Consider the following 103,675-nt stretch of genomic DNA (forward strand, 5'->3'; position numbering starts at 1 on the left):
ATATATATATATATATATATATATATATATATATATATATATATATATATATATATATATATATATATATATATATATGTAGTCTTCAACTTAAGACCATTTGTTCAGTGATAATTTGAAATTATAATGGTATTGAATGGAGAAACATTCCCTGACAGAAGTTACAGCTGTTGCAGGTCATGTGATCAAGATTTGGACACTTGGCGTATCTGCCCTTATGACTGAAGGGTGCTGCCAACACCCCCCTCCTCACCTACCTCTCTCCCATCCCAGCTGCTCATTTGGTCCACTAGTGCACACAAAACTGCCACAATCCTGGAGGCCTCATCCTGCTCCCTGTCACCCCACCATATCAAGATCCACTTACCTTTGCCTTTTTATGCAGCTACTGTCAGGTGTGCCAAGCCAATGCAGGGCTCAGCCAGACATCTAGTGAACATGTTGTTTCTGGAGGGTAAAATAGCTTGAAAGAGCCTTTCTAACCTTTAGAAACATCATGATCGCTAAGCTAGAAAGCTAGTGAACATGATGTTTTTGAAGGGTAGGAAGAGACTGTGCTTTTCCTGTGATTGTTCTGAAGGGATGTAAAGACCCTCTTTCTAGCCTTCAGAAACTTCCTGTTCGCTAACTCTCTGGCTCCACCTTCAGAATAGTTGCAGTGTGTTAGCCTTTCTACCCTTCAGAAACATTGTGTTTCTGGCTAGAAAGTTGGCAAATACGATGTTTCTGAAGGGGAGAAAGGCCAGCCTTTCTGAGTTTCAGAAAAGATTGCATTTGTTATCATTCTAGCCAAAAAGCTAGCCTATTCTCTACCTATATTAGCAAAATGACAACATTGGATTCACCCAAAATAAATATGCAGAACATATCCAAATATATGAAAAGTAGATTACTGTATTTTGTTTTTGAAGACTTCAGGTAGCAAATATCTTACATGTCATCTTATTTCTGTTCTTTAACTCATTTTATTTGTTCAGACTGTACAAGAAAGAATCTTATAACAGCAGAAGAAAAGACATCGCCGCCTTTAACTGCTTCTATTGAAACTTCAGTTCGGATACCTCAAGGTAAACTATGAAATGTATTAAATTATTTGTTTAATAGTAATTTTATTAAAAATTAAAGCTGCAACAATGAAAAACTAATATAAACTAAAAAATAATCCAGAAAAAAAGAAAATAGACAAAGTGGAAAAGGAAGGAAAAATAAGAATATAATAAAAAAAAGAAAGTATAAATAAATGATTTCTGCTTTCCCCATAACAAGTATGAACAATTATCACCTTTTCCTAAAATACAACAAATGATCTCTTCTTCCCATAAATCAGCTGTTATCTATAACTAGTTCTTTAAAAACCTTATCATTTCAGTTCTGATAAGCTCTTAATATTGAGATTATTAATACAGTACTGTTTCCATCTTAGCTGATTTGGATTATAAAAAACATTCTGGAATGGCTTCCACAATATTGTTACATCATCTGTTTTAAGAATTTAAAACAGATAGTAAAATAATGCAAAAGAAGATTTAAAAAATCCAGTGTATTTCACTGGTGATCTGTAGGGAACAAGTACTAGTCCTCTCCACCCCCCCACTCCCTCGTCAAAATAACTCTGCAGTTCAGAACAAAGCATATGTCGATTCCAGTTCCTAGTCCATAGGCAAAGGTGATATATGAATTAGAAAGTTATGGAAATAATGAAGTTCACCTTTTATGCCCCTGGCATTGTGGAAAGGAATGATTGTAGCCAGGCTTTCAAAGACTAGAGTTTGTGAGTAGGATCACTGCAGCTATTGAGGATTTTGTACAACTGTTTCTGATTTAACATGTTTGCTTTCTTTAGGGAATGTGGAGAAAGCAGTGACAGACCTGATAACAGATGTTGATGGCAAGCCAGAAGAGTGTCCATATGAAGTACTATACAATGCAACCTCCTGTCATTCTTTGGACAGCCTAGCCAGTGGAAGATCCTCAGACAGAGATTCAGTGAACAGGGAAGCCGAGATGACTGGTATTAAAGTGACAGGAGTGAGGCCTGTATGTAGCCTGATGTGTGTTATCTTTTCCTTTTTATAGAAAATAGACTGGGATAGATCACCAGGCCTCCAAACTTGCAGTAAATTAATAGCCCAGCTGTACAGTTTGGAAGTGATAGAAAATAATTGTTAAGAGCTTTAGTTACTGACTACTTAGAGGCCATTTGCCCTGCTATGAAATTCTCCCAGGAATTGTCCCAAGTTCACAGTGTGATGACTATTTGAATTTGGGTGAATTTCTACCACTATATATTTTGCTAGGGACTGTAGCTCAGATTAACTATTTAGGAGCAAGGGGAAAAAAATTATTGTCTAGAATATGACTTTCCTCTGAACATTTTTGCATGCAGTTTTCTTCAGATTAAAAAATCACTGTACTGTAATAATCCTGAATGTTAGGTTTGTTTGCATTGTTTTATTATATTAATTGGCCAGTAAATCAGTTTGTCATGGAATTTATGGATATAATCCAGCAGGGGGAGCTTGGAGGCTTTACAGGCTAATTAAAATAGCTTAAGTTAGTTTCTCTGAAAGCAATCAGTTTTATTTAAAGAATCCACCAGAGTTGATAAGTACTGGATTTGAGCATGTTATGGAATTTTATTGCACATTAAAATATGGATGGTTGCGGTTTATTATAAATATACAAAGTTAAATATGAATTTGTACATGCAGCCCAAATATGCAGATTTATTTTGAAGTTATCAGTTGTTGACATTTACTAGATCAGAGATAGGAGAGCCACTTAAGGCACTGGAGCAGGAGTAAGGAGATTCAGGGATTGACTTTTCCCTTAGGGACAGAAGCCAGTTGGGTGACGTTAGGCCTCTTACCTCCTCTCAACTGAAATCAGTGTCAGGGTCTTTGAAAATCAGTTGACAAACTTCACAGTAGGAACTTGGTGAGTGCAGTGCAAAAACACTGCAACTATGTGAGAAAAATGCTAAGAAGACAACTAGATTTTATATGTGTTTACATCATTTAATTTAAATTATTTCATTCTAATGGAAGTCATATTTTTATTGGGAATATAACATTGGATATATCCAATATTGTTATATCCATTTATAAGTGAAATATGCAGAAAATTTATTGAATGTGAGAAGATATACATAATGGGACATATTTACTTCTTATCTCTCCATAGCAGCTTTGAAAATGTGAATCTAGAATGAGTGATTTGTTACATAAATTCTGGCTTCAGCATTCCATTATTAAAATCCTTCATTGGATCAGTGTGGGCTATTATCATATAGGTTTGTTTCTTTGGCTAGCACTTCTTGGTTTCTAGATTCAAGTCCGATATTCTGTGCCGTCAATAAATGTGTATATGCATTTGTTTTAGAGGTATATTTGAAGATTGAAACAGGTTAATGAAACAGGTTTAAAGATAAATATATGATTTTTTAATGTCTGCAATATGTGCATATATCAGCAGCTTTTTAAGTGTCTTCTGAGATCAGGAACCCAATATTAACAGTATTGATTGATTAATTGATTATGTGCCATCGAATCAGTGTCAAATCTTAGCAACCACATAGATTTTCTATATAACAATCTGTCCCTAACTTGGTCTTTCAATGGTGAACCCTTCTTCACTGTAACTGACTCCATTTACCTTGCTCCTAGTCATCTTCTTCTTATTTTTCCTTGTATCTTTCCTAGCATTAGAACTTTCTTTAGAGAGCCAGGTCTTCACATAATGTAACCAAAGTAGCATAATATGAGCCTGACCATTTCTCCTCAAGTGAGAACTTGGGGTTGACTAATTCTCTTCTTGTCCTGCTTCTTCAACGTCCAACTTTTTCTTCTGTAGAGTATCACAGGGTATTGCTTGTACAATTTTGAATTTTGTAGGTATAGATACATTATGGCATCTGAATATTTTTTTCTAAAGCTTTTATGGTTGCTCTATCAAGCACTACCTACCAAGTCTGTGAAATATTTATTGAATGATAATTGTGCCAGTTTTGTTATTAGAGAAATTGCAAATCAAATAGTTAGGACATCTGTGTGGTCTACAAAGTTCAAGGGAAGACAAGTGACAAAATGTACACAATGCAGGCTCTCAAATTTTGTATTTTTATTATTACATTGCATGTAAGAAGGTAAAGCACAGTTTGTATCCTGAGGCCACATCATGTATTTCATCATTTTGATTAAATCACTTATTTGCTTTGCTGCAGTAAATGTGTTAATGTTGCATCAAAAATGAATTTGAACTGAGTCATTGATGATTATTTTTTTGAAAATTGTAGAGAGAGCGTCCACCACCTCCTGCAAAACCTCCCCCTGATGATGAAGAGGAACTTGAAGATAAAAAACATGATGCATCCTCAGTGGTAAAGATCCTTATGTGTCCTCCTTGATGTTAGTGATGTGGAGGGAATGCCAACACATTAATATGTTTAGAGGGTAATGTGACATTTATATAAAAAAATATTTATTAGTAGTTTTAACTGCCATATCAGCAGGCTTTTGCCAGGATTTTTTGCCATGGTCTGGTTTGCATCTGGCAGTTCTTTAACCTACTTTCGATTGATATGTATGGATATTCTGTAGATATCTTGGTATTACTGTATAGAGTGGAGTATTTTCAGTTGATATGTAAATATGTGCTACCTAAATTGTTCTTCATTTTTTATTTGCTAGAAAAATTTCCTTTGGAGAAAAAGTGCTTTCCTCACAATAAAATAAGTTGCAGCTCAGAAGCCGTGTTTTTCCATTAGGGGAATGAATCTTCCATATTTAGTTTTCCCGCCTATGAAGAGAAGTTCAGAATATTGTTAGCAAATCAGTATTCTTTGAAATGCCTCACAAATCTGTTAAAAATTATAGGGGTAGCCTTCAAAGGGACTATCAATCTGTAATGTGACAAAAGGAAAAACAAACATATTAGGAAATCATCCCTACTTGATTGCATCCACAACTTTGGAGGACAAACTTGGCATGTTACTCCAAACATAAATAAGTAGGTTGTTCATTTCAAATTTAACTTAGGGTAATAAGAACAAATCGGGATCAAACTGATTCTAGAGTACATTTTTAACTTAAACTATAATTTACAGAAGCTATTTACAGAAATTGGGATTGAATTAAAATAAGAAAAAGTGAAAAGGAGAGGAAAGCATATAAATTAATTAAAACTTATCCAAGTTGGACTTGTGATCTGTTCATAAAACATAACATATTAGATTAACCAAAAAGAAGAGTAACTTTCAAAGATGCTCAGAATCTGCAACTGTTTAGTGTCCAGCTTTCATTGATACAGGAAAACATATGCTAGCTTTCTGGCAAAACCCTCTGAGATTGTGGTTTACACAAAATAGTATGAACAGTTGAAGGTAGATAAATTCATTTTCCTTTTTATATATTCATTCTCCATACTTTCGTAACCAACACAGCAATTCTGCCTTTCCCAAGTATTTCTTTTGATACCTGGAGAAAACGGTCATTCAGTTCTAAATGCTTTCAGATGAAATTTACTATCCTAATCCATTCCAGATTGTATTTAGATCCAGCTCTGGCACTGAAGCAACCTTTAGGAACTGAAACAAGAACAGAGTTTGTTTCCTACATTACTAACAGTGCAGCTAGATGTAATTGCATAAGCATCATCCTGAGGGAGCTGCATGTGTTTCCTGTTTATTTCCTCTCCCAGTTCAAGGAAATAATTTTGATCTTTAAAATCATATATTGCTTGGCTTCAACAGGTATAAAATATCTATCTGTACCAGCCAGTGCTTTAAAATTTGTTGGAGATAGTCTCTTCAAAGCATTTTCCATGCATTATGGTAATATGAGATTTGTCATAGTACCTGACTTTTGGATTGCATATATGATTCATACCAATGAAAGTTGTGTTTTTATCACAAGTTAAAACCTTTTTGGGGGATACTTCTATTTAAATTGGGTTCTAAATGCATAGAGTTTTAATATTGTATTCACAATTACATGATTGTTCTGGAATCTTATTTCATATCTCAGTCAGATAACTTTGAATGAAATAATAGTTTAAAAGAAATAATACTATATACAAAACGTGTACACTTTCTACCTAAATGGAGGAATGTTAAAACATGTAGTTCTGAGGCTACCATGCTGTGGCAAATATTTACCATTACTTGCTACTTCTTAGTATAATGCTGAAAATTTATGAAAATACACCGGTTGGATTCCAAAGGGAAATAGGGACTGTGAAAAAATATAGAATTAATGGAAATTCGGCATAGGGAGAAGTGATTCAGTGGGGCTGTAGGGCCATAGAAATGCTGAAACTTATATTTGTTTCTCATGTATACGTGTATATTAATNTTACCATTACTTGCTACTTCTTAGTATAATGCTGAAAATTTATGAAAATACACCGGTTGGATTCCAAAGGGAAATAGGGACTGTGAAAAAATATAGAATTAATGGAAATTCGGCATAGGGAGAAGTGATTCAGTGGGGCTGTAGGGCCATAGAAATGCTGAAACTTATATTTGTTTCTCATGTATACGTGTATATTAATCTCTTTCATGTTTTGTAGCGATTATGAAAAGTAGTCAATGCACTATTAGTTAATAATAAGAGATGCAATTATTATTAATTCATGCCTGTGTCTGATTAGGGTTTCATCACCAAAAGAAAAAGTAGAGGGAGCACAGCTGATGAAGAAGAAGAACATCCTTATGAACTCTTGCTAACAGCAGAAACAAAGAAATATGTTACAGTAGATAAAAAAACAAAAGGTAAAGACTGTTATTGCAAATTGTACATAATTAGCTATCCCCAAAACTAATTCTGGGCAGAAGGTAAGAAATTGAAACAGTTTTAGCTTTTCTTTTAAGTTAGAGGGATTGACTTGTTTTGTGTGCCCACCTAGCAATTTCTTTTCATAAGACTTTGATTAAAATATTCTTGCTTTGGAATCTTCCTGGTAACAGAAAATGACTCAAACTTTTGTTGTATGTTTATTATAGAAAACCAAGCAAAGTGTTTGGTTAAAGTAGCCATAGTGTTTTGCAAGACACCTCAACTATTTTGGAAATTTCTCCTTGCTCTCCCAATTTGTGTGCTCATGCATACGCACTTTGCTCTCTTCATTTTGCAGTTCCTAGCAAATTCATTCAAATGTATCTCTTGCTGACCTAGTGTCCATTGTCCTCTCATATTACTGAATTCTCACATCTGTAGAAGAGCCTAGCTAATGTGACTTGTTTGTGAAACAGTCTTAGTTCTTCACATTTTAAAGGCTGATTTGAGGTTACTTTATATGTTCATTTTCCAAGCATGAATTCATACTGTAATAGAAGAAGTCTTGATTGTTTCTATTCTTCCTATACATACTAATGGTTTCTCAATATTCTGATAAAGGTAGAATTAATAATGAGAGCTATGGCTGTTGAAAAGGTAGCACTTTAGATTTTGTGCATTGTGATTTGAAATTAGTCCCATTGTGTTTTCAGGTATAGACATTAGGCATTAACATTCTTTTTATTTTTTCATCTGAAACATATCTTATTAAGTCAACCCATTTTCTCTATTGTAACAGTTGATTTCAGTGGATTTTGTACAATATTTCTTAAGTAGCTTTAGAAAGAAATGCCTACTTAGTTTAATATTTTTTCCAGAAGAAATAATTCAGTAGTTATATAGCTTTTCTAACTATATGACTTCAATAAGCAATTGCAATACTAAATAATGAGAATTAAAGTAATCTCTTAAATAGAACACTTTTGATTTGCTTCATAAAAATAGTATGACTTCTGAATCATACATCCTCCTTTATTAAAAAGAGCATTATGTGAACAGTAGGAGAAAATAATCAAATTTGGAGGATTCCTGTCTAAATTTAAACCATATTTTAATATTATAAGTATGAATTACAGCAAGGCTTCAGTTTTCATGATTCCTCATTCCTCATTCTCTCCCATAATTACAATATTTTATTATCCAGAGCTTAGTTCTAAAATACAGCTAAAATTTACTGTGTTTTGAGATGTCCATTTGACATTGAAAGGTCTTTTTCGAGTCGCTATGCACCACACGTATTAATTATGCAGATTTTTACAGTCATCAGTGGAAACCTTTTGAATTTAGGTAGCTTTTTTTAACAGGAAGTACTCTCTCCAGTGTGCATGATCCTAAGTATGATTTTTCGCCTTTTCTCATAGTTTATTTTAGACTATCACAAAAAGAGCAATAAGATCTGATCCTTCTCCATATTCATTTGTTTAGTTGAAGGCAAAGTCCTGGGTTTCTTTTTCCTGCATTTATCTTCTTCATGTTCATTTCTCATTTCAAGAAAAATTCTATTCCCAAAATGTTGGGTGAAGAAAATAGTTTAGAAATTAGCCTACACTTTCCCAATAGACTCTTGCCCAAGTCCCATTTTTCAAGACCCAAAATTGCTCAAAATATATTCTTTCTGTCCAGCATACTTTGAAGAGAGTCATATTATCAAGAACTATCCTTATTTCCAAAAAATCATCAAACTGACTACCAGTTTTTCCTACCTGCATTTACTACTGCATCTTGAGTTACCGCTAAATCAATACTGCCAGTTTTTAAGAACATATCCCAGCATGTTGTTTTTAGCAACTGTTCTTACAACCTTCTGATCTCAGATCCTCAAAAAATATTAGCACTAATTGTTCTTGGCCTAAAAACTCTGGCATCTTCAGAAACATCAGCACTTTTGTCGTCTGAGAATGGACTTCAGACTCTGTCTTCCAGTACTTCTTTATCACGGTCCCTATGAATAAGAATTCACATCATGCACTGCTTCTTTAAAATATCCTAGGAACTTAGGTTTTTTTCACTTGAACCCTACCCCATGCAACATAATATTATCTAATTTAATTCATTAAATTTTAAGGCCACCCAACTCCAAAAAATCTCTTAATGGCTTACAATGTTTAAAATACACTCACTTCTTGTGCATATGGAGGGTTATGGAGAGTTGTGTCATTGACTCTTATTCCCATTCTTGGGCTTTCACTGAACAGCAAAGAACAGATTGTCCTGATTTTAGACTTCAGTCTGGGAACAAGTCTCTTAAGAAAAACAATTAAGCAGTGTCAAAGATCTGATTCATTCCATATTTTCTCCATTTATAAATATAAGGTTTGGAACAACAATTTCTTTTAGGAACCAAGGAAAAGCATTCCTCCATTATGGAGGAGACTTGAAAACAGAAAAAGGAACCTCTGGTATAATGGCTGTCCCATGATAATCCCAGGTTCCATTGATCAAAAGATGATGGATCAGTTTTGAGCTCTTGAGTCCCATTTTACAGATATCATTGAGTCCAAATGAACAACAACAAAAGGACCAAACCAATACACAGGATAATCTTAATTCTTCTTGTCTTATTCTCAATTCAGAAGTTCAGGACCAGTTGAAAATTCTGTGGCTATAATTCTAATGCCACTTCAATGCTGATCTCTCTGATCTAGTAGAAAAATTATCAGTGCTGGAATTATACACCATCTCTAAGAGATCATTTAAACTAATACATCTTATCTCATAAGATTAGAGAAAGTTAACTGCATTTAAATCATATTATTTCAGAGCAATAGTGTCCTCACCATCTTGTTTTACTGTGGAGGTTCTACCTCAGTTCCAGACTCTTGTACCTGCTCTTAAAATGTTGTGACTTATAAATTGGCAAGCACTAAATTATTTGGTTACTTTTTCTCTCTTTCCCAGTGCAGGCACACTGAGGTAATAGTCACAATACAACTTCTTGCCCTTGCAGCTTGCTGTTTCTAAATGCATATAATTCATTAGTTGTAATATTATATTAGTTATAATAAGATATTTTAATAACGTCCTAATTATAACCTATTGTCCGTCCTCCCTTCTCTGCATTGTAATTCTCTTTGAAAAGTAAGCTCCAAAATGAATGACAGGTCAAATGTTCATAGAAGGCTCATGATGCCCTCCAGACATGATTACTCTTCTTTTGAAAGGCAAGCATTAAAAAGGCAGAAGAATCACCAGGCTTCAAACGGGGCTCTGAAACATTGTGTTGCTTTTGCATTCAGTTTACTATTGCACTCTACTAGTAAGCCTACTTCAAAATGATTTGAGAAAAAGGCATTCTGTGATGGCCCTCCATTCAGGAAGAATCACATCCCACATTTTGAGTAATATGGTATTGAGACATTGTCCCAGCTTTGCAGCAGATGGTAGAGTCTCACCTTTGGCTTTGCGACTCCAGTGAATGATACTCCCATCACATTCTATTGCTGGGAATTCAATTGTAGGTAGCCACCTTTTCTTTGCAGATAAGAGATTATAAGTCTGGTGCTCCTGCTTCCGCATGCCAGGAAGGCTCACCAACACAGTAATCAGATGCAGAGTTCAGAACAGGAAGTACCATTTTCTCAGTACTAACAGGTTGTTTTCTTGAGGCTAGAACCTTCAGCTTTATGATTAAGGAGCAGGCACAACTGTTTTAAGATCTTGCTTTCAGTACTGTTCAAACATGATATAGCTGCCGTGTTAATTACTATGCATTATTCTTTGTGGATCTGGCCTCCAAACATGTTTTATCAACTCAAAGATTGTTAATACTTTTGATATATATTATAGCCCTTTCTATTTTTCAATCCTGGCCCTATGGAAAGAAATTTTCAATACTGGTCCTATGAAAATGTGCATTTTGCACCAATGGATAAGGACTAGTAGAAGCATGAATCATGAATGAAGGTTTTATTACTCCATAGCCTTCATTCTGTACATTTCCAGCTACTGAGCATGCCTACTGAAGTACTGGCACTTTTTAGGTGAGAAAGAACTGTCTCCAGAGCCTTATATCTCAAAAGATGATAGGAAAACGATCTTTCACAAGCAAAAGAACTAAACAGCAAATCAATATTTCCAGGTATGTTAGAGTCAGAGTGGAACAAACATTATGGCCATAGCGGGCACCCTTAAGGAGATATAAATTTCATATCTTCTGGGTTGAACTATGAAGTCATGGTCAAGACTGAAAATTTCCCATTTGAAATGTGAAGGCTTGTTTAATGAGAATAAATCATGATAACCCGAATGAGGTCCAGAAGCACAGGACTGCAATAAAAATACTGGACCTTTACTTACATCAGCAGTAATGTTTCTGATTTCAACATAGAAACTGAAATTCCACAGTTCAGCATTGTTTGCCTGGACATCTAGAGTGCATCTGGGCTTAATCTCCAAGGTGATAATTCTTCCTTAAAGATTGGATACAGAATTCTGAAGACATCCATCATGCAAACCAGTTCCTTTAATTATGAGGATACTGTAGCATCCTATGTGGATATCTACTGATCCACCATTTCCCAAACTGGGTTTCTGTTATCACAGATTCATAAGGCCTTGCTATGAGGATTGAGGTTACTGGACTCAGTTCCCTGAAACATCCCTCAACATCCTACCCAGCCTCTTGATACAATCCCAACATTTCTAAAGTGTTATGGTGTCTTCTTTCTAAGGATGTTCTGGTTGGGACTTTATTCTAAACATTTTACATTTCCTAAAATGAAAGAGAAACTCTGCCCCCCCATTGTTAGTGCTTCAGGTTCATGATGATTATACTCAAATCAACCTAACTATTGCTCCACCAGATTGATTACTTAGTATACATAGATGCAAAGTTGCCTATATCCTTATGAGCCTCATTCTTTTTGCATAAGCCGTGATAACTCAGTTCAGGGTATTCTCTTCAGCTTTGCTACATCATCATCAAATTGCATACATTTAGGGTGATAGCAATGATATATTTAAGATGAATTACAGTCTAATCCAATTGGATTAAAAGAGCCAGTTAAAGTTAAAGCTATCAGGCTAAAATTGAAAGACCATGAGATCCTGCCTCAGTCCTCGGAAGCAGCCAATGGCAAATCACTTCTAAAAAATCTTGCCAAGAAAACTGTAGGACAAGTCCAGGCATTTGTCAGGAGTCAACACTGATTTTAAATGCAAGCTCTCTCTGTCTCTCCCTCTCCCCCTGATTAGTGGCTGGTCTTCACGAACTACCTCACTCATTATGTATTTTTCACTTTGGCATTGTGCGTCTAACCTAGATTAATTCTTAGCCCTTTGTAGCCAAATATTGATTGGTTGTGTTTCAAGTGAGAGATTTTTCCAGTTTTAGGTGAAGATGCCATGAATTAAAATGTAACATTTACATTGAAAACCTATAATTAAAAATGGTCTATTGTAATACTATACCATTCATCTGGTAGGAATCTAAAATTGTGACATAAAGCTTACAGAATGTATTTTATTATCCCTCTCCCCCCCAGGCAATATGTTGTTGCTCATGTGGTATAGGAAAAGTTGAGCCATTTTGTTGTAGAACTAAAATACGGGTGTCAAATTTGCCGCGTCATGTGACATGTTGCGACATATCATGACTTTTTTCGCATTACTGGAGCTGGGGCGGGCGCAGCCTCTGCATGATGCAACCGGCCCGTGGGCTGGCAGTTTGAAACCCCTGAACTAAAAGGTAGTAATCCTTTTTAGGAGAGATTTTAGAACAGAATTCAAGTGATCCCATTCTCCAGAATTGTATGTCTTGCTTTTAACAGTAATTTGCTAAAGACAGATTTGTATTGCACCCATTAAAAATATTTTTTTATTTTTTAATTCTTAGGTGAATCACCTTTAGGTGCTGCCTGCAGTGTCCAGCCCCAGGTAAGACAGATATAATTTTAGTATAGATTATATCCAATATGCCAATAGACGTTCACTCATACCAAGGAACGTTCTCTTCTTCTCCTTCCTCTGTCACTCCTTCCTAAGGAGGGACTTGCTATGGAAGGACCTGGCTTCTGGAGTGTATTTAAGAAGTATGTGGAGAAGAAAACTCTGTTCTGCTGAGGACTGTCATTGTAAAAGTAGACCTAACACTATTTGACACTATTGCATGCAACAGTGCACATACAGTATATACAATGCAACAGATCCAGTTTACATTTTACAGCTGTAGTGTTAAGTATTAAGAAAAACCGTTTTAAAACTATGAGATGGTTCAATATTTATGGGAAGTTTCAAGCTCAAGACACCTCCAGAACAGTCAAAACATCCTGCTTTGAATTTGAGACAGCTGTTTGCTGTTGAAATAGGGTGTTCTCAACTCAAGACAGTTCAGTTGCAGCATGGCTCAAATTTAAAACATTTTTGCAAAATCCTACTGAGATCTATCAAGGTATATGTTTCCATTTCCTATATTTTATAGCAAACATTGAAACAGAACTGAAATTGTTTAATGCTAAACAACAGTAAAATGATGAAAGGATAATTCTAATTAAGAAAAATGGAATACTTTATACAGTGAATCAGAAGGGGTATTTTGTGCTGGGTGGATGGGGGGGACGACACTTGCGTTTTATATTGATTTATGTTCTTAACCATTGTAAACTGCCCAGAATCATTGAGAGTTAGGTGGCATATAAATTTAATAGGTCACACAGTTGGCCAGATGTTTAGATATGATAATGACATGATATGATGATGTTGTTGTTGATGATGAAACAAATACCAAATGTAGTAAGCATCTAGATCAGGCCTGCACAATTTGTAGAAGGGAAAAGACTACATCAAAAAAATTAAAAATAATCGTGGCTGTAAAGACTACTTTTGACTACAGGTCAGCTGAATTGTGGCTGGCAGAGCAGTGGCAGTGCTGCAGCTGGAAGCCTAGGAGACACTTATCAGCATGATTTATGAAATGACAGCAATGGTTATGTTTGGTGGCAGTGAATTTATTGAGTTTCTGAAAAACCTGAAGTCTGACAACAGTCTGAAAACACAAGGCTGTTTGATGGGCTGTATGTAGTCAATGGGCCATATGTTGTGCAGGCTTGATATAGACTTTCTGGTTGAAGTAGTATATAGCTAAAAGTATTGATTGCTTTTAGTTTCAGGAAAAAAATTCAGAAGTCATATAGATATTATTCTTTGTCCTTTTTTAAAATAAAATTATTTATTTTAAATGTATTTATCAAATATTTTTATGATACAGTTATAGTAAAGTGGAAGTAGTTGTTGCCACCAAGAATTTGATTCAACAAATAATACAGGCAATAGAGTTTTCCTATCTATCGGTTCAAATTCAAAAATGGTATCTGACATTTAGATTTTGCATTCTGTTAAAAATACTGATATAATCAGTACCAGCATTTCAGAATGAACTAGGCATTGTCAGAGATTAAGAGCTCATTATTCCCTGAAAGTATTTTCTTTTTCCCTAACCTTGTTTAAAATCTAGCAATTTCCCATCACCTCTGGCTAACATGGTCAGTGCAGAGGAATGAGGAGCCACAGATGAGATCAACATATTAATTCTAGTTGATTATTTATTTTTGCACTTTAATTATTACCATTTGTCAAAGTTTGTACTAAACATTTGAAAATATTTGGAAGCATGATACTTAAGGTAAAGAGGTATATGGAATTATATTTCACTTACATAATTTTTATTTGAGGCATAAAGGTTAACTTTTGATAAATCATAACTAATAATATTACAGTATAATATTTTACATGATTCTTTGCAGGTATGGTCACGAAAAGGTCTATCTTCTCAGGATGGTCAGTGGCCACTAAATTGCCAGGCTTCTTCCGATTTTTCTTCTAGCCATTCTGAACAATATTCAAGTCCTGAATCTCAGTTGGTTGATATGCCAAAAGGTAGGTAATCATTCTGAGTGATTCCAACTTCATAGAAACCTATGCAGAAAAAATGGTATTTGCTTTTTAATATATGCAAGAATCCTTTGATCTAACTAGCATGACAAAAAAATTTCAAAAGTCTCTTAATAGGCCTTTGCTCATGCTGGGAGATTTTTTTTGTTTGTTGTTTTGCTTTCGGGAGATGGGAAACACAGCCACAATTTCATTGCAACAGTGACCACTTTGTTGGACTTCATAGCTGCCTCTGGAAGAATGCAATGTTCCAGTGTGTGATACACACTGTCAGCTGCTTTTCCACCCTCTGATAGCAGTGTTGCTAAATGTTAACACTGTGTATAGATGCCATATTAAGCATTTTGTGCAAACAGTAAAGTGCAGAGGCATTTTATTCATCTTTTCATATATGTTGCTATTAATATATTATCACAGCAAATCTATGAAAGCAGACAAGATGTTCCTTTTAGACACTATACTTCCTCTGGGTAGCTTAGACTGATACATTTCCTCGGCTACACACATATTAAGATAAGAATCTTAATGTAAATCTGGTCAGGATGTAATTTTGTTCTGTAAAATGCTCTCAGACCAAAAAAGTCTTGTTCTTCATAATTTTGTGTAAGAAAAATAAATGCAAAAACATTTCTGCTGGAAAAAAATGCACTGTACCAAACACAAGCATAAAATACTTTGCATCTCTACAATAATTGATTTTATAAAAAGTATTTTCTTAGGTATTGAATACATTTTAAGCTCAGAGGAATAGCAGCCAATAATCATAATTTTGTTAAACCTACAGAATATGTCTTAAGGAAAAAAATTCAATAATACATAAAGCAAATAAGTCTAAGGTTATTAAATTGAAATCAGCTGTAGCTTAATATTTAAGAAAAGAGTAATGATTTATTCTTGTGAAAACTTTGTGGGATATATATCATGTTAAATAGAAGCAAAAATCCTTAGAAATGACTATATAAGGTGTATCATTGAAACGACCTTTCCTGATTTGTTCTGATTTCTTTGTACTGATTAATGAACAAAGGCTCCAATTGAGTCAGAGATAAGTACTTTCTGATTTGATTTAGGAATAATGAAGCACTACTGAATCATTGCAAAATGTAACCTAACTTTGGCTGAATAGAGCCTACCAGGGTAATTTTCTTTTAATGTTCTTCTGGATTTGAATTTAGTACCTTTCATATCTCTGCTTGTATGTCCAATCTAAGATAAGTACCATAGAAAAAAGCTTCACTTTCTGTTTCTCAGATATTCTTCAATGAGTAAAGTACCATTGTGAAGAACCTAGGTTGAATAACTTGGCTTTTATCAATATTAAATACTAGCTGTACCGGGCCACGTGTTGCTGTGGCTCAGTCTTGTTAAATTTACGTCCAACAGATGACACTGTTTTTCAAAAAAGCATGTTTTTACCTGTCACAGGTGTGACATCTATATAATAGCTATATAAAAACACGTGCGTATTCGAATGCAACGTTGTGTCTCAAAATTTCAAAGCAATCGGTGAAGAACGTTCGGAGATTTAAGATTTTGAACAAACGAATATTTACATTTTTATTTATATAAATTGGGCAACCCATTAATGATTGTTGTTCAGAGTGGCTCTTTGCTATAAGCTTTTACATAATTTACATCAGTGAATTATTTATGCTTTAATCAGGTTCTGATTTTTGATACAATATATTAAAGCACGAGTCTAAGTTATAATGTTACCTCTCTGCTGCAATACATATTGCAAGCTGAAATTCAGTGCAGCAGTAGAAGAGATCATTTTATGTAGTGAAATAAGTTAATGGCAAAGTGAAGCTTTAAAGAAATTATTGCTGTTGCAAAAGGAGGTGAGTTCAAGTCACCAGGGAAGGAAACAGCTGTCGGGTGGAGGGGGGAATTTGTTCATATTTGCAGGTTGTTTGCAGCTCATCTTTCCCCACCCAGCATTCTGTGCCAAGGAATAGGGAGTGTTGCTCTAAATAACACTTTGGCCTTTATGGAAATATGTTCCAGGAGACTCAGTCTCTCCCCTCCCCCCACCCCCATCCCTTTGCTGGGTATAGTTAGCACTTCTCCAAACCTTATATAGCAAGGGCTGATTGTTAGTGTTAACAGGAATAAAATGAAACAGAGCGGGCTGCCAGATTGCATAAATCAGGCCACTGTTTAGAATTTCATAAATGCTCCAAGTTTGGGTAAAATCTGAGTACTCTGAACAATGCTGTTCTTTCTTCTTCTTCTTTCTCTCTCTCTCTGAGGGAGAAAAGCTAAAATCTTGTTTCTCTTGATCTTTATGTGTTGGGTTTTATTTTGGGGGGGTTTCCTACCCTTTTGAAGACCAAAAAAGGTTCAACAGAAGCCACAGCCAAGCAGATGTCCAAGATGCCCAGGTACTGGATCAATTCTCAGGTCTTCTGCATGGTTCTTCTCCAGTGTGTGACATAAGTGAGGACCCTTTGAGACTCATTTCTGCTGTGGGCAAAGGAAGTACAGAAGGAACTGCTATGCAGCTGGAAGATGTTGAGGCTTCTGGATCGGTACAATCTAGTACTGCAGACCAAAATAAAGTGGTCTATTCAGCCATACGCCATATCCGTGACAAGTTGGATTCTGGAACTTTAGCACATCCTCATTTGCCACAGCACCCCGGTAGTGCTGAGGATGGAGACAAGAGCAGTGTTGTGGGAAGAGTTCATCCAGGAAGCAAGTCCAAAGCAGACCTCAAACTTAGCCGTAGCTTATCAAAATCGGATTCTGACCTTTTGACCACCTCACCAACAGAGGACGATACTATGGGGAGCAGAAGTGAATCCCTTTCCAATTGTAGCACTGGGAAAAAAAGGCTGGAGAAATCACCTTCCTTTGCTTCCGAGTGGGATGAGGTAAGACCAAGCTGGATTTTTTTTTAAGTAAAATAAAAATTGCTGCAGGAATTCAATGATAAGAATGGATCAGGGATGAAAGAGTAGGAAGCTCTGGTAATTATCCTAGCGTCGGATTTATTTGATAGATAATTAAAATTACGCCTATAAATTGAATTCAGTTATTTACTCTTATGTGATGCAAAATTTAGGGAAAGTTTTAAAAGTATTCAGTGTTGTCTGAAACAGTGATGTTCTGTTCAGAATCAGTTGTCATATTCGAATATGTTTACATAGCATATTCTCTCTAGAATAGCTTGTGGAAAAGGGTGGGTCATACTGTGTATCTAGGGCTCCTTTATGTTAGTGACAAGACTTCAGTAAGGTCAAGGAGTACCTGAATGTTTTTGCACTCTCAAAATAGCTAATTCCAAGGATTAGTGGGAAGTCAGCATAATATGTGTGAAATCATTCCTTAATAGAACTTTGTTCTGATAAGAAATCAGCAGAGATTAAGTGCTGTTCATCAAACAGCATTAAAGCATTTCTTGCTTATTCTACTCTGGCTTAAATGACGTTGTGTGAGCATGCAAACTGCCTTTTATAGATTGGAAAATCTATTATTAAATAGTTAAGACTTGTTGGGGAAACATTATGCCTATGCCAGGTCTAAAAAGAATATTAAAGAAAATCCATTAGCAAATAAATTAGGGAGGTTAAATTGTATGGATTATAAATTGAACATATGAAATCATTATTATTCTTATTGTGTAATGCTGGGTCTTTTGGAGTACCTTGGGTGCAAAATATTGCAATCTACAATTTCCTAAAGTTGGGCCATCTTTTTAGAAGACTGCACAGCTGCTGTGCAGACCTGGGAAAAGATGTGTATATTTTAAGGTACACAGATGTTGCCTGTGTGACCCTATATACTCCAGGGCTCTTTTTCACAACTGAATCAGAAGTATTGCACTAACTGCTATTTATTTAGAGTGCAATGGTAATTTCTTATAATGAAGAAATTAAGCTTTCTATTAAATTGCAGTTCTTATATAAAACATATTTCAGTTCAAATACATGGTGGTATATACATCTGTATATACATCTAACCAGCTCAAGTGCTGGAAAGTCTGTTTCAAATTACTACATAATATTCACTTTATGCTACAAGTTACATGATTTATGAATATCACATCTTGTTCTGAAACTGTTGCTTGCATTGTAGAAACAGTATTTGTTACCTTGAGATTGTTACTAAACCCAGTCTAAAATTATTATTGTGAAGAAATCAGTCTTCCAGAAATGAAGTTATTTTAAATACTTCAAGTTTTTTTAATCTGAATTACTAAAGTACTTAACAGAATGCCTTTTTAATATTGCTATAATGCTTAGCCTGTTTCTTCCAAAATTTTTGCATATATTATCTTTACAAAATCTGAGAAGGATCAGTAATTATATACCCTAACAGAATAATTTCCTTTTGTTCCATTGGTATTTTGATGACAACTTGAATTGTAACTTTATTTGAAAATTTAAATTAAGTAAGTTTAATATTTGTATCAAAGAGTAAGCAGTGATACTAGAGGTATAATGAATAATTAATCATCATTATTAAAATATTTTGCAGTTCTTTGGGATATTTATAAACTAGATCTTTTCTTTAATAACAAACTGCTTTTTCCTCTCTTCTTAAGCATCTCTCCGTCTCAGGAATAACTGTGATTTTATGGATTGAATTCAAATTTAGTTGATCCTAATAAAATAAATTAGGTGTGAATTATTTTTCAAACTTTTTGATTGATTTATTGGAACCTAAAAATGGGAATAATAATGCAGAATTGTGCATCCTACTTAGAGGAAAGCTATATTGTGGAACTAAAATGCAGATTTGGAGAATGGCAGATTATTAATCCGATTATAATGCAGTGTTTGCATGAGTATCGGTAATAACAGTAGAGTTCAGAAAAATATTTTTCTCTATAAGGCAAGGTAGTCAAAGTGTTTAAAAAATAAAGATACAAAGAAAGTAACATAAAACAAAATAGAAACAGAAATGTTCTATTTCTAAATGTTTTGTGCATGAATTTTTATGAAGCATCCAGTTTCAAGCATGAAATGGGATGATTCAAGCATTCTGGGGATGTTTTAAGCTTGAAATAAAAATATTTAAACCCTGAAACATTTCCAAAAAGTGGGGTGGCCTGTTTTGTACTCAAAATTGGGACATTCTGTGAAATTTTCATGCCCCTAGAAGTTTATTATATTGGTATTTGTATATTTATACCAGAATGCCATCTATTATTTAGATTATGTGCAATTTACAGTTGCAAAATACAGCAATTAAAACAATAATTATTTAGGCCCATAAGGTCCAGTGGAAAAATCACAGTTTTTATTGTCTTCCTATTAACAAGATTTAGAGGCATTCTGACTTCAGGAAGGCAGGCTAGGAGGGAGGGGGGAGTGTTCACTTGGCAAAAGTGGGAAGTGTAAGTGAAATCAATCATTTCTAGGCTACAGGGCCTAGAGCAGTATGGGCTCTAGAGTGAGGAGTGCTACAGCCAAGAAGGCCATCCAGTAATTCTCCACCCAAATCCTGGTGTGTATGTAGAAAAATGCAACACATCCTCCTGGCTAGTGCTTATGGAGTGAGCAGATTCCAAGTGGTACAAAACAGTTTTGAAAATAACAAAAATCAGTTAATCTTAAGGCAAAGTGATCAATCCGTGTCTTCAAGCCTAGTATTGTAGAGCAGTCCAGATGTTGGGCTAGAACTAGAGAGACCAGTTTCAAGTATGCTCTTGCAAGGACAGTCACTGGATGATTTTGTGTCAAGCACTTACTCTCAGCCCAGCCTACTTCCCAAGGTTGTTTCTTAGAGGAAACAAATGGAGGATGGGGTGCTATGTGTACCACCTTGAGCTCATAAATGAAACAGTGAATAAATTGGTGATTCAACCTTGCAGTTATATGGAATTAGTTAATGTTCATCTAGCCATAAGATTAGTTATTTTTGTCATTTTCTCTTTAATTTGCTGTCACAATTGCTACAGTTTTATTATAGATTATTTAAAGTCTGAAATTCTGTAAAAATTTCTCAGTATGTTTCTATAACCTGAGCTAGAAATTGGTGTCATGTAAACTAGTCCATTGCTTCTTTAAGGTATTTTCTGTAAGGTAAAAGAAAAATGTTTGACATTATAATAATAAAATATTATTATATTATTATTAAATAACTTTTAAATATATAAAAATGATTGCTATTTATTGCCATAGGAGCAAATACATATTTTACTTCAGCTTTGTCTAATGTGATTTCTCCAACATTGTTTACTATTCTGTGACTCTGTTTCTTATTATTAAGATTGTAAGCTGGATCAGTCATGCTTAGATCAAATCTTTTTTTTTTCTGTGGATGGTCACATTCACTTTCAAGTAAACAACAGTAGCACTACTGGATGTTTCTTAAGGAAACACTATTTAGGGCTAAACAAAAATATATTATAGATTTTATATGTTGGATAATATAGTTGATTTCCCTCCCCTAAAATATTGTAAACCTAGACTTAAAGTACAAACCAATTCTGAACAAAGTGGGAGAAGCTTGATGTAGCTGTTCATTTTACTTCTCAAGCAGAAGAAGCTACATGGAATCAAAGATACTTTGTGTTGATGCTTTAAGTAAGATAGAAGGAGTTGAATTGATTGTCAATAAGTTCCATTTTCAGCTAGTATTGCACCATTTCTTACATTTTATTGAAGTTAATATGTTGAATGGCATTTACAACTATTTATGTATAGAAATATGAAAGCACAAAGCTACACATTAGCTAAAAAAGCTTCTTATTAGATTATTTCACTGGAGAATAAATTAGAAGGAATGAACTTTTATATATTAGGCTGTGGGTAGCATAAATATTTGAGTGCTTTTAAACATAGCTGAAGGCTAAAGTGGTAAATTTGTTTTTGTAACATGTTTATAAATATTCAGTACTCCCCAAATCAATGTGCAGCACTCAAAGCACATTATATTTTACATAAAACTGTTATTGTTGTTTTTGAAGATTGAAGTGAGATATGTAAAAAATTGAAGTGAGATATGTCATTCTATGCCAGGATGTAGCACCCAATTTTTGGAGATGTATGTGTATCTATTATAGGACAGCATAAATAAATTTATTCAAATACTTAATATCTATTTAAAGTGATCTACTTCTAAATATGCCTACACTAAATATAAATCATTTCGGGGAAGTCTAAGGACAACAGCATAAAATTAAATATTTACAAATAATGAAACACTGCAGAAATAAGAAAATACTATTTGGTTTTTCAAGATTCAAAGGTGAAATTAATTGTATCAGCCTTGATTATTTCTCTCTAGGTGTTCCTACTTTGTAATCCTACTGAGATGCTAATATTATTCTGGTGACTTGGTCTAGTGCTTTTATTATTAGAAAGTAATTAAATTGTAAGTTATGAAACAAGACTGGATTGCTTGCATCAGATTTATGAGGTATTTTCTACAAGTACTGTTTCTTTTCATAGAGTAGATTTATCACTGTTTAATATACATTGGTGGGCTTCTGTACATGTACATATACAAATAATTTGCATACTGAAGTACCTAACTGCCGAGGGCTTTATGCTGGTAGGATGTCATGCCTTCCCCTTAGCTGTCCTTGAAGGCCAATACAGGAAGGTTCCTTGGCGAGACAATGGCTCTGTGACTCTAGACGCACGGAAACAATAGAACATGTGCTTCTCCAGTGCATGTACTACAGAGATTCATACTAGACATATCTCACCATTATTACATAAATACCCAGGGTGCACAAGACAATTCTACACTTTCCTGCTGCTTTCATATATTAATCCTGCTATAACATATAATGTTGCCAGATTCTGCACAGCAGTGTTTAAAATCTGTCAGACGATGACTTGTGCGATAAACTAGTCCTAATTAGCATCCAGCTTATTCATACTAGAGTGTTCTCTACTGTGATAGATTTAGTCAGCCACATGCTAACCTTTATGCTCCTCTACACCCATCTAATGCTCCTACCCCTCCTTTTAGATTCCTTTCAGACTTTGGGTTTTGTATATTTACTTTCTCTTTTATGTCTTTTGGCTTTTAATTATTTTTTAGACTCTGATGTATTTTCTACGCTTTCTGATTTAATCTACCCCACCCTCCTTGTGCTGGCCTTTGACCATAATAAAGATTTGATTTGAATAATTTTACAAATTATTTTGAGAAAATTCAGAGATTTATAAACATCCAGGAACTTGCTCTTCTAAAACATTTGTGGAGCAGCTCAGGAAGTCTGCCCTGTGCTTTACATTGGCTACATGCAGGATTGAAAACTATATTAGCTTGACTGACTATGCAGAAAAACAATCCACGTGCCTAAAATTCTCAGATACATGTCCTTTTTGGCCACTGATCAAGTTGCCAGACACCAGAACTTGTATTACAGAGAAATATGATACCATTGCTAGAGTTTAGTGTTGAGATGCTTATGCCAAGTCATTCCATGACATAGAGGTTTCCCCCCCCCCCACACACTGTACCTCACAGTTTATTTTGTTAAATTGCGTGATGTCAGATCCATGGCCATTCTCATTTAAATGCCACCTTATATTCCTTCTTTCCTGTGATATTCCTATTCTCATCTTGGTTGTTTTCTTTCCTTTACGCTGTATGTACATTTGACTTTGTTATTATAATGCATTGGTCTCTTCCCAGCTTAATTATCTGGGGAAATATTTTTATTGCTTCCTCAACTTTTGCAAAGATCTGTGAACCCCTTCTGTTTAATGCAGCAGTGTAGGCATGCCTCAATATGCCTATATGACACCACTATGCTTATGTATTCTGTGAGCTGCATTGGTAGTCAGTGACTTTTGGGTGCAGTTCAGAGTGTTGATTATCACCTTTAATGATACGGAGGGATAGATGGATCAATTTTGTGCCATTCAGTTAGAGTCAGTTCTTAGTGACGTAGGTTTTCTCCATGATAATATACCTAACTTATCCTATTGGCCAGCATCAGTGTAACTGTGTTCATCCACTTTGCTTTTGGTTATGGTTTTCTGTTTCCTTTCGCCTTTCCCACCTTCTCGAGAGAGATAGATCTTTGTATAAAGTATCTGATGTAGGATAATTTGAGTCTGGTCATTTGTGCCAGAGTAAAAGTGCCGGGTTGTTTGATGATCCATTTGTTTGGGGGTTCTTGTTTTGTTTTGTTTTTTCTATCCATAGCAATCTCATGAATCTTCTCTAATACCAAATTTCAAAAGTGTCAATACTCTTTCTATCCTGCTTTTTCAAAATCATGTTTTTCCTTCCAGAGAATGTTACAAAGGATGTCATTGGTGGCACTACTGTGATCTTTGTAGATAGAGGGATATCATGGCATCTGAATTTCTTATCCAGAGACACTGTAGCTATTCTACTGAGTGCTAGTCTGTGGCATGTTTCTTGATTACTTGTTCCTTTACTGTTGAAGATTGATCGTAACCCACAGAGGCTATGTAACCACTTCAATACTTTCATTATCAATTCTAAGGCTAGTTCAGTGATGGCGAACCTTTTAGAGACCGTGCCCAAACTGCAACCCAAAACCTACTTATGCATCGTCGAGTGCCGGGTGGGTGTGGCCCATTGGCTGGGTGTGGTCAATTGGGTGGGCGTGGCTGCGGTGGTAACAGCAGACTGAGTGGGACTAAAAAGTTCAATCAATCAATTCCAACTATGCAAGATCTTTTTTTTCCCCGCAAGCAGTTGAAATTGACTTATTGAACCTTTTTTTTTGCACATGGCGGCGGAGGCCTAAAGTGAAAAGGTTTTATAAAACCCAGCTGAAGGCCTAGGACTGGGGCGATGACGTGCGTGCCCACAGAGAGGGCTCTGAGTGCCGCCTCTGGCACCCGTGCCATAGGTTCGCCACCACTGGGCTAGTTGCATTCTCATTAGTTTGGGCTTCTTTATATTTAATTTTAGTCTCTTTTTTTCACTCTGCTCATTGGCTTTAGTAATAAGTTGCTGGAAGAGTAGTATTACCAGCAAAGCACATGTAATTTCTTCCTCCAATATTAAAATCACATATATCTTCTTCTAATCTAGTTCCCTTAATATATATTCAGCATATAGGTTGAATACAAGTAGTCCTCGCTTAATGTCCACTCATTCACCAACTTGTAATGATGAAAGAAGGGTCTTACGATTGCCGCCCTCGAAGTTCTGACTATTGTAGCACCCGTGTCACATTAACAAAATTTGGACCAACCCATATTTACAAGCATTTTTTTGGGCTGCCTGCTTGCCTACCCTTTCCTGCCAGCTTCCTCTACCGCCCAGCTCTACCCGCCCCTGCATCCACTGCACCACATGCCACTACTGTACCTGCTGGGGCAGCTTCTTTTGCATCATCTTCTTTTGTGCTGGGGCAGCTAGGGTGGTCTTGCACACAGCTAAGGGCATATATTCATGCCTTACCTAGGGACCTCCATTAGCTCAACTGCCAGGGCCTCTGTACATATCTCACCCAAAGCCTTTGGTGAAAGAAACTTGGCTTGTAAAAGAAGTCCCCAGCTGAGCCAAGGTGAAAGAAGGACCCTTCTAGCCAGCTCCTTCTTTTGGTCACTGGTGAAAGAGATTGGGCGCATGAAAGAAATGCCCAGCAGTGCCAGCGTGAAAGAAGGCCCATTTGATGGATCCTTTTGTGCCAGCAGAGCCAGATTTTTCTTTTCCAAAAGGCAGCTCTGGGCAGGCATGAACAGAGGCCCTCACTTGCACACAAATACCCTGGGTGGATCATGAATGGAAGTAAAACCCTGGGTGGATCATGAATGGAAGTAAAACCCTGGGTGGATCATGAATGGAAGTAAAACCCTGGATGGATCATGAATGGAAGTAAAACCCTGGGTGGATCATGAATGGAAATCCTGGGTGAAGGACAAATGGAGGCCCTAGCTGACACACAAACGGATACCCTGGGTTGGGCAGGAGAGAAGCACCAGCATGAAAGAAGGCCCTGGCTAATACAATAGTAGTACATGGTGCAGTGGGTGTAGCAGTGGCAGACAGGGCTGCACAGTGGGAGCAGCTGGTGGCAGCAGATAGGCAGGCAGCAGAGATGGGGGGGAATTTAGGTAGAAGGATTTTGAGAGGAGGCAGAGGAGGAACCTTACCAAGGCTTAGGTCTAGGAGGTCCAAGCTGGGATGGGTCTTTGCCACCAATGAGATTTGATTAATGATGGCAATTGGGATTGCCGTTGGTAAGTGATGCAGCAATCACATGACATTGCACTGTTATGACTGTATCGCTTTGTAATGGAAATTCCAGTCCCAATGATTGGCATTAACTGAAGATTACCTGTATTGTTTATATACTCTCTATATGGGAGAGTATATACCCTTGTCTCAATTTGCCAACCTGGAGCCAGTTTCAACATGTACTGTCCATTCTATAGCTTCTTAACCAGTATATAGTGTAAGGATAGGGAGATGTTCTAAGCTTCTGATTTTTCTAAGCTTCTGCAGCCTGAAATCATTAACACATTCAAAGGCCTTTCTGTAATTAATAAAGCACATACTGACTTCTTTTTTTAGTATTCTTTGATTTTTCACAATTATTCAGCAAGCATTAGCAATAATGTGTCATGTTCTGAGGAATTTTTCTAAATCCAGACAGAACATCTGGCATTGCTTTTGCCATATAAAGTTCTAATTTGTACTGGATGATCCTAAGCATTATTTTGCTAGCATACGACCTTCGTGGCATGGGGCCAGGTTGTTTCAGGGAACGCCTAGCTCCTATGATTTCTGCTCTTTCAGTAAGATCAGGCGGAGTTTGTGTGCTTTAGATTACTTCAGCCATGTCATCTCTTGGGACCAGGAAGTGTGTCTTTTCTTTCGTGATGCCTGCCCTCCGGAGCAATGTCCTGTAAAAATTTCTTTTTATTGTTTTTCTGTTTCAAACTGTAAGCCACATAGTGTCATTCTGGATTTGGGTGATTACCAAATCTGTAAGAACTATGGTAAATGCGGTGCTTCTTCCACGCACTGGGCTAGGCCCAACACAAGCTTGGATTTGCATTTAAAATCTGAACTGTCCATCAGCTGTCAGTTTTGTCCCCATGCATTTTGCTCTGCAAAATCAAATACAATAGTGCCTCTCAGGCAGAGAGATTACAGCCTATCATCTGCTCAGTGGATAACACAGAAGAAACAGCTTGAACAATCATATGGCTCACTCTCATATCACTGTCACTCAATATTGCTTTTCATTAGGATTTGTTTCACTTTGGCTGAATATTTAGAAGGGTTATCTGGCTGTGTTGCGTATTTAAGATGCCAGATCTGGTGGTTTGTGGTGATTCACTCGTAAATTTCGATTATTGTGGCAAACTGTCTGCTACAATTTAAAGTTTCCATTCACATTGAGAAAAGTGATTGGCTAGAAAATTGTGATTTCTCTAGTCTAGACAACTAACCCGGTTTTTACTTCTCATGAGGAGCAAGCAAGGTTACTGACTCACTAGCTTGTTGGCTTTCTTGTAGGACTAGGCTGTGGTTTGTCAGATAATTTCTCAAATCAGAAGAATAGCGTTTCAGATTTCTGAAATTGTACAAATTGTACAAACTGGTATCCCTGTGATTTTAGTTGAAGTTAAAAATTGTTCAGTGTGGAGTCTTTTGCCATTGAAAACAGATATTCCCAATGATAAACTGTGTGGGACCCTGACAAAAAGGAAGGGTGCTTGCAGTTAAAGATGAGCTTCTTGTTGAAATAATTAGAAGATTCCCTCTCATGGAACAGCAGGATTTTTTTCAGATAATACTCATCATTAATTTTAGGGCAAGGGAGATAGAGTGATAACGCTTGTGAAATTGATAACAATAACTTGAGGAGAAATAATTTCAAAAATTCTGCTGAGTTTAGAGAACGTTGTGATTATGCATAGGATGACATTTTGAAAACTGATCCCCTTATATCTTGCTCTAATTCCATTTTAACAAGGATACAAGAAACCATTCAAAGTATTCTTCTTACCTATTATAGTAACTTTAGATTTTTAACTAAGCTGCTTCCATTCATTGCCTTTTTTAAGTTGTTAAATGCAGCCTCACTTGAATTAAATGAAATGCTGTCGAGTAGAAATTTTCATATTATCCACCTATGCACATTTTAAAAATTGTTTTGCACTATAATGGTGGGCAGTATTTTTTTTATAGTGCATCTATTTTGAATTTTCTGATATTCAGTATTGGATATGGACATCTATTTTTGGGAAATCATAATGATTTTCTCTCCATTTCCCTTTCACCATAAAATTTATAATTTTCCATAAATTATACTTGAAAAGTCTTGTAATATAATTGAATGTAAGGCAGAAATCATTTGTTATAAATCTAATCTATTGTATTGATTGATGCCAATAGCTGTGATAAAGTAAATTCAAAGCTCCTCAAAAAGAGAAAAATATAGACATTGTTTTTCTTGTATAGATCAAGAATCAATGGCTTTACTATAATAAATTCAAACTTGGCTAATAAACATTGCCATCTTATGGTGGAATAGGGAAAACACTACCTTTAAGAAAACTGTTCCTTTTATGTCTTATATTAAATATCCCTCAAAGCAAGAACATTGAATATTGGGGATTTTTTTTAGTAAATATGGAGATAAAGTAAGGGCCTTAAAAAAAAATTTTTTTGTTTTACTCTTCAGATGAATAATTCTGACTTTCGTAAAATAATTCTGATTTTCCTAGAAATCATTTTTCTGATTTGAATACTTACTGCACAGAATTGTATAAGGAGTAATTATTCTGATTCTATAGTATTACTGCTATTTTAACCAACATTACTCAGGCTTCACAATCATAAATAAATTTCCCATTACCTTACTGATTCAAATAGCAATGAATGTGGTATTATTCAGGTGTTTATGACCCTTTGTGACCTAATGGACATCATTTTTTCTAGGATTCTTTACCAGTAATTATACCTTTGAATTCTAACTCATTCACATCTATATGGAACATAGTTCTGATATATTCCTTATGCACATATTTAATACAATTTATTTGTAACTTTTCCAATAATCCTTAAACAAGTGCCATAGATATGAGAACTACTAAATTAAACTGACCAAAGAGTGAGGAGTCTTTGATGCTTTCTGACCTTGGTAGTTTTCTTGCAGACGTTTCATTACCCAAACTAGATAACATCATCAGTGCTAGTAAGGAGTGGGATTCACGCTCAATTTATATTTGGGCAGAATTGGGGTAGTGCATCTATCCTTGCCCTACTTTACCTCTCAATTATTTTTGATAGCATTGACCATGGTGTTCTTCTGAATTGGCTCAGAGGATTGAGAGTGGGAGGTACAGTGTTGCGCTGGCTGCCTCCTTCATTCAAGGCCAATTCCAGGAACCATGGCTTCTGTGTCATAGATCTCAGGCCTGTTTTAAGATGCTGCATATGTACCTACAAGGAAGCAGCTTTCTTTTAAGTATATAGTTTGTGTGTTAAGGGGCCAGTTGCCTTTTGGCCTTGGGTGTCAATGGAAGCTTACTGACTGGAAGAGGGTCCATTTGAGTTTTGGTTAGAGCAGTGAACAGGAGAAATGTTGCTTTTTTGCTCTTCTAATCATTACATCAAAATTAAATTAACCTGCTGAAAGAGGAAATCCTATACTTTTTACTTCATAGAAGTTCATCAATGTATGTTCTAGTCTAAAACAACTCTGAAATAAATTAACAAGGAGTGGTAAGTATTTAATGAAGGAAGTAAAATAGAAATAAAATCCAAAATATATTAACTAATATGTCAGATTATTTTCCAGCAAAGAGATGTCAAGCTTCTTCATTTTCTTTCTTTCTTTCTTTTTTTCTGTGGATGGATGGCTGGTGGCTTTGAATGAAGCCTTTTGGCAAGTGGCCATATTTCAACAAAAGGAAGAGCACAGCTGTTCTAAATCAATGGATTTTTTTTTTAGATTTAAATGCTGCAGAGCTTGCATGTTAGGGATGCATAATAGGATTTATCAACCAGAGAGAAGATCAGAGCTGTTACTTTTACCAAAATGAACTATTTACTTGAACCTTTAAAATCTGCTAAAAACGGCTCTGAATAAAAAGGCCTTAAGATTACATGAGCTTCATTGTGTTTGTAAATCTATGCCCTTCTTCCCCCTGCCCTCCTTGAAATGCCCTTAGAATGATTGATGTCAGAGACACCAGAATGAATTAAGTATAAAAAAATGGTCTCAAGTTGAGGTTCCACAAGATTTGGAGGTTTCACAAGGTTTTTCAGTTAGGATAATCTCCTTTTGCCTCTTTCAGCTACTATTATTATGCCACTTAAACTGAGAGTATTTATTTAAATATAGCTTTATGGCCTTGTGATTTCCAAGAGGTATACAATGAAAAATGAGAAAATGGAATCTGTCTTGCTTGTTCCAAAGGTCGTTTTTCAAAAGGCAACTGGACTTTCTTTGTTTTTTCCCTTGAAGACGTTTCGCTTCTTATCCAAGAAGATTCTTCAGTTCTGACTGAATGGTGGAGAATGGAAGGATTAATATTCCTTACAGTCATCTGGTCCTTAGCACTCTCTCTGAGAGTCATTGAGGCAACTTGGAAGTTTATCTGTGCCGTCAGGGTCATTTGATTAGTGCAAATGGGTTTGGAACCTTCTTGAAACTGCTGAAAGTTCCAAGGATGAGGATCTTGGATCAGAAGCTAAACATCTTCAAGGGGGGGGGAAACAATGAAAGTCCAGTTGCCTTTTGAAAAAGCATCTTTAGGATAACCATGATCTGGATGACTTTGAATCTCCATAGACATTTGTCTTGCTTCCAAATGTATTTGGCAGGAGTAAAAAGAAAGCATTTCAATTTTCATAAGTTAGGGTTTATATTTTCTATCTGATCTGCCTCCATTTGTAGTCTTTACAGTCTATTTTAGCAAGGCTGACTAGGCAATTAAAGCCCAGCATTTTTGGAATGCATGAGATTTGGGAAGACTGTACAAAACCAGTATTTCGGATACATTGGAAGCCTCAATAAGGAGACGAAAGAAAGACATTCTAGTTTGATGAATAAATCAGTTCACAAATTTTGGATCCAAATTGCAATATCAGCTATCAGAAAAATTGTACTTTTAAGTTAAAGCTATAAGATGTGACAGTATGCAGTATACATGTGTTCCAGCAAATATTTTTGTGCAGACAGTGAGAATAAGAGAATGAGGATAAATTCTAGATTTGTGAGGAAGTCCATGTATGTATATTTACTTACATCTGTATAACCATATAGAGTTCACAAAAATCTTTCTGGTAAGCTGTCCTCAAAGTTTCTCATCTTTCTTCATCACCCTCTCCTCAAGGCAAATCTTGAATTCTGGCAGAAACTGGAACTCAGATTACATTTGTTACAGTCAAGCTGAGAAAGAAATGTCGTTATCTTTTGCTATCTGTTTCTATTATTGTACTGCCATAGTTGCATACTGTTTTGTAAGGCAAAACGTGGCAATGTGGATAAATGTAATTGCATCATGTTAAAATATAATACGGGTTTAGTTTGATTTGGTGTGATGTGTAAACCATGCTGTTGGATAGATGTGCGTCAGCCAATTGTGACTTATTCAAATTATGCCTGAGCCAGAAGAATGAGGGCTTAAGGTCAGGAAGCTGCTTAGAATGAAGCAAAGAAAACTTTTTTTTTAATATGAAATTATGGAAAACTCTTCTTGTCCCTTATTTTATATTTTCTCTTAAGTAGAATTATGTTTCATTTGATTGAATTCTTTTGGAAAACATGTTTTGCTCTTTCCCAGCAGTTTCAGGAACAAGTGCCTGATGACTCCGAAGTTCAGTCTTTCTACAATGTAAGAAACTTGCAAAGCTTTGTTCTGCTGGGAACTAGTCTGATGCTACGGTTGCTTAGTTGTGCAATTAATTTGTGCTTTCTTTGTGTTGGTGTGTTTTCTTTACTAGTAATGAGAGTCCTGTGACATTAGATGTTTGCAAAATTTCATATGGTAGGGTTCTGAAGCTTTTTTTTTTCTAAACCTCTGTGGGATCCACTTAATTCTGACTTTGTGCTTAGTGCTGTTGCTTTGTAGAATCAAGTTGAGAGAGAGAGATAAGTAAAAGACATTGTGGTTCTTCTGTCCCAAAATGCTTAGAAGCTAAATTTTGAGATGAAAAGGGCAGGTTAGGAAAAAAAAAAAAAGGTGTGATGTCCGTAGGCCTGTGATTATTAGAAAAAATTCCAATTTAATCTCAAGCCCTGTCTGGAATCTCTATTTCCAAATTTAGTTTTCCTTTTCCTTATAACTTTTTGCATTTAAGAAACAGATCTCTTGTTTCTACTATTATTAAAGTGCATCTTAACTTGACAAATTAAATAATTATATGTTGCAATCTTGGGTTTTGTTTTGTTTTATTTCCCCTAATTTGCACTTTATACCATCCTTAACAGTGACAGGTACAGTACTGTACTTTAAACAAACAGAGAATATTTGAAAATTTCTGAGCATGCAATTGATGTGGTACAATTCCTTTATTTCTTTATATTAAATTCCTTGGGAGGTCCCTGGCCTTCAAGACTACCTGCGGAAGTACTTTCCTAATTTTTAAATTGTCTTACTTAAAAACCATTCTAACTACTGTTTCTCTTTCTTTCTTTCTTTCTTTCTTTCTTTCTTTCTTTCTTTCTTTCTTTCTTTCTTTCTTTCTTTCTTTCTTTCTTTCTTTCTTTCTTTCTTTCTTTCTTTCTTTCTTTCTTTCTTTTGAATTCTTAATGTTTGTGAACTTCAAGATGATCCTGCAGTTTATTCTGACTTGAGTGGTCTTTCTCTTGTTGATTGTTGACATATTCTTCAGTATGCTCTTTCTTTATTTTACTTTCACTTATTATTACATTTCTTTGCTGCCCAATTCCCAATAACTCTTGAGTGGCTCATAAAGCTGCTACTTTTTGCATTTTTTACATTAATGCTTTTGCAAGTTTTAGTTGAAGCACCTTGGTATTGGGATCTGTGCCTTGAAATCTCTCCTTAGCTGTAATAGTGTGTTCTTTGTAAGTAGAAGGATTATGTATTTTGAACATTCAAAATGATTGTTCCATTCATATTTAAGCAAATCATAAATGGGAATTTACTAGTTAACTGGGAAATAACTTCTGTAGACTTCTTTCTCTAACACTAATCGTACATACAAGTATGTATATATTTTTGAAGATGACATCAAACAGTCTCTTTTGAACAAACAACTTTTCTTTTGTAATTAAGAATTTCTCTACTGCAGTTACATTTTTTGTGAAAAAATGTTTACTAATGTTTAATATATTTTTTTCAGATCGAGAAAATCATGAGTTCGATTGGTGAAGGCATTGACTTTTCACAGGAGCAGCAAAGAATGTCAGGTACTGTACTGAATTTTACAGACAGATGTGAGTTTTGTCTCAGGCTGCCATTTTTATTTATGTCTGCATTCAAAAGAAAAAAACAAAAGCCAATGCAATAAGTTTAACCTGTTTGGGGATTTTAATTTTTCAAGCCATGTTTCCATGTTTGGTGTTATCCTATTTCCAGGGTTCCAGATAAACTATTTCAAATAACTATTCTGTATTTCCAGATTGGATAGATACCACAAGGCTTAATTTAATTTAATGAAATGAACTACATTACTATAAGTAGATATTGTTATTTGTGCTAAATGCTTTGCACAACAGAAATTAAAATGTATGCACAGATGAGGGACAAAAATCTATCAAAAAGCCCAGATTGCTTCCCTAGCACTAGTTGTAATATTTAGATAGGCTACATGTTCTGGAAGTCTTCTCCCAGAAGGCTACCAGAAGAAAAAGCTGCTTAAAGACATCTGCTTGCAGTCTTCTCTGGGACAGCTGGCTTTACTCATCCCTTACTTTCCTTTTTAGATAATTCTGGATCAGTGGTTTTAAATGGACTTTCAGCTGTAACAGTTGAGATCTGCCTTTCTTTGTTTCTCCCTTTTCCCAAAAGGAAAAAACTAGGGTAAGCAAGGCGCTAAGGAGCTGGCATTTGCTTCCAAAAGGGGTTAGAGCAGTGATGGCGAACTTTTTAGAGACCGAGTGCCCAAAGTGCAACCCAAAACCCACTTATGCATTGTCGAGTGCCCGGTGGGTGTGGCCCATTGGCTGGGTGTTGCCAATTGGGTGGGCGTGGCCAATTGGGTGGGTGTGGGTGTGGTGGTAATGGCAGACTGGGTGGGACTAAAAAGTTCAATCAATCAATTCCAACTTTGCAAGATCTTTTTTTTTTCCTGCGAGAAGTTGAAATTGACTGATTTAACCTTTTTTTTTTTTTTTTGCACATGGCAGCGGAGGCCTAAACCGAAAAGGTTTTATAAAACCCAGCTGAAGGCTTAGGACTGGGGTGTGCCCACAGAGAAGGCTCTGAGTGCCGCCTCTGGCACCCGTGCCATAGGTTCACCACCACTGGGTTAGAGGGAAGACCTTCAAGGTGGATGGGGTGGCGGTTGCAAATTAGAGAAGAGAGAGAAAATTCTGCTTGTGAGAGAAAGCTTCTTCATCTGTAACTTACAAATATGGCTAGGAAAATGAAGACTAAAGAGAGAAAAATAAGGGCAAAACATATTAAATATGCAGAGTTTTAGTTTTGCTTGATAGTTTTTATTCAATGAGATCTATTACAAGGTAACACCCTATATGTATCAGATGTAATCCCACTTATCATAGGAAGAGAGTTGGGCCAACATTTATCTAACCTTGATTGGAAATGGGTTTTGATAAAAGTTAAATAAAAACATTAAAGGAATCATACTGGATTGTATGAAAGTCCAATTTAGTCTAATGTTGTGTTCTTATAGTAGCCAATTATGGAAGTCCCACAAGCAGAACATAAAGTACTGAGTTTCATCTTTTTAACTGATCTTGCACATGAAACCAAATCCTACCTTAAAGGATTGATTTTAAACTTCTTAATATCTGTGATTTGCTTCCTAATCTTTTTGTGCTGTTGTGTCTCTGTGCGGGTTTGGTTAAACCTACAAACTCCTCAAAAAAATGTATTTCAATGCAAAAAATAAAATGCACAGTTATAGGTTGTATTAACAAGAAAAGTAATAATAGTCGAATAGAATCAAAATATTAATAGCAGATGTGTAATGTAGTAATATATGTACTCTATTCATCCATTAAATCATTAACAAGAAAAATTAAATTTCAGATAGTGGTTCATGAAAATCAAATTATAATTATTCCCATCTAAGTTCACAGACCCCTGAAATCTATCCAAGTTATGAACCCTTCTAGGACTTCACAATTACATTCCCCACATTAATAGTACCAAAGTATATCACAACTGCTGACATGAATCTAGCACCGTCTGTTGATTCAGATGGCCACATGATATATATTATCTTTTTATTAGGCAAGCATGTCACTATGCAACATACACCTCCATCACAATCTGAGTTTCCCTATCTTGGAGATACAGCTTCAACTTTAGAGAATATATGTTCACTCTCTTGCAAACAGACCCATTTTAGAGATTATTTTCCTTTTTTCTGGAATAATGCCCTAATTCTTCAAGACTGTCATTTTGAACTACAGCAATGAACCATTATCCAGAGACTGAAACAGAACTACCATAGCTGCAAAGGTTCAACCATCAATCTCCAGTTTTTTTTCCAGATCAATGATGTTAGTTTCAAGAGAATAAACTCATTTCCTGAAAGCTAGGAACACATTAAAGTATATTGACAAACTTATGTCCAGCTGGCAGATAACAATAAATATGGCATTCAGTACAATATATAGGATAATGCCAACTATTCTGTTATCAAATTTATATTGATTCATAGCTCATCTTTATGCTGAAGTTGAAACTGTAACGTTAAACTGTTTTGTCAGAGGCATTCTCGCTCTGGTCATAGCTCTCTCTATCATGAAACACCTTATTTCTATAGCTGCAGGTAGCTTTATGTGAATGATATTGCAACCAATTGAATTGGAAATTCTTGTGTTAAAAAAAAAGTTGTGGGTTAACTGATGTTGAGTAATTTTTAATCTAGAAGATGTTATTTATGTGAATAAGAATAAAGATCATAAGAATTGTTGTAATTCTGTATTGGTATCATTTAATAATCAACAGTCTAGAGAAAGAATACAATAGTAACATTTTCAATAATACATGGTTGTATAATCAGTATAGAAAAAAATACACTGAAAATTTCACTTTTGTATAATAACTAATGCAGAATTTTGGCATTGCCCTTTAAAAAAAGTACAGCCCCAAGCAGAAGAGCTATGGCAATGAATGAAATGCCCCCCCCCCAAAAAAAGCAGAGGAAGATAATCAGTTTATCTCTGCTTCAAGTGAATATATATTTATGTAGCCTTTGAGTCAAAATTGTGTTCTGTACAGTCCATTTAATGCTTTACTCTTCTAGGTAGTCATACAGGAATTATAAATTACTCTAGTTCTCTTAAAACATGTCAGTCATGCAAAATTGTTTATTCTCTAGAGGTACTGTCAACATCCAGCTCGAGAATCCAAACTCCAGGTTCAGTTCATTTCCGAAAAGCTTATTGAATACACAGCTTGGTTATATCAAAGAAAAACTAACTCTGTGGTTCCAACACCAATTCATAGACTTAAACAATAATTCTCCCAGCCAAACCCCCAGCCTCTTATGTAATACATATCAACAAGTTCACTTTGTTATGAGAACCGCTTGCTTCAAATCCTCACTGTTATGGCAGGGGTGTCAAATTGCCGACCCACGGGCTGTTTGTATCATAAGGAGGCCATGCCCACCCCAGCTCTGGCAATGCAAAAAAAAGTCACGATACATCGCAACATGTCACATGACACGGCAAGTTTGACATCCGTGNGTAATACATATCAACAAGTTCACTTTGTTATGAGAACCGCTTGCTTCAAATCCTCACTGTTATGGCAGGGGTGTCAAATTGCCGACCCACGGGCTGTTTGTATCATAAGGAGGCCATGCCCACCCCAGCTCTGGCAATGCAAAAAAAAGTCACGATACATCGCAACATGTCACATGACACGGCAAGTTTGACATCCGTGTCTTATGGTGTCCTTGACAAGGTTTCAGCCTCTCACGGTCTCCAGCTGAATCGAAGAGGTTACATTTCTCCATTTAACCCACTCGAAAGTAACACCCCCCTCCCCTCAATATAAAGGCAAGATGAAATGCAGAGGCACATAGCTGCCAAAGTTTTATCCTTGACAGGTACTTCTTCCAGTGAACCCCCAAATGCACATATTATCTCCATATCCAAAACAAATAAATAGATAAGGATGCAGATTTAAATTATAAGTTTTTATGATAAGTCAGGAATGAAAAAGCCAACCCTCCCAAAAAAGTATTTATGGATTCCAGCTTGAGTTTATTTAAAATGAAGAAAGATTGGTCCGCAAGAGATTTCAAAAAACTTTTTAATACTTTAAAAATAGCCAGGATTGTTTAGCTTATAGCAGACAGTAGGGAAGTTAAGTATGTAGTACTGGGTAAGGAAACAAATTCAATGTTTCATCTGATTTCTAGACTCCAGAAATAATTCAGTGATCTATATCTTAACAGAACAGCCAATACATTATTATATGACTTCCATTTACTGATTATGTGCCAGCAAGTCAGTGTCGATTCTTAACAACTACAGTACATAGATTGATCTTCTCCAGAGTGATCTATCCCTAACTTGGCCTTTTAGGTCTTCCAACAGTGCAGCCATTGTGTCCATCCACTTACCTCTGGCCATCTTCTTTCCTTCCCTTCCACCTTTTCTGATATGTTGTAATAGAACAACCCCTATAATGTTTTAAGAGTTCCATTACACAACTGAAAAACTACAGATCAGCCACCTGGTAAATTTAGTTTATAAAAAATAGTGGAAGGGACATTGAACGTATTATGGGTTTGCCACAAAATAATTATAATTTATTTAGTATGCCTCTGAATACCAGGAGTTGGGGAGCACAGTTGGTAGGAAATATTGTAGTGGTTTCCTGCTTGGTATTTTCTCAGAGCCATCTATTTAGGAACTGTGTAGAACAAAATACTGGATTAGAGCTCTGGCCCAATTCAGAATGATTTTCATATGTTATAAGACTTAACTGCCACCCTGCAATGTGAATCAAGATGTATAGCTTTTGATTAGAAGTTTTTATTGTTCAGTACAGTGCACAAAGTGGTATTTTTCATTTTCTTCTGCTAAAACCCGAATTTACTCTAGGGGATTTTTTTTTTTTTTGCTGTAAGAATCCACATTTCCAGAAGAGTCACATTCTTATGTATAATGCATGGCTAACTGAAGGTATTGCATGCTCATCATAACAAAGTGTTGACTGAAAAGTTTGCATGAAACTGTTAAGGTTCAGGTTTGCTACAGTATATATTATCGTATATATGTCACCAATGTTTCATGTAATAATGTGATGCTTTATTTTACATCTTGCACTCATACTGATATTAACAAATGTGCTTAAACCCTCAGTGTATGAGGGTGTCTTCTGTTGAAGTTCAATAATTACTATCCCTTGTCTAAGACCATATGGGCTGGAAATTTTGGCAGGCTATTGCCTACCTACAAACTTTTCAACTTGTTTATAAATATATTTAAGTATCTCGCTTTTGCAGCTATTCTACTATGAATGGTATTTCAGATTCTTTTACTAATAGATAATATGAGGGAGGAACATATTATTCAACTCACATTCTGTTGCTCTGATACGGCTAAGCAATCATACATAGCACTCCAAGAAAAATGGTTTTTTCATACAGTACTTATCAGTGGAGAAATAGCTTTGTGTGATTTGAGGCATTTGCTGAAATTTGAGAACTCCAAATAACACAGAGCAAGTACTTATATCTTAAAATGTATTATGTCTTGCCCTGCCTGGGTGAGCCAGAATATTACACATTCATTTCAGATTATATTAAGTGCCTCATGTACTTAGCAGTGTCTAATATGACTCTGAATTTTTAGATTTACTGGACTGATCTGAATTTCTCAAATGTATGGTTCCAGTTTTGATTCCATCATCAACTGTTTGATGCTTTCATCTGAACTCTTCTGGAAGATATTAATACTTGCTATGAAAATCACATCTTTTTATAACATAAATTGATTCAGCTTCAACCGTCAGCATGTATAAGCAAAAATAGCATCATTGACAATTAGAGAGAAAATACAATTTGGAAAGTGAATGTAGGACTGGTTGCAGCCTCACTCCTTCAAAAGTGTAATCAACACATAGAAAAAAAAATAGATTAGGAGAACTGTATTTTCCAGCTGTATCCCTGACATTCCTCTCCGTTCTTTCAAAGGGTGCTTAATCAGGAGCAGCTGAATTCCCACCAGCACAGAAAACCCATGTGCTTAGTCTCTTTATATTTGGCTCAATATATTGTATGGTGCTAAGGATCATACAGTTGATTATAGGCATGTTTCAATTTCTCCTCCACACAGTTTTTAGCCTTTATCTACATTAATGTACTGGTCTCTGAAATAATCACAACTCTTTTCTATTCTCCATAAACATCTGACTAGAACATAAATTATGTTGAATACTACTTATTACTTTATGCTTCAGAAATACTAAATAATTTAGCTTTATATAAAATTTTGAATATTAAAGATTATGTGGGTTTGAATGAGGAAGTATAGCTTGTGTAACTGGTAGTATTTGTTCTTGATACAGTTTCTACAGTTATGCTTCTTTCTATTTTTTTGTTTCTTTTAATGAGCTAATGGAATTAATAGTACTTGCTAGAAACTACTAGACCCATAACCAAATCTCCTTTTTTATATAGACTACTACAGCATCGCTGAAGGTTTTTGCAAATAGTAATTAAACCAATTAAGATTTTGGTGGGAACAGCAAAATGCTAGAAGATCAAAAGTGTCAAAATGTTATAAGATTTAACTACCTCATAAGATTTCATTATCTCATGAGATTTCATCAATTTTTCAAAATGATTTACAGGTGGCCCTTGAGTTTTGACCACAATTGGGATCATAATTTCCATAGCTAAGCAAGGTGGTTGTTAGGTGAGTTACAATTGATTTTATGACTTTTTTTCCAAAGTTGTTAAGTGGATAACTACAGTTGTTAATTGCATCACACAATTATTAAGTGAATCTGGCTTCCCCCAATGATTTTGCTTGTCGAAAGCCAGCTAGGGAGGTTGCAAATGATGATCGCATGACCATGTGATGCTGCAACTGTTGTAAATACATGCTGCATCCCAAGCATCTGAATTTTTTTAATCACGTTACCATGGTGATGCTGAGGTGTTTGTAAGTGCAAGGTCTAGTTGTAAGTCACTTTTTTGAGTGTGGTTGTAACTTTGAACAGTCGCTAAGCAAATGGTTGTGAGTGAAGACCTACCTGTACATTTTCCTCCTGTCCTTGCAAGATTTTATTATGCTACCATAAAAATTGCTCATCATTTTATTCTACTTGGCTTTTTATAGTGGGGTCTGAGTCCTATTTCTAGATATTTTCCCATTTTGCTTAGTATAAATGAACGTACAGATCTACATATATTTCTTACAATAATTAATATTCCTGCAATAAAGAAGACATTTTCCAAGAATTTCATTTGAAATTTCATGGGGAGGGGGTGGGTAATTAAAGTCCATTTGTTTGTGAATCTAGATGCCATAATTCAGTAAAGAAATAGTTTGATCTATGCATTTTCCAGATGTAAATTCTAAATATGTCTTTTTGATCACTAGTGAATATTCTGTTTTAATACCAAGAAAGGAAATTGGTTCCTGGATAATAAAAAAACTAGAGTGGGATCTGATTTGTCACATTTTCTTCATTACCTTGGACAAAATAAGTAGAGTTCTCTCAGCCCCAAACAGGCCCCCTTGAAGTATTTATCATCAATTAAGAGAGCTAGCAACCACTGTATATTCAAGAAAGCATACCTATTCTTGAACATATGAGTCGCTCTGGGATTGAATGATAGCAGCAACGACTCAGGGCATTCTCTTGGGAGCAGAACAGCCCTGTGGGCAACATGAGTATTAGAGGTTCCAGAGCTGCAAATCTCTAGATGAGGGGTAGGCAACCTTGGCTCTTTTATGACTCGTGGCTCAGGAATTCTGGAAGTTGAAGTCCACGAGTCATAAAAGAGCCAAGGTTGCCTACCCCTGCTCTAGATGACCACATAGCAATGAAAGTTCTATGTATGCTTTCACTGTTATCTTAGTAATTATCTTTGTCAATATGCACTGAATCTATTTGTTGTGCTCAGTTCTGTCTGTAGCTCCCCGCCTTACTTATCATCCTGCACAAACCTAAGTTCCTCTCTAGGGGTATGCAGTCCTGAAGCAGATCTCGATTAGGTTTGTTTTGAAGGCAAAGTTTTGGGTTCCTTGTGCCTGTGAGCCGCAAGATGGCCACTGTCTCCATCTTGACTGTATTTGAACCACTGGAAAGAACAGCGTCCTAATAATTTGTAGTATGATTTTATTGAAATTGATTGTCTGGTTTCAATAAAACTGTTTTAGAATTTTAACAAAGCAGCTGGATTCAGTTTTGTTTTTGTTTTAATGTGAAAACAAATGGTTGCCATGGGTGGCTTTTGTATGGTATCTCTAGATCCAGTTTGTTAAACGCTGCATCTCTAATGCAGCCTTCCAGATAGAGAATCTTCTAGTTGAAGAATACAGATGCATTGAACTGGATATTGACAAGCCCCAGAGAGATTATATCAATTGCTGCTTATCCATATGACAGTCCGGTGGTTCTTGAAGTTGTAGGCAGGGTGTATAACATCAAGATAAATTGTTGCACAAGCCTCTTTAGACAGCACTGCCTCTTTTCTGACATGTTTTTCACTGCTGGAATTTAGCATTCCCGCACTTTCATTGTAATCAGATCCATCTTACTTGACTGAAGAAGTACCAGAAAAGTAGCTACATAGGTCTTCATTTGGAAGCAGATACATAATTTCGGCTTCACTTCAAACATTCACTGGGGGATGGAATAGTGGGCATATTTGAATAATAGCCTCTGTTGTGAATTGAGCTAATATATAATGCTACATAATATGGTGTTGCCAATTGCAACAGTAGAATTTGCTCTGCTGGATAAATCTAACTCTCAAGGTTTTGCAAATAGTGGTGTATTATGGTTACCTTAGGTCATTTCCTATTGCCATTTGGCCTGTTTCAGAATGAGGCAGTTTATTAACAGTCTAATTTAATTTTTTTATATTACTGACCTTGGGAAAATGCTTCATGTTTGCAGATATTTTATAACTGCAGCAGTCATTTTTAATCTTACCACTGGCATAATGGATTTCTTTGTCAATGAATAAGAAAGCTTCTAGTCCTGCTTCAGCCTTGGACTTCCACAGCGATTCCAAGTGAAGTTCTTTTTGAACTGCAATCCTCTGATGTCTTTCAACTAAGTCTTTTTTCTTTCTTACCAATTGGATTTTGTTCGGGAATTTGGAATAGCTCCACAGTGCCTCTTAATTGATAGATCTTGGAGTTCTCCATCTGAAAATACCCGTAGTTAGGAACTAAAAATGTGGTACAAATATGTTTTTTTTAATTTTTACTGAATATCTGTTTTGCTTTCAAGACTCCTGTGTCTTACATAATTATAAAACTTACATTAATATCAAAACTACTAATACAGTTTTAACTATTTATTTAATTTTAGTATCTGTGTGCTTTATTATCTATGTTCTTATTATTTATTAATGAGTTCCTAAAAGCTGTCAGAAAAGCTTAGTTTCTGGAAGTCCATTACCAAAATGGCCACTTTCACTCCTAAGTGGAGGGTGTTTTACATCATTGGTGGCATAACTAAAAAGTAGTATGTTCTGGTTTCAGCATCCTTCACATCACAAAAATGGGGTATCTCTAATAGTTTCTCCTGGGACATTTGCCTTGAACAATCAATCCTGGTTGGAGCAGGTGGTCCTTAATGTATCTTGATAAATAATTGCATACATATGCAGTTTGAAACCTATTGGTGCCAATGGAGGGCTCACATGATCATTATAATGAAGCAACGGTTGTGAGTGCCAATCAGTAGGCAATCTGCTTCTGTTAACCCCAGCTTCCAGGTAGACTTCAAAGTTTGCTTCATTACATAAATCCAACCAGGTTAAATATATGGCCCATACTGTACGTTTACATGAAGTAGCTTAACATCCTTTCCCTTCATAGAGTCTTGTGGTATCCGTTTCGTACTTGATTTGTTGTTGTTGTTAATTGTGAAGTCATGTCCGACCCATCGTGACCCCATGGACAACGTTCCTCCAGGTCTTCCTGTCCTCTACCATCTTCTGGAGTCCATTTAAGTTCACGCCTACTGCTTCAGTAACTCCATCCAGCCACCTCATTCTCTGTCGTCCCATTCTTCTATTGCCCTCAATCTTTCCCAGCATTAGGCCCTTCTCCAGTAAGTCCTTCCTTCTCATTAGGTGGCCAAAGTATTTGAATTTCAACTTTAGGATCTGCCCTTCTAAAGAGCAGTCGGGGTTGATCTCTTCTAGAACTGACTGGTTTGAACGCCTTGCAGTCCAAGGGACTCGCAGGAGTCTTCTCCAGCACCATAGTTCAAAGGCCTCAATTCTTTGTCGCTCAGCCTTTCTTATGGTCCAACTTTCACATCCATACATTGCAACTGGGAAAACCATGGCCTTGACTATACACACTTTTGTAGGCAGGGTGATGTCTCTGCTTTTTAGTATGCTGTGTAGATTTACCATAGCTTTCCTCCCCAGGAGCAAGCGTCTTTTAATTTCTTGGCTGCAGTCCCCATCTGAGGTGATCTTGGAGCCCAGGAAAATAAAATCTGTCACTACCTCCATTTCTTCCCCATCTATTTGCCAGGAATTGAGAGGGCCGGATGCCATGATTTTGGTTTTCTTAATGTTGAGTTTCAAGCCAACTTTTGCGCTCTCCTTCTTCACTCGCATCAAGAGGCTCTTTAGTTCCTCTTCATTTTCTGCCATTAGAGTGGTATCATCTGCATATCTTAGGTTGTTGATATTTCTCCCGGCAATCTTAATTCCAACTTTTGATTCATCTAGCCCTGCCTTTCTCATGATGTGCTCTGCATATAAGTTAAATAGGCAGGATTTGTACTTGATAGCCACCACTAAATGCAATTGACCAGTTATTCCAAGGTGTTTGTCTTCCTGTGCAGCAGGTGACATATTTTTCATTATCTAGAACTATTGTACAATCAACAGCCTTTTGAGGTTCGCCTGGTTTGTTTTGCTTTCTCATAATGGCTCATGTGGCCAAAGTGTGAATGTAACTGCTTTGCAGAAAATATACTGACCCTTACAATATGGGCACATAGTTGTAGGCATGCACAGTTCTGTAGACATTAGGCATCTGCTTTGTTGCCAGTTCCACATTATAAGATGACCTAATTGACTGCTGTAATTGTATTGTGAGGGAAGCAGATGATGGATTAGCTTTCATTCCACAACCATGGCTCCTTAAAATTAAATCATGATAAAATGGATATTTGTATACTTGAAATGGGCATGTGGCTGGGTTGCATTTTTATAAGGTAGAATGAAGTACAGGTAGTCCTTGACTTACGACCACAATTGAGCTCAACAATTGGGAGACATTTGTTAAGAGAGTTTTGCCCCATTTTTATGACCTTTCTTGCCACAGTTGTTAAGTGAATCACTGCAGTTGTTAAGTTAGTAACACAGTTGTTAAGTGAATCTGGCTTCCCCATTGCCTTTGCTTGACAGTGAATGTTGGCTCAGAGTGTTGAATAAAAACCTGATATAGTACACTATTTTGTGTGTGCAGTTTATTAATCAGAATTCTTTATGTATTAATTAGACTTGGATGAAGCTTAAGTCACATCATAAATCACATTATTGTGTGATTACAAATAGTTCTAAAGAGTTTACACTACTGGAAGCTTCTAACACTACACAGAATTCATATGGGATACTGCTAGTAAAATACATTTTAAAAGCATTTAAACCATTATTTTAGAAGTTCTTCTAAATCAGGTTTTATTTCAGTTTGCATTCTACAACTTTAAATTCCAATTTATCTAATTAAGTTTAACAGCAGTGTTTTCCATTCTAATAGCCAGGGCTTTTTTTTCTCATAGAACGCCCAGAACGGAGTTCCGGCACCTTTTTTGGATGGAACCTTGTAGGGTAGGCAAGGCGGGTTGTATGACATGTGTGAGTTCCAGCACCTTTTTTTTTTTTTAGAACAAAAAGCACTGCTAATAGCCATCTCCTGACTGCATGAACTTTCCTGCCTGAAAAATGAAATTAATCTGCAATAGTCTTAGTCCTATCACGGGTACAGCCATGAATTTAAATAATAACTGCTTTTGCTTGTCAAGATCACTCTACCTAAAGATTAAGCAGTTACAATCCTACATGATATATTTGTACAAGAATTAACTGTTATAGTTGATTTTGCATAGACATCATGAGTTGGCCTTACCTAAACAATTTGTCTCATTGTAATGCTAATACGGTTGTCTCTTTTGCTGATATTCAAGACAGTGTGCCTAATAATTTGCTAGTCTCCTCTGAAGATTATAAAGTCTGTTATCAAAGTAGGACTGTTTGATGCTTTCAGTGTTTGTTCTCTGTAAGCAAGATTATCCCCTCATAGTGTTGGAAAGTATACCTTTTATCCTTGTGTTACATCATCACACTTAATAGAGGCAAACCTTATTAAAAATTCCCAGCGCAGCAGTTTTTGCAAACAAGTACACAAGGTACCATGACAGCATTGTATATTTCTGTCTAATTTCCCTTACCTGCCTTCAACTGTACCCACTTTCTGAATCAGAATGTTTCTTCAGTTTACCTCTGATAAATTAATCCTAACAGATTATGTCAGCTTTACACCGTAAAACCAAATGGTGTAACTCAGACTCATCGAATCCCTTCTGTACATTTAAAGTAGGCATTACGGGGCTTATTTCCCTCTCCTTTGCCAGCTTCTGTTCTGAAATCTGATCACTGCTTCTGCTGGGAGGGGTGTGGGCACGAGGAGAGGGAAGGGCACAGCCACTGGGAGAAGAAGAGATGCAGCAACTGTGGAGCTAGCTAGCCGCCTTTAGACAAAGCAGTCTGCTGCAGCTTTTTCAAAGAGACACACACGCCTGCCTGGGAAAATACGTGGTCCTTTTGCCTGCTCCCGGAGTGGAAAAGAAATTGTCCAGCACAAGGAGAGACTCTCTGAATAAGACAGAGGCTGCTGCTTGAATCTGGGGAGTAAATCACCCTGTGGCCAGGCTTTATCAAAGAAGGGAGGCGGAAACCTTTCCTGAGTGCTGCATCCCTGGTGCTGCAGTATGCATTAAGAAGGCAGGCCAGCTCCCGGGCGCTCATTAACATTGCTTAACAGAGGATCTTCTCTGCAGGCCAGTGCAGCAGGATTTCGAACCCTTTCCAATTGTTCAGAGTCTAACCAGCCTTGCATTGTGTAGGCATCACAGAAAGGAAGGAGCGGGGACTAGTTCTAAATGTGCAGAACTTCAAACAACCACAGGGTTCAAAGGCTGCAACCCGAGTGTCATCAATAATATTGTGCAAATTGTCTTCAAGGGCGGGCATGCTAAGAAGGCTGAGAAAATACTGCGTGGTTTGCATAGCAATTTATCTGAGGACTGCACGGCTGTGGAATTTGAACTTTCCTGATTACATCAAGTGCCTCCAGTTTCAGCAAAAGAAAGTAACACATTCCTAGACTTTCTTAGGTGTAGACAAAAGAAGAATTACTTTGCATAGCATCTAATTGTGGTTTGCATAGCAATTTACCTAAGGACTGCAAAGCTGTGGAACTTGAACTTTCCTGGTTACATCCAGTATCTCCTGTTCAGCAAAGGAAAGTAACTAATTCCTAGACTTTCTTCTTATTTGTAGAGAAAAGAAGAGCTATTTCGCATAGCTTCTGTTGGCCTTTGAAGAACTTACTTCTCATTAACTGGCCGAAAGGAGCTGCCAGAACAAATCTGATCCTAACCTGCTACAGAGGACAGGCGAGGGGGGTGGGTGGGTGTTCAGCGTTTTTTCTCCTCTTAAATCCAGGACTTTAAAGGCTTTGTTCTGAGAACTACTTGTTTATCTGTGTGAGGAGTGTGAAGGTGGTACTTGCATTTTGCAGAAGAAAATGAAGGACTGGCAAATGAAAGTCAACAAAGAATTGGCAGGAGCAGACTTTGGATGGAAAATGAACTGAATCTTTTCATTTTGCTCCAGTGTATTCATTTCTGCTCTAATCTGAATGTTGGTGCTGACTCCCAGCCCAGTTCAATCAGTACAGGCTGTCAAAATGTCATATATCTGGATAGGTAGTAAAGTGACAGTGGCAGGACTTCTGAGCTTAGGCTTGTCAATCATGCCTCTGCTCCTTGTAATAAAATAACAAAGAAGAACCCTTATCATGGTTTGCCTGTTTCGGGACTGTTGGGGAAAAAAAAGTATAAGTCTCTATTCTTCTACTGCAGTCTGTGTGTGTGTGTGTGTGTGTGTGTGTGTGGTCTTGCATGTTTTCTTTGGATAGCTGCTTATTAATCTGGCTGATGTTGCTTTTCCGAACTCCTATTGTGTCTGTTTGTTTCTTTCAACTGCATGAAGATATATTTTCCCTCTAACTGCTTTGCATCTCCAATGCTAACGGTTTTCCTTACTATTGCACAAGGTAATGAATCTGAAGTAATGCATCTCAAGTTGAAGTTGCATGAATGCGTCTGCTGGGCTAAGTGTATTTATGAGCTGGACGTTCTTGTTACTCCTAGCTCTGGCTTGGAATGATGCTTTGGAAAGTTTACAGCCCCTGCAGATGAAAGAGTAAGCTGACCAAGATTCTTGTGAGGTTTGGAGTGCATACACCTGGTGAGGAGCACACTCAAGCCAGGAAATCAATGCATGTAATGCTTGGACCAGAGGGACAATTATAAACAACATGGATTCCGAGTCTTAAGTATAACTGAGCGTCTAATTAATGCTCTAGATTGAACAGGACAGAAGCTTATTGTTCATGGTTGGTGTGCGGAAGAGGAGCTGTCTGTCATCTCTAATTGTGCTCTGGCCCTGGTTTGGCTCCTTTATGATAATGACGATGATGTGGCAATGCCACTTCTCTTCCTCAGAGTGCCGCTGCTACCGCCTTTATGGGTTTTCCTTTTTCAAGCGTCTGCCGATTCCTCTTTCATCAGGTTCACGGATGCTGGAGCAGAGTGTTGGGGAGTGGCTGGAGTCCATCGGCTTACAGCAGTACGAAAGTAAACTGCTTCTCAATGGCTTCGATGATGTCTGCTTCCTGGTGAGTAACTACGTGACAATCTATGAAAAGGGTTTTGTTGAACAAGTCCATTGATTTTGGAAAAATATATTCAAATTGATAATATTTTCATGATGTTTGGCTCTCAGATTAAAAAGTTTGAACAGTCCTGCCTGACAATAAATGCTGGACTTTCCTTTTTGGAGTATAGATTTGTCCTGTAAATTTGATGTTCAAGAGTAATTCTCAGTAAGGATAGTTGTAAAGACATCTAGAAAGTAGTGCTGTGGAGAATTGAGCTGTAACCTTAAATGGAGATGCCTAATCGAAACATATCTGAAGTAATTCAACCCCTAAAGTACTCATATCTTAGTGCAATTTCAGCAGTCCGTCAATTTGAGAATATATATTTCACTGCCATGTTCATTTATATACTTAGTTGCTTGTTGGTAAATGCCTGCAATGTTAAAATATATACTACGTGCTAAATACTATGAAAATAAATGTATCTGATCTCCAGTATATTGTATACACTTACTGCGGATGTGAATATATTTCTTTTTTAAAAGATTCTGTCTTTATTGCTAAGCCTACTACTTAAGAACAACATTATTGGGAGAAAAGAAGCTTTAGCCCTAGCCATCTTAATTAAGATAAAAAAAATACACAGTTTATCTGCACTGGTATTCATTTCTGCTCTTAAAACAGAATGTCATTAGTATAGTTGAAATTGCTGAACGTTAGTTATCAGCATCTGGATAATTTTTACTCATTCATTGGCACAACAGAAATGAAGATTTACTGGGAGATACATGACTTAATATAATTGCCCTATCATTTTTTTACATTTAACCATGGGGAAAGTATTGTAAGATGGTGAATTATCAATCTTCAGTACGGTATATAAAATACACATTTGCAAGTCCTTCAGTGTAGAATATACCTAGTTAAATTCCATCTTTGAAACAGAGGCTTCTGAATTACTTTTGTGGGGGGGAAACAAGTTAGAAAATATGTTTCTCTTTGTTCAGTAGGTTTCATATGGAAGCCCAAAATAAATTTCCTGAATTGTTTAGATATCTACTTGTAAAACTCTTTGTTACTCAAAAACATCTAATTAGTTCTGAAACTGAGAAACAGAAGTCTAACTACAAACCCAGATTACACTATAACATTTTGCAGAACACTGCTTTAATTTTTTGGTATTTCTGTGGTCAAACCATCACTTTAGAAAGTAATAGGGACAGAATGCAGTATTATTTGTTAGTGTTGTAATAGTTATTTCAAGGTTTTGCTTTCCAATTATCCAGTTACATTTGGATAAGCATACTGGAATGAAAATATTTTCTTTTGTTTATGACTGTTCTGTTTGTATCGTGAAGTTTGATAATCGTGCCAAAATTGGAATAGTTGAGGAGATGTTAGAGAAGGACATCTAAGTTTAGTTATTGTCTATAAAACTTTTGCATATATTTAAATTTTTAACATTTAAATTAATCTTTAAAATTCAGTTATTGTTCTAGTGTATTAGGCTTTAGAGCACACATGTTTATCCAGACTCCAGTTGTTATAGTAATCTCCCACTTCAACACTTGAAAGCTTTTGAATATTTAAGTTTTTTCTAATAAAGATGAATGGAAGAATATTTATATTTCCTATTAACACATGCACACATACATACACATGCACTTTTCCTAGTTATAATTTGTGCTGAAACCTGAAAAGATGTTTGCTAGTCCTAGCAAGTAATCTTTTAATTTTTTAAAAAAACTTTGGGATGCTATTTAGTCTGCACTACTGTATTCTTTTGGTTTTCATAAAAAAATTGTTAAGTAAAGCAGGAACAAAATACTGAAATTCTCTGCATTTGGAGGCTGTTATATAGTGTAAAAATGTGCACAGTAATGTTTTGCATATATATGCTCTCTCTCCATATACACATACATACATACACACACACACACACACACACACAAATATATATATATATGTGTACACACACATATACATACATATACATATACATATACATACACATACACATACACATACACATACACATACACATATACATATACATATACATATACGGAGTTCAGACAGATTGGTCTGATTGTGAACACCTTGACATTTTCAACTGCCATACTGCAGTTTACTCTTTTAACAATATCTTTTGCCTTGCCGCCCCCAACTAGGGGCATAGAGCAGGCTCAAGTCGCAACTGCGAAGTATTTTTATATCCAAATTTCTTTTTTTCTGACAAAGAGTAAAGAATTAAATTGGGAGACTAAGATGGACCATTTCTGGCTTTTTTGCCTTCATCAGTTAGCCATACCCTAAATTATATATATAATTTATTAGCCCTAGATTAGGAATAGGGAATGCCCCCTTCTCTTAAGAAATCCAGTTGTGAACTTTCAATACTTGGCTAACAATTTTGATTCCTGTGCACAAAGTGAGGAGGCACCAGCTGAATTTAGTTACTTTAGCCCTCTCTTTTTTTCTTAAATAAAAATGTGTTGAAAATTCTAATTGACGTTTCTACATTTTTCAGATATTTAAAGTAGAACTAAACACAAGTGAAGAATTACACAAACCCAACCTTGGATTTTCTACTCACTTTCATGTCTTTGGTGTTCTTTCTTGCATGAATCTGGACATGGATTTCAACTGCCCATATTTGAGACATTTATTATAGATGCTACTGTTGACCAAAGTGTTCATTCTCAATACTCTTAATAGATTTCATAAAAGAACCATAATATCCTTTTAAAATAATTTATATTGAACCATAATTAACAAATATTAAGTTCTTTATGGACTGGTACCCTAGGTCAAATTGGGGAAAATGTTATGGAAAATTATGGTCCCTTGTTTCATATTTTGTCAGTCTAATTTTTTAAGCTTTTGTTAAATAGTGAGTTTAGAGTTATATAATTCTAAAGGATTGGCACAAAGAAGTTACATTAAATCTCACTGATATATAAAGTAGCTAAGTACATTGAGTAATGATTTTCATTTTGCCAGATGGCTATTAAGCTAATTGCTTCAGCCATAATATAAATTAAGTTAGGTTCTGTTCATAGAATGATAAAACATAGTTCATTTTTTTGTCGTTGTAGATAACATTGCCTAAAATATGTGTATATTTTGTTCTTAATGTTGAGAAATTTCTAACTATATCAACATGGAGTCAGCAGGAGGTTTTTTTTGTAGATTTACAAGAAAAATCAGAAAGGAGTTCTTGAAATATTCTGCTTTATGTTGAGATTAAAATAGATTACACTCCACTATTTTACATTTCAGTGTTAATTTTCAAAATTCCAAAAGGATTAAAATCAAAAATAATAATTGGTATGAAATGCAAGAGGATTGTGTAAAATGTATTTTGCATAATACTCTGTAAATATTGCATATTATGAACCTTATGGTTTTCTGATAGATGTAACCAAATTGAGAGTGATGTTTCTGCAGCAATTACTGCGTTTCTCAACATGAAACATAATCTGTGAATAATCCTTGGTTTGATCTTAGAGAGTAATGAATAGGTCAGATCATTCACAGTCCATTTAAATTAGGCAATTCATATAGTATGTGGGAAAATTAAATTCTGGAATCAAAGAAAGGAACAATCAGTTCCCCTTTTCTCAATGCTAGGGAAGAACTATGTTTTTTATAGACAGATTAGGACAAGCGTGGTTTGTGTAATGTAGCACATTCCTCTCCCATTCATGGATAACATTGGTAACAAATGTATTGAGGAAAAGAAGTAAATACCTTGCTAGCCTCCTATGTGTTGTATAAAATTCACATACTATGAGGGGATAAAATCAAACAGTAATATTGTGTTTTATTCAGAGGCCTGAAAGGCTAATTCAGATGCTGTGTTTTAGTAGAAACTATTCATCAAATTGTATAGTCATACAATGAACTATAAATTACATTTGTTATTTCAGTCCAGTATTTTACCAGTTTACTTAGCCAATCTCTCGCAAAGTACAGGCTTATAAACAATTTTTTATTTCCACCAATGGAACATCTAGCTCTGGTCCTAAAGTTATTGGGATAGTAAAAGAATCCAGAGCTTTCCATCTGTGCAAATCTGATTTTAATTTTTCACAATAAAATATGCCGTATGGGTAATGGTTATTCTGAGGATTTTCATAGTTATAAATTTTAATCTCCTGGTTGAACTCTTGCAATGCATTTTACTTGAGGCATCCTTGAAAGACCATTCAGAAATGGAGTTAGTACAAAATGCAGTGACCTATGTGTGTAATTGGTGCTAGATGCCACAAACATTAACACCTGTGCTTCAGTCCTTTGCAATGGTTGCCTTAAGTTTCCACTGTAATTCAAAGTTTACTCCAAGCAATAAAAAAATATTGGCAATTCAGTAAAGGAGACTATTTGTAGCTCAGGATTGAAATGATGGGTCCTGGGTGCTTTCTGAGCTTCATAGATTTTATGCAGACATTTCATTACCCAAACTAGATCACATGAACAATGCTAGTAAGGAATGGGGTTTTCCCTCAGTTTATATTCCAGTGGTTTGCTATGTCAGTGTTAGTGGGAGTGGTCTTGGATGTATTACTGCCCCAATGGCAATTGGTTGAGCCATTTACTGTTAATCTGAATGGCAGTTTCTTGTTTGGGGTATTGTTTGCTTCTTGATTGATGGTCTGATCTTAATTTTGGAGCTAATCTATGCTCATCTGGGCATAAAAACACCTTCCCACCAACAATCAACACCCAGATCTATTGTATAGTGAGGTATGGAGATGGCTTCAAATGTCATAAGCCAATACCTAGCATTGTCTTATTCAACCATACCTGCAAAAATGCTTCTCTAAAAGGTATTGTAATGAAAATTCAAAAATTGAAACATTTTATATAATACAGTATGCTACCACATGGGTCTTCTTCATATAAAACTTACCACCCAGATTGCATTTATAACTGGTTCCAGCATCCTGTGTTCACATGACCATGATTTGTGACATTTTTCTATCAGAAAATGGCAAAAAATCCAGCCCACTGGATACGCTGAATTTGTTTTAAGTGTGGTTCATTTAAAGACCATATGGTTTGCTTAATGACTGTGGTATCTCAATAAAAATTGAGTCATTTCATGTGACTCGATTTGACCACCCAGACGTACAAACAACATTTCAGGCCTAATTATGGTAATTCAGTGAAGACTATTTATAATACGGTTGGAGCTAGTTAACTTTTTTGCAGTTGTTTATTTTATTGTTTTCCTTGGTTTATTTTCCACCTTTTCCCTGAAATTGCTCTGCTTATTAATTTTGCATTAATCTACTAATGTTGATATATATAGTATATGTATAAATATGTATGTATTTTCTTTTGCTGATTAAACATAACAACATACTTATAAAATAATAACATAAATGTTCAAAACAATCAAAATAATAAAAATGGAAGAACTGATTAATTAATGTAACATCTAAAGCTTTTGTGAAATATATTTAGAATATAATGTTCAAAAAAGCTATATTTAGTTCAGTATTGGATCACTAGAATAAATGTTTTTACCTCTTAAAAATACATATATAATTGCAATATTTTCTGTGAATAGGGTAAGACCTAACATACTTACTAATTTCTAATTTCACCAAAAGAAGGACATAAAGGATGAGATGGCCTAAATTTTACATGTGTAAATTACTTTTAAGGGTTCAGTATGGGCCAAGACAACCAAAGATTAGATATGCAAAGCTGAGTACCATCTGTTCATTGCATCAATAATGAATTTCATATTTTTATATTCACTATCTGCATGATTCAACTATTAAGAACAATCAATATTTTTTTCTGTGTTCATTATAGTGTTCCCTCAAATCCACTGTTACAATTGTCTTGAGAAGTATTTGTTTAGTTTGGTTTTCCTGGGTTTGTTTAATTTGATAAATTGTTTCTAAAAAGATTGGATAGGAAACAAAATACTCAGGTAATACTTCAGCTTGTCTTCACTGAAGATGAACCAATGCTAATTTTAACAGAAATGTTCCTAGCTGTATATCTAAAGGATTGTGTTTTCCCTCCTACTGTTCTGACAGATGACTGGCCAGTGGTGTATAAAATGCTAAATGACTTGCCATTTTACCCTTCAAAGTGAATCATATTTCAAAGCGAGAACCTCCACCACTCACAAAACCAGTTAATATCTATACATGCATTACTGCCTTAGGCCAAATAGATGCAGCGAACGTTTTGTCATTCCTAAGCAATTTGTAATACAAAAAGCATTGGTACATAATGTTTAACATTTTTTTCTAATTAAATTGAAGTTAGTTTTGAGGTGGAAGGATAAATGCATTCAACTAACATTTCAGATAGCAATGAGTGAGATGGGCATTCTTCAGGAATATTTTGGACAAGCTGCCTTTCGTGTTACATAAGCTCAGCTTCTCTCTGCTATTCATTAAATTAGCCTCTTCTTTTTCTAGGCTTCTGTGAGATCCTGAACAAAAGGGGTAGTTTTTTAACGAAACATTCATTTTAATGAATTAACTACTTAAAGCAGCCATATCTAATTCCAGACTTATATGGAAGCCTGAAAAAAATAAAGATTGCTTTAATGAAGATAAAGAAAATGCTCAGATGCTCCCTGTGCTTCTTTGAGTTATTTTCAAAGCGTATACAGCATTAGAATCCAGACTATATCCCAATTACACCAACAAGCAATGATTATAATATTAAAAGTCATCAATCTGTTCTTCTCTGTTGCCTACTGAATATGTCCAGAAAAAATATAGAAACTGCAGAAGTATTGTAAAGAAAAATTAGAACAGATTTTTGTAAAGGAAACATTTCCACAAAATTTTTTTATCAGAGTTAGTGAAGATGATAGAAATGTTGATTGAGGTAACTGTATTTTCATAAACTGTTTAGCAAAATACCTTACTGAAGCTTCCTTTTAAAAGTAATTATAGTAAACAGAACAAAATAGAATAGAATAACTTTATTGTCACTTTAAATGTACACTAACCAGCATACATTAAAATGAACGTTTGTTATATGTCTCTGTCATTTAATACCTTATTTTCAATGTTATTGGTATCATCTAAATAGAATATTAAGCTTGTCATAATATTCATTGTTATGGCTGTATTTTTAAGGTTTTCAAGAAGTTGAATTCTATGTTTCATAGCAAGCCCTGCATTTATTGGTCTAGAGCAGAATTGTATTTCTAAATATTTCTTTTTCTTGTTCTCTGTAGGGATGTAATGTTATGGAAGATCAGGACCTTCGGGAAATTGGTATTAGTGATCCACAACATCGCAGAAAACTTCTCCAAGCAGCACGTTCCCTTCCTAAGGTTAAAATAATAATCTATTTTTATATACAGAAAAAATGTTTTCATGTCAGTGTAATGATGGATAGAAAACCACAAGGCATTTCTTAAATGTTATAATAGAGTTTATTTTGGTGATGGACTAGATTTGAAAATAAAACACATTAAAAAATGAATAAAACCCCCAAACAGAAAAAAGTATGTTACAATTAATGTTAAATATTTAACATTAGTTAAACTTAAATAAATTTATGATTCTGACAGGTAGTGGGCAATCTGTAGACTTCAGGCTGCTTTTATATAGGCTTCAGCCTAATTTCAAAGCATCTTAATATTTTGGTTCAGATCTGGGATCACTCTGAGCTTCAAGCATGGGTGGGGACTTTGAATTGCATTTCTCCAATCTCACTATAACACTGTGGTAACCTGTTTATTCAATATTGTCACTTTTTGAGAAAGCATAAAAGAACTAGCATTTTTCTTTCATGTAGGAGGTCAAATTGTAAAGTATTGTAAAGGTAAAAGTTCCCCCTGTCCAGTTGTGTCCAACTCTAGGGGGTGGTGCTCATCTCCATTTCCTAGCTGAGGGAGCCAGCGTTGTCTGAAGACGCTGCCATGGTCATGTGGCTGGCATGATTATATACTGAGGTGCACAGAATACTATTACTTTCCCACCTAAGTGGTACCTATTTATCTACTTAAATTTGCATGTTTTTGAACTGCTAGGTTGGCAGGATTTGGAGCAAGAATGAGAGCTCACCCTATCATGTGATGCTTGGGTCTTGAACTGCCAACTTTCCAGTCGACAAGTCCAGCATGTTAACCGTTGTAGCAAAGCATCCGATGACAACACTGAATATTTCTCTGGTTGAATTGTTGTGAATTGCCAAGTTATACCTTTTCGTTGAGGCCATTAGAAAAGTTTCTGATATGTGGAATAGACTGAAAGAGCATGTTTCCAAGAGATGGCAAGTTTTAACTGTCATAAGTGGGATTTTTCTCTTGATTTTTTAATTTCTCACTAAATAGCAGCTGTGATTTTTGCACCCTGGGTATGAAGTCAGGCTTACATAGTTAGGCTATAAGTAATCTAGAAAAGATAGTAAAAGCCAGTATCCATGAGGGGATGGGTCAGCACTTTGTAGAATTAAAGACAGTGCTCTATCTATGATAGTCTGGGACTAGCTAGCAAATTAGTATGGTATAATAGCTAAATCACTTTTCCAAGAAAACTTAGGGAAATTTAAAGGCATGATCTGATTTTTACCAGTTGTGCTGGTATATAGATTAGTTTGCACAAGACAGGATTGGGGGAAAACAAAAGCTGAATTCCATCTATTCAGTATAGAATCTTAAAGAGCTTGTCATGTACCTTCTTAAATCAAGGCTTTTTGAGACCTGGACTAAATTGGAGAATCAAATAGGTTCTTACATAGCTTTGTATACAGCTTATGGAGTTAATGGATACAATAAAAAAGTTGTTGCTGCTTAAAAGGTATATTTTGAAAATAATCTATATAAATAAAAATGTAAATGTTTGTTTGTTCAAAATCTTAAATCTCCGAAAGTTCTTCACCGATTGCTTTGAAATTTTGAGACAACGTTGCATTCGAATACGCGCGTGTTTTTATATACCTACTATTATATAGATGTCACACCTGTGACAGGTAAAAGCATGCTTTTTTTGAAAAACAGCACCATCTGTTGGACGTAAAAGCAACACACACTAGCATTGTGAAATTAAACATATTAGAAACGTGCGCTTTCTCTTTTCTTTCTTTTCCATTTAACAAGACTGAGCCACAGCAACGCGTGGCCGGGTACAGCTAGTGCATAAATAAGAGATAGGAACAAATCATATCATAGACTCTAAATAGTCTTATATGGTAGGGATTTTGTTCATAAAATAACTAGAACAAAAATGCATGACCATAGACATTTACCTAAAAAGGAAGACTGCTGGAAGCTAAAACTGTTTCTCTGTGTGTCTATTTTCTGAACTGCTGCAGCAGCTGGCATTAATTGAGCTGGAAAACAGGGTATCTTCAAACATAGCTTGCCCAGAAGACTGGCAGAAAATAATATAAGAAGTAATTACCCCAACACACACACACACTCACACACAAATTTCTTATTCTTTGTGGTTGTTATCCTTTCCTCCAATATTTCTGTGGATCCAACTTTCAAAGCAACATACGATGATATCAGATTTGGGAACATGGCAATTCTTGTGAAGAATTTATGATCCAGATTTTCCTTTAGAACCCCCCAAAATTGCTTCTTCTTTCAGTAATTTTTAGGCAACTTCATAGTTCTTAGGCAGTACTAAAGTATATTGTATTATTGCACAAATCTGCTTGTTTTCCTTGAATTCCAGAAGGCTGTAGTTAATAAAAGGAAATGCAGTTGCATTCAGTTCCAAAGATGTAATATCTCAACTTTGACAAAGGAGACATTCTCTCTCTCTCTCTCTCTCTCTCTCTCTCTCTCTCTCTCTCTCTCTCTCTCTCTCTCTCAGAGAGAGATTGTGTGTGTGTGTGTGTGTGTGTGAGAGAGAGAGAGAGAGATTGTGTGAGAGAGAGATTGTGTGAGAGAGAGATTGTGTGTGTGAGAGAGAGATTGTGAGTTTCTTTAGGTTCACTAGATTATTCATAGAGATAAAGGAATATCTTCCAAGTCTATTTTTACTCCAGAGTTAAAAGCAATTGTTACAACCATCACAGCTATTGTGAAATGGTATTAACATTATCTAATTTCTTTTCCATTCACACTTTAGGGAGCCACTATTGTATCATACCCAAACTAGGTGTCTCCAGGCTCTGCTCCCATTGGACCTGTTAAGCAGTACATTTGACTGTAGATTTTAAAATTAGAGTGACAGTCTCACTAATGAGAGTGGCATCTTGCCTCTCCCCTTTCCTATTTTTATGGCATAAAATCAATTTGACTTCTGGTTGTTAAGGGAACTATGGGACTAACTAAACAGCGCATGACACTGATTGCCCTTTTTCTATAAAAAAGAATTGTAGAGAGAGAGGTGTTAAACAGAAAAATATGTGTATGTCTGATGCAAAAGCTACTTGGAACAGCTAATAATTTTCTTGGAATAGAAAATTAACTTACTGGCATTAAACCTCTTCCCACCAATTTTGCCTTCCAAAATTGATACTCTATCAATACTTAATGGAAAAAGAGAAGAGCCACTGAGATCCAATTAAACTAAGTCATTTGCCCAATGATTTATTTCCACTTAATACAAATTATTTATACCATTTGTTCAAAAAGCCTTGCATAGCTGAATGCGATCTGACAATCACATTGAAATATCTAAAATGTTTTAAGGGTTGTTCAGTTATAATGCTCTATTCTTTGTGTTCTTTACAGGTGAAATCTCTAGGCTATGATGGAACTCAACCTTCAGTTCCTGCGTGGCTTGATTCCTTGGGGCTTCAAGATTACATTCAGTCATTTCTGTCGAGTGGCTATAGTTCTATAGACTCAGTGAAAAACCTCTGGGAACTAGAATTAGTAAATGTAAGTTGATACTTTATTGAATTCCAGTTTAGATCAAAATTTGGACATTCACTGTGTTAGGATAAACGTTAGCATTGTAACTGTTTGGGAGAAAGTGTGGAGAGCCATAACATGAGAATCTTTTGTAACAGTATATGCTAACTTTGCCCTTCTCTCCAGGTACTCAAGGTGAATCTTCTTGGCCATCGTAAACGTATAATAGCCTCTCTGGCAGACAGACCATATGAGGAACCCCCACAGAAGCCACCAAGGTTCTCTCAACTAAGAGTGAGTTTTCATGTTTCAGTGTCTGCTCAGTAATAGTTTAGAGAACTATGAAGAATAGCACCATGGTTGTGTCTATGGGTCTTGTTACTCATTCAGATTCTTTTTCTTAACTAAGAAAGGTCTACAAAATAAATATTTTTTTCTTTAAAAAAAATCTCACTAGAAAGTGGAATTCAAAGTGCTAATTTTGATATATGAAACTTTATATGATTTGGAACCAAGGTAATTCCAGGACGGCTTAATCAGAATGCACTTCCTGAAGACAAGAGGAACTTCTACTGGCATTCTGGTTCAGAGAAGTGCAAAGGGGGAGGCCAGAAAGCTTCTGGCTTTGCAGAAATTAGCAAAGACCCAAGTTTTTCTGAAACATCTTCAAGGAATTATTGTTAATCAATATTTCAGTATTTCAGTTTGTATTTTTTGGTTCTTGATCATTTTGATTTGTTTTGAAAATGATTTTACTGTTTTGTGATATTATTGGTGTGTTTTTCCCCCTTAACTATGGATGTTTTAATATAATTTTATATTGCTACAAGCCACTGAGAGCCTAGATGGCTTGGTTGCATATGTATTTTAATAATGATCATAATCATAATATAAAACTTATATAGACATTGACCTGCTTGGTATGCATACAAGAGACTTTGAAAATAATCAACAAAACAACAGGTTTTTTTTTTAAATGTCAATTTCTTGAATTTCAGTGCCAGGATTTGATATCCCAGACATCTTCACCTCTGAGTCAGAGTGATTCTTTGACAGGGAGGTCTGCAGATCTCCTGCTGCCTTTGGAAGATGCTGGGAAGAAGAGACATGAGAACATCCATGATATTGCATCTTATCCAAGAGCAGAGAAGTTTAGGACACAGGTCAGAAAAATCTGATCCCTTGAAGTCATTTTGATAGTTTATCTTTGGATATTATTGTATACTTTTAAGTAGCAGAAAAACAAAAACAGTTATACTACAGAGCAGCAACCTTCATAGTAAAAGTGCCCAGTCTTGCAGTATCTGTATCAGTTTTTCTGGCTGGAGAATATGGCTATATTCACTGTAAAAACAACAGCAATACTCTGTATTTCCAAAAAGGATGTGTGGGGAGGGATGTGACTAGTTCTGAATATTTTCTTGACACTGGGGATGGGGATGGGAATGATTGATTATTTCTTCCTCCAGTGGAGTAGCTAATTAATTCAAGCCAGTTTCTGTCTCCATATCTTGTATTGTTTGGCACTGGCACTGTGCCACAGGCAATTATAGTTCACCACAGGGACCAGGTATTATATGATCACAGAGTTGATAATTATACAGATGAATGTATGTTTTGGTTAGACAACAGTTGTTAAAGTAACAGTTGTTAAAAAGTTAAAGTAAACTGTGACCACAGTTTGTCAAATTAGCCTATCTCAATCCATTCTGTAAAGTAATAGAGCTCAGAACAGGACTTTTAACAATTCCTTCCACAGGACATATACAGCACCAGCTAAGTTAGCAGTTACACTTTTTAATTTATTTATTTTGTTTATAAATTTTATTGTCCCTCCATTTTACCACAGAGTAACTCTGGGTGGAGTTTTCATCAGTAGCCTAAATCTTTGAAAATTTTAAGAATTTCATAAAGTAACATCATACTTTGCTGAAAAGTGTTTGAAATCCTGATTTTCACTAAGCCTTTAAGTAACAGTTTTAAACATTTTAGTATGATTATTTTTATATACTTTTTGCATAGCTGTAGATATTTATATACATAAAGAGATGTGTGTGTAGTTATATTTAGATATAGAGGGTTTTTTGGAATACATGACTTGAAATGAACGTAATCTGTTTGGTTTCTTTATTTATTAATTAGTTCCTAATGAAAAGTTCTGATTTGAACAATTATTTGTGTTGTAGGAGGAACATCGTGAATCAAAGCTTACACTCAGACCTCCTAGTCTGGCAACTCCCTATGCTCCCGTCCAGCACTGGCAGCATCAGCCAGAGAAACTTATATTTGAGTCCTGTGAGTATGAAGCCAATGTAAGTATATTCTTGATTCTTGTACTCTGTTGCATAATCTTGTAGTCCTCATAAATTTTTATTGATTGCTACTTAGTTTAGTCAAGTTAGGTTTACTAAGCGTACAAAGTTAATTTCAGCTGATGTGGCAGAAGAGTAGAGGGGGAAATGACGAAGCAGTCTAACATGGTCTCTGTGAGAGGAAGCTACAGAGCAGCGGTTCTCAACCTATGGGTCGCGACCCCATTTGGGGTCGATCGACCATTTCACGGGGGTCGCCAAGCAAGGCTGTCCACCATTTTTTCCCCCTTTTCCGGCGGGTGCCTTACCTCCCTTGAGCTGGGCCAGCTGGTGGTCGGCCTGCTCCGTCTCTGCCGCTTGCCAGCTACACCTCGGCCGGCGCAGGGGGCAGAACCACGCATGCGCGGTGCTCCCGGGCAGGGAAAGTCCTCGGCTTACGACCGGTTGGGTAGTCCTCGACTTACGACCGGTTTAATCCTCAACTTACAACCGGTTTAGTCCTCAACGTACGACCAGTTGGGGGTCGCGGCATTAAAAAGGTTGAGAACCACTGCTACAGAGGCCAGCTCTTGAAGCCCTTACCTGCCTGTTCCCAAGAGAATGCAGTTAGTCTGGCAAGATTCTTCTGAACAGGGGAATAACAATAAAGTACTATGGCCTACTCATGGAGTTGTTCTGTTTTCTTGTGCTGACCTTATATGTACAAATAATTATACTATCAAGTGCTTACTATTTTCCTGCTTTAAACAGTATCTGGGGTCCATGTTAATCAAAGATCTTCGAGGAACAGAATCTACACAGGATGCCTGTGCAAAAATGAGGGTAAGTATGGAATTTATAAAAATTATTTTGATACCAAGGAAAAATAAATTATGTAATGTAGAACCCCACAATTGAAGATTCTGCTCAGGATGTAGACTAAACTTATTAAATGCAAATACTTTTTTAGTATTCATTATACTAAGCTACCATTTGGCCATAACTGTTTAATAGATTCAGTATAAACTTTTAAAGTATTATGAAGTCTCTTTCCAAGCCCTGGTCCCTTGTGACATTGTTTTAAAAACCCAAATTGTAACAGTTGTGTTCCAGCAGCAATAAAGATCTTCAAGCACAGGTTATGAATCATTTGGCACTGATTCTCAGATCTGTAATTATCTTTACTCCTCCCAAGATTATCCAGACTACATTTTTAATGGCTTTATTGCAAGTTTCTGGCATATTGCAACTCCATTAAGACTAGAATCTGTTTTAATTTCTATAGAAATGTACATGAAGTGCTGCTACTTAAAATTTTGGCATAAATATTCTTTGCAAGCTTTGTAGCCCCCTTGATTGTACAAGTTAATTTTTCAACAATATGATTGGTAGAAAATAATTTCAACCCCAAAATTTGCAGTATTTCTGGCCAGCATCTTTGGTTTGAGTTGAAATAGCAAGTATTTGACATAGATTTGCAAAATGATTTAAATTCTAGTTTCATCTGAATTATGGTGGGCTTGTATGGAAAATCTTTTTCAACTGCCACTTTGCTAATATTTTATTTCTGTCTCACAAGAGAACTGTAGTTTAGCCATTATTGATGTTTTTTCTTCATCTCTGCTGGGAGATTAAGAGCATCTTCTTGCAAATGCCCTAATGGGGGAAGTTGAACCAGTGCTTTGAATCAGTATTTTATGTTGTTTCTTTTATTTGACTTGCCCAAAGGTTTGATAGTGTTTTTAATAATAGTCATAGAAGTTTAGAAAAGGAAATTATTCTATTCCCCCCCGTCCACAGGTCAACTGCAATTTCTAAAAGAATTGCAAAATTCTGTTAAGCTGACGTTGTTGTCTCTCTCATGATATACTAGTCTGTCACTCCATTTTAGTTTCTTTGTGTGTGTCAGTGTTCTCTGACTATAATCTAATTTTCAGCATTTTTAACTCAAGAATTTAGATTTTTTCTTTTATTATGTAATATTTCACTACATTCCAGATCTCAGAAATGCAGCTCTATAAAATATTATTGCAAAATATCTAATTTCTGTAACTATTACTTTGAAAACTTAAACTGAAGTGAGAGAATTTGAAATCTTTTGTGCACATGGTCTCCATTCTTGAGAAATTATTTAATCTGTGTCTATTAACTGTTTTTCCCCTCTTTTATAAAGAAATCAACTGAGCATATGAAGAAAACCCCAACAATAATATTATCTATTACTTATAAAGGAGTGAAGTTCATAGATGCTGCTAATAAGGTAAGAAAATCCTTGCGTTCATGATTAGTATTCCAGCCTTAAGTGACAAATGATAGTGCTGCACTAACATGAACATAATATCAATCTATTCTGCAAATCCTCAGGCCTGATCAGTAGAAAGACAAAGTATTCTGACAAAATTGTAGCCCTGCGCTGAGATGGGAGGTAAATACAGGTAGTCCTCGAGTTACGAGTGTAATGGAGCCTGCCCATTCCACTCGTAACTCGAAAACTCGTAGAATCCCGTAGAGTGATACGAGATCACTCCCTTGCTCATTAAAACGCACGTGGTCGGTTAAGAGAACATGAGCTATCTCAGGGTGGGAAGGTCATGGAGGGCCTAGTGGTGGAACAGGCCCCCAAGGCCTCCCTGACCCACTAAGATAACACATGCTTTCCCCTCCCTGCCGCGCTAGACTCACCTGGAAAAGATCCGTCTCCTCTCTGCCGTGGTTCCTGCTGCCGCCTGGATTTGAGGCTGGGGAACGCTTCCGCGACCCTCCCGCGGCCCGATCCGGGCTCCAAAGGCCTTTTTCACGCCCGATTGGAAGCGTTCCCCAGCCTCAAATCCTGGCTGCAGTGGCCTGGAAAAGGCTCCAGAGGCACAGGGAAATGTCTCCCAGCTTCGGTTCCATTCTCTGTTGCAGAGAACAGAGGCCTAAAGCACCATGAGATCACATGAGATCAGTAGCGTGAGATCTCGCCCCACTGATCTTGCGTGATCTTGCATTACTTTAAGCCTCTATTCTCTGCGAACGCACTGAAGGCCTGGAGCAGCCAAGAAAGCGAAGGATCTCAATCTTCTCAGGGTGAATATTGAAGGCCTGGGTGCCTAGGGAGACCCAGGCTGGGGTGTGGAGGGAATAACTAGGGTGAATGTTACAGAGCCACTGCGGTCACTTGTAAGGGCGAATGATTGCCGTGGTGCTGCAATATTTGTAACTTCAGGACTTGCTCGTAAGCACTGGGGGCCCTCATCACGTAACTTTGAACGAGCGTTAAGTGAACACTCATAACTCGGGGATTACCTGTACATACATACATATTTTTTATAAAGATTGTCAGATTGATTTGTCTTTATCAAGTGCTACTTCTTTCTCTCTGACGCAGTTGCACAGCTGTAACTCGTCTGTTACAGTTGCTATTAGGCAACTCAAGCTACCGCATCCTGCTTCTACCCTGAAGCTTGGTCAGTCATATGCAGCCTCCACCTGGGCATATTGTGCCACAAAAAGGAAGCCTCAACTACATATCTAGGTTGCCTTGATGGTAGTAATTGGTAGCAAAATGTGTTGAAGTCCCAAGTCCAGTCCCTGGCGACTACACAATAGAATTGGGAACCTAGTCTCTCCTGAACATCTACATTTACAAGTGTAGTTTTGCAGTGTAGACAATATTGAGCTAAAGGGATCGATGGTTTGTAGCAGAAGGCAAATTTCAGTGTGAGCAGTGTGTAATTTTTATGCAAGTACAAAGTAACACAATGAAACTTTGTTTTGTTAATATTTACTTGTGGTAATTTTACTATACAAATTGAATAAAACAACTGTTTATGTATGGCAGAATGTAATTGCTGAACATGAAATTCGGAACATCTCTTGTGCTGCCCAAGACCCAGACGATCTCTGTACATTTGCCTATATCACTAAGGATTTGCAGACTAGACACCACTACTGTCATGTCTTCAGTACCATTGATGTAGTAAGTAATATAACAATCAGTGCTTTTTTTACGGAGACTTTGTATTCTGTTTAATGATGTTCATCTGTAAGTCACTGGGCTGGAATGAAATCCTCTGTGAACAGGAAGTAAATGCCAAGTGGTAGAATGCAAGAATATAAGAAATATATACGGCCCTTCTCTTTAAATTGTCTCTGGATATGAAGGGATCAAGTACGCGTTGTGGGGCCAATATATTTTGTCACTACTTTCAAACATAATACTCAAAAATAATTTTCAGTATTAAAAATAAAAATAAAGTTTCTTTAGTTTTGTAAGTTTAATGACAAAATATTTTTAATTTAATTAAAAATATTTAATTAAATGTTCCTTATTCAGGTTCCATTAATGTATACATAACAAGCAATTTAAAAACTGGCAACATATGTAATAACATCACACAGATGCCAATTATGTACTGCCAGTTGTCATTTAATATGAATAACAACTCTTAGCATTTGTGTGATGTCATCATCACGCATGTGTCTTCATTTGCCTTCCCTTCTCTCTCTCTCTGCTTTCTTTCTCACATGTAGGAAGTCAATTGCATTCAGATTTGGATATAAAATAACAAAATTTTATCAGTGAACATATTGTTCATTTGCTTCTTATTTTGAAACTTTAAAAAACCCTATAATGCTTTCTTTTGCAAACACAAAAATAGCTCTTCCAGGTTTCCTTCAGAGGTGTTGCAACTTTCATCATTATGGTATCAAACGGATATAGCATTTGACACTGTACACTTTTGGAGAATACCATGTTAAGGAAGGCTTGTATTGGAAGAGAAGCGGAGTATACCAGAATTCAAGGAAAGAGTGTTGTTGCATGTATTTGTATGCAAACTGTATGATGTTAATATGGAACTATGCTAATAGTGTAGAATTCTAAAGTCTTCTTCAAATCCTAAATACCTTATGACAGCAGAAATAGTTCAAGTTCCTTCCTAATTAAGTAGTTTTATCTCTGCATTAATAAAAAATGGAAATGGTTGCATTTAAAAAAATGATTGAATTCAGCATTTTTTAACATAGGAGATGTACTGCTGTCCATACTTCATAATTTTCAAAGTTCATAAAAAATAGATTTCCAAAGGGCATTCAAAGATATATTAAACATACAGTGCCACTTGAAAATAATGAAAATAAAATGAGATAACAGTAGCTGATTTACAACTGCAATGGACCTGCCCATTCTGTTCACAAATAGTGACAGTTGTTAAATAAGATGCACTCATGATCATCTTGCTTAATGACCTCTATCCCTGCTGTCCCCAATGTAGCTAAGTGACCACGTGGGTCATTAAGTGGAACAACAGGTGTTTCACAAATGATGAAAAATCCTGCCTGCTTCACAGTGCCCCTAGGTCAGTGGTGGCGAACCTATGGCACGCGTGCCAGAGGCGGCACTCAGAGCCCTCTGTGGGCACCCGCGCCATGCCCCGGAGATGGCAACCATCCTCTTCAACCAGCCACCTGCTAACTCGCCAAGGTCCCACGTGGCCGGATGCATTCCAGCACCCATGCGCTTGCTGGCCTCTGTGTGCGGGGGCCGATGGTGCCAGGCCCCTGCCTCGCCCTGCGACAATGGCACCCCCGCCCAACCTCACCTTGCCTTGCCTCACCCCGCAGGACCAGCCTCCTACCCACCACCCCATCCACCAGAGACCCCCTGGATCTCCCCCAACCCTGCTCGGCCCCCGCAGGTGTCCCTCCCCAGGAGCAACATCGAGTTGGCCACACCCATGTCCCTCCCCAGGAGCAACATCGAGTTGGCCATGCCCACCCGTCTGCCATGACCACTGTAGTCACGCCCACCCGGCAGGCCACACTCACCCAGCAGCCATGCCCACCTGGCACCCGGCGATACATAAGTGGGGTTTGGGTTGAGGTTTGGGCACTCGATCTCTAAAAGGTTCGCCATCACTGCCCTAGGTTCTATACTGCTATACTATCAGTCTTTGGGCAATAAAAGCAGTACTGATTACATGAATATTGAGGATAGGATTACTTTTTTCCCTGGAATCCAATAAACCCCCAGAAGCTGATTGCGTTGTGTATTTTTGGAAGACCTCAAGGAAATAGGCTAAAGAAGGAAAAAATAAAACTGACTCAAGATTCATAAAGCTGGATATTTTATTATTTATTTATCATTTTTAAGTACCACTGATCTGCCTCACAGAGGGACTCTGTTTCTTTATGCAACATTAGTTCTTCCTTCCTAATCTGCTCACAAGGGTAGGGATGGTCAGGGTATACAGCAGTAGCTCTCCTTGGAACAGGAGATTGAATTTTAATATAGAAGATAATCCAAAATGGCCTATAAAAACACCCTCAGAAATAATGTCTAATAATATTTTATCCAACCCTTTTAATTGAGTCCTACTGTAATTGATTGGCTGGTGGAAATCAGTTTTGATGGTGCTGTTCATCTATATTGATCAAAAAAATCAAATCCCAAAGTGCTCAGAGTAGACAGATATGATTTCTGTCCATAGGTATTTACTGCAAGCCACAATACAAAAATAATAAGCATGCAGGAGCATCACAATATAAGCTTCACCCTTCCATATTTGTTTGATTTCCAATGCAAGTACTTGACTTGGGGGAGGGGAGAGGCTTACAACATTATCACTTCTTTCCCATGCATATCTCCTCCCATATGTGGACATCTATTTTCTATAAAAATATCACTATATTCAGCAAATTATATGCTGAAATGTAGGTTGGTTCAACAGAATTGAACAGCTGACTTTAGGGATAGTGGGGTGTCTGCCAAACCTAACACACCAAATATATGTCCTTCAGTTTGATACCATTAGAAATGGTGTTTAAGAATCTAGGGTGATATTTATTTTTCCTCATATAGAATTGTCTAATAGTATGTTGTGAAATATTATATCCACACAAAAATTTCAGATTTCAGGAGATCCCAAAACAGATGTGTATGAACAAAAATAGTATTCATATTTATTACTCTGTAATTGAAATTCTTGCTATTTCTCTCATATACCCTTCTATATAGTATTCCTTATATTGAAATAATCTTGCAATACTTTCAATAACCCATTCTTTGAGGAGGATTTTACATGTACTTTACATTTACTGAAAAGAGGAACTTATTGTTAAGTACCAAGGTAATTAGTTAGCTGAAATTTCATATTAAAGGAACCAAATGTTATATGGTGGCTAATTCCATAAAATAACATTTAGTCAGTTCCTTGGAGGTGTAGCTTAGTTTTTTGTTTCACTTTTAATGGTAGAAGATCCATTGTAGAGTATCTTCAGGATTAAGACCCTCTACAGTGTGGAGGATGTTCAGGATTAAGACAAATTTAGTAGGAGAAAAAAAATAATTATTTTATGTATTTATTGTTGGTCACTAACTATATGCAGGATCCATATACTATGTATGTTTCTAATGTGTCTTTTTTTAGTTGAATGAATATAATAAACTGATAATGAATATCAGATTTAAGACTCAAAGTTTCCCCAGTAAAATATAACAGATTTCCTGTATTTTTAAATATTGTTCATATTTTGTTTCTTTTTTCCAAGAATCTAACATATGAAATCATTCTGACATTGGGGCAAGCATTTGAAGTAGCCTACCAGTTGGCCCTTCAAGCTCAAAAATCAAAATCTCCAGCTGTTTTGACTGCAGAAATGATAGAAACAAAATCTTCAAAACCAGTGCCTAAACCTCGAGTCAGCATGAGAAAGTCAGCAGTATGTATATCACATGCTTTTATCCATTCCTATAGAACTATGCACGTATTTAAATTTGTCAGAACATATCTTTCTAAATCTATCTACTTTCTGTACAAGACTGTTATTTTTTAATCTTTTATTTCAGCAAATGCTCTAGAGCTCCCCAACCTTTTTGGCACCAGGAACTAGTTCTGTGGAGGGCAGTTTTTCCGCAGACCAGGGGCACATAGCTTCATGCACTGTGTGGATCCCTCGCATGCACGGATGGGGCTTTGCTCACGTGCACAGCCCAATTCCTGGCAGGCTGCAGACTAGTGCCACTCTGCGGCCTGGGTGTTGGGGACCCCTGGTCTAGAGCAAGGGTGGGCTCTCTGTGGCACTCAAGCTCTTTTAGTACTATCACATAACCCACTGAACATGTTTGGAAACCCACAATGTATTGTTCTTGGGAGGGGAATGTCCAAATAAATGTAATATTAGAATTGGCACCCACTCCCCATGTTTTGCAGCTTTTCAACTTCCAAAATATCTTATCTGCCCTTTGACCACTTGAAGCTTTATGGGGAAAAAAGTATTTCTGTGCTTGAAAGAATTTTAAGGCAGATTCTTCAAGCCATTCTGAGCATTTTGAGTTTGAAAGCCTCTTTCAAGTTTGAAATCAGATCCAGATTATTTGGGGCATCCAACTTCAAATTCAGATTCAAACTATTCAAACTGGAAATATTTTAAATATGAAATATTTACCTCACTTCTAAAAGGTTTGTCTCCCTCCCGTAGTTTTCAGCTAAGTGAAAACAGAACATCAGTTATCAAAGAATAGAAAGAATATAAATTACTGCAGAAGTTGAACATTATTCAGAGTCAACGTTTATGTTTTAAAAACAAATATAGCAAAAATATCTGCCCATACAAAATATGGTTTTGTTATTTTGTTATTTGGTACATATAATTTGAGAGTGGGGAATAGGATCACAGATCCATTAACAGTGGCAGAGTAGAAATGCTTTCTCTAAAAAGCTTTATGGGGAAGAATGACCTACTGATCGTTGGCATATTTTCTCAGCTTCTGACCTGATGAGGTGGATTGTGTAATGCCTCACATTTCCTAACTGCATGAAATTGCTGATTTGCAGTAACATGGGAAATCACAAAAATCGTAAATATTAAGTAAAAAGGATAACTTTATAATATCTGTGCTGTAAAATTACATTTTTCTTCATAATTGCTGTTGCTCAGGCATATCTATACTTCCCTTTAACATGAATCTATTTTTGTTGCAAAAACTACTTGGGCTTTTATGTCAGCAATATAAATCCTTTTATATGTATATAAGCACTATTGTTCTCTCAAGCTTCCCTTGTACAACAGGAACAACAGAAACACATAATTAATGACACACAAATCCTACTTAGTTTCTATTCTTCAACACTCCAAGATTATCCCATTAATAGTCTTTGTTAATCTAACAAGAAAATAAATCTTCTGGACTTCTAACCCATAAGATTTCTTTCTTGGTTGCTGTCCTTTCTTACCTTCTGTGTTTTGCTTACTCCCATTCCTCAGGTGCCGCTCCCTTCTGATAGTCGCTGTTGTTACTGTCATACCTGTACCACACACCGTCCTTCCTATCTACCGCTGCAGTCTGTTAGTCCAGGAACTAAGGTCTTTACCCTTCTTGCAGTCACGTTTCTAGTTATTAACCTTTTACTTTAAGTGCACCAAATCTCCTTCAGACTCCTTCATTTCTTTATCTTAGCTTTGATGCTCTTTATTCCATTCTGGATTACAATTCCACTTTACATTATGCAAGGCAGATTTTGAGAAGTGTGCAGTAAACAATATTTGGACTGATCAGATTCAGTTTGGCAGGCAAAAAAGGTCTGTTGATAGAGAATAAACTATAAAAATATATGAGTACAGTAAGTAGGAATGTTTTGCTTAAAAATCAGTTCAATATTTTTTATTGAAGTGCAACTAGATCATAATTACATTTCAACAAAATTTAACTTGTTCATATTCTTAACGTGCTCATATTCTGAAATGAGCTATTGCTATTTTTTGTTTGATGGAAATCTGATACAGATTTTTCTGATGATTACATATATCCCATATGCATGCACACATATATGTTTAAATGCCAGACTAGCTATCTTCATCCCAAATCTGTCGGTCTCTTTACATTGGTTTAAAAATGCACCTAATTTCATACTTCCAAAGAAAAAAGGTTCCTGAAATGTTCTTTCTTTCCAATGTTTTCTAGCTGGAGCAATCTGAAGAGGACCAAGACTCCCAGTCCCATGCTGGTGTATCCTGGGTAGTAGAGCCCAAGCAGGATTCCAAGAGGACCCTCAGCACTAAGTATGAGACTACTATCTTCTGAAAACAAATCTACATCCAACCAGTCTAACTGTGCCTTTGCAGTTTGATCTGCCTGCTGTTCTAAACCTTCCTTTCCCCCCATTGCTGGCACTAGGCATGGTGCCACCAGAGGCAGCAGCATAGGATTATCATAGACTAAACAGCTTTTTGTATCCACTTTCTACTGAACACTGTGAATTCTCCTAAAGGAAACAAGGGTAACACATTGAGAGAGTCAGCTGTTTTTAGATATCTTGAGAGATGGGAGAAATGAAGCCTGTGGGAGTTCAATATATGGATTTGGGAAAATCAACTGGTGTTTTTGATTTTCTCTTCATGTTGACACTGTGAATATGGAGTGAATTAACACTCCACAGGGCTTTTCTGTTTAACATTCTTGTTACTGGATGGTTCTACAACTTTGTTCCCTTGTGTACATACTGTTGTAATCTAGACTTATATCTCCATACTAAGACATGGCCACAACTGTTCCATGTAGCATTCTTTTACCTGTCATCTCAAAAGACACTAATTACTGTGATATTGTTTGCAAATCTCTTGCTCACCTGATTTCTAGCATGAATCCTGTTCACATTCTTTACTGTTTCTGGATACCGGAATGTATGGTATAATATAAAAGGCAGCTAGGCACCATGATCCCCCCTATTAAGCACTTTCTTTTTTCCTAGAAGTCAGACTTAATATAGATAATGTTAAACAGGAATGTTTCAGCTCTCCAAGTATTTCTGATCAGTCTGTGTAGGATTTAGGGTTAGACCTTTCTGTTCATGTTAAGCAATCCACTTATAATTAACTGTTAACTCACATTTCCTGAACTTTAATTAGATTGCATCTTACAAAGATACACACTACTTGCTATAAATAAGGATCAGAGGCTGATAAATTATAAGATCAAGGCAAATGATAGGAAAAATGGATGGCATGTTAATGTTGTATTTAAACACAGTTAACTTTTAGAAGAAAATATATCCAGATTTTACACAGGATATTCCTAAATGTACGGCATTTCAGGCACATTGGAGTTTTCAAAATATTTGTAATTCATCTTTCTCCAGGCAGGCCAGTAAACAGTATCTGACTTCTTATGTCTTTTCAACACAAATTTTATTTAGTTTTTTTAAACCAAAGAATGCAAAGGTAGATTGAATTTTAAATTACTGGCCTTTCACTGACCCTGAATGCTTTCCTTCAAAGCAGCAAGCTTTGCTATTATTGTGGAATTAAATAGCCATTTTGGACAACTCCAAACGTTCAGTTTATTTTGCGAGATGAACTCTAAGGTCAACTCTGTTCAGATATCTGACATTTGCCTATTGTCCTTCAAATAATTTGTTCCCTCTAACCAATTTTCCAGTGATAATCCAGACATTTCATATTATTCATAGACTGTAGAATTACTGCGACTGAATGACCTTATGTAAATTACCATACATTTCTCACATCTGTGGTTTAGTCATTGACAACAGTATAAACTTCCCTTGGTTATGTTTCTTTTAATGTATAAGCTCATTCAATCCCTAGTTTTCTTTTCATTAATATTTCCCCATTTTGTTTGCCTTCTGCCAAGCTGAACTACAGACAACCACGTTTCTCCAAGGAAATGTAGTAAATGAGCAGAGCTCTAAGAAGCAGTGAAATCCTGGAGGTATGAAGATCAACACCCGGCTCTGGGTTGTGTCCTTGGCTGCTCATTAAGGACTTCCAGAGTTGAGTGAAAAGAGTTCCAAGCCACAAGCTGATAAAAGCAATATGCATTTTTAGCAAAAGAACTGAAACTTCTGCAGTTAAAAGACTGATGCCATGAATTTTAGTTTGAAATGTTTTTGTTTTCTTTATATTGTAAAATCCTCAATTTCAGCATAGCATTGATGGAAGTGAACAACAATAACTGCTAAAACAAAACATGAATATGCCTGTCTTATAATATAGCTTTACAATATCTGAATATTAAATCATTTATTCATACTTGGCTTGGAATAGTAATAGGCAGATTCCCAGCTTGATGCAATATTAAATTTATTTTGAGGTACTAGCACCTAGGCTGAAAATTGTTCATTCTTAGTAGTTACAGTAATAATTTAAAAGGGTATCTAACTTAAAAAGAATCAGAGAAATTTAAATTCTTGTCAGTTCTTGAACTAACCAGAAACCTGGTATAAGTAAGCCTACTTAACTGTATCATTGCAATACAGCTGTTTTGTTAAAATATTTTCTTTTCACACAATTTATAATAACTGGACTGTGATTTCTCACATCTCAATCAAATAATTATATATTTAAAACGTGATTGGATTGTACTCTGTGGTTTGAGATTTTTTAGAAGATTATTCACTGATTAGCACTTTTTATACTAGTTGATAATTTAAGAATGCTCATTTAAGTTCATAATTTAAGTATCTTATAATAACAATTACAGAGTATAAAAAAGTGGAGATCATGGGCATTATGCTAAAACAATTTATTTCCTTAATTCCACTAACAATGACTGCTTCAGATGGAAGCTGAACTAGAAAATGAATATCTGAAGCATTCACAGTCTTGAACACTGGCTTCAGTTCTGTGATAAATAAATATCTCTATCCTATTCAAGAAAAATATAAGGAAGTGCAAATAAGGCTTCGGTGAATATGATAGTTTGATATACCCTGTCACTGTGTTAATGATTTACTTCAATTTTTGCTACTGCTGTATCACTAAGATGTAATTTAGTCTTACTCTATTTGGTTAAAAAATAGGAGGAAAAAGTATCATCCCAAATAGTTAGATTTGGGAATAATTCACAGATGAATTTCTTGAAACATAACATTCCTTTATATGCATATGTAAATGATATGCTGGTGTTGGTATAAATATTACTGTACCAGTAAGTCTGTTCTAAAAGAATGCAAATTGCATTTTTGCTAAGAAGGAAAGGATAGTTAGCCTTAGAACATATTGACAAAGATGTTGAAAGCTTCCAACTTGCTTCTTCCAGTAATTTGGTGCTTCCTTTCTGAGTTTACATGGACATAGCAATATCCATGGGTGCATCTCCTGATTAAGCATTCCTTTTAAGAAGGCAACTCATGCCATTTTGGACTTGAGTTTTCCTAGCGATTTTAGCCATTTCTAGACTCCAAAATATTTGAGACTTTTCTCTCTCTGTGAGGTTTTATAGCACACAGAGAAGAATACCATCTATTTGCTGGCACCTAATCTGTTTATCGGTCCATTTAAAATACTACACTTATTGTAAGCATTCTTTTATGCTGAAATAACATCTCCCTGTGCTGCTTTTGCTAGAACGCCTTTTCAAAAAAGGATAACCTAAAATTATAGACTTATTTTTACTTTATTGAGTCCAAGATGAGAACACTTTATAAATGCTATGATGGATGAGCTACTGCTTATCTCTTGAATGGAAAATCCGTTTATGAAAATCAAAACTTCTGTAGAGTGGGGTTTTTTTTTTGTATTTTTACACACTAGTGTCAGCTCACAGAAACTGGCCTTTAGACTTTCTTAGCTTGTGAGAAAAATCCTGAATTTGAGGTACATGACAATCTGCCCAGCCTTCTTTGGGAAAGAATTCTAAAGCAGCTTCAAGCAGTGAGCTGTGCTGTTCTTCCAGGCAGGTATCTAATGATACCTCACTTTTTCAATACCTTCTTTGCCTGTGAAAAAAAAAATGCTGGGTGATATTTCACTCCTTCACTGCCTCTGTTTGCATGATCAGTATGAATGTCTGTCAGCAGGATTTTCTGCTATGCTTGCTTCTGAAGAAGGCAGGCAGATTCTTCATAATAGGCAGTTTGAATATCAACACTTTTATGCTAATTGTGATGTATGGCAGTGGGACTGATTTGTAATAAAATGTTATTTAATCTGTCTTTGTATTTTGATACTTGAACTATTTCCTTTTTATTTTCTGTATATAAAAGTTATTCTGTCTTTTTTTTTGTGGTACCAAACATAACCAATCTGTGCAACAACATAGACTGACCTCACTACAACAAGGCGAGACTGTAAATATTTCTGAGCTTCCAACAGTCGTTTTGTTGTTTGTTTTTCATAACTGTATGAGTTAGAACTGAGTAAATTAATAAAATTAGACATCTCTGTATGGGTTGTTGTGGTATATTAGTCTGTACTGGGTATTTTAAATCTACAATTCTATACCAACTGATGTTTTATTGAAAATATTAAAACAAATTCTAATCATAGGAATGGGATATTAAAGTTACTTTTCCCAATTGAAATAACATGTACTAGCTACTTTAAAATCACAGGACACCATTTTGAGCTGTTTAAAGGTTTACTGCAGCAAACATGGCATTGTCAGTTTGGTATTATTAGCTGTACCTTGCAAGTTCAGTGACCCAGCCGTACAAGAGTTTGGAATACAGCAGCAAAGAGTAGGACAGCTGCTCTGTTGATCACATTGGATTTTGCATCAAAGTACTGTCTGAACAATTGCCAGTTTTAATCTCCCCTCTCCTTGCCGTCACATGATCTGCCTCGTTAGGTTGTTAAGAAGAAACTTTCCCTGTTTCAGACTTTCCCACTGGAAGCAGCAATTTCTTCAGTATTTCTGAATAGTACGGACCAAATACCTGTCTGTTGTGATGAATCAAACTACCAAACCTCTGACCAATTTCCAGTAGTTCTTCTTGAATAGGAGTAAGGCCTTGCAATAGATTCTTAGCATTTTGGCCACCAGGATACAAACAGTGTCTAAGAAAAGTCTGGATCCGTTGCTCTGTGGAAATTAAGAAAGATTTGGAAATAGACTAGAGCAGTGTTTCTCAACTTTGACAATTTTAAGGCATGTGGACTTCAACTCCCAGAATTCCACAGCCAGCAATGCTGGCTGTGGAATTCTGGGAGTTGAAGTCCACATGCCTTAAAATTGTCAAGGTTGAGAAACACTGGACTAGAGTGTTATAATTATGGCCTCACCATTTGAGGCCCTCACTGATTAATAACTGCAGTTATATAGAAAAATTCAGGAAAGTGTAACATTTTAAAGAACTGAGATTGTACAAGACACTGATGGCAAAATAATTAACATTTATGTGTTTTAATTATATTTTATAACTCAAGAATATTTAAGTTCATCTTCTGACAGCTTGTGCATTTGGTAAACTGTTAAGATTTTTTTAGACATATTCTACATCTCAAGTAGTACATTTGATTAACACCAATCGTAACAGAAATGTAAGGACTCCATTGGAAATAAAAGGGAAATTTATCTTTTTATAAATGCCCAATATGTTGGAGACATATTCTGCTATCTTACTAAGATTTTCACTAATTTATTAAAACATTGCTTCAATTTAACAATATTTAAATCAAAATTAAAGGTACTTCAGTTAACCCATCCAAGCAGGGGCACAATTCCTAATATTGACAGTATTAAATACTTATTCTGCTCTGGGAATTTGTATTAAAAATGGTGCTCAAACTGCTGCTTCTTGGGGAAATAAACGCAAAACTGTTTTCAAATAGGTTTGAGTATTCTAGAAACTTTCTTCTATACCAAATAGTCCACAAATTGACCCTATGCTTTATGAATGGCATTCATGATTCAGAGTTTGGTGTTGAAATTCATCACTTTTTATACCCAAATAGAAAGCCTTGCATCAAGCCAAACTTGAATAACTTACCAATTAGAACCCGTACAGCATTGTCTTTATCTCCAAGGCTCCTAAGCTGGCCTTTGAGTGAAGCAGCCTTATCAGTACTGAGAGCAGGGTAACCCAACTGATGAAGTATGGCATTTACTTCCATGTGTATTTGATTGCTGATATCCACTAACACATTTTCTGATCTAACCATACAATGATAACAAGCATGTTACTATGTCAATTGAAACTTCAATGAAGAGAAAGATTCCTAAAGTACGACAATGAAGGCAAATCAGTTTGGTATACTTTCTCAAAAATATGTTTTTGACAAAACGTGAAACAAGATGGGCAACAACTAATTAATGAGAATTAACATATTTGTTCCAGTCTTGTGGAGGGAGATACTGTATGTATATAATTAATGCAAGTTTCCAAAATTCAAATTGTTGCTTCTCCAATGAACGCCCTTCAAGAAATGTCTTCATTACTCCATAAAGATGGATACATTGTACCAAGGTATTTGTGGGACTGCTGCTGCTTAACAGACTTGACCATCTGATGCATTTCTTCCCAAAGTACCTGCTAGAGTTCCACCTGTTGCAAGCGAGGAGGGACAGAGTCTTAGAAATGTTTCTGCTTTTTAACAGGAGTGTCGGCACTTTAGCATAGCCTTCCCTTCCAGAATTTGGTCTACCCCTACACTTGTCACCTTTACATCAATTATTAAAAATAGATGTTTACAGAAAGTCTTTAATTTATAAATTTGTATTATATGTTACCATACTGTGTATATTAGATTTCAGTTCTTCATATACAGAAAACATTATTTTAAACTGATGGACATTGTAAACCTCAGTTATGGTGGTGATAAATCAGAGAGAGAGTTACAATAAAGCACAGAGCATAAATGGCCAGGAGTAACACTAAACTGTTCTTTTTGTTATATAGTGAGTTTTGGTTTAATTTGTGTGCTTATTTATAGCCATTTCTATCAACCCAATAGTGGGGGAAAATCACTTTTAGCACCAAGAATGCAGCAATCTTTATAAAGGTGATTGCTTAGGGCAGGGGTAGGCAACCTTGGCTCTTTTATGACTCGTGGACTTCAACTCCCAGAATTCCTGAGCCAGCCATGCTGAGGGGAAAGGGAGAGGTTTCCAAGCTGAGCCATGCTGGCTCAGGAATTCTGGGAGTTGAAGTCCACGAGTCATAAAAGAGCCAAGGTTGCCTACCTCTGGCTTAGGGGAATAAATGTGGCTTTCCCCCAATCCCCCAAAAATGTAGCCTATTCATTCTTCTCAAATAATTGCAGGAAACAATCTTAAAATTATACACTGATCTCTTTGCAGTTAGCATAGGTTAGTAGACAAGATTTAGGTAGGCAAGGAAGCTAGTCTTTTGAGCTTAGCATTGTATACAAACCAGGCCATAATGGTTTGTTCAGCAAGCTTTGGTTTGGTACCATACTGATTCCATAAATGGTGTGAAATGGATGTTGGCTTGATCAATTCTAGTCTTGTAGGTTGCCTTGTTGACCAGCCTTACCTTTCTCTATAGAGTATCACAAGATTTTAGCTCATTATAACCTGCAAGAGACCGGGCTAGGAAAAGTTGTTCCTGTCTTCAGAAAATATTGGGATTAGAATAGCTTGCCTTATATCAAGGAGACCTTCCAGAAGAGCTTTTATTACTCTTTTCAGCCTACTGCCACATCCTGGTGAACTGAATAACTCATTTCCACATATATTGCTGCTCACTAATAAGACTGAAGCAATAATGACTAGCTGATTCACTTCTACTTGTAGAGCATGCAAACGTGCTTTGTCCATCAACATAGTCTACAAAGAAAGAATATTCATAAAATCACAAAAAGTGGAGGTTGAAAGAAATCTTGGAGATCACTAAATCCAAGCCCCTGTCCAGTGCAGGAATCCAATTTTCAGCATCCCTGACAGATGAACCTCTAGCATGTTTAAACACTTTCAGGAAAGGAGAATTCATATTGGTTGCTGCGCTTTGGGCCTTCCAAAAATGCAGGGCCCAGAACTGGATGTAATATTCTAAATGAGGTCCACCCAATTCAGAATTTATAGGGAACAATTTTGTTTTCTAATGTTGACACTATAATTCTGTTTATGCAGCCTGGGATTTTTGCTTTTTTAAAAAGATTTTTTAAAATAATTAAAAGTTTTGAAAGCTAATTCTCCCCTATTGGTTAGGATCAGATCTAGGACAGCCAATACCCTATGGAAAATGAAACTGAAGAATTTTGAAAATCTAGACATTGACTAAGTTTTTTTCCAGTAGATATCCATATAGTTATAGTCTTCCAATGTGATTGTGTCCATTAGGATTGTGTCTCTCCTGAAAGTTTTATAGTCTGGTCCAGAAGACAATATTTAGATGTTCTGTCAGGGTTGCTGATCTGTAGCATGTTTCCACAATAGCTGGTTTGTTCTTTCCTTTCCCATATATTCTTATCCAGTGCTCTTCATTGGACCATCATGCTGAAATTTCTGGATACTAGTGCATGCTTGAGCTTCCCTCATAACCATTTAGCTGTTGTGTGGACATTTCTAGCACATAAAGATTAGAGTTGTACTTTGCTGGATTAAAGATTATGCTTCCCTGTTTTTTATAATCATTCCTAGTTTTGAGAAAGAATTGTTTTAAAAAAGAACTTTTTACCTCAGGATAGTGTTCTCTTCCAGGCTCCCAGTCCAGCAAATCCATGTATGCTTGATTTAACACAGCTGTAGGACTATGAATAAATGAGACTTTTCCAGTGGACATGGGACAAGTGGAAACAGGTGGTCCTTTGGTTCCGGAGGTGGATGAAGAAGGAAGCAAATCAGAATTTGATACTTCGGTTACTGCCCTGCGTAGCCAGTCAGTTGTATAAGCTAGACTGTCTGCAATGATGGATAATTTGGAAAAGAAACAGGGTTAGTTTTTTTTGTAATTTTTCTTTCCTTTTTGGATAGATGCTGATTTTTTTATACACCCAGTGCACTCCATACATTCTCATATATTAGTAATTTTCATTTCTAATTTGTGAAGATATACAGTATTCTTAGCATTATATCTTGCCTGTATTTTTAACTAATCAAGTTTAACAATTCAATTTATCAATTTGTTTCTGATTTCAGAAAAACTAGCTTTTTCTGGTTATTCCTTACGTAATTATCTTCAGAACTACTAGAGTTTACCCAATTGACAGAAGCAAGAAACATACAAACTCACAGCAGCCTCTCAAGCTCCATAAAGTAACTTGACGAGGACATAATAGAAGATAGGACTCTAAATATCCTGTTATGTATTTCTTAAAGCGTTAATATCCTTGTTGTATTTATCTATGAGTAAACGTTGACAAAGGCTTATAGGGTTTTGCTCTGAGAGTTATTAGCTTAGAAAAATGATCTAGCAATTGTCCATTGCTCACTCTTTGATACCTGCCTGGTAGTTTGTTCAGGAGTTCCTGAAATTTTTTCCTTTCGTATTGTACAGAGTGCTCCAAGAGATGGGGTCGAAGGCTTTGTATGGTAAAGTTAGCCATATCCATTTTCATTAGGTTCAGAACTCGGAAAATCTCTCTGTAATAAGTAACAAGATCATTTAGATTGTAATTAAATCATTTTGCAAATCATTTTGCATTGTAATTAAATCACTCTTTTTAGCAATAAGGAATCAAGCTTAGATTTTAAATTGTATTCTAAATTATGTAAAGAGTATAGATAATTAGATTATAAATTGTATCCTAAATTCTATAAGTTTATATCAGAGATGGAGACTCTCTGTAATGAAGGCAGCTCATCTGGCATTCATATCCAAAAACTAATCTCTGTTTCTGTCTCAAGTATCGGCTAAAATGCTTTTCTTCTGTCATTGGATTAGAAAAGAAAATGCTGTCCCAACCGGCTGATTCATGGTGTCTATTTTCTTTTTATCAGACAAGCAGGATAAGCAAATTTTCTTTTGTCTATTGCGTGAATAATGTTGGGAATGAGCCTTAAGTTACTCTCTTAAGTCTCAGTGCGTATCACCCAATTCTCCTGGTGAAATATAAATGTGAATCTGGCTCCAAATTCCATACCTTTGATTGAAGTTGAGCAGCCAATAAATTTAAATAAATAAATAGATAAATTAAATTTAAAGTAGCCCATGTGAATCCTACATCCAGCATAGATATATTCATTTTTAGTAGCTAAACTTGGAAGCAGATTGTTTTCTTTTTTCAGAGCTGTGCCAATATAGGAAATTGAAAATTCAGGGGCCCAGGCCCACAGCTATTGTTGCATACAGCACAATAATTTAATTCCTAATCTATATCTATGCCTTGCTTTAGGAATAACAACAACAGACTGAAGGTCAATGTTTGTTTTACTTTCAGACTTTGTAAAAAGTCTGAATTGAACAAACGGGTATTTCTGTGCATCTTTCCTTACTCATAGAGATGAAAAATGGTGAACTGCAAGTTCCTTTATAAAATTAAAGTTGTAGGAAAATCGTTGTGCTACAGGTTATACAGCCTACATCAGTATAATTTTAATAAATAATGTATGATTCATATAGGATTATATTTCCTCAAAACTCAAACCTACCTGAGCAAATGAACTGGGTCTGCCATGATTCGCAGACTTTGTATTTCTTCATCTCTGATAGGTGCACAGAGCATTGCCATGGTGCCTAAGATGTATGTAGTGAGGTTGGGGATATCCAAAGCTCCATGCTCAGCTTCTTGCTTTATCAATTCGATGTCTAGTGCTTCTTCAATCTGACTTTTTAAACGTGTTTGTCGTGGCAGAAGCAAAGACAGCAGAGTCTATAAACCAGAATGGAGGACAGAAACAAATACTTTGTAAAAGCAAATGTTCAAACTGATTTTAACTATTCTAGTTCAATATATACATTACTGTAATAGAAATGTGATGGCTGAATGAATAGTACGATGTCTCTAATATTGTAATTCACCAACAGGTGGCAGTATTGATATGTTTTTTAACCTCTTCATTTTAGTTGGCAGAAAGTTGCTGTGAGAAAACTATTTCTGTGAAATGGGACCCTACAGTGAATACTCATCAGATTGAATTTTAGACAGCTGAAGGGATCTTTCCAATTGAAATTCATCACCAAGTGCAGGCTGTTTGTTGGTACGAGTAGTTGAGTGCAGGGCCAAAAACTGTAAAGATGTGAATCAGGAAGACTTATTTATGTGGCCAAGAGTTGGACAACCTATGACAGCAACAATTTTCACATAAGGTTGATGACTGAACAAAGGACAGTCAGCAGATCATTGAAAGGTAAACTTCTATCAAGCTTGATATTTTGCAATAATATGGTCAAATGTTAATTTTTTTCTTATTTCAAGATGCTGACTTAAAGATAAAAGCTTCAAGAGTTGAAATTTGCCAGCAATGGTTGTCATACTATAAGAATGAAGGTTCAGAATTTCACAGCATCCTGTCAGCTGATGAAACAAGGGCTCACCAAGAAACAAAGTATCAGTCCATGGAATATCATCACAACAGTTCAGTTAAAAAAAAATCAAAACACAGGCTTCAGCAGGAAATTTCATGTTTTTTTGTGGCAGATTCGTATCTATTTCTTTGAACTATCAGCTCAGAATGCTACACTGCAACACTCAAAATTTTGAAACAACAATTCAGCAGGATTCAAAAATACAAGGAAGAATTTTTCTGCAGCATGATAATAGAAGGCCTCATACCTCACAAGCCATCTAAAAAGCTTTGAAATTAGTTGAATCTCACTGTCTGTCCCCATCCACCATATACTCCAGTATCTAACTAGGAACTAAGTTGAATCAGGGTACCATGTAACTTTCATCTTTTCTCAAAATTTAAAGACTAACTTTGTGGGCATCTGTTTAACTCAAAAGAAGAGGCAGAAAGGATTATCGGGGCCTGGTTGAAAAGATAAACTATGAAGTTATTTTGTGACAACTTTAAGAATCTAGTCAATCATTCACAGAAGTATGATGAGAATAACGAGAATAACGATCTGTAACGAAAGAACTCATTTCAAGAATTATTTTCCTGTTTTACTAATTAAAATAGTCCTATTTAAATTAACTCCTTCATGGATTACTGTCTTGTCGTGGCGAAAGGGCTTGCGTAACTCAATGAAGCTATGAGCTATGCCGTGCAGGGCCACCCAAGACGGACAGGTCATAGCAGAGAGTTCTGACAAAATGTGATCCACTGGAGAAGGAAATGGCAACCCACTCCAGTATCTTTGCCATGAAAACCCCATGGACAGTACCAAAAGGCAAAAAGATATGACGCTGGAAGATGAGTCCCTCAGGTCGGAAGGTGTCCAATATGCTACTGGGGAAGAGCAGAGGGCTAGTACTAGTAGCGCCAGAAAGAGTGAAGTGACTGGGCCAAAGCCAAAAGAACACTCAGTTGTGGATGCATCTGGTGGTGAAAGGAAAGTCCGATGCTGTAAAGATCTTTTCTCCATAGGAACCTGGAATGTAAGATCTATGAATCAAGGTAAACTGGACGTGGTCAAACAAGAGATGAGAAGACTGAACATCGACATCTTAGGAATCAGCTAACTAAAATGGACAGGAATGGGTGAATTTAATTCAGAGGACCATCAGGTATACTACTGCGGGCAAGAATCCCTCAGAAGAAATGGAGTAGCCTTCATAGTCAATAAAAGAGTAGGAAAAACAATACTGGGATACAATCACCAAAATGACAGAATGATCTTAGTGCAAATCCAAGACAAACCATTCAATATCACAGTAGTCCAAGTCTATGCTCCAACCACTGGTGCTGAAGAGGATGAAATTGACCGGTTCTATGAAGCCCTATAGCACCTTATAGAATCAAAAATGATGTCCTTATCATCATGGGGGATTGGAATGCTAAAATAGGAAGCCAAAAAATAACTGGAATAACAGGCAAGTTTGGCCTTGGAGTACAAAATAAAGCAGGGCACAGGCTGATAGAATTTTGTCAAGAGAATACGATGTTCATAGCAAACACTCTTTTCCAACAACCCAAGAGACGGATCTACACATGGACATCACCAGACGGTCAACACAGAAATCAGATTGACCATGTACTTTGCAGCCAAAGATGGAGAAGCTCTATACAGTCAGTAAAAACAAGACCAGGAGCTGACTGTGGCTCAGATCATGAGCTTCTCGTTGCAAAAAAAATCATTTTTAAAAAACAACAACACTCACATAGTTAACTTTTTGAAAAGTCCTACAATTTACTGCTGCCTTTGGTGAAGGGGCAGCACTAACATCAAGCCTTTTAGGTAGTCCTTGTTTAACAGTTGCAAATGGTTCCAGCAAAATCGTTGCTAAGCTACATGGTCACTAAACAAACCATGTGCTTGAAAGAGAAGCTACAAAGATTGCTGGATGTTGCCATCTCATTCAGATAAAGTTCTCATGTGCAGCAATGCCAGTGTTACTCTGACTACAGGGTGCACTGTTATCAGGTACAGAAATTTTTTGGGGTATGCATTGATAAGAAAATGATTTTTACTACTTTTTATTACCATTTATACCACTGTATTTATGAACAGTTGTTATCCGATACAATTGCTAAAAACTTACGACCACAGTTGTGAAGTGAATCGCTGCAGTTATTAAGTGAATCATGTGGTCGTTAAGTGAATCTGGCTTTCCCTATTGACTTTGTTTGTTAGAAGTCGGCTGGGAAGGTTAGAAATGGTGATCACATGACCCAGGAACTGTCATGAATACATGCCAGTTGTCAAGCACCCAGATTTTGATCACTTGACCTTAGAGATACTTCAATGATCATAAATGTGAAACACGGTCTTAAGTCACTTTTTTCAGTCTATTGTAACTTCAGTTACTAAATGAATGGTTGTAAGTTGAGAACTGTCTGTACCTGTAATAGTTTTTTTTAATCACAAAAATTAGCCTGTTAGATATGAATAATGACATTCCCACTCCCCTTTATAATTTACTTCTTTGATTTCTTGAAGTAGCTTGATAGTGTGAGAATAGTCTGGTGGCACTTTGGAGAGTTGTTCTTTCAGATTATCCCAAAAAGCTTTGTGCACTGTCTCTTTCACTCTGCTTTCTAAACTGTAGTGAGATAAAAGTAGCCGTCTGTTAATATTTTTTCTACCTACAATATTGTCTGGAGGCCAAGTTTCATATAACTTTTCACCCCTAGATAAATATTCTTTTTCAGTCCAATCAATACTATAAGGAAATACTAGATCTCATTAGACAGTCCTATGAAAGATAAAGAGTAGGCACACATAAAACATATTTTGGGAACATATAACAGGGAATGTTATTATGTTCAAATTTTCCTCCAGACAGCATTAAAACAGTATTCTGGGGAATGCTGTCTGGCTGTTTGAGAGAACTATCAGTTCCAAAAGATCATAAAAAGAAAATTCTCTGTACAAGGGGAATTCTAAGCCACCATTCCAGATCGGTATGGTTTGAAAAAGAAATGGCACATGTTGAGTTCTCCAAAATATTCCATTCCAGAAATGGTAGAGTTTGCACATCCTTAAATGGTTTGTTATTATGTCTTGAGAACATGGGATGCTACACATCTTGACTGAGAGTGGTTGATAAAGGGCACCTACAGATTTATTAAAAATCAATTCTCTAAATCATGCAAATAAAAACAAGTATGTATCACCACATAATCAAAGAGCAATACAAAAATAATAATCTACAACATGAATATTTAATCAACAGTTTCAACTTTCCCACTTTCAGTCTTTATAGTAAATGTCAATCTCCTGCCTCTTAATCATAATCTTACATCTTTAATTAAAATTATTTATGAAGCCTATTTGTAATTTTTCAGTCACCAAGTGGTCTGACTACTTCTTGGTTATGCAACTCACGTTTTTTTAAAAAGTAGTCAAGACTCAGCTTAATAACATTCAGTTAACAAAAACAATTGCTTATTTGGCAATAAAGTAATCTAGACACGAACAAGAGGTTGAATGAAAATCATATTCAGCCATATTCGCTAAGAATGACAAACAGCAGACTTTTTTCCCAAGTATTATATGAAGACCTAGTTCTATTGGGAAGAGTCTAATGCTGGAAAAGATAGAAGGAAAGAGAAGAAGAGGACAATCACCTATAGGCTGCAGTTACAGTGGTAATGAATGCAGTTTTAGAAAACCTGAAAAACCAAGTTAGAGAAAAATCATCATGGAGAAAATCTCTGGAAAAGATAGAAGGAAAGAAAAGAGGACAACCACCTACAGGACTCAGTTACAAGGATGATGAATGCACTGTTAGCAAACCTGAAAAGCCAAATTAGAGAAAGATTATCATGGAGAAAATCTATCTGTATGGCTGCTAAGAGTTGACAACAACTTGATGGCACATAATCAGTTAAAAATATAGCTTTATGCAAAATTAACTGGAAACGTTTGAGAACACGGAGAAAATAAAACCTACCTGTTTGGTGATAAATTCACTTCTTGCAGTTTGAAGTCATGGTTGACAACAATTTCATGGGCTATTGTCATTTTTGAGACTTCATTCGCTGTTACCATGAGCTCTGAGATAGAATGAATTTGGGGAGAATTGGCTATATAAAAATAAAATAGAATGGTGCTTACTTGGCCCACCAAAGATATCAGGAATGTTTTTAAAGAAATGTACTATTTATAATTAAAAAAGATATCATTTTTAATGCAAACTCTGCTCATCCTTTCCACTTCTAAACAAGCAAACAAAAGTTTTTTCTTGTTTGTGGTAGACTCTGAGGAATGATAATTGTATAAGCATGAATTAAAATATTCCAATTTTAAAAATATGTTATTAGCAATTTCTACGTATTTCTAACATCACAATCATGAACCTCACAGAAAGCCATTACGAAGTTCTCCAAAGAACAACAAATTATATAAGAATGTTGCTACCACTCAGAATTGATAGTACTTGTCTAGAACCAAAGATCTGAGATTCAAGGATAGAACAAACATGTTGTTTCAAAATCCAAAACTGGACAAAACCAATTGTACAGATAGCAGGGATGGGACAATCTTTTCCTGCAAATTTTGAGAATTGCCAGAATGGGGCAGATAAATTTAATACGAATTTCTTCAAATGAAATTATTTTAATACAGAATCTGTATAATTTAACCTAGATTTATATTATTTTATATTAAGATTTCTCACCTAATGAAAATATTAAAAACGTAATAATCAGTTTGCTATGTGCTTGGACTTTGAAAAGTGAATAATTTGCACATGTACCACTTTCTGAAAAATTGCATGAAAAATAAAAACTCTCAAGACCTTATTTCATTAGATTAAATAAATAAAGTTTTTAAATAAAAAAAACTGGGCCAATTTTTTATTATTTATCTTGGAAATGTCTCTGTGCACTGCAGTCTAATCCGGGTTTATTAAAGCACTACTTGTACCACTAATTATGAATCTGAAACAATTTGAGGGGGTAGCATGCTATTTTGCCATCACTATTAATGATATTTGATTTTTCTAGCATCAGTTCAAATTACACATACAAGATGGGATATTAGGTGGACAGAGTTTAGGAATGTCTCCACCCTGGGTTTCTTCATGTTCCCTTGGTTTTCTGGAACTACAATCCGTGGTTTGAGAGTCACTGCAGTCACTTGAAGTAGTCTCTTTTGGATTAGGCATCTTGTTTCTAATGGAAAACACAGATTTTAAAATGTCATTGACTATCACATCAGTTTCTAAAGACCATGAAAAATTCATTTTTCAGTACTGAAGCCAGATTACAGAAATTATCAGAAAAAGGTATTAGAGGAAAAAAAATACGATGGCCATTTGTCTCCTAAGACAGATGACAATCGTGAACTTATGCCAAACTGAATCATTAATGGGAAACCTGGGATGGTGTCCCTGGTGGCACTTTCCTCGGCACCAAACAGGATTGCCGCCCAACCTTTTTAAAAACAAGGCAATAATGGGTTATACGCCTGTCCCAATAAAGGAGACTGTGCAAAGCAGGGCTGTGGAGTCAGAGTCGAGGAGTCGGAGGAAATTTTGGGTACCTGGAGTCGGAGTCGGAGTCGGCAAACAATGCACCTACTCCGACTCCTACTAAATTTAGATTGGAATTAAAAAAAAAGCAAGTTTAAATGTCCCAATTCACAAAAAGTTATAATTAATGACTTCTCTACTGTAAGAATAAAGACCAATGCATGCAGTGCCTCACGTAACCGCAAAATGAACACGTTAAGTGACCNATAAGGGATTAAGTAAATATGTTTTTTGCAGGACTAGAGACACTTGTATAAGTGAAGGGAATGGAGGGTCAATAGTTCAAGACTGAAGCTGTAAACCATTGGAAAAACTGCTGTCATTCAGCTAAGGCTATAAAAACTTGTAAACTCCGATTGTTAGCTTATTAATACAGAGGAGTCGGAGTCGGAACATTTATCTACCGACTCCACAGCCCTGGCAAAGCACAGGTCATTCCATTTTGGAAGAATACCTCTGGGTGGGAAGGCAATTTCAGTTCTCCCTTAAAACGTTTTCTGCCCCCAATACTCCCCTCTTGGCCACCTCTCAGACAACGTCTGGAGGCGACCGGAGGAGACGAAGAGGAAAGGGAGCCTCGGGAAGGCGCCGGGCAAGACAGGAGGAGCGCCCGTTAACAGGAGAAACCATACAGGCAGAGCGGTGCCCCCCTCACCTTCCCCGGGGAGAGCAGGGAGGGGCGAGGCAGGGGCGGGCGGCGGGTGACCAGAGGAGAGGGTGCAGCGCGGCCGGATTTTCTCGGCCGACCCTAAACAGCCAGCAGAGCTTCCAGGGCGGCCGTTGGGGCCGAAGCGATTCCAACTGAATAGAACCAACCACCTGCCCACTAAGGGGGGGGGGGGTTGCATCTGTTTGAGAAAGAATCAAGTGTAAGTGGTACGCGCTAACGGTCTTCCCGTGATAATAAGAATATAATAGTAGCGTTTCTTTTCCATCATCAGATGGAAAGGCGACGTCGATAAACTTTCTTCTCCTGCCTTTCGATTTTTCGGGAGAACGTGCCTCCCCCCCCCCGCTCCTTTTGGGGGCATAAGGGTCATTCACGCGTCGTGAACAAAGCGGAGGGCCGAACCAAACATCACAGAAATGGGAAGAAATTCCTTGTTCCAGAGATAACAGAATTTCAGTGAGGTGAAATACTTTTCAGACGTTATTTTTGTGCCATAGCTACATTAATTATCACTCCACACAAACATACATGCTGTTAGAAAGCAGTGTTTTATTGTAGCGTAATCGGAGCCCCCTTTTTCATTCCCCAGTAAGATGCTCCAAGAACGGGCTGGGAATTTCAATTGGAATATCCATTGGGAAGACAATAGCGCCATCTAATGCCAAGATCTGGCTTTAAATAGAGACTTAAAAAAAACCCCGGAGTGTTTGATTCCCCATAAGATTTCAGAGATTCCATAAATAAGTCTGGCTGTTTCCGTGCACTACAATTCTCATCTGGAAGCAGAATAAAAAAATTCTAAGGGAACTTGCCAAATTTTATAAATGTTAATAATTTTACAGGAGATGTATTGCAAATAGCTGCTGGATAATAGCCCAACATTTTCTCATTGGGGCTGCTAAGTGAGATCAGCCCACGAGGGAAGTGGGCTAAATTGAGAAGTTGAAAAAAAAAATCCCAGAAAAAGATAGTTGCAAACAGTTTCTATGCAGTAGCCAAGAAAACTGTGTTACAGTATAGTCACTAACAGCTGAGTTGGATTTTCAAATTTAATACAAATTAATACAATATATTTGGATTTTTCCAATTAACACACAATGAGTCAACAAATTAGCTTGTTAATTAGATATCAATAGGAATAGGCCCTAGAACCCATGGGAAATATTTCCTAAATGCCTTAAGCAGCTGCTAAAATTTTATGTTCCACTTAATAATTAAATAATCATTTTAAGACCAAGAAAATGAAAGGAACGTATTTAGGCTGAGTAAACATCTCTGGTGTAATTTAAAAATCGTTTTTTCCTGCAGAATCCCTTTTTTGGCTCTCGTTCTAGTTCTTCATCCCCATAGTGACTGGAGAATTCTGGGAGTCTTAAAGTTTTCCAAGGTTAGACACCTCTGTTCTACATTCAGGCTGATAATTTTTAATATGTTCTTCTTTTGCATGCTTCTTCTGTACTTAATCTGCATGGTCTTTTGTGCTAAATCTCCTGTAATCCACATGAATATTCTGTAATGGATTTCCATTTTCATGAGTGCTAGTTTAGACAGATGACACAGCCAGCCTTAGCACATTATTGTAGGAAATGATATGCAAAAATGCTATTTTCTTTAGGGAAGCAGTTATTATTATTTAGCAGCTTCTTATTTAGCTGTTAGTTAAGCGGGGTCACTAAAGTATTTTATCGCTCTCTCACAACTGGGTTATCTGCCTCTATCACCAAAATCTTCTTTTAACTATGACCATTGAAATAATGGGCTATCCACATTTTCTCAGTTTAATAAACCTCAGCTTGGCAGGTTTTGTATGGAAAAAAATATTTTATTTATTTATTTCTGTGCTGCCCATCTCATCTAAGTGATTCTGGACTGTTAAACCTCTCTGTAAAATAAATCTGTCTGTATAATGTTTGCATAAAACCTCATTCCCATTTTATAAATGCATAACATGCACAGGTATAAAAAAAATCTGTTTGGATTTCACATACATTTTGCTGTAACAGATACCCCTTTCTTCTATTTCAGGGGTGTCAAACTCGCAACGTCACATGACGTGTCGCAACGTATCGCTTGCGACTTTTTTCCCATTGCCGGCAATGGGGTGGGCACGGTTTCGGCATGACACATCCGGCCCGCAGGCTGGCAGTTTGACATCCCTGCTCTATTTATCTGTTAAATGTATGGTTTACTGCGAATGAAAAATGCTAATTTATAACATGGTAATCTCCTTAAGTATCAGTGTTCCCTTTCTATACTGCCTCACATTAGAGAAACAATCCACAGTTCTTTTTTCTCATAAAGCTAAACAGAATCATTTATCTAATCCTTATCTGAAGATTAAACAAGCTGCATTCTTGTGTATATTTGTAGAGGAGAGGAGTAATACACAGATCCTTTGGAATCCCTCATCAGTGCCAATCTGAAAGTTGTTATGGTTCTTCCCTACAATTTTCAGCCCATCCCTCAAATGGTTCAAACATTCTGCCTTTCATTTTTTCCCCCTATATGACATGCTTTCTCAAGAATGTTGAATTTCTTGTACATAGCCAGAAAAGTGTATATGTATAATGATTGATGAGATCAGTATAATGATAATCATGGACATACATCTCCAAACTGCTCTGAAATGTACAGTATATTTCACATAAACAGAGCAGATGGAACCATATTGTCACATCAATGTATAATTAGAATACAGGTAGTCATTGATTTAGAACCATTTGTTTAGTGACGGTTTGAAGTTACAATGGCACTGAAAAAAGTGACATGACCAGTTTTCACATTTACGACCATTGCATCCTTTCTATGGTCAAATGATCAAAATTTAGGTTCTTGACAACTGACACATAGTTATGATAGTTACACTGTCCTGGGGTTATGTGATCACCATTTATAACCTTCCCAGCTGGCTTCTGTCCCAATCAATGGGAGAAACCAGATTCACCTAACACGGGGGTCTTCAAACTTGGCCCTTTTATGACTTGTGGACTTCAACTCCCAGAATTCCTCAGCCAGCAACACCGGCTGAGGAATTCTGGGAGTTGAAGTCCACAAGTCATAAAAGGGCCAAGTTTGAAGAGCCCTGACCTAATACCTGCAGTGATTTGCTTAACAACTATGGAAAAAAGTCATAAAATGAGAGACAACCCACTTAACAACTGTCTTACTTAGCAACATACATTTTGGGCTCCATTATGGTCACAAATCAAGGACTGCCTTTACTCTACCTCATGCCAAAAATAATTAAGTCACTTAGTTATGTTGTCAACTGAGTGTGAGCTTGTAAAGAAGTTGACTTTGGGAGACTTTTCCATTTGTAATGAAAAAGCCAGAAAAATAACACTTTAAAGTGAATTGCTCTAATTATAAGATATTTGTACCTATATAAATTCATTTGTTTTTGTTTTTAGTCAAAGTATACAGTATATCTATCTGTGCAAACCAAGTGTGTTTCCACAATTGGCTGAATTCCAGTTAGTGTACAGGATTCTATATCAGAGCTGCAACACTCCAGCTAACTACTTGAATACAATAAAAACCAGAAAATAACTGTTCTTTGCTACCATCTAGGTATCATTTGGGGGTGCAATGACTGAGTGGTTAAAGATGCTGAGTTTGTTAGCTAGAAAACTGACAGCCCAGGTTGGAGATCCAAGTACAGTGTGACAGGTTGAACTTGTCACAGGTCCTGCCAACCTAGCAGTTTGAAAGCACGCAAATGCAAGTAGATGTTCGCTAATTGGGTCAATCAATTCCATTGTGGTTTAGTATTTCCACAGCACATTGCCCTCTCAAGACCCTGCTGATCATATTATTTTTGCAAGCTGGCTGTTGTTCTATTTATATCCCACCTTTATTATTTTTATTTTATTATTTTCACTCAAAATAATTATTTTATTATTTTCACTCAAGGCAGTGAACTTACCTAATATTCCTCCCTCCCTCTGTTTTCTTGAAGTGGGTTGGATTGAGAAAGAGTGACTAGCCCAAAGTCATCCAGCAGGCTTCCATGCCTAAGACAGGACTAGAACTCACAGTCTCCTGGTTTTTAGCCTGGTGCCTTAGAAAAGTTGTAGTAACTTTTATGATTGATGAAAATATATGTTATGAAAGCATAGTATGTATATGACAGTGAGCTGTATAACTCTATTGCACCCAGAAAAAATAATATGTAAACTAGAAGAAGTCCAATTTTAGGGCCATTTATATTTTGATGAATGTAACATGCATCAGACTTTAGAAGAAATTTTAGGATGCTTGTGTAATGCCAGTAGATGGCAATAATTTTCCTATAGTTTCCTGTAACATCAAAAGCCTGTCTATAAAATGTAATAAAGTTTGTCCACAGAAAAATCCATCTGCACTTCAGAAATGGTTCCTTTAACAATTCGTGGCCTATTAGGCATGTATGTACTATGTACGTATATACAGTATGTATGTACATACGCATGTACGTACGTACGTATGTATCAATCAATCAATCAAATTTTTGTGGCTGCCCATCTTACACAAAGCGAGGGGACTATTTCAAGATGTTACACATGATGCAACAAGGGCACAGGCTCCCTCCTTCCAGGGGAATCTCCAGGCCTATTGAAAGAACTATGTTTTAAGAGATTTACAGAAGGCCACTAGGTATGATGTAGTCTAGATTCCTTACTTTAGTAATCCTACCAAATATATTCTGCACTTTAAAAAGGTACATTCCTTTCAAATGCTTATGACATAGTGTAATTTGTCTTGATTATAAATTGCAGGTTTTTTTTTTTAATATGGCTAATCTGGCAAGAATGCTGAGGGTAGGACATAACCTGATTTCCTTGGATGGGGAGATAGCCTAAAGCAGCTTTCCCTGACTTGATATAATTCTGCACTACAGTTTTCATCATCCTTAGTTGGCTTGGCCAGTAATCCAATACATCTGAGGAAGCTGGTTCACAGTGTTCCTTAAAAACTGTTAGCAGTACTCCAAACGTTTTTGTAGTTTTGTAAAAAGGAAATTTGATTTTAGATACCATCATGTCAAAAACAAAAATCTGAAGATGCATATGCAGATTACTGAATAGATTGGCTTTTCACTGCAACTGCACAGAAGCATAATAGCATCAAAATAAATGCTAAATAGATAACTGAATGTCTGATTCAACTCCTTTCATTTGTCTCTTTTTCTCCTTCTTTCTCCTGCATATGCTATAGAGTTTTCTTTTGGGAGAAAAAAGGCATATAATTCAGTGCTCTGCTAACACTCCAGAAACTCTTTTTTTCAGAACATTACAATGCATTTCATAGAGGGAACTCAGAAATAGTCTGGAAGTTATTCCTTGGTTAAGCAGAGCTGGAACTGAACAAAAAGAGGTCATACTGTCTGAATCCCCTCACCCTCTGAGGAATGGCAGGAATTTCTCCATACTCTATAGGCTGGGGGAGTAATGCCCTCAGTGTATGGCTGATTGTTTTCGCATCTAAAGCCTGTGCAAGGCCCCAGCTTAATGCCTGTCAAATTACAGGGGTATTAACCCTAGATCTCTCAGAGTGAATGGAAATCTTGAATGCTAGGGAGCCCATGGAGGGGGCAATGGTCCTACCTTTTATTTTGCGAACAATCTTCCTTTGAGGTGAATTGAAACTGAGCATTAATCTTATTCCCTCAGTAGCTGATATGCCCTTGAGGATCTCTCTGCTTCCATTTAATATACCTTCTTGATTATTTATTTCTTGAGCTGGTCTGCTGATTAATATACCAGACTTAAATACCAGACCATTTATTTTCCAAATATGTTATTTTCTGTTTCCTTCTCCATAGTTTCTGTTTGTACAGATGTAAAGCAATGGGCATGTCAGCTTAAAAGAGTTTCCATCAGTGTAGCAGTTTGGTACATTTGTATTACAATTTAGCTACAGGGCAGGGAGATCTGGATTTATTTATTTATTTATATGACTGACTATGCCACCAGTTATGCAGCATGTTATTCTCTGCCTCTACTATGTGGATTGGATGGCATTATCGTGTTTTGCAATAATGATATCCACAGAATTAGTGCACTGAGATCTCAATAAAATCAATCAATCAGAATAGAACTGGAAGGGACGTTGGAGGTCTTCTAGTCCAACCCTGTGGTCAAGCAGTAGACCTTATACAATTTCAGTGACTGTCCAGTCTCTTCTTAAAAACATCCAGTGATGAAGATTTAATGGGGATGCCCTTATTTATTTATTATGTGTTTGCACTTACACACGTTTTTCTTATATATCATAGCAGAATGGTTAAAGTACTGGACAAGGGATAGAGAGAACTGTCTGCTGAATTATGATATTCGCTGGGTGAAGGTGATCTGGACAAGTCATTTCCATCCCTCAATCTAATATAGTTCATAGTACTGCTGTAAAGCTAAAACAAATTACTATTAATAATATCTATATTTGGATTCATCACAATGAATTAGACCATATAGGTTTCGATCATTCATGGTTTACAAAAAAAAAAAAAATCACAGAAAGTTTAAGTGAATGATGAGACATTATTTCCATTGTGACTTTGAATGTCACTAAATGAATTTCTGTAAGTCGAGGACTACCTGTATTTTTGTTCTGAATCGAAGCTCATACTAGGTACACGTGCAAAGGTAATTTCTCTTGATTTGCAATAAAAGCCGCAGAACTACCCTTCTTCTTTGGTGGACCTGTGACAAAACAAAGAAATACTGAAATAAGATTCATGTTTTAATACAGAGGGTTATTAAAGTGAATATAAAAATAAAACCTTTTATTTTAGTACTGTGGAATGCAACCTGTTTGTTGTTATAATTGCAAAGATACATCAAGCAATTATTTTATAAAAATGTACTGTGCTGGAAAATCTACCCTGAAATCACCAACCCATAAGATCCTGAGAACCCAAGGATCCAGACAGCCCAAGAGCTATAGCTGTAGTGTTAAATCAATCTTACATAGAATGGTGATCAAGCACAGCTTGAGTGCATGTATACTTTAGTAAAATACCTCAGGAAAGAATTACTTTATAGTTGATAAGGGTACAAAAGAGACAAGAGTATTCTCTATAGCAGGGGTGTCAAATTCAATTTCATTGAGGGCCGCATCAGCATTGCGGTTGCCCTCGGGGGGCCGGGTGGGTGCAGCCTACTGGGTGGGCGTAGATGGAGTGGGTATGGCCTATTGGGTGGGCATGGCCAGCTCTACATCATTTGCGTAAAGGGTGCCTGTGGGGGCCTGGGCAGGAGTGGGACAGATCTGAGGGTCTCTGGCAGAAGGGGGTGGGACCAGGGCAAGCGCCAAGGCATGGTCCATTTCTTCATTCCTCACAAAGGGTGACACCTCCCCAGCATGCACCCAAGGGGCGGGGCCGACACAGCAGGGGCTGGTTCCTTGCTGTTTCTAGACGGCCTTGTGGAGCTAAGACTGAATAGATGGCCACCACAAAATTGTACATTGGCTCCCGGCCAGCCTGGGCCAGGGCCAAGGCAGTGGAGGCCGTTCCCTCACTGTTTCCAGGATGGCTTCGCGGGCCACATGAAACCACTTCGCGGGCCGCATCTGGCCCCCGGGCCTTGTGTTTGCCATGTCTGATCTATAGTGTGAAAACATTATAGATGCATTCCTTCAAAGGCAATGCAGTTGTAATGAAGGAAACCTTCAAGAAGATAAGCCACTTTCTGGATTACGTTTGGCCATGCCTGTGAGAATTGTCTGAACAATGTATTCGTCAGTGCCAGAACTCATTCTACTATGTGGCATTAAAACAAACCATTGAAGAGTGGGGTTACCTAAGCGGACAGCAACAGTCTTGTTAAAATCTGGCTTCAGCTTTGAAGAGCTTTGCTCTGACAGCTTCTCTTTCATGTTCCCTTGGTTCCAAAGCTCAAACCTCTCAGTCTATAAATCCTGCAGGCTCTCAACCCAAAGGACCTCCATTGCACATATAAACATGCATGGATTTACCATAGCTATTCTCTCCTACTAGCAGAGTAACAACATGAAGAGTTACAACTGGCTAAATGTATGTTCCTGTCTGAATTTGGTGTAATGTATTTCCTGCAGGTTGCTCAAAAGGAAATGTAATTACTCTGTAGAGCTTGAAGGTGCAGTAAAGAAAGACAACCTGGGAAAACTGTGGATAGAAAAGTTTAGATATTGATTTTTAATGCACTCATTTGACCTTATTAATGAAATTAATTTAATCCTCCCCCTACTAATCTTGTTTGCAACTATTTCATCTTGGGTTTTCAGGCACGGGACTATAATATACATTAGATGCTTTGTTTATTGTTTATATCCAGGTTTCTCTCCTATGCTTCTACTTCTCTATTTGGGTTGTTTTGTGCCCTTCAGGCAGTTTTTTATTTCTGTCAACTGTCTGAGATAGCTTTTTTTGGAAGTGTCCTTGCCTCTTTTTTAAACCTAAGAGAGGATGACTGGCTCAGGGTCACCAAGCTGGCTTCTAGCCTGGTGTCTTAACCACTTCTAGCCTGGTGTCTTAACTAAATAAGCTTTCTATACTTCTTCATTTCTCTGTTTGATGAAGTATTAAACACCCACGGCATTAGAACAAAGTTCTCTCCTTGTGCACTGAGTAAAAAAAGAGCCTGTCTGCTGCTTATTTATTCTATTTTTATATTTTAAGTCACCCATGAAGTTGTTTCTTTTTCCTTCTACTCTTACAAAAAGCCTGAGAAATTAGTGGAGAAATAGAAAGAACCTTAGGTGTATTAATAAGATTTATAGTAAGCACAGACTTCAATCTACCTATTCTCAATATGATCCAGTGTTCTGTCTTATATGGTAGAATCCAGCAGTTAGGAGAGAAGTTGATGGAATTCTTAATAGAGAGATTCTGTTTTCTATATGTCATAATTTTCTATGCAGTGGAATATTTATTTTCTTTTAGGCATCTGGAGAGAAATAAACATTGCCAGATAAGATGAACACTTTTGAGATTATTTCCTCTGCAATATTAAAATTTTATGGTGGCTACTTCTATGCAGCAATAGAAATATCCTACAGCACATAAATTGTCTTAATACTGTATAGCTGTTTTAAGAAAATTAGGGAGAACAGGAAGAAGTGGAGTTAAGAATCAAAATAAAACCTGTAGCCTTAAGAATTTTGTATTTCTCTTCTTTCAAATGGTAGTTCTGGAAACAATTTTCACTTCTTATCAGTCTAAAGTAGCTTTCTCTGACTGGAATGCAAGCCAGCACATGTAGAGAGTACCAAGTTAGAGAAAGCTAGCTAAAGTGATATTCTGAAAACCATATGAATCAAATGCTAAGAATGTATATAATTTAATTGTTTCTGTTATTCTTTTCCAATCTTCAGAAGATTTGTTATGTGGGTTGGAGGGCAGAAAATCTTTACTCACACAGTATGTCACTAAATCATGTGATTATAGCATTCATCATGTGAGCACTTACCAACTGAGATGATGCAGGGTCCTGGTTCACAAGCACACAAAGGCTTTGCTCCTGTAGGCAATTGTGAGGTAAATAAAGGTCACGGGATGGTATAAATCTGGAGTGGCAGTTTAGCTGTGACAGGAGATAAAGAGGTTGAAGATCTTGGTCATGTACTGCCTGCCTTGCTGCCCTTCCTAAGGTACTGAATTTTGCTACTGAATCAGTATCAGAATTTATCTGACTACTAACATCTTGAGATTTTAGCTTCCAGATTTTGAATTCATTGTGTCCAAAGTAATCTTCAGACTAATGTACACAGGTAGACACATACTAGATCTCATTTTTGCCTTAGAACAGTTGATATGTGATCCAAAGATGGAAGATGTAATTATAAATCCTTTGCTATGGTCTGATTAATTTTTGGTCCCAATGAGATTGGGAGCCACAGCTTCAGAGCTAATTAAGGTGATCTGCACCAGATGCGTTATGGATCCTGATAGATTATAGCAGCAACTTGTGGATTTTTCCAGCAACCTGTTTGAGTCAAGCTAAGTAGAACTAACTATAGAAGATGTGTGAGAAATGCTAAAATTGGGATAAGTAGCTTAATCAGATTTCTAAAGACATTTCAGCTGTAACTATTTTCACTGGATGAAAGTTAAGCATAGTGGGAAAAATAGAGTCAAATTCAACTGGGCACATCCGAGTAGTTATCTTGGCAAAAATAAGGGAATGCTTTCTTTATCATGTTTTTTGGCTTCTAGTACATCCAGAAATTTTCTGGTAATCTCCCACCCAAGAACCAAATTTGGTGATACATTTCTAAAATAACAGTTGCAATAAAACAGCAAAAAGAGTTTTTCTCTTTGTACTTAATACATTGTTGTAGTTGTACCAATCATTGTATGCTACTATAATTACTGGAGCAGCCAATGTGGTGCCATAATAAGTTAAGTTTAGATTAGGGAAATTATATGTTTTGATCATGGAAAAAATAGTAACTTTAGAAAGATAATTTTCATCAGAAACCTGAACTGATTTTTCCCCCCAGCCCTGAATATCTGACTCCCCTCCATGATAGTACATAACACGCAAAGCAAAGGAATGTGTTGTACAGAAAAGTTCTGTATTGTATCTAATAAAACCTTTTCTGAGCTTTCACTGGTATGCAGCAAATATTTTAGGAATATTTGTTGGGAAATATATTACTCTCCCTGGCATACAAATATTGAAAAATAGTAATGTTTGCTAGAAATTACTTTAAAAATCTTTACATGACTAATAACTGATGTTAAAGTGTGTCTTTCAGATTGTATTAATTAGTTAATCAAGTAAATTAAGCTCAAACATAAATTGAGTTAATATTTTAGCAATAAAGCTCACAATAGTAGTCAGAATTATACTGCAAAAAAAACCTTTGTATCTTGTGGCAGTCATCAACCAAAAGTAACAAAAAATATACTAAATCAAAGTTAAAAACTCACTATTTTCATAGGCATGGTGAACAAAAATCTCAAATATGAGATTATTTTTAGTAATTCTGTTTCAGTCTTAGGCTCAAATGAACAATTGGAAAATATTAACATTTATATTGACCTATTTTCATTAACAATATTGACATAACTTTAGTAAATAATCACTTCAACGTTCCTTAACTATAGAAATGTGGGAAATTCATATTTTCTTCTGCAAGAGTCGAGAGCCATTTTTAGTTCTAGTTTAGATCATGGAAATAAATATTGCTGAAATATGAAGTATTCCATCCTTTTAACTTCTTCCAGGGTTCCTTGGCTAGAAAATAAAAAAGCACTCATATAACTGTCATCAAAATACCCCCATGCAAGCAATTGTCTGGGAACAAGCTCTTGATTTGTTTTTAATTCTCTTTTTTTGTTTGTTTGGGTTTTGGTTCCATGGAGTAATGTCCAATCTAAGGCGAAGATCATTTAAGTTTTCCAGTGTTATTTCATAGCTATGAAGCATAAGAAGAGCCTTTTCAAGATCCCAAGTCTTCACTGTTTTGGCATTAAGTCCAGCCTAGGCTGATAGTTTGAAAATCATTGTTTTTCAACTACTGGTGGGAATTGTGTGATCAGCAGGAATGTTGCAATAAAGCTTGGAACTAAGCAAGGGTCTCGCCAAGGTTAAATCTAGTGAAATTAAATAAAAGATGCCCAGTTATAAGGTTTGCTGTTTAGGCTATGGACATTTAGCAAGTTTAGCTCCCTAAAATATAAATTTATTTTGGAGGTGTTGCATTTCTTTTGAAAGAGGTGTTGTACAGGCAGATGCCAAACCATGGTTATTATGGACAGATCACAATATACACAAAAAGCAAAGGAATTTCTGGAAGACAAAGACATTTATATTCCAGTGAACACCAATCCAATACAGAAACTAGACAACCAGATCAAGACAATTCTAAGCGACCTTACCAAGAAAGGTCAAATCTCAAAAAAAGAACACTGGTGGATGAAAAGCAGTGGACCTGTCACCACACACTTCTATGGACATCACAAAATACACAAACCAGACATACCTTTCTGTCCTATTGTATCATTACCCGGGATCCCAAATTACAACACTAGAACTGACCAAAAAGCTTGCACATCTTATAAAGGGGAGGAAATATTCTATCAACTCTCCACTTCAGCACCTCCCAAAAAATCAAATATCAGATAATAGAAGGTGCGATCATGGTTTTGATGTCATAGAACTGTTTATATCTATGGACCCAGAATTAGTGAAAAAAACCATGGTAGCACTATTACACAATATATCTGACCTGACTAAATAAAAGATTAAAATGCTCAGAATCATGGACCTCATGAAACATTTGCCTATTGACTACTTTCAGTTTGATGGACAAATATACCAACAAATCAGAGGAATACCCGTGGGATCGCCACTCTTAGGATTCATAGCAGAAATCATAAAGCAACATCTAGAATGTATAGCAGACCCATGATGCAAGCCAAAGTATGGATCTAGTATGTAGATGACATCTTTGTCATCATAAGAAAGGAATAACTGGAGAAGATACAAAACTTTCAGCAACATCTTCTAAGTTTTGATGTTAATTGCGAAGTCGTGTCCGACCCATCGCGACCCCATGGACAACGTTCTTCCAGGTCTTCCTGTCCTCTACCATCTTCTGGAGTCCATTTAAGTTCACGCCTACTGCTTCAGTGACTCCATCCAGCCACCTCATTCTTTGTCGTCCCCTTCTTCTATTGCCCTCAATCTTTCCCAGCATTAGGCCCTTCTCCAGTGAGTCTTTCCTTCTCATTAGGTGGCCAAAGTATTTGAGTTTCAACTTCAGGATCTGGCCTTCTAAAGAGCAGTCGGGGTTGATCTCTTCTAGGACTGACTGGTTTGAACGCCTTGCAGTCCAAGGGACTCGCAGGAGTCTTCTCCAGCACCATAGTTCAAAGGCCTCAATTCTTTATGCGTCACATGCAGACCACACCCACCCCAGCTCCACAAAGGCAAAAAAGTCATGATACATCATGATACATCATGTGATGCGATCGAGTTTGACACCTATGTTCTAAGGAATAAAATTCACAAGGCAAGAAGAAAACAACACACTTCCTGGATATCCACATAAGCAGAGATAATGATGGCAAATTAGAGACAGAAATCTATCATAAAACCACTAACCAAATACTCCAATACCAAAGTAACAACCCAATCTCCCACAAGAAAAATTGTGGAAGAACGCTGCTTAGACTAGCACAACCCTGAATGTCAAAAACAGGAAATAGATCTTCTATACAACATCTTTCAACAAAACGGATATCCATGTAACTTTATCAAAAAGTGCCTGACCACTACAGTACAACCAACACAAGCTGTGAAAAGAATAACATTGCCATATAAAAAAAATCTCAGAAACAAACAACCAAAAGATTATTACAATCACATGGAACCAACTAAAGCCCACCAAAGCATCTTAAGTAAACCAAAAGGCCCAGTAGCACCAGAAGAAAAAAACAGGAGTCATCCACAACATAAAATGTAAGCCATTATCTAGTACAAAAAATCAGAAAAGTAGCAGAGCATGCCCTGAACATCAAGTAGCAGCTAGAAGACATGATACACAACACATGGACAGACTTCACCATGGTTTCAACTTGGGAAACTGTGAGCAGAGAATTTCTGGAAGCCTGGTACTTGAGCAAGTCAGCTATCAACAGGCTCATAAAGAACATCTAGATACCATTCAAAGAGATAATAAAAAGCTGAAAGTCTGGCCAGCAATCCACACTCAGATAAGCAGATATAAGCACCAAGATTAATATTGGAGAATCAAACAATAAACAACAGCATAATCAAGGAACCATCAAGAACCCTTCCATGAATACTGACAGGGCAAGACACTTGTATATAAACATAGAGCAAATCCCACTACTGTCTTGCACCAATTATGCTATCTCGATGGGTAATGAAATATCCGTGAGAAAACAACCAAGCTCAGAAAGCAATAAGAACCCTACAATTCAACTCTGAATTACAAATATTCTCTTCTGTTGGTAAAATAACTGTGTTCATAGACAACATACTAATCCGTGTCAGATTCTATGAGTTGTTGTCATAGCAGTGTAAAGTTTGTGTTTGGAAATTGATTCATTCTTGGTCTAGAAACAAAGATTAATTTTGACCAAAAAATGTAATAAATACCAATGGTAAACATTATGGTCCTCTTCATGTTTTGTCTCATTTTTAATGAAGATTTTTCCAATTAACCATGGAAAAGACTGCATATTTAGAAACTGTTCAGAAGCTCTTCTCTAGCTGTTTAAAGTATATAGTAAGATAGCTGCCAAAGTGAGAAGTGTTCAAGTTAATCTCCTGCTAAAGAAAGCCTAGATACTGTATTCATCTCTTAGCAATTTGGTATTTATTCTATATAATTCAAATATTAGAGAAAACCCTGATTAAAATTATTCAGAGTGACCAAACGCTATTGTTACATTTATCCTTCAAGGTGAGGTGCAATATGCAAGGGTCTCTCTCAAAGTCAGTTGAAACTCAAAAAGGGGCTAAACAGGGGTGCATTTTGGCCCCCTTGCTTTTCACCATTTATATAAATGACATGGTAAAATGTTTAAATAAACCAAATCACACACCCCCCCCAAAATAGGTGACTGAAGCATCACCCTGCTGCTCTATGCAAATGACGCTGTGATCCTCTCCAGGACACCAATAGGCCTTAAAATAATCTTGTGAGTCCTTGTCCAGTATTGCAATTACAATAAACTGGACATAAATTACAAGAAAACAAAGGTTAAGGTACCTTTAAGTACCATGGGTTGGTCATCCATGCCACTGGCTTAAAAAAAGCACACGGAGAATATGCGGCTGCCTCTGGCCAAAGATCAACAAACGCCATCCTCAATTTTTTCTGCACAAAGGGAGGACACTATGTTCCAGCTGCAATTAAGCTCTTTCTGGCCAGGTTGCTAGCGTAGCTTCTCTACAGGACCTTCCTCAGACCCTCAGCTTCGTGTTTCACACCATTGGAAAGAGTTCAATCCAAATTTATTAGAGCAATTCTCCAGATGCCGCATTGTGTCTCAAATGCACTTCTGCTCCTGGAGACAGGATTGATAAAAGTCAAAGCGAGAATCTGTATAGCTTCTTTGAATATCTGGCTAAAGCTTGATTTCTTTTATTTATTTTATTTATTTATTTATTAATTGCATTTATATCCCGCCCTTCTCCTTTCGGACTCAGGGCGGCTGACAAATTAGATAAAATACTAACATATATACATATTATGCCTAATTAAAAATTTAATTAAAACGAAATATTTGAATATGTCCAATTAAAAGTAATTAAAACCCCTATAAAATCCCCTAGGCCAGTCCCGCTTGCT

At 36.4% G+C, this 103,675-nt stretch overlaps 4 protein-coding genes across 4 annotated transcripts in view; 3 read left to right on the forward strand and 1 right to left on the reverse strand.

Moving 5' to 3' along the window:
• LOC107302820 (ankyrin repeat and SAM domain-containing protein 1A) overlaps positions 1–16,397 on the forward strand; it is a 45,923-nt gene extending 29,526 nt beyond the window's left edge. The window contains exons 9-15 of the mRNA XM_029287303.1: positions 978–1,067; positions 1,844–2,037; positions 4,295–4,378; positions 6,649–6,769; positions 12,667–12,707; positions 14,573–14,705; positions 16,384–16,397. Coding sequence (XP_029143136.1) covers positions 978–1,067; positions 1,844–2,037; positions 4,295–4,378; positions 6,649–6,769; positions 12,667–12,707; positions 14,573–14,705; positions 16,384–16,397 — 677 coding nt within the window. The remainder of the gene's footprint in view (positions 1–977; positions 1,068–1,843; positions 2,038–4,294; positions 4,379–6,648; positions 6,770–12,666; positions 12,708–14,572; positions 14,706–16,383) is intronic.
• A 697-nt stretch (positions 16,398–17,094) lies between these two features.
• On the forward strand, positions 17,095–36,190 carry LOC114923938 (ankyrin repeat and SAM domain-containing protein 1A-like). Its single transcript, XM_029287307.1, has 3 exons — positions 17,095–17,596; positions 32,949–33,051; positions 36,048–36,190. Exons 1-3 carry the CDS (start codon positions 17,219–17,221, stop codon positions 36,188–36,190), a joined length of 624 nt encoding a protein of 207 aa, XP_029143140.1. The 5' UTR covers positions 17,095–17,218.
• An 11,540-nt stretch (positions 36,191–47,730) lies between these two features.
• Positions 47,731–71,129, forward strand: LOC107302824 (ankyrin repeat and SAM domain-containing protein 1A). Its single transcript, XM_015831972.1, has 12 exons — positions 47,731–47,934; positions 55,139–55,237; positions 58,598–58,747; positions 58,907–59,014; positions 59,719–59,883; positions 60,907–61,032; positions 61,783–61,854; positions 63,185–63,271; positions 64,835–64,972; positions 68,545–68,715; positions 70,261–70,359; positions 70,958–71,129. Exons 1-12 carry the CDS (start codon positions 47,731–47,733, stop codon positions 71,075–71,077), a joined length of 1,539 nt encoding a protein of 512 aa, XP_015687458.1. The 3' UTR covers positions 71,078–71,129.
• A 4,455-nt stretch (positions 71,130–75,584) lies between these two features.
• Positions 75,585–87,348, reverse strand: TCP11 (t-complex 11). Its single transcript, XM_029287308.1, has 9 exons — positions 87,210–87,348; positions 86,134–86,266; positions 84,660–84,780; positions 81,284–81,504; positions 80,135–80,275; positions 79,371–79,590; positions 78,336–78,520; positions 76,722–76,885; positions 75,585–75,814 (listed from the first exon to the last, which is right to left on the reverse strand). The coding sequence occupies exons 1-9, from the start codon at positions 87,346–87,348 to the stop codon at positions 75,585–75,587; spliced, it is 1,554 nt and encodes a 517-aa protein (XP_029143141.1).
• Positions 87,349–103,675: the final 16,327 nt, after the last annotated feature.

This window comes from Protobothrops mucrosquamatus, unplaced genomic scaffold (genome assembly GCF_001527695.2).
Source record: "Protobothrops mucrosquamatus isolate PMUCROS unplaced genomic scaffold, P.Mucros_1.0 scaffold_293, whole genome shotgun sequence".
NCBI lineage: Eukaryota > Metazoa > Chordata > Lepidosauria > Squamata > Viperidae > Protobothrops > Protobothrops mucrosquamatus.

What these genes read in the sequence shown, in the direction of transcription:
- LOC114923938 (XM_029287307.1), top strand. Translation starts at nt 17,219, where the DNA reads ATGCAGCTGGAAGATGTTGAGGCTTCTGGATCGGTACAATCTAGTACT. An exon ending in TTGCTTCCGAGTGGGATGAG is followed by an intron (nt 17,597 to 32,948) that starts GTAAGACCAAGC and finishes TATTTTTTTCAG; the next exon opens with ATCGAGAAAATCATGAGTTC. An exon ending in TACAGACAGATGTGAGTTTT is followed by an intron (nt 33,052 to 36,047) that starts GTCTCAGGCTGC and finishes TTACTCTTCTAG; the next exon opens with GTAGTCATACAGGAATTATA.
- LOC107302824 (XM_015831972.1), top strand. Translation starts at nt 47,731, where the DNA reads ATGATGTGGCAATGCCACTTCTCTTCCTCAGAGTGCCGCTGCTACCGC. An exon ending in CAAGGTTCTCTCAACTAAGA is followed by an intron (nt 59,015 to 59,718) that starts GTGAGTTTTCAT and finishes CTTGAATTTCAG; the next exon opens with TGCCAGGATTTGATATCCCA. An exon ending in TCTTCAGTACCATTGATGTA is followed by an intron (nt 64,973 to 68,544) that starts GTAAGTAATATA and finishes CTTTTTTCCAAG; the next exon opens with AATCTAACATATGAAATCAT.
- TCP11 (XM_029287308.1), bottom strand. Translation starts at nt 87,348, where the DNA reads ATGCCTAATCCAAAAGAGACTACTTCAAGTGACTGCAGTGACTCTCAA. An exon ending in GTGAATTTATCACCAAACAG is followed by an intron (nt 84,781 to 86,133) that starts GTAGGTTTTATT and finishes ATCTCACTACAG; the next exon opens with TTTAGAAAGCAGAGTGAAAG. An exon ending in GAAGAGAACACTATCCTGAG is followed by an intron (nt 78,521 to 79,370) that starts GTAAAAAGTTCT and finishes CTTTCTTTGTAG; the next exon opens with ACTATGTTGATGGACAAAGC.